The sequence below is a fragment of the Somniosus microcephalus genome, chromosome 6 (assembly GCF_052327205.1).
Source record: "Somniosus microcephalus isolate GS21.2 chromosome 6, FLI_Smic_1.0, whole genome shotgun sequence".
NCBI lineage: Eukaryota > Metazoa > Chordata > Chondrichthyes > Squaliformes > Somniosidae > Somniosus > Somniosus microcephalus.
In genome coordinates this window covers 21680003-21797842 of record NC_140992.1, presented here as the reverse complement: position 1 = coordinate 21797842, position 117840 = coordinate 21680003, and the positions used below count along the sequence as shown (strand labels likewise).

Below are 117840 nucleotides of genomic sequence, written 5' to 3'. Positions count from 1 at the left end.
TGACTTCCCCAGCCACCTGTAGCCACACATCCTTGGTCTGACTGGGAGTTCTCTTCCTCCCCGAAGAAGGGAACAGGACCTCCCTGTGAGCCCTAGCACCATCCAGCAATGCCTGGGGTGAAGCCTCATCAAATTTTGGGGCAGCTCTTGCCCTCCCGCTGGCCATTGTTCCTGCAGGCTCCCGTGCCATCTTAATGGTAAAGCTTGGAAGCCTGCAGAAGATGCAAGGCTTGCTGTGGACCTTAAAAGCAGCAGCAATGATGACGTCATATTCTGCGACTTTCTGACTGGAAATACTCAATTGCCAAGGGTTCCCACACGTTGGAAATCAATTGGCCAATTGAATTAAAATTGCATCAATCTCACAGACCCATTTAGATTCGTGTGGGAAACACTAAATTCGGGGAACCCGACAATTCCCCACACCTGAGTTAAAATTGACCCCGTTGACTCTATTTCTCGCTCCACGGATGTTGCCTGGCCTGCTGAGTTTTTCCAGCATTTTCTGTTGTTATTTCAGATTTCCAGCATCCGCAGTATTTTGCTATCAGAGAAGTAATGTAGTCTAGTCACTTTAACAGCACTGATAGTTGAAGCTTCAGTACCACGAGCCGCCGGCGGATTGACTATGAAAGCAATCAGGTGCAGCCAATCAGTTTTTGGAACAGGCTGGTGAACAGGATAAAGTGCTACCATTTGCGTTATTTGCCGGCGCTCTGCACATTATCTCACGCTATTCAAGTTTATAGGGTGCTCAGAGGAGCTGTGTCTCTTCCCCATGGCAGCCATATTGTCTGGATGGATCCTCACTCGCAATCGGCTCTCAGCTATGGATCCCAGTACCCGTCCATGTACTGATGACGATCACACTTTGGGCAGATGGTGGGCGAACTAGGTGGGGGGAGGAGGGTGGTTCGTTGATGGCTCCAGCACCAATGAATATAGAGGAACACCTGATCTCGATCGACACGGTGGGCCTGGCAGTGTAATCGTTACCTTGTAAATTCATTGGCAGCGAAGGTGTTCCCTCCCAGATCTCCGTGCTCCTCCAATTCTGGCCAATCCCTGATTTTAATTGCGCCAGCATTCGCGGCCGTGCCTTCAGCTGTCTAGGCCCTAAGCTCTGGAATTCCCTCCCTAAACTTCTATGCCTCTCCTCCTTTAAGATGCTCCTTAAAACCTACCACTCTGACCAAGATTTTGGTCACCTGGGCCTATGTCTCCTTATGTGGCTCGCTGTATGTACCTTTAAGGGAATAACTGGTCTCAGACTGCAGTACCGGCAGTGACCACCCCTGTATAAAAGGCGCTAGCAGCCTTCTGTAGTTTCAGTTCCCGATTGTCTCCATTCAGTAAAGACTTGTTATGATCAACTCCTGCTGTCCGTGTCTCAATTATACACGGACATAATATTGGCGACGAGCAGATACGAACTTACCTACAGTCTGCACCACCTCATGGGATCCATTCCTGAAGCGAAGTGAGCAGAGGTCGAGGCCAGAAGGAAGAAAGAAGCAGTAGAAACGGGCGTCGACCGTGGGCCCCTGAGTCAGCGGAGTTGAAGATTTGCAGGCGAGGCTGTCGAGAGCGGGGCTTGGTTCCTGTCGACGGTGCTTCAGCTAATCGGGCTGGTGGCAGGTAGTACACTGATCCTTCCTGGGCTGCGGCGGTCTAGAACTCGAGCGGGTGGCTTGCAACGGGGCCGAGCAGCGTTGTCGGGAAGAGGAGAGAGAGAGAGGGTGGAGCACACAGGGCGCGGCCGGTGCTACGAAGCCGGGCAGCGTACAGACCCGAGAAGAGGGAGGCAAGAGTCCCACAGGGTTGTTCCACGACGGGAAAATAATAAAATAAAATAAAAATATTAAACGCGCAGAAAGCCGCGAGGAGCTGCAGGTTGCCATGGAAACCGCGGAAAGCAGCGCTAGCAACAGCGGGGAAGAAGGCAAAGCGCGGGAGGCGCCATCTTAATCCAGCGGGGAAGAAGGCAAAGCACGGGAGACGCCATTTTGTTAAATCAGGGAAGAAGGCAAAGCGCGGGAGGCGCCATTTTAGATTTCCAAGATGCCGAAGACTGGCTATATCACTGCCTTTGATAATGCAATAGAAGACTGGACCACGTATGTGGAAAGAGTCGAGGTATATTGCGAGGCAAACGAAATAGCCGATGAGAAAAAGGCATCGGTACTGCTAAACTTAATGGGCGCAAGAACGTACGGCCTATTGCGGGACCTGATTACTCCAGCCAAACCGAAGGCGAAGAGTTTTAACGAAATTGTTGCTACCCTACAGGAACACCTAAACCCTGCACCGCTGCTGATAGCAGAAAGATTTAAATTCCACAGGAGAACTCAGCATAAAGATGAGAGCAATGCTGATTACCTTACGGAACTACGCAAGCTATCAAAGCATAGAAACATAGAAACATAGAGATAGGAACAGGAGTAGGCCATTCGGCCCTTCGAGCCTGCTCCGCCATTCAATGAGATCATGGCTGATCTTCGTCTGAGATCATAGCTGATCTTACCAGTTCAGTACCCCGTCCCCGCCTTTTCTCCGTAACCCTTAATCCCCTTAGCCTTCAGAAATATATCCAATTCTCTCTTGAAAATATTTATTGAATTAGCCTTCACAGCCCTCTGTGGCAGGGAATTCCACAGGCTCACCACTCTTTGAGTGAAGAAATTCTTCCTCATCTCTGTTTTAAATGATTTGCCCGCTATTTTTAGACTGTGGCCCCTGGTTCTGTGCTCCCCGGCCATTGGAAACATTCTCTCTGAATTCAGCCTGTCCAGGCCTGCCATAATTTTATATGTTTCGATGAGATCCCCTCTCAATCTTCTAAACTCCAGTGAGTACAAGCCCAAACTATTTAATCTCTCTTCGTAGGTCATTCCCGCCATTCCAGGTATCAGCCTGGTGAATCGCCGTTGCACTCTTTCCATGGCAAGAACATCCTTCCGCAGATGGGGCGACCAAAACTGTACACAATACTCCAGATGCGGTCTCACCAGCACCTTGTACAGCTGTAGTAAGGTATCCCTATTCCTATACTCGAACCCCCTTGATATGAAGGCCAACATACCATTTGCCTTCTTAATCGCCTGTTGCACCTGCATGCTCTCCTTCAGTGACTGGTGCACAAGAACACCCAGGTCCCTCTGCACTTCCCCATCTCCCAATCTATTGCCATTTAGATAATAATCTACCCTCCTGTTTTTACCCCCAAAGTGGATAACCTCGCATTTATCCACATTATAGTGCATCTGCCACGTATCCGCCCATTCCCCCAACCTGTCCAAATCGCACTGTAGCCTCCTGACATCCTCATCAGAGCCCACCCCTCCTCCTAGTTTAGTGTCGTCAGCGAATTTGGAAATATTGCATCCAATTCCCTGATCCAGATCATTTATATATATTGTGAACAGCTGGGGTCCCAGGACAGATCCTTGCGGCACCCCGCTGGTCACTGCCTGCCACTCCGAAAACGAGCCGTTTATTCCAACTCTCTGTTTTCTATCCGCCAGCCAGTTCTCTATCCACGTTAATACTTTGCCCCCAATTCCATGAGCCTTAATTTTGCATGATAATCTTTTGTGTGGAACCTTATCGAAGGCTTTCCGGAAGTCAAGGTACACCACATCCACTGGCTCTCCCCCATCTATTTTACCAGTTACTTCCTCAAAAAATTCCAGCAGATTAGTCAAACACGATTTACCCTTTGTAAATCCATGTTGACTCTGTCCGATCCTTTCCCCATTTGTCAAGTGCTCCGCTATTTTATCCTTAATAATGGACTCTAGCATTTTGCCCACAACCGATGTAAGGCTTACTGGTCTATAATTCCCTGCTTTCTCTCTACCCCCTTTTTTAAATATTGGGGTAACATTAGCTACCCTCCAATCCACGGGTACTGTTCCCGAGTCAATGGAGTTCCGGAAGATGATCCTTAGAGCATCTGCTATCTCCAGGGCCACCTCCTTAAGTACCCTAGGATGTAGTTTATCAGGCCCCGGGGATTTGTCGGCCTTCAGTCCCCTCAACTTACCCAACACCATATCCCTAGAGATACTAATTTCTGTCAGCTCCTCCCTCTCATTAGTCCCTATGTTTGCCGATATTCCTGGGAGGTTATTTGTGTCCTCCTTTGTGAATACAGAACCAAAGTATGAGTTTAATTGGTCTGCCATTTCCTTATTCTCCATTATATATTCTCCCGAATCGGACTGCAAGGGACCGACTTGGGATTTTACCAGTCTTTTCCTCCTGATATACCGATAAAAGCTTTTGCAGTCTGTCTTTATGTTTGCTGCAAGTTTACTTTCGTATTCTATTTTCCCCTTCCTGATTAATCCCTTTGTCCTCTTTTGCTGTATCCTGTACTGCCCCCAATCTTCCGAACTGCCAGTTCAGAGCAGGACTGGCAGATACCCTACGGGACAAATTTGTCTGTGGACTCCTGAGTGAAGGAACCCTGAAGAAGTTACTCTCAGAGAAAGAGCTGACGCTAGATAAGTCTTTCAGCATGGCAGTATCATACGAAACAGCAGCCAGGGGAGCTGCGGAAATACAACAAAAGTCACAGGAATACGGCACCCACGAAATGACACGGGGATTTGCAAAATGTTATCGCTGCGGCAGAACAACCCATGACCAGAAGGACTGCTGGTCCAAGGACAAAATATGCAGGCAATGCGGAAAGATGGGACACATTGCACGAGTTTGCAGGTCTGGGTAGAAGACCAACGACAACAAAAAGGCTACTAAGGAACCGTACAGGAAAGTACAAAAGATGACGGACAGTAGTTCCGAAGACCAGATGAGCGATAGTGAATCCGGGAATAAGAGACTAAGCTGTCTCAAACTTCACAATGTAATCACAAAAGAGGATCACCGAACCATTTGGGTCATCCTCACGATAGCAGGGTCCCAAGTTAAAATGGAATTGGATACAGGATCAGCGCTAACCGTCATGAATCGACGAGACTACGAGCGGCTATTCTCACACATTACCTTGAGAGAGACATCCATCGTCTTGACGACGTATACGGGGCAAAAAGTATACCCCAGAGGAAAAATAAGGGTGCCTGTCGAATACAACGGCAAGAAAATATGGAAATTGTATCTCTACATACTGCAAGATGGTGGACCACCGTTATTGGGACGTGAATGGATCAGAAAGATAAGCTTAGACTGGCACTCCATTCAGGCAATGACGGTGGCTGGTAAAAAAGATGACGACGTCACACGATTGTCAACAATCTTAGCTAACGCCAAAGAGGTATTTCAACAAGAACTGGGCACTCTTAAAGGCGTAACCGCCTCGATAAAAATAGAAGAGAATGCAATTCCCAAGTTTTTCAAAGCAAGACCGGTACCATATGCAATTCGCCCAGCCGTCGAGGCAGAGCTGGAGAATCTGGAGAACGCAGGCGTGTTGTCTAAGGTAGACTGGAGCGAGTGGGCAACACCCATCGTTCCTGTCATGAAGAAAACGTTAAACAATAAGTCTGAGGAGCCAAGGAAGGTTCGCATCTGTGGGGACTTCAAGGTGACGGTGAACCCAGTCCTTCACACAGTACAATATCCTCTTCCAAGGATAGAAGACATCTTCGCCTCACTATCTGGAGGGAAGCGTTTTACAAAAATTGACCTAGCACAAGCGTATTTGCAGATGGAGGTTGAAGAATCCTCTAGGAAGTATCTCACGATAAACACTCACAAAGGTCTTTACCAGTATCATCGATTGGTATTCGGAGTAGCATCAGCTCCGGCGATATGGCAAAGAGCGATGGAACAAGTCCTGCAAGGGATTCCGGGGACTCAGTGTTACTTGGATGACATCCTAGTGACAGGTGAAGATGACAGTGAACACCTTAACAACCTAGAACAGGTGCTCACTAGACTACGTGAACATGGGCTACGAGCCAACCGCCCCAAGTGCGAGTTTTTTAAGAAACAGATATCGTATTGTGGCCACGTGATTGATGAAGAGGGGTTACATAAGTCCCCTGACAAAATTGAAGCGGTTGTTAAGGCCCCAGCGCCTGAAAATGTGTCACAACTGAGGTCATTCCTCGGATTGTTGAATTACTACCATAACTTTTTACCGAATTTGTCCACAATTCTGCACCCACTGAACGCCCTACTACGAACGGGAGTAGCATGGAAATGGAGCAATGACTGTAAGCGGGCCTTTCAGAAGAGTAAGGACTTAATCACTTCAAGAGAAGTATTGGCTCACTACAACCCATCACTACCGATAAGACTGGCGTGTGATGCGTCTCCCTACGGCATTGGGGCGGTACTGTCACATAAATTCCTTGATGGTTTAGAGAGGCCGATAGCTTTTGCGTCACGCTCGTTAACTTCAGCCGAGCGTAACTACGCCCAGATTGACAGAGAGGCCCTCAGCCTAGTGTGGGGGGTGAAGAAGTTCAATCACTACCTGCACGGTCAAAAATTTACTCTACTAACTGATCATCAACCTCTTGTCTCCATTTTCAACCCTCAGAAGGGCGTACCGATAATGACAGCACAACGGCTACAGAGGTGGTCCCTTTTCCTAGGGGCACACCAATATGACATCGAGTACAAAGGAACTAAACAGCATGGGAATGCTGATGGATTGTCGCGCCTACCGTTGCCGACAGTGGAAGAAGAACTTGCAGTGGATCCAATGGAGATATTCCACTCAACCATAGTCGAATGTCTCCCTGTGACGAATGCAAACATAGAAAAGGAAACACGAAATGACCCGACACTATCCCGGGTCTATGATTTGACGGTGAAGGGATGGCCAGCACATGGCGAACCACTGCTGCCAGCATTCTCGCTGAGAAGAGAACAGCTGTCAGTGTGCAGAGGAACCTTGATGTGTGGATCCAGAGTAGTAATTCCACCCAAATTGAAGGATAGATTACTCAATGAGCTTCATGAGGGTCATCTGGGAGGGGTAAAAATGAAGAACTTAGCCAGAGCGTTTGTGTGGTGGCCGGGAATCGATAGAGAAATCGAAGAGATGACCAAGAGCTGTACAGGATGCCAGAAGGTCCAAAACGCCCCACCACAAGCCCCTCTACATCCATGGGAGTGGCCCTCGTCTCCATGGCAAAGGGTGCACATTGATTTTGCTGGTCCCTTCATGGACTCGATGTTTTTAATTGCGGTGGATGCACATTCAAAGTGGCCAGAGGTAATAAAAATGTCCTCAACCACCACAGAAAAAACTATCACAGTCTTACGAACCATTTACAGGACGATATAAATGGGTTGGTCAGATGGGCGGAAAAGTGGCAAATGGAATTTAACCCTGAAAAGTGCGAGGTGATGCATTTTGGACGGACAAATAAGGCAAGGGAATACACAACGAGTGGTAGGACCCTAGGAAGTACAGAGGGTCAGAGGGACCTTGGTGTACATGTACATAGATCCCTGAAGGCAGCGGAACAGGTAGATAAGGTGGTTAAAAAGGCATATGGGATACTTGCCTTCATTAGCCGAGGCATAGAATATAAGAGCAGGGAGGTTATGATGGAACTGTACAAAACGCTGGTGAGGCCACAGCTGGAGTACTGTGTGCAGTTCTGGTCGCCTCACTATAGGAAGGATGTGATTGCTTTGGAGAGGGTGCAGAGAAGATTCACCAGGATGTTACCTGGGATGGAGCGCCTCAGCTATGAAGAGAGGCTGGACAGGCTGGGGTTGTTTTCCTTGGAGCAAAGAAGGCTGAGGGGGGACCTGATTGAGGTGTACAAAATGATGAGGGGCATAGATAGGGTAGATAAAGAGGAACTTTTCCCCTTAGTAGGGGGGTCAATAACAAGGGGGCATAGATTCAGGGCAAGGGGCAGGAGATTTAGAGGGGATTTGAGGAGGAACTTCTTCACCCAGAGGGTGGTTGGAATGTGGAACTCAATGCCTGAAAGGGTGGTAGAGGCAGGAACTCTCACAACATTCAAGAAGCATTTGGATGAGCACTTGAAATGCCATTGCATACAAGGCTATGGACCAAATGCTGGAAAATGGGATTAGACTGGACAGGGATGGATGGGCGGCGCAGACACGATGGGCCGAAGGGCCTCTTTCTGTGCTGTAAAACTCTATGACTCTATGACTCTATATTCGCCAGGAATGGGCTGCCTGAACAGATTTGCTCTGACAATGGACCACAGTTTGTGCCTGAAGAGTTCCGGAGGCTCTTAAAGAACAATGGTGTTAAGCATTACACATCTGCCCCATATCATCCAGCCACTAATGGATTGGCCGAGAGGTTTGTTCAAACATTCAAGAAGGCTATCAAGGCAATGTGTAATGAAGATATACCCCTACAACACAAGGTGGACAACTTCTTGTTTGCCTACCGGAATGCGACACATGCGGTTACCAACCAAACTCCTGCCATGATGTTCTTCAATCGAAGACTACGATGCCGCTTGGATTTGGTTAAGCAGAACATCAGAAGAGATGTGGAGAACAGGTAGTTTCAGAATATGAATGAAAGACCGACCAGGAGTTTTAAGATAGGTCAACCAGTTTTGGCCCGGGACTACCGCACAGAGAAATGGCAACCAGGAACGATTTGTACACGGCAAGGACCTCTCATGTATACCATGGACGTTGGAGAGAGCATTGTAAGGCGCCATGCTGACCAGATTCTAGAGTCACTGGAAAACGTCAACTCCACACCACGATCTGATACACCTGGCAATGAAAACAACGTACCAATTGCATCTACCGCAGAATCGGTGATATTGGAAGCAGATGAACCAAACAACGACATTGATCCCGACTCAACCTTGCCAGAAGAACCTGATACCCCAAAGAGGCGTTATCCAGACAGAATCAGGAAGCCTCCTCAAAGACTGAACTTATAATTGCTTAACCTCAACCAATGTATTTAGCAACCGTAATTGTGATTGTAATTAGTTATCATTTAGTTGTTAAATGAATGTTATGTACTGTTTATCTAAAAGGGGAGGAATTGTTGTGTATGTACCTTTAAGGGAATAACTGGTTTCAGACTGCAGTACCGGCAGTGACCACCCCTGTATAAAAGGCGCTAGCAGCCTTCTGTAGTTAGTTCCCAATTGTCTCCATTCAGTAAAGACTTGTTATAATCAACTCCTGCTGTCCGTGTCTCAATTATACACGGTCATAATAGCTGTCAAAGCACCTTGGGATATTTTACTATGTTAAAGGAGCTATATAAATGCGAGTTGTTGTTCATAGGATTACATAGGAAAAATGGCACAGAAACAGGCCATTCGGCCCAACCAGTCCATGCCGGAATTTATGCTCCACTCGAGCCTCCTCCCATCTTTCCTCATCTAAATCTATTAGCATAGCCCTCTATTCCCTTCTCCCTCATATGCTTGTCTAGCCTCCCCTTAAATGCCTCTATACTATTCGCTTCAACCACTCCCTGTGGTAGCGAGTTCCACATTCTCACCACTCTCTGGGTGAAGAAGTTTCTTCTGAATTCCCTATTGGATTTCTTGGTGACTATCTTATATTGATGGCCTCTAGTTATGCTCTTCCCCACAAGTGGAAACATTCTCTGTCTATCCACTCTATCAAAACCTTTCATAATTTTAGGTCACCTCTCAGCCTTCTTTTTTCAAGAGAAGAGACCCAGCCTGTTCATCCTTTCCTGATATGTATACCCTCGCATTTCTGGTATCATCCTTGTAAATCTTCTCTGCACCCTCTCCAGTGCCTCTATATCCTTTTTATAATACGGCGACCAGAACTGCTCACAGTACTCCAATTTCTTTCACAACTTGGTGGTGTTCCAGGAACTCAATCTGTGAATTGTTCATTTACCACTGCTCAAATACCCTCTTCCCCAACACCTGGCAACACCTCACATTTAGTGGCCCAGGATAGGCGCTGGCAGCTGATCACAGCTACCCTGAGATATCGATCAGCAGCCAGTGTTCAAACAAACAATACAGTCTGGTTCTCCCCCCCCCTCCCCCCCCCACCCCCCGCAGAATTGAACCACGCAGAGCTTTGTGTGCAGTGACATATAATCAGCAGATCATCAAGAGTTTCTGTAGACCTTTGAAGGTTTTATAAGAAAAAGAAAGAACTTGCATTTATATAGCGCCTTTCATGGCTTCTGGACGCCCCAAAGCGCATTACAACCAATTAAGTACTTTTAAAGCATAGTCACTGATGTAATGTAGGGAAATGCAGCAGGCCATTTGGGAACAGCAAGGCCCCAAAAAACAACATTGGTCCTACCTCCCATGCAGCAAGACCAGGACAACATTCAGGCTTGGACTGAGAAGTGGCAAGAAACATTCGTGCCACGCAAGTACAGGAAACTCTCGATTTACCGGCACCTAAGTAACCGGAAATCTCTGTTAACCGGCAAAATTCAGGAGTAGGTTCAGGTAAGTTTTACTTCATATTAGTGGCCATTCCTGGATTTGTGGCTGTGTAACCGAGGTTCCTGCACCTGTTGCTATGCAACAGGGATGCTTGGCCTGTGGCCGGGGTTCCTGCACCTGTTGCCATGCAACAGGGACGCGTGGATCTGTGGCCGTGTATGGGGCTCTCGTACCTTTTACTATACCTCTCTGTAATCCGGACTTTTTGATAAACCGGCACTACGCCGGTCCCATCGGTGCTGGATAAAAAAGAGTTTCCTGTACCAGGAAATATCCATCTCCAATAAGAGAAAGTCTAACCACCTCCCTTTGACATTCAATGGCATTACCATCACCGAATCCCCCACCATCAACATCCTGCGGGTTACCTTTGGCCAGAAATTTAACTGGACCAGCCTCATAAATACTGTGGCAACAAGAGCAGATCAGAGGCTAGGTATTCTGCGGCGAGTGTGATGGAACACTCTCCACTTGCCTGGATGAGCGCAGCTCCAACAACACTCAAGAAGCTCAACACCATCCAGGACAAAGCAGCCCGCTTGATTGGCACCCCATTCACCACCTTAAACATTCACTCCAAGTCACATACCATCCTGACTTGGAAATATATCACCATTCCTTTATCATCGCTGGGTCAAAATCCTGGAACTCCCTCCCTAATAGCACTGTGGGAGTACCTTCACCACATGGACTGCAGCGGTTCAAGAACATAAGAACATAAGAAATAGGAGCAGGAGTAGGCCATTCGGCCCTTCGAGCCTGCTCCGCCATTCAATGAGATCATGACTGATCTTCTGCCTCAACTCCATTCACCGGCCCTATCGCCATATCCCTTGATGCCTTTACTAGTCAGAAATCTATCGGCTTCTGTTTTGAATATACCCAATGACTGAGCCGCCACAGCCCTCTGGGGTAGAGAATTCCAAAGATTCACCACCCTCTGTGTGAAGAAATTTCTTCCCATTTCAGTCCTGAATGGCCTACTCTTTATCCTGAGGCTGTGGCCCCTGGTTCTAGACTCCCCAGCCAAGAGTAACATTCTCCCAGCATCCACCCTATCAAGCCCTGTAATAATTTTGTATGCTTCAATGAGATCCCCTCTCATTCTTCTGAATTCAAGAGAATACAGGCCTAGTTTACTCAAACTCTTCTCGTACGACAGTCCCGCCATCCCAGGAATCAATCTCGTGAACCTTCGTTGCACTCCCTCTATGGCAAGTATATCCTTCCTTAGGTAAGGAGACCAAAATTGTACACAGTACTCCAGGTGTGGTCTCACCAAGGCCCTATATAATTGGAGTAAGACTTCTTTACTCCTGTACTCAAATCCTCTTACAGGAAACTTCGCGATATCTGGCACCGACGGGACCGAGCTGCTGCCGATCTATCAAAATTTCCGGATAGACCAGCGCTAATGTTGAAGGATATGGAGTTTTTCATCTCCGTATCTGACAACAAACACTGTTGCTTAGCAACAGCTTGTAAACATTCAGCCCGTACCTTGGAAGCGTCTCTGAAGCTGTTGCTAAGCTACAGAGATGCTTTCCAGAGCCTGACTCTTAAAAAATTGCTGGGAGAAGAAAAAAAACCTAACCAAAACGGCTGCTGATTTTTGCCGTTAGATCGAGGTTTCCGGACATACAATCTCTGGATAAACCAAAGTTTCCTGTATAATGAAGGCCAGCATACCATTTGCCTTCCTAATGGCTTGCTGCACCTGCACATTCAGTTTCAGTGACTCATATACAAGGACACCCAGGTCCCTTTGAGCATCTGCATTCCCCAATCTTTCACCATTGAGGAAATACTCTGCCTTTCTGTTTTTTCTACCAAAGTGGATAGCTTCACATTTATCCACATTATATTCCATCTGCCATGTTCTCGCCCACTCACTGAGCCTGTCGAGATCCCCTTGAAGCCTCTTCACATCCTCTTCACAACTGACACTGCCACCTAGCTTTGTATCATCAGCAAATTTGGAAATGTTAAATTTAGTCCCCTCATCCAAATCATTGATATAGATTGTGAATAGCTGGGGCCCAAGCACCGATCCTTGTGGTACCCGACTAGTCACATCCTGAAAAAGACCTATTTTTCCCTACTCTTTGTTTTCTGTCTGTTAACCAATTCTCAATCCATGCTAGTATATTACCCCCAATTCCATGTGCCCTAATTTTGTTCACCAACCTCTTGTGTGGGACCTTATCGAAGGCCCTCTGAAAATCCAAATACACCACATCTACCGGTTCCCCTTTGTCTACTCCACTAGTTACATCCTCAAATAACTCCAATAGGTTTGTAAAACAGGATTTCCCTTTCATAAATCCATGTTGACTCTGCCCAATCTTACTATTAGTTTCTAAGTGCCCAGTTATTGCATCCTTTATAATAGATTCCAGCATTTTCCCAACTACTGATGTGAGGCTAACAGGTCTGTAATTCCCTGTTTTCTCTCTCCCTCCTTTCTTAAATAGTGGGGTTACATATCTATCCTCCAATCTGCAGGAACCATTCCAGAATCTATAGAATTTTGGAAGATGACAACCAATGCGTCCATTATCCCAATGGCCACCTCATTCAAAACCCTACGATGTAGGTCATCCGGTCCTTGGGATTTATTGACTTTTAGTCCCATTAATTTTGCTAGTACTGTTTTTTTACTAATAATAATTTCTTTAAGTTCCTCATTCTCGCCACACCCTTGGTTTTCTCGTGTTTCTGGGAGGGGCTCATCACCACCTTCTCAGGGGCAATTAGGGATGGGCAATAAATGCTGGCCTTGCCGATGAAGGAACGCTGATATATTTCCAAGTCAGGATGGTATGTGACTTGGAGTGAATGTTTAAGGTGGTGGATGGGGTGCCAATCAAGCAGGCTGCTTTGTCCTGGATGGTGTCGAGCTTCTTGAGTGTTGTTGGAGCTGCACTCATCCAGGCAAGCGGAGAGTATTCCATCACACTCCTGACCTGTGCCTTGTAGATGGTGGAAAGGCTTTGGGGAGTCAGGAGGTGAGACACTTGCCGCAGAATACCCAGCTTCTGACCTGCTCTTGTGGCCACAGTATTTATGTGGCTGGTCCCATTAAGTTTCTGGTCAACCCCCAGGATGTTGATGGTGGAGGATTCAACGACAGTAATGTCATTGTCAATTTCTTTTGGTCTTATAATACTCCTGTGCAGCGCCTTGGGACATTTTACTATGTTAAAGGCACTATATAAATACAAGTTGTTGTTGTTGCCAGCGATACCCACATCCCATGAATGAATAAAAGTTTTTTTTTAAATGACGAGATCATCTATATTTGATGGTGTTGTTTGAGGCCTGATAATTGACCAGGACACCAATGAGAACTCCACTGCCCTTTCTCCAATCGTGCCCTGGGATTAGAGAGCATTGGAATAGTTGAATCTGGAGGTAACAAAAGCATGGATACGGGTTTCAGCAGCAGATGGGCTGAGGCGGCAGCGGAGATGCAAGTAGGCAGCCTTGGTGATGGAGAGGATATTGGGTCGGAAGCTCAGCTCAGGGTTAAAGAGGATGGCGAGGTTGCAAACAGTCTGGCTCAGCCTCAGATAGTGGTCAGGGAAGGGGATAGAATGGGGAACAGAGTATGTGACGGGGTCTGAAGTCAATGGCTTCAGTCTTCACAGAAATCACAGAAACCCCACAGTGCAGATAGAGGCCACTTCGGCCCATCGAGCCTGCACCGACACATATCCCACCCGATCCCCGTAACCCCTACACCAACACATATCCCACCCTATCCCCGTAACCCCACGTATTTAATCCCCCTAACACTAAGAGTCAATTTATCATAGCCAATCAACCTAACCCGCACATCTTTGGGCTGTGGGAGGAAACCGGAGCACCCGGAGAAAACCCACGCAAACACGGGGAGAATGTGCAAACTCCACACAGACAGTCACCCGAAGCCGGATTCGAACCCGGGTCCCTGGCGCTGTGAGGCAACAGTGCTAACCACTATGCCACCGTGCTTCCCGGTATTTAATTGGAGGAAATATCTGCGCGTCCAATATTGGGTGTCGGACAAGCAGCGTGACAAATCAGAGGCAGTGGAGGGGTCAAGAGAGGTGGTGTTGAGGTAATATCAGCGTACATGTGGAATCTGACATTGTGTTTACGGGTGATGTTGCTGAGAGGCAGTATGTAGATGAGAAATAGGAGGGGGGGGGGCGAGGGTAGATCCTTGGGGGACTCCAGAGGTAATGGTCCGGGAGCGTGAAGAGAAGCCATTGCTGGAGATTCTCTGGTTACCACTGGATCGATAGGAATGGAACCAGGCGAGGGGAGTCCCACTGAGCTAGACAATGGAGGAGAGGTGTTGGAGGAGGATGGTGTGGTCAACCGTGCCAAATGCTGTAGGCAGGTCGAGAAGGATGAGGAGGTATACTGCACCACTGTCACAGTCCCATAGGATGTCTTGAAAATGAGAAAAGCACATTTTATTTCATGCCCCATGATTTTTCTCCTGGGTTGCTTGCAGCAGTGTCCAGGAGATTAATCTTCAATTCCTGGAGATTCTAGGACAACCCTGGAGGGTTTGACAACCACAGATGTAGCCAAGTATCGCCAGGTGTTTCCTGGATCATACGATGAGTTCACTAACGTTACAGGGAATGCATGGTATGAGAATACAGAGCGGGATATTGCACTGGATAATCAATGTATCTGAATAACCTGCAATAAGGATAGTACCTCACATTGATACATGGGGAGAGAAAGACAGAGAAGGGAGGAAAGAAAGAAAGATACATTTATATAGCACTTTATCATCTCTCACTGAAAAAAGAATTGTTCTGAAGTGTGGTCACTGTAGACAAAAATAAATAGAAACTAAAATGGCTAAGTCTTGAGCATGTTATCAAACAATAAGATTTATTATACAATACAATAGCAAAATACTGCGGATGCTGGAAATCTGAAAGAACAACAGAAAGTGCTGGAAACACTCAGCAGGTCAGACAACATCGAGGAGAGAGAAACAGAGTCAACGCTTCAGGTCGAAACCCTTCGTCAGAATGACCCGAAGCGTTGACTCTGTTTCTCTCTCCTCGATGCTGGCTGACCTGCTGAGGGTTCCCAGCACTTTCTGTTGTTATTTAAGATTTATTATACGTTTACCACCATTACAGTTTCATGGGCCAAATAAACAGTGCAACAGATATAATGCTTGTGGGGCAATTTTAACCCCCTCCCCCACCCACCCGGTGGGCGTAGTGCCAGCGGGGGTTAAGATGGCGTGGGGTGGGTTCATGTCGCGTTCCTGACGCATTCTCACCCCCCTCTTCCCCCGCCATTTTAACTTGTCTGAACTCAGGCACGGGGAAGGACGCCCGCCCCACAGGATGTGGGGGCCTAATTTCAATGGCAAAGTCACGTCCCAGTGACATCCTCGGGATGCGCTCGCCATTTTACCCGCGGGTCCGACTAAGGCCCACAGTCTCCAACCCTCCCGGCCCCACAATGATACCTTGGGCCTCCCCTTCCCCAGGCTTTCCCTCCCACCCCCCATCGCCCCCAATCGTGGATTTGCTAACTCCCCATCACCCAAATTCTTACTTGCCATGGGTTTCCATGGGTCCCTAGTGGTGGCCTGCCCTCCCCCCACCAACCCCCTCTGCATCCCCCCAACTCCCCCCCACCCCCCCCGAATTCTGACTCCTGCTCACTGACGATGACATTCCCACCGGCTTCGGGTGAGAGTCAGTGTCGAGGCACGTAAATCAGGCTGGGCAGTTAAAATCCCGGGGTGGCTGGACGGTTCGCCACCGTCTTCAGCCCCCGATTTCCACCCTTAGTAAAAATCGGGACTTTAGTGTCCATCAGAGGGAAGCATTGTGCGGTTTATGCCTGTCATCTGAACCCTCGAATACATTACAAGCACAGTGCTTGCAGTCAAAGGTAGTCAAGGCATAGCAGAGTAAGATTTGTTTAAAACCTATCACTGTGGACCTAGAACCTGGCAGCGTTGAACAACAAGAGATGACTGGTTGGAGAGAATTAGCCAGCCCCCAAAAAGCTGTTGAGGCCGGGGGTCAAATGAAAATTTCAAAACTGGGATTGATCAGATTTCTGGGTATTAAGGGTTATGGAACTAAGGCAGGTAGATGGAGTTAAGATCCAGATCGGCCATGATCTCATTGAATGGCGGAACTCCTGTTCCTATGGTCCTAGGTGGGATATCATAACTGTGTTGACATAATCACACAGTATGTGGTAGGGTATCAGATACTCACAGTATCCAGTTTCCCAGTGAGCAGCTCTATCCCCGAGCAACAAGACCATGGAGCACACTGGCCATCAGCATTCACCATGGCAACCACTGGCAGCAACTAACAAAGTCGGCCCAAAATGGAATAAAACACACCCCCAGGTGATGAAACATAGAAAAATACCAGGAGGTGTTTATAGGCTGTGATCTCAACTTACAGGTTCTGCCAAATGTTATCAACCACAGCTTTTCACTCATCAACTGAACTATGAGACAGATGAGGACCTGATGGACATTCCTCGGTATCCATTATTATATTTGTTTTTCAGTTTGCTACCAATGTGCACCATTACCTCATATATAGATAGATAGATCTTATATACACAGCACCGTGGCAAGAATAAAAAAACAATCAAAGCATTACACGGGCACTGTATGCCCTCCGACTTCCTGCCGCCGCTCTGCCGTAATCTCGGCGGAGACCCTGTTTAGACGCAAGGCTACGGTGGACCGGCGGGAGGAAAGTCCGAGGAAATTTGGAGCCATGATTTCAGGCAAGCAAGTGACAGCAGCGAAGACCTCCAGCACGCAGAAGCTCACATTCTCTTCCATTTTGGCACAGAGCCGCGGTGTCTTAAACTGTTTCATCATTCTGTAAAGAGAGAGCAGACCAACGTTTGCAAAAGGTGATTAGAACATTGCCCTCGCAACTCGACTAACCTGATCAGTGCTCTACAGTGCAGTGCCCCTTGTAAGCAGATGGCAGGATAATCCGTTGCTAAATCGTGTAACAAACCTTAGACTAAGTTTTCCACCGAATGCAGATATAAAAGGATAAATTTAGCAAGGCAAGGCCCTCAGCACAGATCCTTGCTAGATGGGAGAGTAGGTCACATCACCAGTCCTGTAGTGTTATATCCTTATGGCCAATCCTCATACTCTTCCCCAACCGAGTTCTGCCACACTCCAACTTCCACAAGTGCTCCCTGACCTCAGCCTCCAAAACTCTCCCCAGCCCTGTGTGCTGCCAGACCCCAGGCCTACCCATCATCCCACTACTGCAGTCAGACCCCAAATCTGAGGACTGGCAGATCCCAACCCTTATTGCAGGTGCTATCAGATCTTAGCCTCCTAATAATGTCAGACCCCAGCTGCCATTCCCCCCACCTGAGGGCTCCCAAATCACAGAACGTCCCCTTTCCCTGAGAGGTCTCATTCCCTAGTCCCCATTCCCCCAAGTGCATCTAGATCTCAGGATACAGGCGACCCCAGAATCTCTTTCCCCCGCCCCAAACCATGCACCCAGACCCTAGACTCCTCCCCACTCTTATACTTCCTCCCAGTGTCACCATCTCTCTCAGCTTCCTCCCAACTTCACCATGGAGGGAGTGCAGCGAAGATTCACCAGACTGATACCTGGGATTGCAGGAATGACGTATGAGGAGAGATTGGGTCGATTGGGCTTGTGCTCGCTGGAGTTTAGAGGAATGAGAGGGGATCTCATTGAAACTTATAAAATTCTAACAGGACTGGACAGACTGGATGCAGGAAGGATGTTCCCGATGGCCGGGGAGTCCAGAACCAGGGTTCACAGTCTAAGGATAAGGGGTAAGCCATTTAGGACAGAGATGAGGAGGAATTTCTTCACCCAGAGAGTGGTGAACCTGTGGAATTCTCTGCCAAAGAAGGCAGTAGAGGCCAATTCATTAAATATATTCAAGAAGGAGTTGGATATATTTCTTAAGGCTAAAGGGATCAAGGGATATGGGGAGAAAGCAGGAACAGGGTACTGAATTTGAATGATTAGCCATGATCTCATTGAATGGCGGAGCAGGCTCGAGGGGCCGAATGGCCTACTCCTGCTCCTATCTTCTATGTTTCTACCCCTATCTCCTCTCAGTACCAGCCCCCACATCGCCACCCCTAGTTCATCTCTTGCCGGCAGGTGTTGCAACCCCTCCCAGAAAGCCTCTCCCACCCGATCTCAGTACCCACCTCTGACCTGGTACACGTTGACTTCAATCTCGTTGCATCCCCTGGGCTTTTTAAAAAAAGTAAGAGTTAGAAACAGAGTACATCGGTAAAGGAACCTACGTGAGACCCACCCTGAGAGACTGGGAAATAGACAGAAGAGCGAGGAGAGTAGGAAGGCAAGACGTGGAGGAAGAGTGAGAGGAAAAGAGTCGGAGACAAACAGAAAGTTAGATGTAGGTGCGCAGAAAGAATTAGAAAGTGGAAAAGAAGCAGAAATAATTAAGGGGAGAAAGGACAAGTCTTTTTTGTCCATGAACAATACCACAGGAAATCAGGTGGAACTAAAAGAAATGCATGGGGCTCCCAGTCTTCAACTGCTTCAATCAGGAAGTGTTGCCATGTGAGTTCTATCTCTATATAGTGTCATCTGTACTTTGCTTGTTGACCTGCAGTGGGGCACAGTCGCAACTACAGTTTGGTGAGGGGAAAGGGAGTGAGGGGGAAGTGAGTGGGGAGAAGGAGGTGAGGGGGAAAGGGGTGTGGAGAAGGGGGTGAGGGGGAAGGAGTGAGGGGGAAGGGGGTGAGGGGGAAGGAGTGAGGGGGAAGGGAGTGGGGAGAAGGGGTGAGGGGGAAGGAGTGAGAGGGAATGGGTGAGGGGGAAGGAGTGAGGGGGAAGGGGGTGAGGGGGAAGGAGTGAGGGGGAATAGGGTGAGGGGGAAGGAGTGAGGGGGAAGGGGGTGAGGGGGAAGGGAGTGAGGGGGAAGGGGGTGAGGGGGAAGGGAGTGAGGGGGAAGTGAGTGGGGAGAAGGGGGTGAGGGGGAAAGGGGTGTGGAGAAGAGGGTGAGGGGGAAGGGGGTGAGGGGAAGGGGGTGGGGGGGAAGGGTTGAGGGGGAAGGGAGTGGGGAGAAGGGGTGAGGGGGAAGGAGTGAGGGGGAATGGGGTGAGGGGGAAGGAGTGAGGGGGAAGGGGGTGAGGGGGAAGGAGTGAGGGGGAATAGGGTGAGGGGGAAGGAGTGAGGGGGAAGGGGGTGAGGGGGAAGGGAGTGAGGGGGAAGGGAGTGGGGAGAAGGGGTGAGGGGGAAGGAGTGAGGGGGAAGGGAGTGAGGGGGAAGGGGGTGAGGGGGAAGGGGGTGAGGGGGAAGGGTTGAGGGGGAAGGGAGTGAGGGGGAAGGGGGTGAGGGGGAAGGAGTGAGGGGGAAGGGGGTGAGGGGGAAGGAGTGAGGGGGAAGGGGGTGAGGGGGAAGGAGTGAGGGTGAAGGGAGTGGGGAGAAGGGGTGAGGGGGAAGGGGGTGAGGGGGAAGGAGTGAGGGGAAGGGGGTGAGGGGGAAGGGTTGAGGGGGAAGGGAGTTAGGAGAAGGAGTTGAGGGGGGTGCGCGGTGAGGGGGAAAGGGGGTGAGGGGGAAGGGGGTGAGGGGGAAGGGTTGAGGGGGAAGGGAGTTAGGAGAAGGAGTTGAGGGGGCGCGCGGTGAGGGGGAAAGGAGTGAGGGGGAAGTGATTTCGGAGAAGGAGTTGAAGGGGAGAGGGGTGAGGGGGGAGGGGGTGAGGGGAAGATATCGTGCAGAAGTTACAACACGTTCGGATGGGACAAGCTCGTCCAACTGGACTTTACCTATCCTTCTTTTCCATATGTTTTCATGCTTTTCTAGGAAGCATTTGTTGATCAATCAATCCAATAACTTCCTCTCAGTAATGGTTTCTTCCCCCCTCCCTTTATTGCTTTCTTTTCTCAGCCCTGCTAAGGGGTTTGCTTAGCTTCCAGCTTTGATGAGTATTAACCTCTTTCCCCTTTACAGTTGCTGACACAGCTGCTGTGAACTAGGGGCCATAAATAGAAGGTAGTCACGAATAAATCCAATAGGGAATTCAGGAGAAACTTCTTTAGATTGTGGAACTTGCTACCACAGAGAGTAGTTGAGGCGATTAGCATCGATGCATTTAAGGGGAAGCTGGATAAACACATGAGGGAGAAGGGAATCGAAGGCTATGTTGATCGGGTGAGATGGAGTAGGGTAGGAGGAGGCTTGTCTGGAGTTTAAAAATCGGCGTGGACCTATTGGGCCAAATGGCCTGTTTCTGTGCTGTAAATACTTTATAAGACTATATTTCCAGCACGTTGCGGATTTCCACTGTTTGTCTTTTACTTCATTTCTGAGCTCATAAAGATGAGGAATGCTAGTGCTAGGAGTCGGTGTCAGTAGCAAGCACTCTTAGGCCAGATGTAGAAAGCAGTAGAAGTCAAATTAGACCTCCCTCTACCTAGGGTTGCCAACCATCCATCATTGCCCTGGAGTCTCCAGGAATTGAAGACTGATCTGCTGGACATGGCTGTGAGCAACACCCAGGAGAAAAATCATAGGGGGCATTAAAAAAAATTAGCATTTCTTCCAGTATGATTTGGACAGGTTGGGTGATTGGGCAGAAACATGGCAAATGCACTATAATGTGTATAAATGTGAGGTTATCCACTTTGGTGGCAAAAACAGGAAGGCAGACTATTATTTGAATGGCAATAGATTGGGAGAAGGGGAAGTGCAAAGAGACCTGGGTGTTCTTGTGCGCCAGTCACTGAAGGTAAGCATGCAGGTGCAGCAGGCGGTTAAGAAGGCAAATGGTATGTTGGCCTTCGTAGCAAGAGGGTTCGAGTACAGGAACAAAGATGTCTTGCTGCAGTTGTACAGGGCCTTGGTGAGACCGCACCTTGAGTATTGTGTGCTGTTTTGGTCGCCTTATCTGAGGAAGGATGTTCTTGCCATGGAGGGAGTGCAGCGAAGATTCACCAGGCTGATACCTGGGATGGCAGGAATGACGTATGAGGAGAGATTGGGTCGATTGGGCTTATACTCACTGGAGTTTCGAAGATTGAGAGGGGATCTCATTGAAACCTATAAAATTCTGTCAGGCCTGGACAGACTAGATGCAGGAAGGATGTTTCCGATGGCCGGGGAGTCCAGAACCAGGGGTCATAATCTAAGGATAAGGGGTAAGCCATTTAGGACTGAAATGAGGAGGAATTTCTTCACCCAGAGAGTGGTGAACCTGTGGAATTCTCTGCCACAGAAGGCAGTGGAGGCCAGTTCATTAAATATATTCAAGAAGAAGTTAGATATATTTCTTAAGGCTAAAGGGATCAAGGGATATGGGGAGAAAGCAGGGACAGGGTACTGAATTTGGATGATCAGCCATGATCTCATTGAATGGCAGAGCAGGCTCAAGGGGCCGAATGGCCTACTCCTGCTCCTATCTTCTATGTTTCTATGTAACACCTTCGTTTATTAGTAGTGAAAATATTGGAGATGTGGGAAAAATGGCTGTTTGACCGGGCGGGACGGTTGGGGGCAGGAGGTCATGTGATGAATCCTCCAGGAATATGTCCAACCAGAGTTGGCAACTGTACTCTACTGGCCTGACAAGGTGTCTCAACCCCATTATATACATACAGGTGATGCCAAGTGTGTATCTCGGATGGGGTAGGGGGTGGGGGGGGAAGACACTGGGCTCCCCTGATTGCCTTGCATTCTTTGCTCTCAACTGTGATAGGTGGGGAGATGCCAAGCAGAAGCATTGCAGTTCCTCATTGGTCAGGTTGGGGGGTGGGGCGGGTGGGTAGTGAATCTTAACAGGGCTTGTCACCACAATACTGCTTTCGTACACGTTCTGCCAACCACGTGGCGTAGAAGGGGTTTAGCACTGGGAAAATGCATGAACAGGGCAGGAAAGGACATGAAAGGGTAGAGTTTCTGCGTTGGGCCCAGTCGACGATCCAGGTGCAAATTGCGGCCGTTTTGAGAAGTGTTTTTTTTTTCCGCTCTCGCCTTTCCGCTCGAACTCATTTGCATATCGCCCAATGCAAAATCTGCCATGAACCAGCGCAATCGGCCAGCGTTTAAGAGTCTCATTTAAAACAAAAAAATTTTGCTTTAAAAAATATCCCTTGATATATTTAAGAGTGGTAACTTAGTGCAGTTTGATTAACACAGCTGAAAATGGGTTTATCACAAAAAATAAGCATTTTAAATCACAGTGTCAATCGACCACCTGTGAGTAACCCGATTTTAAATTGCTGAAAACGACTTAAAAAAACTATACAGAGCCATTTTCTAGTTATATTGGGGTTCAGTAGTCAGTTTCTTAGTAAATTTAAAGAAAAAATACATTCAAAAGTTGTTAGAACGTGCCCGTTAGTGTCCTTGCACCCAGCTTAATATTTGGAGCCTCCGCGAAGGCCTGTAAATGAGCGGAAACTCCCAATGGTGATTAATTCACCCTGGGGTGAGGACGGTTTTGTGAGCGGGGACCTGCTTCTAGCGCGATGTTTTTTTAAAACTAGCGCAAAAGATTGTGGAAACTCGATTTGCGCTAGACGCAATTTGCACGGGTTATGCCGATTTCGGGCGAATTGCGCCGAAAAAACCAGCGCAAGCGAACGGAAACTCTGTGTCCCCCCTCACCCCCGCCAAGAGATCAAAAAAAATAACCAAAATGTGCCATTACCTCTTGGTAGCAGCAACAGTTTCCACAGATTCCTCCAACTAGCCCATTTATTAACTGAATGAAACACAAGATTATTTCAATCCCACTGAATGCCAGGAGAATGGAAAATAGAGTGACATTCCACGTCACAATGTGTTTGGGTTCACTGCACTGACTCCAGGTGGTGTAGTTAGTGAGGTATCTGTAAATGGAAACACATCAAAGGGTCAATTACAAAAGCAGTGTCACATACTGGAAACATCTCACCGAGTCAACACTAGGCTCACTATTTGAATGCCTCTCTGGCAAACCGTACTACAATACCAGCTGTTGCATCTGTATAGAAATGACATAGAATTTCACAGCACAGAAACAGGCCATTCGGCCCAACTGGTCTGTGCCGGCGTTTATGCCCAAAGCGAGCCTCCTCCCACCTTACTCCACCTCATCCTATCAGCATATCCTTCTATTCCTTTCTCCCTCATGTGCTTATCTAGCTTCCCCTTAAATGCCTCTATGTTATTCGCCTCAACCACTCCATGTCTAAATTTTGCGGGTGACACCAAATTGGGGGGGATAGTCAGTACTGAGGAGGACTGCAACAAATTACAGGAGGACATTAATAAGCTTGCAGAATGGGCATATAATTGGCAAATGAAGTTCAACACAGATAAATGTGAGGTATTACATTTTAGTAGGAAGAATAGGGAGGTCACTTATTACTTGGTGCGAGTCTAGGTAGGGTAGAGGAACAAGGGGATCTAGAAATACAAAGACACAAATCACTAAAGGTTGTGACACAGGGTAGCAAGACCATAAAAAAAGTAAACCAAGCACTAGGGTTTATTTCTAGAGGTATAGAATTGAAAAGTAGGGAAGTTATGCTAAACCTGTATCGAAACTTGGTTAGACCACACTTAGAGTACTGCGTACAGTTCTGGTCACCATATTATAAAAAGGATATAGAGGCACTGGAGAGGGTGCAGAGAAGATTTACAAGGATGATACCAGAACTGCGAGGGTATACACATCAGGAAAGGATGAACAGGCTGGGTCTCTTTTCTCTTGAAAAAAGGCTGAGGGGTGACCTAAAATTATGAAAGGTTATGATAGAGTGAATAGACAGAGAATGTTTCCACTTGTGGGGAAGAGCATAACTAGAGGCCATCAATATAAGATAGTCACCAAGAAATCCAATAGGGAATTCAGAAGAAACTTCTTTACCCAGAGAGTGGTGAGAATGTGGAACTCGCTACCACAGGGAGTGGTTGAAGCGAAAAGTAAAGATTCATTTAAGGGGAGGCTAGACAAGCATATGGGGGAGAAGGGAATCGAGGGTTACACTGATAGGGTTAGATGAGGAAAGACGGGAGGAGGCTCAAGTGGAGCATAAACACTGGCATGGACTGGTTGGGCCGAATGGCCTGTTTCTGTGCCTTGTATCCTATGTAATCCTATGTAATGTAGTAGCGAGTGCTACATTAATCTAATACAATGTCCAAAGGGGCTTTACACAAGTAGGTGGGATAGATGGTGGCAGAATTAGTAGGAGAGCTAACTGAAGGAAGAGTTGAAAATATAGGCTTTGAGAAGACTTCTAAAGGTGGGGAGTAAAGCAGCTGGGTGAAGAGGTTTCGAGAGGGAGCTGCAGTACGCACTGGACAAATGGAGGATGCACAATCAAGTCCTTGTTAGCAATCAAACTGCAAGTGGAACTGGCTCAATGACATTAGAGCAACAAACTTGAACTGCAACGGTCTGTAAAATGCTGGTTATTCCCGGAATTAACTGGCAGTCTTTGTGCAAGAATGTTTATCTAAAATGAGGTATTTTTCTCCCTCCACTCCCTCGTTACAAATGTATTTTGTGTATTCATGCCGTGTTTGTACAGATAAGAGCAGAGGGATGACCTTAGTTCACCGGCATCGACTGCACCGATCAAACCTTTCATACTCAACTGCAGATAGGGGGCTCAGAGCGACGAGCCAGAATTCTTTCTCATCTGACTCCCGTGCCAACCAAGTTGTTGAATCTCCGTGGAAGTGCGCTGATCAAACTAATGCCAGTGAGGTAATTCTTCAGACTGACTTTACTGAAAGAGTCAGCAGCAAGCCACAAACTAGCCCACGATGACCAGACTGCACTCACTCAATGCACCAAACTGCAGGCTGTTAAAACTCTGCTGCTGCTAAAGTCACATCGCCTTGGCTCGGAATTTGCGGCCCTGATGACGGCGAAGTGGCAGCGTTGGCCCTCATTCTGCCTTTGAAACTGACCGCAACTTCAGGATTTAGCACACGGGCAGCCTAATGCAGAAATCCTGAAGTTGCGGTCAGTCATTCACTGCTCCTCCACAGGCTGCGCTGTGCACCCTCCCCGCCACCGCCCCGCCGCCCCCCCCCCACCTCCGCCGCCCCCAACTGAACCAGCAATCAGTGAAATCTCTCAAATCACTGAACCTGACAAAAGCTCTTCCGCTGTAATTGCACTGTTAAATTCCCCGCTAAAAGTTAGACCCAAAGGGCTTAGATGTAACTGGGGTTTTAACAGCGTATTGACTGCTAAACAAAGGTTATGGTCCTGAAAAAAGAATTTTGATTTTGCGCAGTCAAATTTATCCATTTTAATAAAAATTTAATTTTTAAGAAACTAAAAAGAATTTTTTTTTTTTAAGTCTGTTCCTCTTTATTTCAGGTTTGCCTTTTCCCCATGTGAGAGCCCCAGTTTTTGTTTTGCTCTTTCTAACATTTTTTAAAAAGTTAGAATTTTAGGAGCTTACCCAATTCCTGGTTCACACTCTGTGAGAATTCTGCATTTTGATTGGCTGCTTAGGCGGCTTGCTGACGTCACAGCAGCTCGCGCTATGGGATTCCCACTAAACTACGTTGATTTGAATTACGCGTCGGAAAACCCAAACTTCTCGACACAGATCTTTTGTGTGAAGTTTACTTCGGGGCCAGCGGCAAATGCCTTTGTTTCACCGCCGACCGCAAATTCCAGGCCCTTATCTCCCTCAGGCTTCTCTTCATCCCACAACCTACAGGCCTTTGACACTTAGTGTTACTGACCCACTACCACAAGGTTTATCTTATCTTTCCCTTTGTTTGCAGTTGTGGTGGTGACTTGTACTATGGACCTTGACTTTTCACCTAGTTTCCTCACTTAAAGAAAAGTCTCAGCTGTTAAAAATACACCCACAGTCATAAATCTGTGTCAAATACCTAGAATAAGTGGAGATGACATGGAAAATTCTGGTCAATCTCCTCTGCACCCTCGCCAAGGCCTTGAGATCCTTCCTAAAGTGTGGTGCACAGAATTGGACACAGTACTCTAGCTGAGGTCTAACTCGTAATTTATAAAGGTTCAGCATAACTTCCTTGCTTTTGTACTCTAGGGGGTCTATTTTCATTAAGCTGTCGGGAAGGAGGCGGGACTACAACTTTCGGGTTTTAGTCCCGCCTACATCGACGTCCAGCCAATCTATGCAATTTTCCCTTGATTGACTTTGTTGAGCCTGCCCAGCAGGCTCAGCAGGCCAATTAAGGGCCACCCGGCAACAGGTGATGTCACAGACTGAAATTTCATCTGTCAAGAGGTCTTGACAGATGAAATATCAGTGTTTCACAGCTGTTTGAAGCTGTCAAACACTGAGGCCTAGAAATTCAGTTTGGGCCCGCCAGCTCGCTTGCGCCCAGAAGTTACCGCTGCGCGTGAGCCACTTGCGCCCGCCGGAAATTCAGTTTCAGCGCCCCACGTCGAAGCCGGCCGCTATTCAAGGGTTTCGGCGCCCCCGCTTGGGGCGCTGAAACTGAATATCGGCGCGCTAGGTGCCGCAGCGCCACCCACTGCGGAGCGGCAGGCTGCGGTACTGCAGGCCTTCCTCCCTCTCTTAAGGGGGAGGTGCCTGCAACAGCGAGATCGCCGCTCGCTAGTGCCGGCAAATGAGCCCGGCACCACGGAGAAGTGTCGGGCTCCCGGAAAACAGCCGGCAATGCCGCGGGGGGGGGGGGTGGAGGAGGCCGGGGAAGGAGGTGCGGGCAGGCGGCCGCCGAAAAAGCGGCCGGCCGCACATCCGCCTTAACTCGCCCCACTAACGCTACAGTATGGCCCCGTTTTCTGATCGCTGTTTGCGGCCGCTGCGGAAGAGGCGGCCGCAACTCAATATGGCGGTCGGGCCGGTAGCGGGGCGGTAGCGGGGCACTGCGCACACCGATGACGTCATCGGTGGCGGCGCAGCGCTACTGGCTAACGCCGCCATTACCGCAGCGCTGAATATCGGCGAAAGCTCAGCAAGTGGCGCAAAATCCCTCTTTGGGCGAAAACTGGGCGCAAAGCCTACTGAATTTCTAGCCCTGACAGTCTGACTTCTAACCTGAGTCCTTCTACACAGACTCAGTTAGAACTCTCACTGGCACTAAAAGCTGAAGGCTGTCACTTTTGACAGATCGCAGCCATTTTGCTTTCAGTGCCGGCAGAGTGATGGACTCCCGAAACCCACAGGAAGAAAGGCTGTTAAGGTAAGTACAGGTAATTTAAACTTCTTTACACACTTTAGACACACCAAACACACTTACCTTTGCACTCATGCACCCATCACTCACCTGAACACCGACATCTCGACCCCTCCAAGTCCTTCAACCCGACAGCCCGCCTCCTCTAACCTGGCGTGGTTTGGAGCCGTCAGGAATCCCACACGACACCCCTCAAAATAGGGATTAGGCTAAAAACTGCCTGTTAACTACCTGTTCACAGGCAGTTAATTGGCACTAATCCCTTCCCGCCTCGGGTCGGCGGTTCCCAGTGCGGGGCGGGTACCCGCCTCCTCTGAAACTTACGTGGAGGCGGGTTTTGGGTGGGATGGTGTCGGGATCCCCGAATTTGTGATTTTTGCCCCCCCGCCTGCCTAAAAGCCCACCTCACGGCACACTGAAAATCTAGACCTAGGCCTCTATAGAGCCCACTAACTAAGATTGCCAACCCTCCAGGCTTGCCCTGGCGTCTCCCGCAATCACGCAATCGAGTCACGAAGAGGCTGTTCATTTTGCAGTTGGTGTGGGAAGATGCTGTGTCATGAGGATGGAGATATTGGGTGACCGATGGAAGGGGCATGGGGGCAGGGCAGTGGGACATCATGTAATGAAACCTTTAGGAATACATCCAAACAAAGTTGGCAACACTTGCTTCTTATTTAAAAAAAAAAGTCTTATCAACTTGTCCTGTCACCTTTATCAAGATTTGTGTACGTGAACCGCACCCCGCCCCGCACCCCGCACCCCGCCCCGCACCCCCCGGCCTCTCCATTCCTGCATCCCCTTTAAAATTGTACCATTTAGTTTATATTGCCTCTCCTCATCCTTCCTTCCAAAATACATCAGGTCACACTTCTGCCATTTGAATAGTGGAAATATTAAACTTGATTTTTTTTTGACCTTCCGTTGGTATTGGTGAAGGGATAGTGCCATCCCAGGTCTGTGAGGCAGTACGGGCCTTGCGATAAGCCCACAGCAGAAACAATGAAACAGTATCCGGCGCCAGTCATCCCGATCAGAGCCACGAGAACCGAGGCCAGCATCTGATTGAAAGAGAAAAGGCAGCAATTCAGCGATCCTGTCAATTAAACCGATCTGACTTTGACAACGGAGGGGGGAAGAAATCGGGAGAATTCTTACTGCACAACGCTTTCCACAGCTCATGTTCCCACAGCAACCACAGCAATCATCGACCTCAAGGCTAATGAACACCACTATAGGCAAAATCATCTGAAAGTTAATAAAAAGAAAATAAATCATTAAATGTTTGTGCTTTGATTGAAATATACTCCGATCATTTCAGTCACGCACCCTCTGTTAGACCAGCGTGCAGTTCCGTTCCCTCACACCTGCCATCCTATGGTCTCTCTGAATGAGTTTGCCATTTCCTGCTGTATCATGGAGTTTATTGGCCCAGAAATTCATTCCAGGCGGTGGCGCAAAACGGGCGTTATCGGCTCAGCCGCCCGTTAGACACAGTGCCGGATATTCAGCTCCACTGCAGACATGGAACTGATTATCAGGCGCTGCGTATAATGGGAGGCCGAGCCGATACTGTCCCTTTTGCGCCACCGCCCGAGATGAATTTCATGGCCATTGTCCTGTAGACCATGGGTAACCACCTCAGGTTAAAGGCTTTCCTGGCAGTTTCAGCACAAAACCTCCTGCCTCCTGAACTCCAACCTAACAACCCGGCACTCCCCAAACCCAACCCGACACGACACTCCCCAACCCAACCCGACCCGACACTCCCCCAACCCAACCCAACCCGACAATCCCCCAACCCAACCCAACCCGACAATCCCCCAACCCAACCCGACCTGACACTCCCCCAACCCAACCCAACCCGACAATCCCCCAACCCAACCTGACCCGACACTCCCTCAACCCAACCCGACCCAACACTCCCCCAACCCAACCCAACCCGACAATCCCCCAACCCAACCCGACCCAACACTCCCCCAACCCAACCCAACCCAACCCGACAATCCCCCAACCCAACCCAACCCGACAATCCCCCAACCCAACCTGACCCAACACTCCCTCAACCCAACCCGACACTCCCCCAACCCAACCCAACCCGACACTCCCCCAACCCAACCCGACCAACACTCCCCCAACCCAACCCGACACTCCCCCAACCCAACCCGACACTCCCCCAACCCGACCCGACACTCCCCCAACCCGACCCGACACGGCACTCCCCCAACCCGACCCGACTCTCCCCCAACCCGACCCGACACTCCCCCAACCCGACCCGGCACTCCCCCAACCTGACCCAACACTCCCCCAACCCAACCCGACCCGGCACTCCCCCAACCCGACCCGACTCTCCCCCAACCCGACCCGACACTCCCCCAACCCGACCCGACACTCCCCCAATCCGACCCGACATTCCCCCAATCCGACCCGACACTCCCCCAACCCAACCCGACACTCCCCCAACCCGACCCGACAATCCCCCAACCCGACCTGACACTCCCCCGACCCGACCCGACACTCCCCCGACCCGACCCGACACTCCCCCGACCCGACCCGACACTCCCCCAACCCAACCCGACCCGACACTCCCCCAACCCGACCCGACACTCCCCCAACCCGACCCGACACTCCCCCAACCCGACCCGACACTCCCCCAACCCGACCCGACACTCCCCCAACCCGACCCGACACTCCCCCAATCCGACCCGACACTCCCCCAACCTGACCCGACACTCCCCAAACCCGACCCGACACTCCCCCAACCCGACCCGACACTCCCCCAACCCGACCCGACACTCCCCCAACCCGACCCGACACTCCCCCAACCCAACCCGACACTCCCCCAACCCAACCCGACACTCCCCCAACCCGGAGCACCCTCACTGACGATTTTACTCTTTTAGAATAAGGCCCTTGACAGGATTAGGTTTTTCACTGAGAGAAATAACTTAGAAAAGAAAAAAGAGACTTGCATTTATATAGCGCAATTAACGACCTCAGAATGTCCCAAAGCGCTTTACAGCCAATGAAGTAGTTTTCGAGTGTAGTCACTGTTTAATGTAGGAAACATGGCAGCCAATTTGTGCACAGCAAGCTCCCATAAACAGCAATGTGATAACGATCAGATAATCTGTTTGTGATGTTGGTTGATGGATAAATATTGGCCAGAACTCCCCTGCTCTTCTTCGAAATAGTGCCACAGGGTCTTTTACGCCCCCCTGAGAGAGCAGACGTCTCATCCGAAAGACGGTACCTCCGACAGTGCAGCACTTGCTCAGTACTGCACTGGAGTGTTAGCCTAGATTTTAGTGATCAAATCTCTGGAGTGGGACATTCTCGGCATGAAAATGTGTAGCAACGACCTTCAGAAAACAAACACGGGAGGATTCTTTACGCACCCCTTATCAAGTTAAAAAGTATAGCAAACACACATCGAAACTCTCGGCATGCAAACACCTTTTTGTAAATTGGCGATACAATATATTTAAAAATCTGTGACGTGAAAACAATATCACGTCGGAGGGAGTGAGTGGGGCAGCGAGCGGCCAGTATCATCTAGGCTTACATACGAGGGATGTCCACCTGAGCAGAATAGCCAGGGGCCAGCAGTCGCCCTGGAAACTGTAATCCCATAAGGAGTTAGCACCTTCAGGAGAGGAGGGGGAAAATTGTCTTGTGGTGGTGGTGGGGCGCGGGGTGGGGGGGGGTGAAGAAGGGGGAAGAAAAAGTGGGAAGAAAAAGTTAGTAAGCGGCTTAATAACGAACCATTCTCAGAGACTGCTTGTAATTTTGGGCGCCGTCATTGTACAGGATTCGAACAACAGACTGAAACATATACAAGTGGGGAATGTGCTGCCAAACGGGGAGCAATCTTAACGGGGCATCTGTGTTAACATTCTAATCCTGTACCGGGCCGCTCTTCACAGCAGGGCCGCCAGGTGGCAGCTGGATCTTTTATTTTCTTCACCGGTGCCTTTCCATTTAAAAAAAATGTATCAAACAATATCTTCAAATTAAAAATCCACAAGGAAGATTTTTTCTGTTCCTGCACCTGAGTGTAATGAACCAGCTGGACGCAGCAAATAGGGCGAAATTGGATTGCTTCGAGCCCCGCGTCCCGAACGGTACCTGCTTGATTTTCCTGTATTCGCTGTGCCCGGGCAATCCAGCGATGCCAGACGCAAGAACGGGAAAATCATCGAATCATACAGCACAGAAGGAGGCCATTCAGCCCATCGTGCCTGTGCCGGCTCTTTGAAAGAGCGATCCAATTAGTCCCACTCCGCTTCTCTTTCCCCATAGCCCTGCAATTTTTTTTCCTTTTCAAGTATATATTCAATTCCCTTTTGAAAGTTACTATTGAATCTGCTTCCACTACCCTTTCAGGCAGGACATTCCATATCAATGACAACTCGCTGTGTAAAAGAAATTCTCCTCATCCCCCTCTGGTTCCTTTGCCAACTACCTTAAATCTGTATCCTCTGGTTAAACGGTAAAAATAGAAAACACTGACTAATGCACAGCAGGTCTGGTTAGCATCTGAACAAGAAAGATAGACTAAGGTATTAGCTGAGGTCCTTCCGAATCAATCCATTGAAGGGCCCTTCCTATCTGAAACATTAACCTTGCATTCTCTACTGATTTTGCAATGCTCACTTTTAAAAACCTCTTCAACTTGCCATCGTCTATAAGACTAATGGTCATTTGCTTCAATCAATCACAAAATATACCCACCAATATTCCAGCTCCAACGATTCCTTCAAAAAACCACACCAATGTGGTGAGTTGGTTCTTCTCTGCGTACTTAGTTTCCCCATTTGGGAAATAGAGCAAAATGTCAGCCACGATGCACAGAACAGCGAAAGGTATCAGAGTAATGCCAATGCACCGTGCACACTTTCCATAACACATGCTGTTCCACTCTTAGCAATGTCTGCTTTCAAAACACTGACCCCGCTGTTTTACTCAAGAGCAGTCAGTTGAAGCGGACAGAACCCTTCCTGAGATGAGGAACTGTGTTTGAGTTGGCTTGCTGGCAGTTAAGTACATACAGGTGCCTGGCTACGCAGGCGTGTCACCACTAGAATAAACCTTTCAGTTATGTCATTGAAAACAGCGACCCTAATGATCTATAAGATATCGCAGTCCGTGTTAATAATCTGCAAAGCTGAAGAAGGGTTTGGGCACTCGATATACTAAGCAAAAAAAAAAGAGACCAATCTTTCTACAATTACAGCCAGAAACAAACCTCCCCAACAAATTTCCAACCCCCCATATTATGGCATTTCCCGATTACATCCGGATACACGCTTGTGAAGCCATTCCACAGTTTGAATTCACAGGTCCCTCCTTGGGTGCAACCCGAAAGTTAGACCAAAAGACGCGCCCAATGTTTGTGTCCATTTTACCGGTCAAGTTATGCCCAAGTATCAACCCAATCTCAGTAGAATACGCCCGAACTTAAAATGGGCGTAAATCAGTGTAAACGGTCAGAACCGAAGAAAAGAGCCAAAGCCACACTATGGGGGTGATTTTGCCAATGGGGACGTGATGGAGGTGGGACTGCTGCTTGTCGGGTTTCAGTCCCACCTCCATCGACGTCCGGCCAACCCACGCTATTTTCCCTTGGTTGCCAGCGGGCTTAGCAGGCCAATTACGGGAAAGCTGGTTACAGAGAACGTCAGTGTATGACGTTTCATCTGTCAAGAGCTTTTGACAGATGAACTGTCATCGTTTGACAGCTCTGTGAAGCTGTCAACCACTGACAATCTGTCTTCTAAGTTGAGACCTGAGACACAGGCTCAGTTAGAGATCTGTCCTGAGCAGAAAGCAGAAGGCTGATGCATTTGAGAATGCAGTAACCATTCTGCTTTCTCTACCGGTAAGATGAGGGACTCCCGAGACCTGAAGGGATGAAGCCTGGAGGACGAAGCAAAGGTAAGTAAAACTTATTAAAACACTCAACACTCACCTCTGCACACATGCACCCATCACTCACCTGCACACCGGACATCTCTGAAAAGTGTGAGGTGATGCATTTTGGGAGGACAAACAAGGCAAGTGAATACACAATGAATGGTAGGACCCTAGGAAGGACAGAGGATCAGAGGGACCTTCGTGTGCATGTACATAGATCCCTGAAGCAGGTAGATAAGGTGGTTAAAAAGGCATATGGGATACTTGCCTTCATTAGCCGAGGCACAGAATATAAGAGCAGGGAGTTTATGATGGAGCTGTACAAAATGCTAGTTAGGCCACAGCTGGAATACTGTGCGCAGTTCTGGTCGCCACACTATAGGAGGGATGTGATTGCATTGGATAGGGTGCAGAGAAGATTCACCAGGATGTTACCTGGGCTGGAACACTTCAGCTATGAAGAGAGACTGGACAGGCTGGGGTTGTTTTCCTTAGAGCAGAGAAGGCTGAGGGGGGACCTGATTGAGGTGTACAAAATTATGAGGGGCATAGATAGGGTAGATAGAAAGGAACTTTTCCCCTTAGTGGAGGGGTCAATAACCAGGGGGCATAGTTTCAAGGTAAGGGGCAGGAGGTTTAGAGGGGATTTGAGGAAAAACTTTTTCACTCAGAGGGTGGTTGGAATCTGGAACTCACTGCCTGAAAGGGTGGTAGAGGCAGGAACCCTCACAACATTCAAGAAGCATTTAGGTGAGCACTTGAAACGCCATAGCATACAAGGCTACGGACCAAGTGCTGGAAAATGGGATTAGAATAGACAGGGCTTGATGGCCGGTGCGGACACGATGGGCCGAAGGGCCTCTTTCTGTGCTGTATAACTCTATGGGCTAGAAATTAACTTTGGGCCCGCCAGCTGGCTTGCGCCCAAAAGTTACCGCTGCGCGCGGAGCCACGTGCGCCCGCCGGAAATTCAGTTTCAGCACCCCAAGTCGAAGCTGGCCGCAATTCAAGGGTGTGGCCGCCCCCGCTTGGGGCGCTGAAACTGAATTTCGGCGCGCTAGGTGCTGCAGCGCCACCCGCTGCGGAGCGGCAGGCTGCGGTACTGCAGGCCTTCCTCCTTCTCTTAAGGGGGAGGTGCCTGCAACTCCGAGATCACCGCTCGCTAGTGCCGGCAAATGAGCCCGGCACCACGGAGAAGTGCCGGGCTCCCGGAAAGCAGCCGGCAATGCCGCGGGGCGGGGGGGGGCGGCCGCACCTCCGCCTTAACTCGCCCCAATAAGGCTGCAGGACGGCCCCGGTTGCTGAACGTTGTTTGCGGCTGCTGCGGAAGAGGCGGCCACAACTAAATATGGGGGTCGGGCCGGTAGCGGGGCGGAACCGGGGCGCTGCGCTCACCGATGACGTCATCGGTGTCGGCGCAGCGCTACCGGCTACCGCCGCCATTAACGTAGCGCTGAATATCAGCGCAAGCTCCTCTAGTGGCGCAGAAGCCCTCTTTGGGCGGAAACTGGGCGCCAAGCCCACTGAATTTCTGGCCCTATGACTCTATGACTATGACTTGGGCCTATTGTAATGCCGTGGGTAACTCACTTACGGCCAAAATTCTTCTGAGCCACATAATCTGTTTCCACCTAGATTATGGGTGTCTCTGGGATCAAATGTGATGGGAACTCCAGGTCAGAATGTTTCCAGGGAGAACGCCTCGACCATCCGCACTCCAATTAGTCCCTTTTCTCAAATTACTTGCCGGACATTTCACCGGACAAAGCCAGTGTCACAGTATGGGATAGATTAATCTCTCATTATGTTATGTGCATTGTACTTCTTTTGATTCTCATGTCGAAGGTATTGGTGCAATAGCAAGATCTGGCGACTCTGAAATATCTACGAATTTCTATTATTTAGCAGAGCAGTTTCTCCCATTATGGCAGATAATGGCAACTCCCTTGTGCATTGATGCATTAGGTTTATTTTTAAACAATTATTCAGTATAACTATGTAATCTGAACAGTTTTACACAATTAACTACAGTAAATGTCAAATACCTGAAGGAGAAAAAGTTGCAGTGATATGGGGAAAGAGCAAGGGATTGGGACTAACTGGATTGCTCTCGATGGGCCGAATGGCCTCCTTCTGTGCTGTACTATTCTCTGATTCTATGAAATGTATAGCCAGTTAATGATGGGACAGGAATCTAAACATTCATAAGACATGCAACCTGTATTAACGATCCATTAAAAAAGGATTGACATTTTTCTTTCTGTAGCTGATACCAATATTTATGCGAGTGATCAAACAGTTTGACCTCAGAGCTCTTCTCATCTGTTAGTTCTGCCATTAAGTCATCATCCAAGTAGGTGAAGCAGAAATTGAAGCCCCAGAACTGAACCACCTCACGTCATTGAATGCCATGGATTGGGATGCGGTGCGGTGACCTGGAGGTGACACAACCTCCTCAAAGCATCAGGACCATCTTTCCTCCATTACTGAAGAACCCTGCTTCAAGACCATTGCCCTGAGATCAGACCAGACACTCAACATCACTTATATCTGACACAGTAAGGAATAATAATGTTTTTAATTCATTCTTGGGATACAGGCATCGCCAGCAAGGCCAGCATTTATTGCCCTCGAGAAGGTGGTGGTGACCGTCTGAAGCATATGCTGCTCCCAAGTTGTTTGACTCTGATTCTCAGAATCAGGACAAACACATGGGGGAAAAATTCAGTTGCTTGCGCCTCCCGTTAGCGCCTTAAGAGGGCGCCAATTGGGGCGCAAATCAACTAGCGCCCAGGCGCGGCGATGTTTGCACCGCGCGCGAAATTAACTAGACATTTTGTGGCGGCGCTAAACACTACCGCCACGATCTCCTGCGCCGGCAGATTGTGACGTCAGTCGAGTGCGCAACGCCCCGTTAGCGACCCGGACCAGATATTGAGTAGCGCCCCCTGCCTTACCGCCTGCCGCTCGCAACGACAGGTTGAGGGGAGCGTTATGCTGTCAGAAAGGGACTGGGGGAGCACTATTTAAAGGCGACCGCTTCCTGCCTTTTTTTGTCGGTGACATTTTTGCACCACGCATTCTGAGAGAGAGAGAGAGACTTCTGGAGAGATTCAACGCTGTGTGAAGGAGTTTTGAGTACTGAGCAGCACTTTGCAGGTTCATTTTGATTTGCCCTTCCTTGCTTCACCAGCACTCTGAGGTAACGCCTCGCTGCTCGGTGTTTGCGCCTTAAGACAGGTGTGAAGTGCCTGATTTAGCGCTCCAATCACCTCCAGGGGCGATAAAAGACAAGTTTGCTGTCAGAGGTGAAAATTAGCGCCAGGCGCTGAACTTTGCGCACGGCCGACAATGGCGCCCCAAACGGGGCGATACCGAATTTTTCCCCCCTGCACTCTTAATGTAGCACCTGGACGATGATGTTTCTAAGCACCAACTGATCTGGTCTATATGATGGAAGAATTTGAATTCCATTCACAAACCATATAAATCCGATGGCACTTGCTGTCCTAGAACCTAGATCCTCGGTGCAGTCTGTTGCTGCATCAATGATTGTACTGCAGGACCACCTCAAAGAGACTTCAATGTGAAGAAATGTTAAAAGCAACACGACAAAGCTTGAAATGAAAAATACATGGAATTGAAGAAGCAAAGAAAAGCAAAATGTGAACATGCCGGGTGAGATAACACTTGCCTCCCAGGAACAAAAGCTAGCCGTGAAGGACTGGTGAAGTTGTAACCAAGAAAGAGAGATAGAGAGAGATAGAGAGAGAAAAGACATGTACACACGTTCACATACACACACACACACACGTGACACAGACAGACCACAGAAGAGGGCTCACGTTTAGTTCAATCTGCAACCATCTCTTGAGTCAGAAAGGTTGGAAGCCATTTTGCTAAATCCATAGACTTAAACAGACGCATGCAATTGCTATCTGTGCGTAGCTAACACTGCGAAACTGTAATTCTAAACAAAGTTACATCAGTGCTCTGCTGTTGTGACACTGATTGTTGATGATCGCACTAATACCGCAACAGAATAGTAACCGGATAAGAATTCTTTGAAGTGGTGGCAGAAATGATGGATGGGGGAACGGCAGTGGATGTTGTGTATGTGGACTTTCAAAAAGCCTTTGACAAGGGACCACTGAAGAAGATTACAGGGTATGGAATTAGGTAGAGGGTAACAAACTGCACTAAAAACTGATTAGTCGGCAGGAAAGAGAAAGTAGGATTTAAGGGCAGTTTCTCAGAGTGGTCAGAAGTGCCTCGCAGTGTCCCATACGGCTCTGCTCTGGACTGCTTCTGTTCACTGGATACAACAATGATTTGGATGTAGGGCTAGAGGGAGTGGTGTCCAAATCTGCAGAGGATACTAAAATAGGGGACATAGTAAATAGCGCTGAGGCCCAAAAGAAGGTGCAAGGGGATATAGATAAAATGGTGAAATGGGCTAAAAACCTGGCAGATGGAATTCAATGTCAATAAATATAAGGTGGTATATTTTGTTAAAAAAAATATGAAAGTTGGAATTATAATTTGAACCAAAGACAGCAGTTCAGAGAAGGTTCACTCGGTTGATTCCGAAGATGAGGGGATGGACATATGAGGAGAGGTTGAGTAGGTTGGGACTCTACTCATTGGAATTCAGAAGAATGAGAGGCGATCTTATCGAAACATATAAGATTGCGAAGGGGCTTGATTGGGTGGATGCGGGGAGGATGTTTCCACTGATGGGTGAGACTAGAACTAGGGGGCATAATCTTAGAATAAGGGGCTGCCCTTTCAAAACTGAGATGAGGAGAAACTTCTTCACTCAGATGGTAGTAAATCTATGGAATTTGCTACCTCAGAGAGCTGTGGAAGCTGCGACATTAAATAAATTTAAAAAGGAGATAGACAGCTTCCTAGCTGATAAGGGAATTAGGGGTTACGGGGAAAGGGCAGGGAAGTGGACGTGAGTCTAGGCTCGGATCAGCCATGATCCTATTGAATGGCGGAGCAGGCCCGAGGGGCCGTTTGGCCTACTCCTGCTCCTACTTCTTATGTTCTTATTAACTGATGTGGGGTTCAAGTTCACAAGAATATTAAAAGCAGTACAAGTAGATAAGGTGATTAAAAAAAACTAATGCAATACTGAATTTTATGGCAAGAGGTATAGAATATAAAAGTTTAGATGCAATGGCGAATCTATCAAAAAAAACCTTAGTAAGACCACAATTGAAGTACCGTGTGCAGTTTTTGGGCTCCACATTGCAACAACAACTTGCATTTATATAGTGCCTTTAACGTAATTAAATATCCATCTCAAGGCACTTCACAGGAGCGTTATCAGACAAAATTTGAAACCGAGACACATAAGGAGATCTTAGGACAGGACGAGGTAGGTTTTAATGAGCGTCTTAAAGGAGGAGAGAGTGGTAGAGAGGCGGAGAGGAGAGTGGTAGAGAGGCGGAGAGGAGAGTGGTAGAGAGGCGGAGAGGAGAGTGGTAGAGAGGCGGAGAGGTTTAAGGAGGGAATTCCAGACCTTAGAGCCTAGACAACAGAAGGCACGGCTGCCAATGGTGGAGCGAAGGAAGTAGGGGAGGAGCAAAAGGCCAGAACTGGAGGCAATAGAGAGAGTACAGCATGGATTCACTAGGATGCTGCCTGGCAAGAGGAAATACACATATGAAAAGTGACATGAGAAAAATTGGAGTTTTTTCATTAGAACAGGGGACATTAAAGGGGGTTTTGATAAAGGTCTTTAAAATTAAGATGGGATGGGACAGAATAGATTGAAACTGGCTGTTCCAGTGATTTAGAGTTCTGGACCATGGGGACATAGATATAAAGGCAGATTGCAGGAGAAACTTTTGGGGGAAAATTGGGTTGCTTTGCGCCTCCCATTAGCGCCCCTGGGGGGTGCTACCGGAACGCAAAAGCCCTAGCGCCCGTACGCAGTGCCACTAACACCTCCCGCGAAGTTCAGTGGCGGCCGTAGCTGGTAGCGCCCCGCGGTGCTGCGCCGCCGGCGATGACGTCATCGCCGTGTGCAGCGCCCTGCTCGGGCCTCAGCCGCAAACTTCAGTTGCGCCCCCTGACCTATCGGCGGACGATATATCCGACAGGGTCAGGGTGGCGTTTATGCAGCCGCGGCGGTGGTATTTAAAGGGCAGGTATCGGGCGGCCATTTTTTTTGGCCGCCTGCCAGCACCTGCCCCCTTCCCCTTTTTTTATTCGGGGTGCCGGTCGCGATCGCTCAGCCCGACATTCCTCTTGAGTGCCGGACTGCTTTCCCGGCTCCCCGGTGGTCCAGCAGGGCCCCGGTGCGCGCAGCGCTAGGACCCTCCCCTTTAATCAGGGGACGGAGGCCTGTAATACTGTGGCATTACGTGCTGACGCATGTGGCGCTGTTGCATGTAGCACTGCGATATTCACTTGTAGCGTGCCAGGAAGGAGGGGGGTGCTTCCAGTAGCGTCCCGCCTCCTGCTTGGGGCGCTACCATTGAATTTACAGCGCTGGGGTGCTCACATTTTCAGGACACTAAAAGTAGTGCCCCGGCGAAGTTAGCGCCCCAAAGGGAGCGCCACCGAATTTTTCCCCCCTTTGTTTTTAACGCAGTGTTGCGATGTTTTTGAATGCACTAGCAGAGCTAGTGATTGAAGCAGAACTAATGTCAGCATTTATAAATAGGTTGAAAGAAATGGGAATAAAGGGATATGGGAACAGGGCGGGCACATGCAATTAGGAATGTTGCTCAAGTGAAAAATAAACATTAACATGGACTGTGGAATGAACAGCCTGTTGCCTTATTGGAATTTCTACATAATTCTATGTTAACCATGTTATTTTTATGTTCATAGAGCTAAGAAACTAAAGAACTGTAAGGATAGAGACATAAATCTATTTGTTCCTGTCCATTACGTGATCTCTGATAAGCCAAGAGTTAAATAATTAAATGCACTGTAGTCAGATAGTAGGCAGAATATTTTTTTCCTCTTGATTTGCTTTATCAGCGTTGGTTTAATGTAGGACAACTCAAGTCACACATTAGTCACTCCTGCGCATTTAGGGCAACTCCTCACTGACAACACTCTCCTTGTGAGCAATGTGACAGCCTACATTACAGTGACAATTAGATCAGAGCGGCCACTTCAAGCCGTTCGTAATGAGCAACTCCAAGCTGACTCAGGTGCTTATAATGAGACTCGTGGGTTCTGTCACATGACGTAATCCAATTAACTCATTTCCGGAACCATTCGTACCGCACTCTGAAGCTTATTTATAGTTATTGAAAGATTGCAGTGTGTAGAATATTTACCAGGCCACTGATAACTCGTGCGTTGCTAGGGCCCTTGGCTAAAACGTTAACGTGCCGTGATACAGTGAAAGCTGAAGGCTGTCAATTAGATCACTCGCACTGCTTTTATAGTTTTGGTAGTGGTCGGATATTGGCTGTGATTGCCTTCCTGGGTGAATTCAGTCAATGAACAGCTGTCAAACGGCCTCTACCCATACTTACTTCATTGGGGGGGGGGGAATAAATAACTCAAGAATTGTACCTTATATTCCACAGTGAACTGTGGTGCTAAAGAATGATTGCTTTGTGACTGCGTTTCATTTTTAACTGATTAAACATCTGAAAACAATCACAAGCCAGTAAACTAAATCAGTGATGTAAATGTTACCGGGTGCAAAATGACCATTCCGGTTAAAGGAATACAAAATGGTTGCTTTGGTAGTAATAATTTTCTTTGTGTCAAAGTGCTTTAATGTAAAGAATAAACTTCCAAATAGAGCGGTGGAGGCAAAGACCATGGTTGCTGATGCTTCGGGGGGGGGAGGGGATGTGAGCATCACTCTGGGTAGATGGATTAAGATGGGCTGAATGGCCTTCCTCATCTGTAATTATCTTGTGAGCATCCTAAGCAAGTCGTATTGACCCTTGATGGAGCGTTCCACCAACCCTGCAGATATGAAACATACATTGCATTGGTTGTGTGTGTGACTGTATTTGTGTATGTATGTATGGGTGTGTGTATCTGTGTGTTGTGTCTGTGTGTATATCTGTGTGTGTGTGTGCACGTGTGTGTGTTGTTTATGTATTGTGTGTGCGCATGTGTGTGTGGGTGTGGTGTGTGTGGGTGTATGTATGTACCTGTGGTGTGTTTGTGTATTGTGTGTGTGTGGATGTATGTGTTGTTTATGTACCTTTAAGAGAAGAACTGATTCTATACTGCAGTACCGGCAGTGACCACCCCTGTATATAAAGCCATAGCAGGCTTCTGTATGTCAGTCTTAAGTTACCCTCTGTTCAGTAAATACCTGTTATTATTGTTCGCCTGCAGTCCGTGTATTATTTATACTCGGACACTACATTGGCGACGAACAGGTTCGAACTCACCTGCAGTACTGCATCACCTTACGGGGATCTTTCCCTGAGAAGAAGCTTTGGAGGTCGAAGTCAGAACAACGGGCGTCGACCGCGGGCAACCGCTCAAGGATCCATCGGAGTTTGGAGAGTTGCAGGAGAGGCTGTGGAGAGCTGGGCTTGGCTCACCAGTCAAGGTGTTCCAGCAAATCGTGCTGGTAGCAGGTAGTGCGCTGACCCTTCCGGACTGCGGCGGGCTCGAGCTCGATCGAGCGGCTCTGCAAAGGGGCCGTGCAGCGTCGTCGGGAGGAAAAGAGAGAGAGAGAGGGTGGAGCGCACAGGGCGCAGTCGGTGCTCAAGAACCGGGCAGCGTAGCGAAAATAAAACAAGGGGAAGGAAAAGTGAGACGCACCGAAGCCGCGGGTCGCCGCCATTATCCTGCAGAACGCTAGGAGCAGCGTGGCAGCAAGGGGAAGAAGGAAAAGTGCGGGAGGCGCCATTTTATTCCATTGGGGAAGAAGGAAAAGCGCGGGAGGCACCATTTTAATCCATTGGTGAAGAAGAAACAGTGCGGGAGGTGCCATTTTAAATCACCCAAGATGCCGAAAAGTGGCAGTATCACTGCTTTCGGCAACGAGGTAGAAGACTGGACCACGTATGTGGAAAGAATTGAAGTGTACTGCAAGGCAAATGAGGTGGCCGATGGAAAGAAGGCGTCGGTATTATTAAATTTGATGGGCGCGAGAACGTACGGCCTATTGCGGAATTTAATTACCCCAGCTAAACCAATGGAGAAAAGTTTTGAAGAAATTGTTAATATCTTACAGGAACACCTAAACCCTACACCGCTGCTGACAGCAGAAAGATTCAAGTTCCATAAAAGAAACCAGCACAAAGATGAGAGCAATGCTGACTATCTTACGGAACTATGCAAGTTATCGAAGCACTGCCAGTTCGGAGCAGGACTGGCAGACACCTTACGGGATAAGTTTGTCTGCGGGCTCCAGAGTGAAGAAACCCAGAAACGACTACTTTCGGAAAAGGACCTGACGCTAGAACAGGCTTTCAGCGTGGCAGTATCCTACAAAGCAGCAGCACGGGGAGCTGCGGAAATACAACAGAAACCACAAGAATACAGCGCTAACGAAATGGCGTGTGGAGCAGAAAAGTGCTATCGCTGCAGCAGAACAACCCATGATCAGAAGGACTGCTGGGTTAAGGACAAAGTATGCAGGCAATGTGGGAAAATGGGACACATAACAAGAGTCTGCAGGTCGGGAAAGAAAACCAACACTACAAGAACTACTAAGGAAAAGTACAAGAAAGTAAAGAAATTGACAGACAGTAGTTCGGAAGATCAGGAGAGTGATAAGGACTCCGGGAGCAGGAGACTAAGTTGTCTAAAGTTACACAACGTGATCGCAAAGGATGATCACCGAACCATTTGGGTCACCCTCATGATAGCAGGGTCCCCAGTAAAGATGGAATTGGACACAGGATCAGCCCTAACTGTCATGAATCGATGAGACTATGAGCGGCTATTCCCACACATACCCTTGAAGGACACGTCCATTGTATTGAAGACATACACGGGGCAAAAAGTCTACCCCAGAGGAAAAGTAAGAGTGCCAGTTGAATACAACGGCAAGGAAACACAGAAACTGTATCTATATATACCCAGATGGAGGACCACCATTATTGGGACGTGAATGGATCCGAAAAATACAATTGGATTGGCATTCCATTCAGGCGCTAACTGTGACTGATAAAAAGGATGATGACGTCACACCTGGACGACTGTCAAAGATTCTAACTGACGCGAAAGAGGTGTTCCAACAAGGACTTGGGACTCTAAAAGGAGGAGCGGCAATGATAAAAATCGAAGATAACGCAAACCCAAAATTTTTTAAGGCCAGACCGGTTCCTTACGCGATCTGCCCAGCCATTGAAGCAGAGCTGGAGAGTCTGGAGCGTTCGGGTGCGCTGTCCAAGGTGGACTGGAGCAGGTGGGCCACACCCATCGTTCCTGTAATGAAGAAATCATTGAGCAGCATGCCTGGGGAGCAGCATGCCTGGGGAGCCAAAGAAGGTTCGCTTCTGTGGGGACTTCAAGGTAACTGTGAACCCAGTCCTGCACACAGTACAATATCCACTTCCACGGATAGAAGATATTTTCGCCTCACTATCTGGAGGGAAACGCTTTACAAAGATTGATCTGGCCCAAGCGTATCTACAAATGGAGGTGGAAGAAGCATCTAGGAAATACCTCACGATAAACACTCACAAAGGCCTTTACCAGTACAATCGACTGGTATTTGGGGTAGCATCAGCCCTGGCTATTTGGCAGAGGGCGATGGAACAAGTCCTGCAAGACATCCTGGTTACGGGCGAAAATGACAGTGAACACCTTGCCAACCTGGAGCAGGTGCTCACGAGATTACAGGAATATGGGCCACGAGCCAACCGCCCCAAATGCGAGTTCTTCAGGAGACAAATCTCGTACTGTGGCCACATGATTGATGAGGAAGGGTTGCATAAGTCGCCGGACAAGATTGAGGCTGTAGTTAAGGCTCCAGCACCGGAAAATGTGTTGCAACTGAGGTCGTTCCTCGGGTTGGTGAACTACTACCATAAGTTCTTGCCAAATTTATCTACAATTCTGCACCCACTGAATGCCCTACTGCAAACTGGAGTAACATGGAAATGGAGTGATGAGTGTAAGCGTGCCTTTCAGAAATGTAAATGCCTAATCACTTCAAAAGAAGTATTGGCCCACTACAATCCAACACTACCGATTCGGTTAGCATGTGATGCGTCTCCCTATGGCATCGGAGCGGTGCTGTCACACAAATTCCTTGACGGTCCAGAGAGGCCAATAGCCTTTGCGTCGCGCTTGTTAAACTCAGCCGAGCGTAACTACGCCCAGATTGACAGGGAGGCCCTCAGCCTGGTGTGGGGGGTGAAGAAGTTCAATCACTATCTGCACGGGCAGAAATTCACCCTACTGACTGATCATCAGCCCCTGGTCTCCATTTTTAACCCAAAGAAGGGTGTTCCGGTGATGACGGCGCAACGACTACAAAGATGGTCACTTTTTCCAGGGGCACATCAGTACGACATAGAGTACAAGGGTACGAAACAGCATGGAAACGCTGATGGGCTGTCGCGCCTACCGTTGCCTACGGCAGAGGAAGCACCTGCAGTGGACCCTGTTGAGATATTCCATGCGACCATAGTCGAATGTCTACCTGTTACAAACTCAAGTATAGAGAAGGAAACCCGAAATGACCCGACACTCTCTTGGGTCTTTGATTTGACGGTGAAGGAATGGCCAGCACATGGCGACTCACTGTTGCCAGCATTCTCGCCAAGGAGAGAACAGCTGTCAGTGTGCCGGGGGACCTTGATGTGTGGATCCCGAGTGGTAATTCCACCCAAGTTGAGAGATAGAGTGCTCAATGAGCTTCATGAGGGTCATCTGAGAGGGGTAAAAATGAAGAGCCTAGCCAGGGCGTTTGTGTGGTGGCCGGGAATCGATAAAGAAATCGAGGATATGACCAAGAGATGCACAGGATGCCAGAAGGTCCAAAACGCTCCACCACAGACCCCGCTACATCCATGGGAGTGGCCCTCATCTCCATGGCAACGGGTACACATTGATTTTACTGGTCCGTTTATGGACTCAATGTTCCTAATCGCTGTGGACGCCCATTCGAAATGGCCAGAGGTCATCAAAATGTCCTCCACCACCACGGAAAAAACTATTGCAGTCCTACGGACCATCTTCGCCAGGAATGGCTTGCCAGAACAGATTTGCTCCGACAATGGGCCACAGTTTGTGTCCGAGGATTTCCGGAGGTTTCTGAGGAATGGGGTGAAACATTACACATCTGCCCCATATCATCCAGCCACAAATGGATTGGCTGAGAGGTTTGTTCAGACCTTTAAAAAGGCAATAAAGGCAATGAATAATGACGACATACCACTACAACACAAGGTGGATAATTTCTTGTTTGCTTACCGGAATGCGACACATGCAGTCACCAACCAAGCTCCAGCCATAATGTTCTTCAACTGAAGGCTAAGATGTCGCCTGGATTTGCTCAAACCAAACATAAGACGAGATGTTGAGGATAAGCAATTCCAGCACATAAATGAGAAGCCAACCAGGAGCTTCAAGATAGGGCAACCAGTCTTGGCCCGCGACTACCGAACAGAAAAATGGCAGCCAGGAACGATATGCACACAGCAGGGACCACTAATGTACGCAGTGGATGTTGGAGAGAGCATCGTGAGACGCCATGCTGACCAGATTCTAGAGTCACAGGAACAAGCCAAACCCATACCACGAGCAGGTGCACCTGGTAATCAACCCAAAGTACAGATTGCGTCTACCTCAGAAGCAGCGGTAGTGGAAGCTGACAAACCAACCAATGACAATGAACCAGAATCAACTCTGCCGCAAGAACAGGATACTCGAGAAAGGCGCTATCCAGTCAGGATCAGGAAGCCTCCTCAAAGACTGAACTTATAAATGATTATTTCAGTTGATGTATATAGTACAGAGAAAATTGTAATTGTAATTAGTTATTTAGTTGTTAAATGAATGTTCTGTACTGTTTATCTAAAAGGGGAGGAATTGTTGTGTATGTACCTTTAAGAGAAGAACTGATTCTATACTGCAGTACCGGCAGTGACCACCCCTGTATATAAAGCCATAGCAGGCTTCTGTATGTCAGTCTTAAGTTACCCTCTGTTCAGTAAATACCTGTTATTATTGTTCTCCTGCAGTCCGTGTTTTATTTATACTCGGACACTACAGTATGTACGTATGGTGTGTGAGGATGTATGTATGTGTGCGTGGTGTGTGTGTGTGTTGGGGTGTGCATTTGTGTGTGTGTGTGGTGTATGTGTTGTGTGTGGGTGTGTGGATATATATGTGTATGCACATACATGTGGTGTGTGTGTTGTGTGTATTCTTATCTATGAAATTAGCCATTTCAGCCAAAAACTAATAAGATTACAAACGGCTTTCTTGCACTCAAAAGTACTGTTTGGTTTCCAGTGAAAAGAAGTTTAAGATCGAGATTTGTGTATATCTCAGTACAAAGAAGGTTCACTCGATTAATCCCGGGGATGAGGGGATGGACATATGAGGAGAGGTTGAGTAGATTGGGACTCTACTCATTGGAGTTCAGAAGAATGAGAGGCGATCTTATTGAAACATATAAGATTATGAAGGGGTTGGATCGGGTGGATGCAGGGAGGATGTTCCAGATGATGGGTGAAACTAGAACTAGGGGGCATAGTCTTAGAATAAGGGGCTGCTCTTTCAAAACTGAGATGAGGAGGAACTACTTCACTCAGAGGGTGGTAGGTCCATGGAATATGCTGCCCCAAAAAGCTGTCGAAGCTACATCATTACATAAATTTAAAACAGAAATAGACAGTTTCCTAGTAGAAAAGGGAATTAAGGGTTACGGGGAGCGGGCAGGAATTTGGACATGAGTCTAGGTTCGGATAGGTCATGGCCCTGTGGGTAGCGGAGCGGGCCCAGGGGCCGTGTAACCTGATCCTGCTCCTGTTTTCGTGTGTCTAATGCTGTTAGATTCAGGAGATAGTCCTGTCATAGTGGATTGGCGGTTAGGATCAGATCAGCCATGATCTTATTGAATGGCGGAGCAGGCTCGAGGGGCCAATTGGCCTACTCCTGCTCCTATTTCTTATGTTCTTATGTTCTTATATTTTAGCTTCACTGAACAATTATTTAATCTTACAGCTTTTGTGGATTAGTTACTATCAGAGGATGCGATTTGTGATATAAAAAAATCCAAGCTCATTGTGTGAAATGCTTCTTGGCTTCATGGAGACGACATTCTAATGATTTTGGAAAAAGTCACGAGTGCTTCATAGGTAAACACTTACCGCAGATTGTAATCACCTGAGCAGTTACCTTCTTACTAATCTTGTGCAGCACTGTACCCATTACAGGTTCTGCCCAAAGGCTTTGGGGATAGAGGTGTGGGACTTTCCTCTGGGCCCTGTCATATCTTTATTTTTCATTCATGGTGACGCGCAGCTGAAAACACAGCTGTGTGCAACACAGTGTGAACTGTAACAATTGAGATGCAACACTCAAAACCCTCAAGGTTTAAATCCCCTTCAGCATCCTAAAGCAACTGGCTGCAAATCTGATTTGCTCAGTCTTCACTGATGCTTTAGCAGGCAAATCCACCGTTTGACGTGGCACTGGGCCAGACATGGGAAGATCCCATGCCCCCATCCTCGAATTAACCAATCTCAACCGGGACCGCGTAAAAATCTCAGCCGACCTCAGCTGCAGCAATCGGCCTCAGTATCTCTCAGCTGTGATAAGGTAGAATAGTCAGCCCGGGTTCCAGCTTCAGATCGCTCTTCTGCCACAAGGAATCTCAGCGGCGATGCCCCCTGTTGGCAGTTCCCAGCTGGAGGGGCAGCCCACTGACCATGGATCCATCACCCTGGTGAGAGTCAGCGCCGTCAGGAAGAGGACGAAAATCGGAAAATAACAATATTTGATCTGACTGTTGTAGAACGAACTTAAAAGGGACCAGAAAATATTTTGTGCAATGCAATCTTGGGATTGAAAAAGTACCGAATTTTAAACCATGAATTCAAACCATTTTCATTTAATAGAGAATGATTTGTAAAGCAACTTAGAATTTTGGGGGGAATAAATCGATCTCCCTTTTACATACATGTTTATTTACCACCAATCTTATAAAGGCTCCAAGACAGCTGCTAACACTGACAAACACGATGTCTGACACTATCAGTGCTGCGTTACATTGTAATATTCATAAAGGCCACAACTATGAAAGGAAATGTTCATTAAATTACTCATTAAGTGAATTCAAGAGCGAATGGCTCTTTGCCAAAAGCCAAAATCTATTCTTCCAACGAGGGAAAGGGCTCGAATTTTACTGAAAAATTAAAAGTGTGCATAAGGAAATATGATAATATTGCATTGGATTAGCTTCAGTCGAGGTGATGTAGGCAAGCCAGCAAAATAAACATTGGCCTGGATTTTGTGGTCAGTGGCAAAGGAACGACGCTCGCTGTTCATCACGCTGACAGCTGCCCACAGACTTTTTGCGGGTTTTTGTGCGGCTGTAATCGGGCATCTGGTCCAGCGCAGCGCCCTCTACAGGAGATCTGTAGTGTGTGTGAACAGGACAAGCAACAGCGTGGCTCTTCAACCAATCAGATTGAAGAATCCTCACCGAGTCACGCAGAGTCTAAACCAGGAAGTATAAAACTAGATTTAATTCATTGTAAAATCATGTACAGAAAGCGAAATAGAGAGGGAAAGAAAGATGGGATTTAAGTGAGAGAGATAAAAGAGACAAAGAAAAAGTAAAAAAAAACCTTTTAATTTTTTTTTGCAAATCTCCAACAATTAAATTCTGAAGGGATTTCAGTGCTAGAGAGGTTGTTTAACAGTAATTATGGCTGATCACACCGTTAGAAATTCACTTACACCTAACTTTTTCTGGTGTGTTTCATGGGTAACTAGTGGGTAAGTACAGCAACTTCACACCCTTGATTTCAATGCCGAGTCTATCAGTGAGGTTCAGCCTGTGGAGGAGCAGAGTAACTCGGACAGGATCTTCTGGATTTCCGCGTTTAACTGCGCACGTGCGGACTCTGGAAGTTGCTGTCCGATTTACTCCATAATAAGTGAGGGCTGATAGCCTCAACACAAAAATCCGGGCCATTATCTACCAGGAAAAGAGGAAGAAGCTCGGGCTCACACACTACCATTGCCTTTCGATTCTCATCAGTGCAAGTGACTGGGAAGGCGTTGAAGTCAAGACTCAGTCAACAGTCTCCTACTCCAGCTCGTTCTTTCCCAGGACCTCAGAACTCAGGGATCTGCCGAAAGGTCATCGACCTGAAACGTTAACTCTGTTTCTCTCTCTACAAATGCTGCCTGACCTGTTGAGTATTCCCAGCATTTTCTGTTTTTATTTCAGATTTTTGCTTTTGCCTCAGAACTCCTTACCTCTCTCCCTTCACCAATCTATGGGCTTTTCAAACCAAAGCTGCCGTCGCCTAAACACTGAATATACCTTAGCTCAGACCGGGTGGAAGGAGAGCCAGGAAGAAGCAGGCCCTGGGACGTCGGTACCACGGCGGTTGAAGATTGTCGGGCAGGAGTGCGGGAAAGGCAGAGCGAGGCGAGAGCGGACCCTATTGTGATGGCGCCGATGAAGATGGCTGCCGTCCTTGCGGGCTCCGTGCGTACCAGGCAGCTAAGTGTCCTTTGCTGCTTGGTGCGCTCGGCTCGTTAAGAAAAAAGCATTTCACTGACTGGATTTCACTTGTTGTATTTGGTTATGTGACAAATAAAAATTGAAATTGAAATTGAGCTTCTCTCCTGGTCTTCTCAAGCAGGTCCTCCGTATAGGTCTCGCACTTTCAACCTCAGCTTCTGAGTGTAAAATGAGCTGTGTGGAATGCTCTCTGCTGACTTTATGGCTGGGGTCGCTGTACTGGCCGCGCTAGACGTGCTCCTATCTAGCTATCCAGCAAGTTAAACACTCATTCATAATAATTCTTCGTGAAGCGGTTTGCTGTTTGAAGCTTTTACTTGAACGAATTTGTGAAACTGTAAACAAAGACAAAGTATGTTTTGTACATAAACTGAGTACTACACATTCGATATTACATAAGATATAAACATATTTACAACAGTAGAATAGACTAATTGTATAACTAACTAACATTTGGACTAACTTTTGTAACTATTAAATATTAACCTTTTACAAACATAGTATTATCAAAATATTACTCTGACAACATTGCTATTATGCCAAGAACTAAAGATACTCACAGATATTGTGTTTGGCCTAACATATGAAGTCAGATTACACTGGATTGAAAATCCCTCATGGAATTCTCCATTACTTAAGTCAGGTTCTTCCTGGTAAAACTGCTTCCTGGGGTCAACAGGAAGAAAGGTAAGAAGGTCAAATGACCTCTCACAGGAAGAAAGGAACAAAGGTCAAATGACCTCACACAGGAAGAAAGGAACAGATGACCTTTCCAGCTTACAAACTGTTAACACAATAACCGCCACCAGAGGGTGCTATTGCACGTAAAAACATCCAGGATGTCACAATGTCCATCGGTCCAGAACAGTCGCTCATCACAAGAATCCTTTGCCTTCTGTTTTGGAAATCAAAAACCCCTTCTAGACTGTAAGATTTAAAGAGTAATGAAAAACATGCTGGTTAAAAAGATTAAAAGTCTATGATCTTGAGCACTTAACTGCTCAAACAACCTGTTGTTGCTTTCTTGTTATGTAGCCACATGTGCACAAAATGGCTGCTGTGTTTCTCTGATTTACAACAGTTTTTACACTTTAAAGCAATTAATTCTATGTGACGCACTTTGAGACATTTCTATGAGACATGATGAGGTACTATATCAATGCCACTCTCTCTTTTTTCCTAAAGCTTAATTTCATATTACGCATAACTCTGAAGATACTGAGGAGTATATTAAACAAGGACATTCAATGAGATAAACCTGAAACTGGTTAGGTAAACGATACAATGCAAATCCTATCTTCATCCTTAATCATAATCGCAGAGTAACCTAGTATCCAATAGCACAACCATCAGCGCGTGGATCAGATCCAGCCCATAATACTTCTTGGTTATCCTCAGCAATAAGGGCATGATGCGACGCCCACCATGTTCCCTTGGTGATAATCTGGCCACGTCCAAACAGAGACCTGTCATGTCCACTAACTGGCCAGTGGACATTGTGACCTCTTGCTATCAGGTCCTCTGTAGCAGGCTGGGAGATCCCCTCTTCCAACGAGAGCCTCCAGGTTCCATCTGCATAGAAAGAGACATTAGCTGCCCTCTTGTTCTGTAGGACATGACTTGTGTGCAACAGCACATTTGCTTAAATCATTAAAAACAATATTCACTTCATATATTATAAAATAACAGTGCCAAAATCACTGTAAAAAGGGACACTGGCAGTATTCTGAAGAGGCTCGTGAAAAATGGCAAAAATTTAACCGTGACAAGCCGACAAGACTGATGGGGCAGATCCCTGGACTGGACATGTTGAAGGGTATCTGATGGGCGTTACATGATTGCATACACTCCACTGCCTGAGATGGCAAAGCTCCAGAGAGGAGTCTGTAAGTGAAGATGACTGAGGTAACTCTGCAGGAAGCACAATCAGTGTTAACTGCTTCCCCATACTCTGTGATTTCATTTAAAAAGTGACAAAGATTTTTAAAAATTGTCTATGATTTAAGGTTTTGGGCAAGAGATACGGGGGGATGTGAGGAAAAACTTTTTTACGCAGCGAGTGATGGGGACCTGGAACTTGCTGCCGACGGAAGTGGCGGAAGACACTTAATGTTTTCAAGGGGAGACTGGATAGGCACCCGAGGGAAATAATCTTGCAGGGCTACGGGGATAGAGCGGGGGAATGGGACTGACTGGATTGCTCCACAGAGAGCCAGCACGGACTCGATGGGCCGAATGGCCTCCTTCTGTGCCATTATGACTCTATGATATGTCATGGTTTTTGGCTTCTTTCTATCACAGTATGTAGGGGGTTAAAAGGTCACAGAACACAGCCCACCTTATTCTGACACGTGGAAACACAGAAAGCAGCAAAAGAACCAGGGAGGAGATGAGGAGAATTTTTTTTTTTTTTTAAACACAGCGATCTGGAATGCACTGCCTGAAAGGGCGGTAGACATACATTCAATACTAACTATCAAAAGGGAACTGAATATGACAGAAATGATGAAAAATATGTATGTCATTTGATTATTACTTTATTACGCTCACCATAGATACAGAGACTTAAGCACAAAGTCCAGGCTGACACTACAGTCCAGTACTGAGGGAGTGCTGCACTGTTGGAGGAGCCCTCTGTCGATTGAGACGTTAAACCGAGACCCCGTCTGCTCTCTCAGGTGGACGTAAATGATCCCATGACACTATTTCGAAGAAGAGCAGGGGAGTTCTCCCCGGTGTTCTGGCCCCAATATTTATCCCTCAACCAACATCACTAAAACAGATTATCTGGTCATTATCACATTTGCTGTTTGTGGGAGCTTGCTGTGAGCAAATTGGCTGCTGTGTTTCTTACATTACAACAGTGACTACACTTGAAAGAAGTACTTCACTGGCTGTAAAGCATTTTGGGACGTCCTGAGGAAAGATGCTATATAAATGCTAGTTCTTGCTTCCTTTTTCTTTAAATGGGTGGGCATATTGAACCTCAACTCATCTTTCCTGGCAGCCAATCAGAGACAGGTAAAAATGGGCAAGGAGGCAGTGAACCTTCGCCGCCCACCCAACTTACACCAAAAAAAAGGTGGCGGAGGGCGGGTTGAAGATCCCACCCTTTGTCTGCCTCATGTATCTGAGGGAGGGGCCAAAGCATTCAGTTCAAATACAAGCACATTGAGGGCTTTGTTTGTACACGTGCTTGATTGGCAGCTCTGTTTGCATTTCAGAGACACACATTCAAGTTTCCTTTGTCCCGGTCAAATTTTTGAAAGGTATTTCTCAACCTGTCTTGTTCCAACCGAGCCTGTCTGATGCCATTGGTAATCAATGCGACTCTGTGGACAATCAGCAACAAATCACCGTATATATTCAGGAACATTGCAGGTTAGCACAGCAGACACAAGTGTTATTATCATCTTGCAAGAAGGGATATATCTACCGTGTGTCGTTGCTGCCATTCATTTATGTATTTACTGTTTAATATATTTGTACAGTGGTTCACAGTCTAAGCCTCGGTCTCGTGGAGTGCTTTTTCTACACATGCTGTAACCAAGAAGTCGAGATACAGTAACCAGGATTTTCTGTTCAATCCCTGGATTTGCTGCAAATGATTCAGATATTAGGCGGGTGAAGGCGTATACTCCAGCCCGTAGGGAGGGAGAACTTATCTACGTGCCTGGACTAAGATCCTGGACCGAGTAAAAGCCCTAAAATGTAACAATGGCCTCACCTCTCCATGACGCTCTTTATATACTCATTTCCTGCAATGTGAATTTTTTTTAAATTCGTTTATGGGATGTGGGCATCGCTGGCAAGGCCAGCATTTATTGCCCATCCCTAGTTGCCCTTGAGAAGGTGGTGGTGAGCTCCCTTCTAGAACCGCTGCAGTCCGTGTGGTGAAGGTACTCCCACAGTGCTGTTAGGGAGGGAGTTCCAGGATTTTGACCCAGTGACGATGAAGGAACAGCCGATATACTTCTAAGTCAGGATGGTGTGTGACTTGGAGGGGAAATGGAGGTGGTGGTGTTGCCATGTGCCTGCTGCCCTTGTCCTTCTAGGTGGTGGAGGTCGTGGGTTTGGGAGGTGCTGCCGAAGAAACCTTGGTGACTTGCTGTAGATGGTACACACTCAGTTATCACAAGTCTGACTTAATTTGAGGCTGGTCACAACCTTCAGTCAACAGGCAAAATAAATCGGATAAATCTGGACTGTTATCCTTGAGGTTTAATCAGCTCTTTTGCCAGTTTCAACACAGAGCTATTGTACTCAGACCCTAGATCCACTTTACACTTATCAGTGAATACTGTGACTGAAAATAGTACGTTGATCTATTGAAGCAAAGTATTTTCTATAAGGCTGTATCCAGCACTTCATAATTAGAAAGCAGGCGACCTTGAGTGCACGAGAGGTAAGGCCTTCAAGGGTCAGCCTTGGCTCAGCACTCTCACCTCCGAGTCAGGAGGTTGTTGGTTCAAGTCTCACTCCAGAGACTTGAGCACATGTACTAGGAACATGTACTGAGGGAGTGCTGCACTGTTGGAGGTGCCGTCTTTCAGACGAGACGTTAAACTGAGGCCCTGTCTGGCCTCTCAGGTGGGGAAAGAAAAAGAAAGACTTGCATTTCTTTCACGACCACCGAACGTCCCAAAGCACTGGTTGTTTTTCCCTCATCTCCCTCCAAATAAGGCACATCCGAAAAGAGAAGGTGGGGTTGGCACAATGCTGAGCATTGCCTCCATCACTAAGTGTAAAAGACTAAACTACATTCTGAAACCAGTCTTGTAGCAGCAAACCCATTTTTATTCAAAAAGCCAAAAATGAAGATCTGTCTTGGCAACACCAGCCTGTCCCTTAAGGCAGGTAAAGGTGGTGAAATTGGTCCACTGAAGTTAATGGAATAGGAAATCAGGTGGAGTGTAAAACGGGTCGTTGAGTCACCGTCTCAGTTGAGATTATGGCACACGCAGTAACTAAAATATTTTACAATTCTGTGCTATTGCTCAAATGTATTTTGACCTTAAAATGCCGCCCCCCGCGTAAACTCTAATCTCCTCTACCTGTGTGCACTTCAGATAGTACTGTGCTATGCGTCAGAGGATAGCTATATATTAAATGTTCCAACACAGCGCCTAGAAAGTGAATTAATGCTTTGAGTTCACTTACCTGTATCCGTTATCGATTAAAATATACATTACGCAATGATTCTTTTTTCCCTCCCGGATTAAAATTATCCATACCGATTGGCCACGAGTTACCTAAACCCAGGGCCCTTCGCAAGCTCCCAGCGATGACACACTTATGAGATGCAAGCCCACATCCGACCACTCTATGGCACCAGGTGAAAAGTGATTCTGCTACAGAATTGGTTTGTGATAGCACCTTATTCTCGCACGCTGACAGACCCTGACTGGTTTGCCTACGTTGTCATGACATTCAAATGCAGTCTGTGATCTAAATAGCAGAGAGTCTCATTGATTTAATTAGCAGGGGTTCCCTGTGGCCTACAATCATAAAATGTTGCAGCACAGAAACAGGCCATTTGGCCCATCAAGTCTGTGCCAGCATTTTTCTCCACAGTCTAATCTCACTCTCCGGCTGGGTGATGGCCAACAGACGCCCCCTCCCCTCCCACAACCCCCCACCACCCAACCTCCAACCCCCTAGGAACATCAGGCAAGCAGTGCAAACCGGGCAGGAGGACCTGACAGTCCATTCTCTAGCCGCTCCTGCTCTGTTTCAAGCACAAACTGGACGGGATCAGGAGACCAAAACTCACCCCCATAGCTTTGGGGCCTTGGATGAATTACGGAATAGCCTCTTTTTATTGGGCTCTTAAATTCCCCATGCACACTCAATTTTCAATGCTCAGTCAACAGTCCTTTACACGGCAAAATGAAGAGATACCTGACTTCCTGTGTTCCACACAAAAGCGAGGGGCATCTACTGCTTCTTGTGGATTCATCCCAAACTCCAGCATGTTAAGCAATACCTTGCAGACATAGAAAGGAGCTTGGTTAAAATGGGTCAGACCAATCCTCATACAAAAGCGAAATACTGCGAATGCTGGAAATCTGAAGTAGAAGCAGAAAATGCTGGAAATACTCAGGTCAGGCAGCATTTTTATTTTATTTTATTGCTAGATTTTTTGTTGGGTAAGGGTATTGAGGGTTACGGAACCAGAATGGAGAGACAGATCAGCCATGGATCTAACTGAATGGCAGAGCAGGCGCAATGGCCTGAATGGCCTCCTCCTGTTCCTATGTTCCTAAGTGTCAGCTCATCGGAGGCCGGCTCCCCCAGCCCTATAGTCCGCACTGAACACTCCAGTTCTTGTCTTCAATTCAGCCCCCCCTCCCTTTGTCCCAGTGATAGAGCCTTCAATCGCATTGTCCCAGCTTTCTGGCACTCTCTCGCTTGTACCTCTGCACCTCTCACCCTCACCTTTCCACCTTTTAGAAATCTTTTGAAAGCCCATCTCTCCAGCACACTTTCTGCCTCGGCTCCGGCTCTCCTCCGAGTTTGGCTTCCATTCCCAACCCCCATCTGTGAAGCGCCTGCGGATGTTTTCTACATTGACGGCACTGTGCAAGCTGCTGTTGTTTCTGTCGATGTTGTTGTTGAAGTGTTTGTGGAGTATGGTGTCCAAATCTGGGCACCACACTTTAGGAAGAATGCCAAGGCTGTAGAGAGGGAGCAGAGGAGATTTACTGGAATGGTACCAGGGGTGCGGGACACTTCAGTTGTGTGGAGAGACTGGAGAAGCTGAGGTTGTTCTCCTTACAGCAGAGAAGGTTAAGAGGAGATTTAATAGAGGTGTTCCAAAAACATGCCGAGTTTTGATAGAGTAAATAAGGAGGAACTGTTTCTAGTGGCAGAAGCGTTGGTAACCAGACTTAAGATCGTTGGCAAATGGGGCGAGATGAGGAGAACTTTTTTACGCAGCGAGTTGTTGTGAGCTGGAATACACTGCCTGAAATGGCAGGGGAAGCAGATTCAATAGTAACTTTCAAAAGGTAATTGGATAAATACTTCAAGGGGAAACGTTTGCAGGGCTCTGGGGAAAGAGCAGGGGAATGGATGGCTCTTTCAACAGCCGGCACAGGCACGATGGGACGAATGGCCTCATTCTGCGCGGTATCATTCTATGATTCTATTTCCATATCTGCTTTAACTAGCAGAAGACTGTACATTCTGAAGTTGATGACATGAATCGAAATTCCTGAACTAAATAAGATTTTACCAGATTAAATAGCCTTAAACAGTTGTGCTGCGTTCTATATTGCCGTTTATATGTCATTTTGAACTGCCATTGAACCTGGCTGATGAGGGAATTTGATGCTGTGCCAGGAGGAATTAGTGAACCCGCGTACTTTGCACCACTCCAACAGGGTTCAAATCCACAACAATCCCACTGGCACCTCCTTCCGTGAGTTACGGCAATTGCAGCTCTAAAAGTAGACTGAAGCTGAAAACCTCTGATTTAATCAACAGAGGGAGCCGAGAACCAGTTGTTCTGGAATGATTGTACAGTATTTCCATAGTCTGTGCTCCCAACCCAGGTTAGTGACTGACCTAACGTCAGTGGAAGTTCTCTCCCTGCACAGAGAGTGGGAACTGCACCGGGTCATCTGTCACTGCACGCTCAGCCGCAGCCTTCACAACCTCAGCCACTGTTGTTTAAGCTGTGGTCTCACCAAAGCAGTAAACAATTTTGAATCATCTCTTTCAATTTCCACGTTACACACTCTTTGCTACGTTGCCCAACTTTGCTTTGATTTCTGTACTATCTGGGACACCAAACTTGGGGGTGTGGCAGTGAGGATGATACCAATCGACTGCAACAGGACATAGAAAGGCTAGCAGAATGGGCAGACAAGTGGCAGATGGAATTTAATATAGGGAAGTGTGAGGTGATGCATTTTGGCAGAAGGAACAGGGAGAGGCAATATACACTTAATGGCACAGTTTTAAAGAGTGTGCAGTGACAGAGGGACCTGGGAATTAATGTGCATAGGTCCCCGAAGGTGGCAGGACATATTGAGAGAGTGGTTAGCAAAGCATATGGGATCTTGGGCTTCATAAATAGAGGTATTGAGTACAAAAGTAGAGAAGTTATGCTGAACCTTTATAAAGCGCTGGTTAGGCCACAACTGGAGTATTGCGTCCAGTTCTGGTCACCACACTTTAGGAAGGATGTGAAGGCCCTTGAGAGGGTGCAGAGGAGGTTTACCAGAATGGTTCCAGGGATGGGGGATCTTAGCTACAAGGACAGGTTGGAGAAGCTGGATTTGTTTTCATTAGAGCAAAGGAGGTTGAGGGGTGATTTGATGGAGGTGTACAAGATTATAACGGGTTTGGATAGGCTAGACTGGGAAGGGCTGTTCCCACTAGTTGATGATACAAGGACTAGGGGACACAGATTTAAGGTTTTGGGTAAGAGATACAGGGGGGATGTGAGGGAAAACGTTTTTACACAGCGAGTGGTGATGACCTGGAACTCGCTGCCGATGGAAGTGGTGGAAGCGGAGACACTCAATGTTTTCAAGGGGAGACTGGATAGGCACTTGAGGGAAATAAACTTGCAGGGCTACGGGGATAGAGCGGGGCAATGGGACTGACTGGATTGCTCTACAGAGAGCCGGCACGGACGTGATAGGCCGAATGGCCTCTTTCTGTGCCATTATGACTCTATCACTCTATGACTATGACGCTTGATCTCTCCATCAATATGCCCAGATCTCTCTCCTGCTTTCAAAGCTCCAATATATCCCCATTGACTATATATTCCATGTTACCTTTGTTGTGTATGTACCTTTAAGAGAAGAACTGATTCTATACTGCAGTACCGGCAGTGACCACCCCTGTATATAAAGCCATAGCAGGCTTCTGTACGTCAGTCTTGAATTACTCTCTGTTCAGTAAATACCTGTTTTATTGTTCTCCTGCAGTCTGAGTATTATTGATCCTCGGACACTACACTGGCGATGGGCAGGTTTGAATTCACCTGCAGTACTGCATCGCCTCGCGGGGATCTTTTCCCTGAAGAGAAGCTTCTTGGAGGTCGAAGTCAGAACGGCGGGCGTCGACCGCGGGCAACCGCCCAGGGATCCATCGGAGAGTTGCAGGGGAGGCTGTGGAGAGCTGGGCCTGGCTCCCCAGTCGAGGTGTTCCAGCAAGTTGTGCTGGTAGCAGATAGTGCGCTGACCCTTCCGGACTGCGGCGGGCTCGGGCTCGATCGAGCAGCTCTGCAAAGGGGTCGTGCAGCGTCGTCGGGAGGAAAAGAGAGAGAGAGAGGGTGGAGCGCACAGGGCGCGGTCGGTGCTCAAGAACAGGGCAGCGTGGAGAGGATAGAATGCGGGGAAGGAAAAGTGACACGCACCGAAGCCGCGGGTCGCCGCCATTACCCTGTAGAACGCTAGGAGCAGCGTGGCAGCAAGGGGAAGAAGGAAAAGCGCGGGAGGCGCCATTTTAAGTCACCCAAGATGCCGAAGAGTGGCAGTATCACTGCTTTCGACAACGAGGTAGAAGACTGGACCACGTATGTGGAAAGAATTGAAGTGTACTGCAATGCCAATGAGGTGGCCAATGGAAAGAAGGCGTCGGTATTATTAAATTTGGTGGGCGCGAGAACGTACGACCTATTGCGGAATTTAATTACCCCAGCTAAACCAATGGAGAAAAGTTTTGAAGAGATTGTTAATATCTTACAGGAACACCTAAACCCTACACCGCTGCTGATAGCAGAAAGATTCAAGTTCCATAAAAGAAACCAGCACAAAGATGAGAGCAATGCTGACTATCTTATGGAACTACGCAAGTTATCGAAGCACTGCCAGTTCGGAGCAGGACTGGCAGACACCTTACGGGATAAGTTTGTCTGCGGGCTCCAGAGTGAAGGAACCCAGAAACGACTACTTTCGGAAAAGGACCTGACGCTAGAACAGGCTTTCAGCGTGGCAGTATCCTACGAAGCAGCAGCACGGGGAGCTGCGGAAATACAACAGAAACCACAATACAGCGCTAACGAAATGGCGTATGGAGCAGAAATGTGCTATCGCTGCGGCAGAACAACCCATGATCAGAAGGACTGCTGGGTTAAGGACAAAGTATGCAGGCAATGCGGGAAAATGGGACATATAGCAAGAGTCTGCAGGTCGGGAAAGAAAACCAACACTACAAGAACTACTAAGGAAAAGTACAAGAAAGTAAAAAAATTGACAGACAGTAGTTCGGAAGATCAGGAGAGTAATAATGACTCCGGGAGCAGGAGACTAAGTTGTCTAAAGTTACACAACGTGATCGCAAAGGAGGATCACCGAACCATTTGGGTCACCCTCATGATAGCAGGGTCCCAAGTAAAGATGGAATTGGATACAGGATCAGCCCTAACTGTCATGCATCGACGAGACTATGAGCGGCTATTCTCACACATACCCTTGAAGGACACGTCCATTGTATTGAAGACATACATGGGGCAAAAAGTCTACCCCAGAGGAAAAATAAGGGTGCCAGTTGAATACAACGGCAAGGAAACACAGAAACTGTTTCTATATATACTACCGGATGGCGGACCACCACTATTGGGACATGAATGGATCCGAAAAATACAATTGGATTGGCATTCCATTCAGGCGCTAACTGTGACTGATAAAAAGGATGATGCCGTCACACCTGGACGACTGTCAAAAATTCTAACTGACGCGAAAGAGGTGTTCCAACAAGGACTTGGGACTCTAAAAGGAGTAACGACAATGATAAAAATCGAAGATAACGCAAACCCAAAATTTTTTAAGGCCAGACCGGTACCTTACGCGATCCGCCCAGCCGTTGAAGCAGAGCTGGAGAGTTCGGGTGTGCTGTCCAAGGTGGACTGGAGCGAGTGGGCCACACCCATCGTTCCTGTAATGAAGAAATCATTGAGCAGCACGCCTGGGGAGCCAAAGAAGGTTCGCATCTGTGGGGACTTCAAGGTAACTGTGAACCCAGTCCTGCACACAGTACAATATCCACTTCCACGGATAGAAGATATTTTCGCCTCACTATCTGGAGGGAAACGCTTTACAAAGATTGATCTGGCCCAAGCGTATCTACAAATGGAGGTGGAAGAAGCATCTAGGAAACACTCACGATAAACACTCACAAACATAGAAACATAGAAACATAGAAGATAGGAGCAGGAGTAGGCCATTCGGCCCTTCGAGCCTGCTCCGCCATTCAACGAGATCATGGCTGATCATCCAAACCCGAACACCGACAGCCATCCCACCCAAGCCCTATCCCCGTAACCCCGCTTATTTAATCCCCCCTAACATTAAGGGTCAATTTTTTATCATGGCCAATCAACCTAACAAAGGCCTTTACCAGTACAATCAACTGGTATTCGGGGTAGCATCAGCCCTGGCTATTTGGCAGAGGGCGATGGAACAAGTCCTGCAAGGGATCCCGGGGACCCAGTGTTATTTGGACGACATCCTGGTTACGGGCGAAAATGACAGTGAACACCTTGCCAACCTGGAGCAGGTGCTCACGAGATTACAGGAATATGGGCTACGAGCCAACCGCCCCAAATGTGAGTTCTTCAGGAGACAAATCACGTATTGTGGCCACATGATTGATGAGGAAGGGTTGCATAAGTCGCCGGACAAGATTGAGGCTGTAGTCAAGGCTCCAGCACCGGAAAATGTGTCGCAACTGAGGTCGTTCCTCGGGTTGGTGAACTACTACCATAAGTTCTTGCCGAATCTATCTACAATTCTGCACCCACTGAACGCCCTACTGCAAACTGGAGTAACATGGAAATGGAGTGATGAGTGTAAGCGTGCCTTTCAGAAATGTAAATGCCTAATCACTTCAAAAGAAGTATTGGCCCACTACAATCCAACACTACCGATTCGGTTAGCATGTGATGCGTCTCCCTACGGCATCGGAGCGGTGCTGTCACACAAATTCCTTGACGGTTCAGAGAGGCCAATAGCCTTTGCGTCGCGCTTGTTAACCTCAGCCAAGCGTAACTACGCCCAGATTGACAGGGAGGCCCTCAGCCTGGTGTGGGGGGTGAAGAAGTTCAATCACTATCTGCACGGGCAGAAATTCACCCTACTGACTGATCATCAGCCCCTGGTCTCCATTTTTAACCCAAAGAAGGGCGTTCCGGTGATGACGGCGCAACGGCTGCAAAGATGGTCACTTTTTCTAGGGGCACATCAGTACGACATAGAGTACAAGGGTACGAAACAGCATGGAAACGCTGATGGGCTGTCGCGCCTACCGTTGCCTATGGTAGAGGAAGCACCTGCAGTGGACCCTGTTGAGATATTCCATGCGACCATAGTCAAATGTCTACCTGTTACAAACTCAAGTATAGAGAAGGAAACCCGAAATGACCCGACACTCTCTCGGGTCTATGATTTGACGGTGAAGGGATGGCCAGCACATGGCGACTCACTGTTGCCAGCATTCTCGCCAAGGAGAGAACAGCTGTCAGTGTGCCGGGGGACCTTGATGTGTGGATCCCGAGTGGTAATTCCACCCAAGTTGAGAGATAGAGTGCTCAATGAGCTTCATGAGGGTCATCTGGGAGGGATAAAAATGAAGAGCCTAGCCAGGGCGTTTGTGTGGTGGCCGGGAATCGATAAAAAAAATCGAGGATATGACCAAGAGATGCACAGGATGCCAGAAGGTCCAAAACGCTCCACCACAGGCCCCGCTACATCCATGGGAGTGGCCCTCATCTCCATGGCAACGGGTACACATTGATTTTGCTGGTCCATTTATGGACTCAATGTTCCTAATCGCTGTGGACGCCCATTCAAAATGACCAGAGGTCATCAAAATGTCCTCCACCACCACGGAGAAAACTATTGCAGTCCTACGGACCATCTTCGCCAGGAATGGCTTGCCAGAACAGATTTGCTCCGACAATGGGCCACAGTTTGTGTCCGAGGATTTCCGGAGGTTTCTGAGGAATAATGGGGTGAAACATTACACATCTGCCCCATATCATCCAGCCACAAATGGATTGGCTGAGAGGTTTGTTCAGACCTTTAAAAAGGCAATAAAGGCAATGCATAATGACGACATATCACTACAACACAAGGTGGATAATTTCTTGTTTGCTTACCGGAATGCGACACATGCAGTCACCAGCCAAACTCCAGCCATAATGTTCTTCAACCGAAGGCTAAGATGTCGCCTGGACTTGCTCAAACCAAACATAAGACGAGATGTTGAGGATAAGCAATTCCAGCACATAAATGAGAAGCCAACCAGGAGCTTCAAGATAGGGCAACCAGTCTTGGCCCGAGACTACCGAACAGAAAAATGGCAGCCAGGAACGATATGCACACAGCAGGGACCACTAATGTACACAGTGGTCGTTGGAGAGAGCATCGTGAGATGCCATGCTGACCAGATTCTAGAGTCACAGGAACAAGCCAAACCCATACCACGAGCAGGTGCACCTGGTAATCAACCCGAAGTGCAGATTTTGTCTACCTCAGAGCAGTGGTATTGGAAGCTGACGAACCAACCAATGACAATGAGCCAGAATCAACTCCGCCGCAAGAACAGGATATTCGAGAAAGGCGTTATCCAGTCAGGATCAGGAAGCCTCCTCAAAGATTGAACTTATAAATGATTATTTCAGTTGATGTATATAGTACAGAGAAAATTGTAATTGTAATTAGTTATTATTTAGTTGTTAAATGAATGTTATGTACTGTTTATCTAAAAGGGGAAGAATTGTTGTGTATGTACCTTTAAGAGAAGAATTGGTTCTATACTGCAGTACCGGCAGTGACCACCCCTGTATATAAAGCCATAGCAGGCTTCTGTACGTCAGTCTTGAATTACTCTCTGTTCAGTAAATACCTGTTTTATTGTTCTCCTGCAGTCTGAGTATTATTGATCCTCGGACACTACAACCTTTTCCTTTTTCAAATCTAGTCACTTTGAAGCTATTTACATTGGCCCGTGTTCTACCCACAAATCCAGCATAATTTGCCACTGCTCCTATCGAGGTGTGATCTACAGATTTAATCACATATGAACTGATTTCAGTCTTTAAGACATTTATGAAAATGATAAACCATAATAGTTACAATACCGATCTCTGTTGCACTCCATTAATAACCAAATCAACAACAACAACAACTTGCATTTATATAGCGCCTTTAACATAGCCAAACATCCCAAGGTGCTTCACAGGAGCGTAATCAGATGAAACCTGACACCGAGCCAAAGAAGGAGATATTAGGACAGGTGACCAAACACTTGGTCAAAGAGGTGTGTTTTAAGCAGTGTCTTAAAGGAGGAGAGAGTGGTGGTGAGGCAAAGAGGTTTTGGGAGGGCATTCCAGAGCTTAGGGCCTGGAGGGCTGAAGGCACGGCCACCAATGGTGAGGCGAAGGATGTGGGAGATGCACAAGAGGCCAGAGTTGGAGGAACACAGAGAGTATCCCATCCAGATTTACTACTTCCAATTTACTACTACTCAGTGCGTGCTTTGCAGTAGCCATTCTTTCATTCAACTCTGCATTTCTACCTATCCACAGGCCTGAATCTTATACAATAATCTTTTATGTGGGATAGCATCAAACTCCTTTTTGAAATCCAGATATATAACACGCACTCCAGAAATTGAACCCAACACCCGCTCCAGGCACAAAACCTAACACCCACTCCAGATACAGAACCCAACACCCACTCCAGATACAGAACCCAACACCCACTCCAGATACAGAACCCAACACCCACTCCAGATACAGAACCCAACACCCACTCCAGATACAGAACCCAACACCCACTCCAGAAACAGAACCCAACACCCACTCCAGATACAGAACCCAACACCCACTCCAGATACAGAACCCAACACCCAATCCAGATACAGAACCCAACACCCACTCCAGATAAAGAACCCAACACCCACTCCAGAAACAGAACCCAACACCCACTCCAGATACAGAACCCAACACCCACTCCAGATACAGAACCCAACACCCAATCCAGATACAGAACCCAACACCCAATCCAGATACAGAACCCAACACCCACTCCAGATACAGAACCCAACACCCACTCCAGATACAGAACCCAACACCCACTCCAGATACAGAACCCAACACCCAATCCAGATACAGAACCCAACACCCACTCCAGATACAGAACCCAACACCCACTCCAGATACAGAACCCAACACCCAATCCAGATAAAGAACCCAACACCCACTCCAGAAACAGAACCCAACACCCACTCCAGATACAGAACCCAACACCCACTCCAGATACAGAACCCAACACCCACTCCAGATACAGAACCCAACACCCACTCCAGATACAGAACCCAACACCCACTCCAGATACAGAACCCAACACCCACTCCAGATACAGAACCCAACACCCACTCCAGATACAGAACCCAACACCCACTCCAGATAAAGAACCCAACACCCACTCCAGATACAGAACCCAACACCCACTCCAGATACAGAACCCAACACCCAATCCAGATACAGAACCCAACACCCACTCCAGATACAGAACCCAACACCCACTCCAGATACAGAACCCAACACCCACTCCAGATAGAGAACCCAACACCCAATCCAGATACAGAACCCAACACCCACTCCAGATACAGAACCCAACACCCACTCCAGATACAGAACCCAACACCCACTCCAGATACAGAACCCAACACCCACTCCAGATACAGAACCCAACACCCACTCCAGATACAGAACCCAACACCCAATCCAGATACAGAACCCAACACCCACTCCAGATACAGAACCCAACACCCACTCCAGATACAGAACCCAACACCCACTCCAGATAGAGAACCCAACACCCAATCCAGATACAGAACCCAACACCCAATCCAGATACAGAACCCAACACCCACTCCAGATACAGAACCCAACACCCACTCCAGATACAGAACCCAACACCCACTCCAGATACAGAACCCAACACCCACTCCAGAAACAGAAAAACTGTTTTGTCTGTTGGGGCAAATCAGAACAATCTTAATCTTAAAATTAAAGCTAGGCCATTTAGGAATGAAATCAGGAAGTGCATTCCTGAGGAGTAGTGGAAATCTGGAACTCACTCCCCCAAAAGTCTGTGGATGCTGGGTCAATTGAAATTGAAGATTGAGATCGATAGAGTTCTGTTGGGTAAAAATATCAAGGGATATGAAAAAATGCGGGTAAATGACATTGAGGTACAGATCAGCCATGATCTAATTGAATGGTGGAACAGAATTGAGGGGCTGAATGGCCTGCTCCTGTTCTTTCTATAAAGGTATCCATATCAGGATATTATATCAAACTGGCTTGGTTCAGTCCAGTTTGAAGCTATAGTCAATCTGGTGAGGGTACTGTCATGGGGCGTGAATGACTTAGTCGAGTCTAAAAGTCAGGATTCTGTATTTTGAAACATTGTGATTGAACAATATCATCCCTCCTCACCCTCTCTGCAACTTTGACACAGTCAACCACACCATCCACCTCCAACACCAAGGGATATGGAGCAAAGGCAGGTGAACGGATTTGAGGTACAGATCAGCCATGATCTAGCTGAATGGCGAGAAAGGTTTGAGGGGCTGAATGGCCTACTCCTGTTCCTATGTTCCTAATCCAGATACAGAACATCACCTATCCACATAGTCAGAAACGTCATCAAGAAGATCTAGTAAATTTGTCAAACATGACCTCAAACTTCTAAATGCATCCCAATTATTAAGGTAATTAAAATCCCCCATCATCACTACTCTGCACCTCAAATTCATCCGTTTTATTCCTTCCCAGAGCATTTGACTTGGCTCCTCTTCATTATCTATGAGTATTCCTATCACTAACCGACCCCTTTAGTTCTGTCCAAAGAGGCTCAAGCGCACTTCCACTCAATGTTACAATTGTACTTTTGACACAAGCTTAGGAAATGATTGGTCCACTAAATTCTCATTCTCAGTGTGGTGCCCAGAATTGTCCACAATACTCCAACTGAGACCTAACCAGTGATTTATAAAGTTCTAGCATGAAGGATACAGAGGAGGTTTACCAGGATGTTACCAGGGATGAGGGACATGAGTTATGAGGAGAGGTTGGAAAAGTTAGGACTGTTCTCCTTGGAACAGAGAAGGTTAAGAGGTGATCTAATAGAGGTATTCAAAATGATATAGCCCCTTCCCCATGCTAATTGTTAATCTGCAATTAAAGGGAATTGTGCAAATGTCCAACAAACTTACTGGTTTCTCATATTGTATTAATTACTCTCATTTCAACCTAGAATTAAAAGAAACACCGAGAGCAAGAAGAGTTTGTGTGGTCACCTGAACTGCACATAGCTTATGGGCATTAGCAATCGGAGACTAAGCAGCATGGGTACAGCACACCATGGACCTGTTGGCGGAGCTGGAGGAGACCATGGTTAGAGAGCTTCAGCGTTAGGAGAAGGACTTTGAGATCCCAGTATGGCCCAAGGCACAGAAAATGCTACACATGTCAGCAGCCAGGAACCTCATCATAGACCAGTGTACGAGAAGGCTGTGCCCCAGCAAAGATGCCATCTCTGACTTGTGTCAGCTGCTGCAACCGTACCTGCCCTCAAGGTGCAACATGCAAACAGGTACTGCTAGACAAAGCAAGTCACATAGAAGAGCTACATGCACCTATCACAGCTGGATGCGAAGTAATACCTGTTAGACAAATAACAGACTGGCCTTTACCTGCACGTGGCCTTGAGGTTGCATGAACCCACCCATCACTCCAAAGCTGCACAGAAGTTGTCCAGTGGCAGCAGATGTGGCAAGGGCGGGAATGATCGTGTGGTAGGGCCGCTTTCCCGGTGCCAGGCAATTTGGGTGCTCAGGGCTGAGTGAGAAATTGGAGCCTCTGTTCTAAAACAAGAAGTCAAAATAGTTAGAATAATATTCACCTTTTAAAAGAAAGAAAGAAGAAAATATATACAGCGCTTTTCACAACCTCAAGGCATCCCAAAGCGCTTTACAGCCAATGAAGTACTTTTTTTGAAGCATAGTCACTGTTGTAATGTAGCAGCCAATTTGCACACAGCAAGTTCCCACAAACAGCGATGAGATAAATGATTAGATCATCTGTTTTAGTGATGTTGGTTGAGGGATAAATATCAGCCAGGACACTGGGGGAGAACGCCCTGCTCTTCCTCGCAATAGTGCCGCAGGATCTTTTACATCCACCTGAGAGAGCAGGTGGGGCATCGGTTTAATGTCTCATCCGAAAGACGGCACTCTCCGCCAGTGCAGCACTGGAACGTCAGCCTGGATTATGGGCTCAAGTCTCAACTGGAGTGGGACTTGAACCCACAACCTTCTGGCTCAGAGGCAAAGAGTGCTACCCACTGAACCACAGCTGAACCTTATTACAGCCAAACACCTCAAGAGTGAATTACTTGGAACTGCGGAGAGTGCTCCTGCAGCCAAATGTAGCGATCGTTCAGGAGGGAAATAAATAGCCAGTGAAAGGCTGCTCTCAGTAGGAGCAAATATATGTTCCAACCTTACAGAGAAAGTGAGAAAAATGAATCAAGGCTACATAGTAGATATTGGAGGTGTTTTCTGCATGGTTAACTGAGTCACATGGATATATTTTGCATAGTGGAGAAAATGTGTAATATTTCAATATTACCACTGATATACCTATCAATTCATCCAATGAAAAGCGACGAGTTAAGATAGTAACTATAGGTTTTTATTGGCTAAATGACAGAGCCCACCCTCGTGGGTGATCGGGTCCAACAAGGAGGAATACCAGCCAGTCGACCACCTTTATACCTGGGCAAGCAGGCGGAGCCATGGGCGGAGTCAGCTGTGGTCAGCCCAGGTATAACAGCGTGACAAGAGGTGACCTTGTGTAGTGATACAACAGTGTAAACAGTGATAACCATAGTGTAACGATAAAAGTGGTTTACCACAACCACCCCAGGTTCTAAACCATGAAATATTTCAGTGTATAATAATGTTCAGTGTTCAAACAAAGAAGGTCTGATTGGCCTTTTGTCTCACTCACAATAAAAGTTATAGTGAAGCTCCTCTTTCAGATTCCCCCGTTTTCTGATAGCGTGATAATGATGGCATCTATATAAGACTGGAGAAATTTTGCATTTGTTTGTGTGGTATCGCAAGACACAGAGAACTAAGAATTCCTCTGGTCTCTGTTCTGTGGCGACATTGTCAGGGTGTTTTTGTGAGGATTTCCTGGCTTCAGTATTTTGTTGGGGAGAAGGTTCAACCCAGTGGCACAGCATGGTGGAATCCCAATGTCCTGCTGTGCCATTGAGTGGCAGAGTGTAACTGAAGCAATATGGCACTGGTCTCGGCATGGCACTGGTCTCGGCATGGCACTGGTCTCGACAAGGCACTGGTCTCGACAAGGCACTGGTCTCGACAGGGCACTGGTCTCGGTCGGGCACTGGTCTCGGCATGGCACTGGCCTCGGCATGGCACTGGTCTCGGCATGGCACTGGTCTCGACAAGGCACTGGTCTCGACAAGGCACTGGTCTCGGCAGGGCACTGGTCTCGGCAGGGCACTGGTCTCGGTTGTCGGGCACTGCTCTCGGTCGGGCACTGCTCTCGGTCGGGCACTGCTCTCGGCCGGGCACTGCTCTCGGCCGGGCACTGCTCTCGGTCGTCGGGCACTGCTCTCGGCCGTCGGGCACTGCTCTCGGCTGGTCACTGCTCTTGGTCGTTGGGCACTGGTCTCGGCCGTCGGGCACTGCTCTCGGCCGTCGGGCACTGGACCTCGGTTGTCGGGCACTGCTCTCGGTCATCGGGCACTGCTCTCGGTCATTGGGCACTGGTCTCGGTTGTCGGGCACTGGTCTTCACCGGGCACTGGACTTCAATCTCAATCAAGTAACCAGTGCCAACCAGATTACTTAGGAATTACAACATGGAAACAAGCCATTTGGCCCAAGCAATCCATGCTGGTGTTTATTCTCCACATGGGCAGAAGTCCTAATCCCACGTGCCCACTCTGTTCCCATACACCTTTATTCCCCTTGCCTTTAACCACCTATCTAACCGATTCTTAAATGTTGGCATGGTCTCTGCTTCAATTCCTAACTCCAGTAGTGCATCCCACAGCCTCACAACCTCTGTGTAAAGAAACATTTCTCCTGCTCTCTGTCCTAAATCTCTCTTATATTGGATCGTATATCTAGGTCCCCCTCATTCTAGACCCCCTCAATGACTGGAAACAGGCTGTTTCTGCTATTCTGTCCCATCCCTTCATAATTTTATACACCTCTGTGAAATCACCCCTTAACCTCCTCTGTTCTACGGAAAGGAGCACTAACTTTTCAAGTCTTTCTTCATATCACACCAGCCAGCATCTGCACTGTACCCTCTCTATTGTGTCAAAATCTTTCCTATAGTACGGAGCCCAAAACTGCACACGATACGCCAACTGTGGTCTTATTTTACTATTACATCTCAACTTTTATAATCTATGCCTCTTAGCTAAGATATGGGTCTACTGAACGTGTGTTCTGAGCATGCTGTTGTATAATAGCGAGACCTGGACCACCTACAGCAGGCATGAGAGAAGGCCCAACTCTTTCTTTTGAAGGAAAGTTGGATGAATATTTGACACAGAGAGGGATATAGGTCTACGGGGTCAAAGCAGAGCAGTGGGATTAGTTTTGGATTGTTCTACCAATGAGCTATTGCAGACACGATGGGCCGAATGGCCTCTTTCTATGTTTTAACGGAGGAGGGAAAAATAGATAATGAGTGACATGAATCAGTCATTCATGAAAGAAAGACTTATGAAATAATACTGAGCGGCCTGCGGGTGGCGCTGTCCAGGGAGAGTATAAATAATCGGGCACGGGTCCAGCTTGCGCAAGACATTCTTAACAGGAACTAGTGAAGGACACGACTAGACCTCCATGTTGTAAGACAGTTGATTAAAGCTTTGTTTAACGCTTAGACCAAGTGCCTAGTAGTTTTCTTACGTCAATGAGGCCCATGGCTTTACGGTCCTGGGAATGAATAAGCTAGAGTAGGAGACCGTGCCATGCATTTTGATTACAACACAGTGAACGTAAGGAGGAGCAAGGGCATGTCGGATAGTGTATTTGGCTCAAGAGACACAAAGAAGGGGAAGGGAAGAAAAATACTTAGATAAGGGTCTCACTCTCAAAAAAGAGATTTTGGGCTGGATTTTCCTGAATCTGCCCCTAGGAGGCATCCACCTGCGGCCACCCCAACCCTCCCATGAACCTGGCCCAGTTTCTTAGGTGGGCAGACATCAGCTATACAGGGCAGGCTTCCACTGGGATCCCCACCAGCTAGAGGATGCCTGCCACTGTCAGCCAAGAAACACTGCAGCATAAGAACATGAGAAATAGGAGCAGGAGTAGGCCATTCGGCCCCTCGAGCCTGCTCCACCATTCAATATCATGGCTGATCTTCTACCTCATCTCCACTTCCTGCACTATCCCCATATCCCTTGATTCCCTTAATATTCAAAAATCTATCGATCTCTGTCTTGAATATACTCAATGACTGAGCCTCCACAGCCCTCTGGGGTAGAGAATTCCAAAGATTCACCACCCTCTGAGTGCAGAAATTTCTCCTCATCTCAGTCCTAAATGGCCGACCCCTTATTCTGAGACTGTGACCCCTGGTTCTAGGCTCCCCAGCCAGGGGAAACATCCTCCCTGCATCTACCCTGTCAAGCCCTGTAAGAATTTTGTATGTTTCAATGAGATCACCTCTCATTCTTCTAAACTCGAGAGAATATATCTAGTCTACTCAATCTCTCCTCATAGGACAATCCCCCCATCCCAGGAATCAGTCTGGTGAACCTTCATTGCACTCCCTCTATGGCAAGTATATCCTTCCTTAGGTAAGATGACCAAAACTGTACACAGTACTCCAGGTGTGGTCTCACCAGGGCCCTATAGCAGCACCCAAAGAGAAGGGGACCACTTAAATGGGACGGAAGAGGCCCGAAGATCGGAGAGAGATTTTTTGTCTAAGGCCTCGGAGCCTAAAAAGGTGATTGTTTGAGGCTTGAAGTGTGGCCCGCTAACTGGCCGCCTGCCTCCAAGAGGGGGCATCAGCGGGCTCTCCATCGCTGACCCAGGGACTCCAGCCACCATTCCCCTCTCCTGGCAGTCACTGGAGTCAGCAGAGGAAGGCAGGGAAATGGGTCGGCTCGCTGGGCCCAGCCTCCCCACCTCTATTTACACATGGTTGGGTGGGGGGTGGGGGGTGCAGTGAGGGAGGAAAATAGTGGTCAGGCAGAAATGCAGGTCATTCTGTTAGTTATCCCCCCCCCCCCACCCCCAATTAATTTTCCATCACGATCCCACCTGATTTAGAGCAGGATAGTGGGAGGAAAATCGCGGACCTGGTCTTGGGAGAACCTGTGGTATAGATGGGATACGCGACAGGGGACTATGTCAAACTGATGTTTCTGCTTGCCGTGGGGGTGGGGGAGGGGGAGACCAAAACTAGGGGCCATAAATATAAGATAGTCACTAATAAATCCAATAAGGAAGTCAGGAGAAAATTCTTTACTCAGAGAGCGGTGAGAATGTGGAACTCGCTACCACAGGGAGTGGGTGAGGTGATTAGCAGAGAAGAATGAGAGGTGATCTCATTGAAACATACAAAATTCTTACAGGGCTTGACAGGGTAGATGCAGGGCGGATGTTTCCCCCGCCTGGGGAGTCTAGAACCAGGGGTCACAGTCTCAGAATAAGGGGTCAGCCATTTAGGACTGAGATGAGGAGAAATTTCTTCACTCAGAGGGTGATGAATCTTTGGAATTCTCTACCCCAGAGGGCTGTGGAGGCTCAGTCGCTGAGTATATTCAAGACAGAGATCGATAGATTTTTGGATATTAAAGGAATTTAAGCGGTAACTAGATAAACGCATGAGGGAGAAAGGAATAGGAGGATATGCTGATAGGGTGGGAGGAGGCTTGTGTGGAGCATAAACACCGGCACAGACCAGTTGGGCCGAATGGCCTGTTTCTGTGTAATACTTGGTCTCACGCTCATGCATCATCAGTCACACCCATTGACATGGTTTGTGAGTTCTCAGGCCCACTGTCACTGCATGGGTTATATTTTTTCCACGGGCCACCGTTCCCTGTCGCGCATGGATGTGCTATCAGTATATAGTGTACGCAGCACTTCTCAGTAGCAGAGAACTGCCCGTTGCTGCGATGAAAAGGTGTGTGCGTGTGTCTGTGCGTGAGGTTTGTTTTTTCATTGCTCACTTGTAAGGCAAACCCGCAGCCTTCTGGTACAAGTCCCGTGCCAAAGCCAAAGCAGTTGCTATTGATGAAAGAGCAGGCACTTCCCTCCGCGTCCACCGCTGTAAAGTAAACGGTGTCACCACCAGCCTCGCACGGGTTGCCATGGATACATTGATTGTCTGTCCTAAGAATCCACAGGGGGCAAAGGAGTCACATGTTAGGAATGCTGAAGTGAGAAATACATTATATTTTTATTAAAATCAGTTAAAGTTTATGACCAGTAAGCTGAAATCGAGAACACATCCAGTCGTTTGGAAAAAAAAACAATGAATTAAGTTTACCCTAACAGCAGGTTCGTAGAAGTAAACAGCAACCTGATCGGACACTCAAACAGACCCAAAGGATAAAGTCCATCACCATTTTCAACTGGTTACTATTGGGTCATTACAGCATTTCCACTACATATCTCTTCTGCTTGGCTTCACCTTTGATGCAGCTCCAAATGTCAAGACTTCCAACTAATTTAAGTACATATACTTGTATCTAAGGTAAACAATGGGCCCTGGCATTGACCAGTACCTCATAAAAATATTGGACCGCTGATAGGTTAGTTTGTGAATAATCTCACTGTGCTAAATGAGTTTTATGATTTAATTTGGGCCTAAAATAAAATTCATATTTGTACTTTGAATGTGGCAAAGCTGGGTGAGGTGCAAGAGCAAAGGGATTTGGCGGTTCAGGTTTACACAGGAACATAGTCCAATCAGCCCCTCGAGCCTGTTCCACCATTCAATGGCTGATCAACTTAATTTGCCCATCTTTGCTCCATATCCCTTGACACCTTTACCTAACAAAAATCTATCGATCTCAGTCTTGAAAATTTCAATTGACCCCCAGCACCCACAGCCTTTTGGGGAGAGAGATTCAGATTTCCACTACCATGTGTGTGAAAAAGTGCTTCCCTGATTTAATTCCAAAATCGCCTAGCTCTAATTTTAAGATTGTGCCCCCTCGTTCTGGATTCCCCCACCAGAAGAAATAGTTTTTCTGTATCTACCGTATAATCCCTTTATCATTTTAAAGACTTTGATTAGATCTCGCCTCAGCCTTCTAAACTCAAGACAAGTTTATGCAACCAGTCTGCATAATTTAACCCTTTATGGATTATTGTTTGCACCTGTAAATTAGCTTTTAGTGATTTGTGTACATGGACACCCACATCCCTTTGCTTCTCCACAGTTCCTAGTTTCCTAGAAAATATTCTGATTTATTTTTCTTGGATTCAAAGTGGATCACCACATTTCCCTCCATTGAACTTTATCTATCTTAGTAATGTCCACTCACTTAGTGTATCTATGTCCCTTTCCTGCTCCTACCTGCACAACTTACTGTGCCTCTTAACTTTGTGTCATCTGCAAACTTGGGATATACAACTCTCTATTCCTTTTTCCATGTCACTGATATACAAGGGAACACCACTTGTCACATCCCGCCAATCAGAATACATTCCCATTATCCTTACTTTCCGTCTCCTATGACTCAATCAATTACCAACCCATGTCACAAGGTCATTAGCAAAACTGAAAGTACATGCACTATAATTTTTGCTAATAATCTCTTTTGTAGAACCTTATCAATTGCTTTATAGAAGTCCATATAGACAACATCCATAGCCACTCCCCTATCCACCATGTTAGTGACCTCCTCGAAAAATTGAACTACATTAGTCAGACACAATCCACCCTTCACAAATCCACGCTGACTCACTTTGATGATACTTGTCCAATTACTCAGTTACTCTGTTCCTGATGTTAGATTCCAGTAACGTCCACATACATAATGTTAAACTGATGGGTCTGTAGTTTCTTGGTTTCTCCCTCCCTCCCATCTTAAATAATGGAGTGACACTCACAATTTTCCAATCCAAAGGCACAATTCCCAATTTCCTAAAGATCTTACAGCCTGGAATACTGAGCTCCCAGTCACGCCCAGCTCGTAGCCAGGTCTCAGTAACGGCTACAATATCATATCATTTAAGCTGAGACATTAAAGACTGCCTCTCAAGTGGGCAAGGCTCTAAAAATAGCTAACAGAATACTGGGTTTTATCACAAGAGGTATAGAATATAAAAAATTGAGATGTGATGGTGAATCTATATAAAACCTTAAGACCGCAGTTGGAGCACTGCGTGCAGTTTTGGGCAGCATGCTGTAGGAAGGATGTTCGGGCAACAGAGAAAATACAAAGGAAGACTTGAAAAATTGGGTCTGTTTTTATTAGAACAAAAGACATGAAGGGGTGATTAATTAGAGGTATTTAAAATGATGAAGGGATGGAACAGAGTAGATAGAAACTGACTGTTGATAAGTGACTGAGGATCTAGAACAAGAGGACATAGATAAAAGAGTAAGATGGTTAAATGCTACACGAGACATAACGTACTGCTGGTCTTGGGAGGGGAGGAGGGGAGGAGGGGAGGCTTGTCACCGGTGGAGTGCACCTTGGGTGGGGGTTGTTGATGGTGGATAGAGTTTCTGAATTTTCATGTGATGACCTTTGGGGTTCAGGGAGCATTTATGCAGAATCTTCCCTCAGAAGATTAAATAAGTGAGGTACATTCCAAGATAAGGTAGACTATATTGTTTATATTGTGGAGATTGGGAGCTTGAAAGCTCCACACTTCATGTCCTTACCCCACTTATTTAATCTCCTGATGGAAAGTTCTGGAAAATTGCTCACGGATTCCCAGTGGCAAAACTGCAGAATAGCTATCCATCTCCATACCTCCACTCGTATAACTGGGACATCAGCAACACCTTCATAAGCTAGTTCTTTCCTTCAATGACAATCAGCAATCTGTTTACGGGACAAACAAATATTCCCTTATAATCTACAGAAGAGCAAAATGGCATTAATGCTAATCCTAGTATTTACTAACCATTTGATTTCTATTGTGGAGGGTGATTCCCTCTTTGAGGCAATGGCGCCCAATTCCACCAAGACATGGAAACCCTTGAATGTCAGGCCTCACCTCTGCATGTTGATGAGCTGCGAGCGCTGTTTACAGTAGTGTTTAGAGAGCAGTTCTTCCACGGGCACTTTGACCTTGGCTGGATCAGCACAGAACCAGAAACTGTCGGCGAAGCTGAGCTTCATTGCCTCAGCCAGCAGGTGAATGTAATCGGCACTGTTGTGGCCCATTTCTGGAAACGGAGTAGAACAAAGGAGTGAATTCGCAGCTGCTTTTCTGGTACCAGGCTCTTTTTCAGCGAGCTTTGCCTCTGGTATCGCAGGCCGAGTCCCCAGGCAGAATTTTCTTCTCGCGTTCAGCCAAGTTTACGCAGGTGGGAACAGACAAAAGGGATGGGAGCCCATTGACAGAGCAGGGGCTCCTACCAGTGCGTCCCCGCCCAGTTCAATCTTACGGATACCTGGGAGTGTCCGCCCAAATATGAGATGGGTGAATTCAGATAAGGCAGTAATGGCAGAGTGACATTGTTACAAATTCAGGTCTGCTGTAGATAAAGAAAGAACTTGCATTTATATAGCGCCTTTCACGACCTCAGGACACCCCAAAGGGCTTTTATGAAGTGTAGTCACTGTTGTAATGTAGGAAACGCAGCAGCCAATTTGTGCACAGCAAGCTCCCACAAACAGCGATGAGATAAGTGATTAGATCATCTGCTTTATTGATGTTGGTCGAAGGATAAATATTGGCCAGGATGTTGGGGAGAAATCCCCTGCTGTTCCTCGTAATAGTGCCGTGGGATATTTTACGTCCACCTGAGGGGGCAGACGGGCCCTCGGTTTAATGTCTGACCCAAAGGACGGCACCACCGACAATGCAGCACTCCCTCAGCCCTGCACTGAAGTGTCAGTCTGGATTTTTGTGCTCAAGTCTCATGGGGTGGGACTTGAGCCCACAATCTTTTGACTCAGAGGCGAGAGTACTACTGACTGAGCCACAGATGATGGGGTCTTGGGTTCAGTGGCTTCAGTCACTCCCATTGACTCACACTGACCTATATCTAAGTGCATGTTATCACAACTCGGGTGTATCCATTATAACCCCCTGGTGACCTGAATCGGACATTTTGTGGGATATTTTGTGCATGTATTTCTTTAATCTCTTCAAAGGCGGATCGAGAAAACACTTGGTGAGGTGAGGCCTAATACAAATCGATAAGCTTCTCCATTTCACAGTAAGGTGAACATATGGAGCAACGGTTACAATCAGAACTCATTTATTCCCCTCAGCACAAAAATCCAGGCCGACACTTCAGTGTAGTGCTGAGGGAGTGCTGCATTGTCGGTGGTGCCGTCCTTCAGATGAGACGTTAAACCGAGGGCCCGTCTTCCCCCTCAGCTTCACTTCACTTCTAATACATAAAGAAAAAAATGAACCTGCCACAATATTCCACACTGGTGAACAGGAATTGCATCGCTCCACCATTGGCGGCCGTGCCTTCAGCTGCCTGGGCCCTAAGCTCTGAAATTCCCTCCCTAAACCTCTCCACCTCTCTCTCCGCCTTTAAGATGCTCTTTAAAATCTACCTCTTTGACCAAGCATTTGGTCACCTGTGCTAATATCTCTTTATGTGGCTCGTTGTCAAATTTTGTTTGATAATCACTCCTGTGAAGCGCCGTGGGACTGTTTTTACTACGTTAGAAGTGCTGTGGAAATATAAGCTGTTGTTACACATATTGTCAGAATTATCTGTACAACTTTCGACTCTAGGTAACGGAACCCGTACAGTTTGGCCTTAAGTCCAGGGCAGAACGTCCTCATGTCCTCACCCTGCAATCTCCCATCTTTTCTTCTGTCAGCCTGACTCAGTTTTAGTCAAACCTGACTAACCCGGCCCCACCCCCCCCCCCGCCCCCACCCAAGAGCAGAATCCACCAGCCTATCTTGCCAAGACCCCTGCTGAGCTCTAATGAATAGAATTATCACAGCAGTATTGAGTGTGCATGAGCGCTCGAATATTAAACTACCGTTCATTCTCTGCAGCGCGCTGGTTCTGGCACCCCCGTATGAATCTTACTCTATATCTGCCAGCCCTACTGTCCTGTGAATTTAATCTCTCGAGAACTAACTCTAGCTCAGTAAGTTGCATTTTTAACACTTATTCGTCAATCTCTGTGGCATTGCACATGGCAGGGGATCAGGATCAAGGGCACTTTTCATGTCAAGGAAGTGGTGGGTGGGGGGGTGAGGAGGGGGAAGGGGCAGGTGGAGCAGGAGTGGGCGAGAGATAGAAACATAGAGATAGGAACAGGAGTAGGCCATTCGGCCCTTCGAGCCTGCTCCGCCATTCAATGAGATCATGGCTGATCTTCGTCTGAGATCTTAGCTGATCTTACCAGTTCAGTACCCCGTCCCCGCCTTTTCTCCGTAACCCTTAATCCCCTTAGCCTTCAGAAATATATCCAATTCTCTCTTGAAAATATTTATTGAATTAGCCTTCACAGCCCTCTGTGGCAGGGAATTCCACAGGCTCACCACTCTTTGAGTGAAGAAATTCTTCCTCATCTCTGTTTTAAATGATTTGCCCGCTATTTTTAGACTGTGGCCCCTGGTTCTGTGCTCCCCTGCCATTGGAAACATTCTCTCTGAATTCAGCCTGTCCAGGCCTGCCATAATTTTATATGTTTCGATGAGATCCCCTCTCAATCTTCTAAACTCCAGTGAGTACAAGCCCAAACTATTCAATCTCTCCTCGTAGGTCATTCCCGCCATTCCAGGTATCAGCCTGGTGAATCGCCGCTGCACTCTTTCCATGGCAAGAACATCCTTCCGCAGATGGGGCGACCAAAACTGTACACAATACTCCAGATGCGGTCTCACCAGCACCTTGTACAGCTGTAGTAAGGTATCCCTATTCCTATACTCGAACCCCCTTGATATGAAGGCCAACATACCATTTGCCTTCTTAATCGCCTGTTGCACCTGCATGCTCTCCTTCAGTGACTGGTGCACAAGAACACCCAGGTCCCTCTGCACTTCCCCATCTCCCAATCTATTGCCATTTAGATAATAATCTACCCTCCTGTTTTTACCCCCAAAGTGGATAACCTCGCATTTATCCACATTATAGTGCATCTGCCACGTATCCGCCCATTCCCCCAACCTGTCCAAATCGCACTGTAGCCTCCTGACATCCTCATCAGAGCCCACCCCTCCTCCTAGTTTAGTGTCGTCAGCGAATTTGGAAATATTGCATCCAATTCCCTGATCCAGATCATTTATATATATTGTGAACAGCTGGGGTCCCAGGACAGATCCTTGCGGCACCCCGCTGGTCACTGCCTGCCACTCCGAAAACGAGCCGTTTATTCCAACTCTCTGTTTTCTATCCGCCAGCCAGTTCTCTATCCACGTTAATACTTTGCCCCCAATCCCATGAGCCTTAATTTTGCATGATAATCTTTTGTGTGGAACCTTATCGAAGGCTTTCTGGAAGTCAAGGTACACCACATCCACTGGCTCTCCCCCATCTATTTTACCAGTTACTTCCTCAAAAAATTCCAGCAGATTAGTCAAACACGATTTACCCTTTGTAAATCCATGTTGACTCTGTCCGATCCTTTCCCCATTTGTCAAGTGCTCCGCTATTTTATCCTTAATAATGGACTCTAGCATTTTGCCCACAACCGATGTAAGGCTTACTGGTCTATAATTCCCTGCTTTCTCTCTACCCCCCTTTTTAAATATTGGGGTAACATTAGCTACCCTCCAATCCACGGGTACTGTTCCCGAGTCAATGGAGTTCCGGAAGATGATCCTTAGAGCATCTGCTATCTCCAGGGCCACCTCCTTAAGTACCCTAGGATGTAGTTTATCAGGCCCCGGGGATTTGTCGGCCTTCAGTCCCCTCAACTTACCCAACACCATATCCCTAGAGATACTAATTTCTGTCAGCTCCTCCCTCTCATTAGTCCCTATGTTTGCCGATATTCCTGGGAGGTTATTTGTGTCCTCCTTTGTGAATACAGAACCAAAGTATGAGTTTAATTGGTCTGCCATTTCCTTATTCTCCATTATATATTCTCCCGAATCGGACTGCAAGGGACCGACTTGGGATTTTACCAGTCTTTTCCTCCTGATATACCGATAAAAGCTTTTGCAGTCTGTCTTTATGTTTGCTGCAAGTTTACTTTCGTATTCTATTTTCCCCTTCCTGATTAATCCCTTTGTCCTCTTTTGCTGTATCCTGTACTGCCCCCAATCTTCCGGTCTGGTGCTTTTTTTTGCCAGTTGATATGCCCTTTTTTTTGATTTTATGCTGTCCCTAATTTCCCTCGTTATCCACGGTTGAGCCACCTTTTTAGGTTTATTTTTATGCCAAACCGGTATAAACATGTTCTGGAATTCTTCCATTCTATCTTTGAATGCTTGCCATTGTCTATCCACTGTCAATCCCCCCAGAAACACCACCCAATCAATCTTACCCAATTCCCGTCTCATACCCTCGTAATTCCCTTTATTTAAGTTCTGGACCTTAGTCTCTGATTCAATTTCCTCACTCTCCATCTCGACTGAGAGCTCGATCATATTATGATCGCTCTGACCCAAGGGGCCTCGTACAAGAAGATTGTTGATAAGTCCCTTCTCATTGCACAATACCCAGTCTAAAATGGCCTGATCTCGAGTCGGCTCCTCGACATATTGGTCCAGATAACCGTCCCGAAAACATTCCAGGAATTCCTCCTCCTCAGAATTTTTACTAATTTGGGTAGTCCAATCAATATGTAAATTAAAGTCACCCATGATGACAGCTGTGCTCTTATCGCACGCTTCTCTAATTTCCCTTTTTATGCCTTCCCTCACCTCCATATTACTATTTGGAGGCCTATATATCACACCCACTAACGTTTTCCTCCCCTTGCTATTTCTCATTTCTACCCATACAGATTCCGTTTCATCCGAGTTAATATCCTTCCTTTCCATTGCATTAATCCCCTCCTTTACCAGCAATGCTACCCCACCTCCCCTACCTTTTTGCCGATCCTTCCTAAATATTGTATATCCCTGGATGTTAAGTTCCCAGCCTTGCCCACCCTGCAGCCACGTTTCTGTAATCCCAATCAAATCATACTTGTTTACCTCTATTTCCACAACTAATTCATCCACCTTGTTCCTAATGCTTCTAGCATTAAGATACAAAGCCTTCAGGCTTGCTTTTTTCACACTCTCATTATGAATTAGTTTGGCCCTTTGTGTTTCTCTCCTTTGCTTATTGCTTCTCACCTTTCTACCATCTATTTCTGACTTCATATGACTTCATATGACTTGGCGTCAACAAGTGCCTCAGCAACGGCGGGGGGGAGGGGTGGTTGCATGGGCGTGCCAATGTTCTTGCAACTGGGCTGCTGGCGCGGGAGGTGTGTGGGGAGGGTTAGTTTGCACATACAGCTTTTACAGCCAACAGAGAGAAGAGATTTTCATCCCATCAGAGCAGGCTGGCTTCAAAACCAACCCATTGTGTAAATGCAGCAGACATAAAGGCAGGTGGTGAATGATAATGTTAAACAATAAACACCAACAAGAAAGCCGTAAAAACTATGGTAGCGTATGCTTTTTGTAAAAAAGCATGTCTGCTGCCCATTGTGGTGTGGAATCATACAGACCAGGTCCAAGCCCTTGGCTGGGCTGCAGTAGCTGATATCAGTTGGGATGCTTTAATCACCTTCAGCCTCCAAAAGCTGCCACCTGTTGCACCTGTGTGAATTTGGAATTGGCCTCAGTGCCCCTGGGTTAGCAAAGAGGTTCCTACTCCTGATCACTGGCCAGTGCCCACTGCTGGAAAGTGCAAACGAGCTTGGGGACGGGATATGGTTCGGTTGTGATGCACCCTACGGTTAAATATTCTGTTGACTCTCATTGTATGGGATCATTGCCAGATATTTATTTTTTTCCCTTCATATTCAGACAATGTTCCTTGGGCACCCGCCACCCTCGGCAACGCGAAGAATGACCATTTGGGCAACGTGGCAATGGGTGGTTGGTGCCCGAGAACCAGTGCCTGAGCGGGAAGGGAAGGAACTGGAGATTATCACGTTCTAGCCTGTACAATGCTCTTGGGGTCGGACAATGGTGAAAGTGCTGTAGCTTCATTCTCAGGTTCTAACTCCATCCAAAATCCAAACCCTTCCTGCATTACAGCCTCCTAGAGATGACTTATTATCCATTTCATATTGCTGAATAATATTTCACGGTGAACATTTTAAAATTGATTCTGTGATAGGGTGCACCCAAAGAGGTCTGGCTCTCGCATGGAGAGCAGGTCGCGGACTCGCAGGCCCCTAGCCTCGGTCACTCCAAGAGTTTTTCAGTCTCCTACCTTTGATGTTAAAGTTCTCGAGCATGTTGAAGGCCATCAGAGCAGTGATTCCCTGTCCATTTGGAGGAAGCTCCCAGATCCTCACACCCTAAAGTCAGAGGGGCATTGCAGTAGACAATAACAAACCTTTGCAACTGGTTATCTTTTTAATCATTCAAGTAAATCCCTTGACTCTGTCAAGTAAAGTTTCTTTTAAACTGCAGTGCTAACTGGTCCAGTAGCAGAACCAATCACTGTGTCAATGGGTCTCTTATTGATGAGCACATACAGGAAACTTTCGATTTACCGGCACCTAAATAACCGGAAATGTCGGTTAACCGGCAAAATTCAGGAGTAGGTTCAGGTAACTTTTATTACTTTTTTTACTCCATTTGTTGCTTTGCAAGGGTGTGGCTGCAGCTGTTGCTAAGCTACAGAGACGCTTACAACTTGTGCCCATTGTTCTGAGGCTGTTGCTAAGCAACAGGGTTTGTTGCTTTATACGGAGCTCTCAGCTCCGTATCTTTTACTATAGTGTTCGGTTATCTGGAATTTTTGATGAACCGGCACCACGTCAGTCCTGTCCGTGCCGGATAAAAAAAAGTTTCCTGTACATCTATATAAAAAATGTTATGTCTGCGTGTACTTCCTGTTAACTTTTTCCACTATAAATTTCTATGTCCACATTTATAATGTCAGACCGTAATTACATCCTCCTACCAGTGGAGGTACTGCAGCACCACCATGTCAGGAGTTGCTCTAATTGAGGTGTTTAAGATGATCAAAGTAGTTAATAGGGTACAGGTGTTGGACTGGGGTGGACAAATGTAAGAAGTCACACAACACCAGGTTATAGTCCAACAGTTTTATTTGAAATCACAAGCTTTCGGAGCGCTGCTCCTTCGTCAGGTGAAGTGGAGAAATGCATAAAGACACAGCTTATATAGTCAGAGAATAATGTAAACTTGATGTCTGTGTCGATATGCGCGATCTTCTTGGAGCGCTCCGAAAGCTTGTGATTTCAAATAAAGCTGTTGGACTATAACCTGGTGTTGTGTGACTTCTTACATTTGTCCGCCCCAGTCCAACACTGGCATCTCCACACCTTGGCTACTATCGACACCACAAACTGCCGGCTCAAAGTGGAGAGGATCTCCAAGAAGATTGCGCATATCGACACAGACATCAAGTTTACATTATTCTCTGACTATATAAGCTGTGTCTTTATGCATTTCTCCACTTCACCTGACGAAGGAGCAGCGCTCCGAAAGCTTGTGATTTCAAATAAAGCTGTTGGACTATAACCTGGTGTTGTGTGATTTCTTACGTTAATAGGGTAGACAGAGAGAAACTCTTTGCTCTGGTGGGGGAGGCCTGAACAAGGGGGCATAACCTTAAAATTAGAGCTAGGCCGTTCAGGGGTGATGTCAGGAAGCAGTTCTTCGCACAAAGGGTGGTAGAAATCTGGAACTCTCTCCCCCAAAAAGCTGTTGAGGCTGGGGGGGTCAACTGAAAATTTCAAAACTGAGATTGATAGATTTTTGTTAGGCAAGAGTATTAAGGGTTACAGAACCAAGGCGGGTAGATGGTTAGGATACAGATCAGCCATGATCTCATTGAATGGTGCAACCGGCTCAAGGGGCTGGATGGCCTCCTCCTGTTCCTATGTTCCTTCCTATGTTCCTAGGAGGGGGTAATTACAGAATTACAAGTTCACATAAGCAATTTTCATTATCAGTGGAGACATAGGAATTTAGAATGGAAATATAAAAATAGGGACAGAGCTTATGGGGTCGATTTTCATTAAGCTGTCGAGAAGGAGGCAGGACTACAACTTTCGGGTTTCAGTCCCGCCTACATCGATGTCTGGCCAATCCACGCGATTTTCCCTTGATTGACCTTGTTGAGCCTGCCCAGCGGGCTCAGCAGGCCAATTAAGGGCCACCCAGCAACAGGTGACATCACAGGCTGAAATTTCATCTGTCAAGAGGTCTTGACAAATGAAATATCAGTGTTTCACAGCTGTTTGAAGCTGTCAAACACTGACAGTCTGACTTCTAACCTGAGTCCTTCTACACAGACTCAGTTAGAACTCTCATCGGCACTAAAAGCTGAAGGCTGTCACTTTTGACAGATCGCTGCCATTCAGCTTTCAGTGCCAGCTGAGTGATGGACTCCCGACGCCTACAGGAAGAAAGGCTGTTAAGGTAAGTACAGGTAATTTAAACTTCTTTACACACTTTAGACACACCAAACACACTTTCCTTTGCACTCATGCACCCATCACTCACCTGAACACCGACATCGCGACCCCTCCAAGTCCTTCAACCCGACGGCCCGACTCCTCTAACCTGGTGTGGTTTGGAGCCGTCGGGAATCCCACACGAGACCTCTCAAAATAGGGATTAGGCTAAAAACTGCCTGTTAACTACCTGTTAACAGGCAGTTAATTGGCACGAATCCCTTCCCGCCTCGAGTCGGCGGGTCCCAGTGTGGGGCGGGTAGCCGCCTCCTCTGAAACTTACGTGGAGGTGGGTTTTGGGCGGGATAGTGTTGGGACCCCTGAATTCGGGATTTTTGCCCCCCGCCTGCCTAAAAGCCCGCCTCACGGCACACTAAAAATCTAGGCCTATGACTTTAAAATGGCGAATGAATAACCTAGTCCAATTATCTCGTACTACGCCTGAAGACTACACTTGGTCGTGACTCCAACATCACTCCAGATCAACTAGTCTTGTGTTCATTGTTAATCATTGGATTTACACTTCTCATCAATTGTTCATAATACTGTACTGATAAGCAGTGTAAGTAAAATTACTCATACAATCCTATTGAGTGACAAGTTTACAATTTGTTCTACAGTATAAAATACTAGCTGGGGAGCCCCGCGTTGTGAGGGCAATTTTGGGGCACTTGGTCTCCCTGCCCATGTGTGTCCCCCCTCTCCCTGTCATGTCCTCTCCCTGTCCTATCCCTCCCGCCCCTCCCCTCCCCTCCTCTCCCTCCCCTCCCCTCCTCTCCCTCCCTCCCCTCCCCTCCCTCCCTTCCTCTCCCTCCCTCCCCTCCTCTCCCTCCCTCCCCTCCCCTCCCTCCCTCCCTCCCCTCCCCTCCTCTCCCTCCCTCCCCTGTCTCCCTCCCCTCACCCACCCCCACCCCTCCCCTCCCCCACTCCCCTCTGTCCCTCTCTCCGGCCCCTCCCCCTGCCTAGCACCTGAGGTCCGGAGCTGAGGTCCCCCGCGTATCGTGCGGCTGATGGACGGCCGCTGTGGGCGGGCGGGTGGCGCATGCGCGGTCAGTGCGGGCGGCGCATGCGCGGTCAGTGCAGGCGGCGCATGCGCGGTCAGTGCGGGCGGCGCATGCGCGGTCAGTGCGGGCGGCGAATGCGCGGTCAGTGCGGGCGGCGCATGCGTGCTCAGTGCGGGCGGCGCGAGCCCACTGCGATTTCCCGAGGCTCGCCCCCCCCGCGATTTCCCGAGGCTCTCCACCACCCCCCCCCGCGATTTCCCGAGGCTCTCCCCCCCCCCCGCAATTTCCCGAGGCTCTCCCCCGCCCCCGCGATTTCCCGAGGCTCTCCCCCCCCGCGATTTCCCGAGGCTCTCCCCCCGCGCGATTTCCCGAGGCTCTCCCCCCCCCCCGCAATTTCCCGAGGCTCTCCCCCCCCCGCGATTTCCCGAGGCTCTCCCCCCCCCATTAAGTTGTTATTTAATTCCCTAACACATCATTAAAATATTTACCTTAGTTCCCTAACACACAGAAAGTGTGGGGGAAAAAATTGTGAAAAATCAAGATGGCGGCCACTCACCTCGGTTCAGAAGGATAAGGCCCGCCCACACAGGTCGACCGGTCAGGTCACCGAAGCGTAGGATTGGTCAATCGTCGAGTCACTCGACACTCAACTGTAGGATGGCACGCGCCCGTCCGATTGGTCGACCTCGACGTCACGCGGTCGCTAAGGAGATGTTAATGAGCGGAACGCTGAACGTTTTTCGGATATCGCGGGCGGGATTTTTGTCCGGCCGAAACGTAAATACGCCTATGACCGGTCTGGAATCGCAAGCTTTCTTTTGAGGCGACGCGCGCGTCGGTACGCTCTCTAACTTTCAAACGTATAGAGAACAGGCGGACAGACAGACATCCGGACAGACAGAAGAGCCACTTTATATATATAGACTAGCTGGGGTGAGCCCGGCGTTGCCGAGGCTTTTTCGAGGGCATGTTGTTGTTGGAAGAGAGAGAGCGACTGGGGGGGTGGGGGGGGGAACAGAGAGAGACTGGGGGGGGGAAACAGAGAGAGACGGGGGGGAACAGAGAGAGACTGGGGGGGGAAACAGAGAGAGACTGGGGGGAGGGGGGAAGAGAGAGAGACGGGGGGGATCAGAGAGAGACTGGGGGGGGGAACAGAGAAGCTCACCCCCCCGCGATTTCCCGAGGCTCTCCCCCCCGCGATTTCCCGAGGCTCTCCCCCCCCCGCGATTTCCCGAGGCTCTCCTCCCCCCCGCGATTTCCCAAGGCTCTCCCCCCCGCGATTTCCCGAGGCTCCCCCCCCGCGATTTCCCGAGGCTCTCCCCCCCGCGATTTCCCGAGGCTCTCCCCCCCCGCGATTTCCCGAGGCTCTCCCCCCCCGCGATTTCCCAAGGCTCGCACCCCCCGCGGCTGTGTGCTGGCGTCACGGGGGCCGTGCGCATGCGTGCCGGCGTCAAGGTGGCTGCGCAACTGGCGGCCTCTTCATTTTTTAAAAACTGATGCGTGCTGGCATCACGGGGTGGCGGGCCGTGCGCATGCGTGGTTGCCGTTTAAAAAAAAGCCAGAGCGGGCTCTCGCGGGCGGGCGGCGCATGCGCGGTCAGTGCCAGCGGCGCGAGGCGGCCCGCGGGGAGTAGGCAGGGAAACCCCGCGGGCTGGCAGCCGTTAGAGCGGGGAGTAGGCAGGGAAACCCCGCGGGCTGGCGGCCGTTAGAGCGGCTCACTTCGGGCCCCGACACCGTCAAACCTGAGAGGGGGAAGTAGAGAGAGACAGAGAGGGAAGAGGAGAAGGAGAGAGAGGGAAGAGGAGAAGGAGAGAGAGGGAAGAGGAGAAGGAGAGAGAGAGAGGGAAGAGAGAGAGAGGGAGAAATTTTTGGAGCTTCAGGCCTGCCTGCAGCGGGCCTGGAGACCAGCACCAAGTCCCCCCTGCGCGAGGGTGAGGAGGAGGGGGGGGTTGCTAAACACAATATAAAACTGAAATAAATTGTTAATTAACACCCTAACACATAATTCAAATATTTACCTTAGTTCCCTAACACACAGAAAGTGTGGGGAAAAAATCGTGAAAAATCAAGATGGCGGCCACTCATCTCGGTTCAGAAGGATAAGGCCCGCCTACACACGCACCGATTGGTCGACCGGTCAGGTCACCGAAGCGTAGGATTGGTCAATCGTCGAGTCACTCGACACTCAACTGTAGGACGGCACGCGCCAGGAACCCGCCGTACGATTGGTCGACCTCGATGTCACACGGTCGCTAATGAGATGCTAATGTGCGGAACGCTGAACGTTTTTCGGATACCGCGGGCGTGGTTTTTGTCCGGCCGAAACGTAAATACGCCTATGACCGGTCCGGAATCGCAAGCTTTCTTTTGAGGCGACGCGCGCGTCGGTAAGCTCTGTAACTTTCAAACGTATAGAACACGGACGGACAGACAGACATCGGGACAGACAGACAGAAGAGCCGCTTTATATATATAGATAGATACACAATCACCAAAACAAATAGTGCACCATAGCAGTTTGTAGCACTTGTTCTTAGCAAGAGGTGGCCTGGATAAAAGGTTAAAACATTGTAGCAGATATTTTCCATTGTGTGTTAGTTTTAACAAATTCACGATCACATTTACCAAGCAGCATGCTTACAAACCTGGTAAAAGTAAAATGTTTAGGCACATTATCAGGGAATATAGAGGGAACATCTTTCCAACTGAAACAAAAGCAAAATACTGCGGATGCTGGAAATGTGAAATAAAAACAGAAAATGCTGGAAACACTCAGCAGATCAGGCAGCATCTGTGGAGAGAGAAACAGAGTTAACGTTTCAGGTCGATGACCTTTTGTCAGAACTGGTGAGTGTTTCCAGCATTTTCAGTTTTTATTTTAACTTTCCATCTGACCTGTGCTATATCTGACCAGCCAACCTTCACCATATGAACTCTCCACAGTTATCCCTCATCTTGATTATCACTAAAAGGAAATACAGGAAACTCTTTTTTATCCGGCACCGATGGGACCGGCGTGCTGCCGGTTGATCAAAAAGTCCGGATTACAGAGAGGTATACTTACTAAGGTACGAGAGCCCCGTACACGGCCACAGATCCAGGCGTCCCTGTTGCATGGCAACAGGTGCAGGAACCCCGGTTACACGGCCACAGATCCAGGAACCCCGGTTACACGGCCACAGATCCAGGTGTCCCTGTTGCATGGCAACAGGTGCAGGAACCCCGGTTACACGGCCACAGATCCAGGAACCCCGGTTACACGGCCACAGATCCAGGCGTCCCTGCTGCATGGCAACAGGTGCAGGAACCCCGGTTACACGGCCACAGATCCAGGAATCCCGGTTACACGGCCACAGATCCAGGTGTCCCTGTTGCATGGCAACAGGTGCAGGAACCCCGGTTACACGGCCACAGATCCAGGAACCCTGGTTACACGGCCACAGATCCAGGTGTCCCTGTTGCATGGCAACAGGTGCAGGAACCCCGGTTACACGGCCACAGATCCAGGAACCCCGGTTACACTGCCACTAATATGAAGTAAAACTTACCTGAACCTACTCCTGAATTTTGCCGGTTAAGAGAGATTTCCGGTTATTTAGGTGCCGGTAAAAAGAGAGTTTCCTGTATAAGGAAACATAAATTAAGGCACTTACTTTATAGTCTGTGAAGCTTGGTGTAACTTGTGTGCTGGTGTGCTCCTTCAGGTCATCTAGATTCATAACTCCGCCATTCTTCTGGATGACGTCTACGACGGCTCTTGCTATTCTTCCCTCGTAGAACCCTTTCTTGCCAAAGTGAGCCAATTCCTTCACGAGAAACACAGTACAATTGCATCTTAGAAACTGTCCGCAGCATAAAAGCGCTGAATAAAAAAATGGGAGAGAGTCCTGATTCCGCGGGAAGGACATCAGTGTTGTTCACTCTTTGCCCGAGGGTCACAATCCTAAACAATGCCTGGCTCGAAGGCCACTCCCAGAAACACCGCAGCAACGATACACTGGTCAGCAATGGGGCAGGACTACCGACTCCCCACACGGTGAGTTTCTGATTTCAATCATGCCACGGTGGCCAGTTGCCAAGTGGAGGCAGGAACTTCCCAAAAGGAAGAGGGGAAAATAAAAACTACGGGACTGACAGTGCTACTTTTAAATGGCCCTTTCAGTTGTCATATGGAAGGTGAGATAATCCTGCCACCTAATACCCAGTCCTTGTCATCTTCTGTTACATAGAAACATAGAAGATAGGAGCGGGAGTAGGCCATTCGGCCCCTCAAGCCTGCTCCGCCATTCAATGCGATCATGGCTGATCATCCAAATTCAGTACCCGGTCCCTGCTTTCTCCCCATACCCCTTGATCCCTTTAGCCTTAAGAAATATATCCAACACCTTCTTGAATATATTTAATGAATTGGCCTCTACTGCCTTCTGTGGTAGAGAATTCCACAGGTTCACCACTCTCTGGGTGAAGAAATTCCTCCTCATTTCTGTCCTAAATGGCCTACCCCTTATCCTTAGACTGTAACCCCTGGTTCTGGACTCCCCGACCTTCAGGAACATCCTTCCTGCATCTAGTCTGTCCAGTCCTGTCAGAATTTTATAAGTTTCAATGAGATCCCCTCTCATTCTTCTAAACTCCAGCGAGTACAAGCCCAATCGTCCCAATCTCTCCTCATACATCATTCCTGCCATCCCAGGTATCAGCCTGGTGAATCTTCGCTGAACTCCTTCCATGGCAAGAACATCCTTCCTCAGATAAGGCGACCAAAACTGCACACAATACTCAAGGTGTGGTCTCACCAAGGCCCTGTACAACTGCAGCAAGACATCCTTGTTCCTGTACTCGAATCCTCTCGCTACAAAGGCCAACATACCATTTGCCTTCTTAACCGCCTGCTGCACCTGTATGCTTACCTTCAGCGACTGGTGCACAAGGACACCCAGGTCTCGTTGCAGTTCCCCTTCTCCCAATATATTGCCATTCAAATAATAATCTGCCTTCCTGTTTTTGCCACCAAAGTGGATAACCTCACATTTATCCACGTTATATTGCATCTGCCATGTTTTTGCCCAACTACCCAACCTGTTGGGACAGCAAGAGAAAAAAAAAAGGGAATCTCTAAACTTGACTATTCCGACGCTCTCCTGGCCGGCCTCCCATCTTCCACCCTCCGTGAACTTGAGTTTATCCAAAACTCGACTGCTCGTGTCCTAACTCGCACCAAGTCCCATTCACCCTTCACCCCTGTGCTCGCTGACCTATATTGACTCCCGGTCCGGCAACACCTCGATTTCAAAATTCTCATCCTTGTTTTCAAATCCCTCCATGGCCTCGCCCCTCCCTATCTCTGTAACCTTCTCCAGCCCCACAACACCCCCCCCGACATCTTTGTGCACCTCCAATTCTGGCCTCTTGCGCATCCTCGATTTTAATCGCTCCATCATTGGTGGCCGTGCCTTCTGTTGCCGAGGCCCGAAGCTCTGGAATTCCCTCCCTAAACCTCTCCGCCTCTCTACCTCACTTTCCTCCTTGAAGATGCTCCTTAAAACCTACCTCTTTGGCTTGGTATCAAATTTTATTTGTTAACGCTCCTGTGAAGCACCTTGGGACATTTTACTATGTTAAAGGTGCTATATAAATGCAAGTTGTTGTTGTTATTGAAAACATTAAATCCCAGCTCACTCAACATCCCACAGAGCAGCAAGTTGTTATAAAAGTCAAAAGTTACATGTAGAGAAAGCCTGTCAAGGGCTACAGTTGAAGGGACCATGGATTATGTGGTACGGTGGCATAGTGGTAATGTGGTATTGTTATAGACTAGTAATTCAGAAGATGTGAATTCAAATCCCACCACAGCAATTATGGAACTTAAATTCAGTTAAATAAATCTGAAATTAATAAGCTAGTAATGGTGAATAAATGCTCACATCCCATGAATTAATAAAATAAAAACATTCCTGGCCTACAAAGTACCAGTGATGTAGAGCAGCACAAGGCTTGATACCACAACGGCAAGACAGAGATGAAAATAGTCTATGAATCTAAAATTTAGCAGTTTCTCATTCTTGCTCGTAATCTTTCATGTGAATTTACTGCTGATCAAAATACAGATTGTCGGTGCTGGGGAACAATTTTTTTTTTTATTCGTTCATTTATTGCCCGTCCCTAGTTGCCCTTGAGAAGGTGGTGGTGAGCCGCCTTCATGAACCGCTGCAGTCCGTGTGGTAAAGGTACTCCCACAGTGCTGTTAGGGAGGGAGTTCCAGGATTTTGACCCAGCGACGATGAAGGATGGGCAATATATTTCCAAGTCAGGATGATGTGTGACTTGGAGGGGAACTTGGAGGTGGTGGTGTTCCCATGCGCCTGCTGCCCTTGTCCTTCTAAGTGGAAGAGGTAGTGGGCTGTTTTGTCTTGGATGGTGTCGAGCTTCTTGAGTGTTGTTGGAGCTGCACTCATCCAGACAAGTGGAGAGTATTCCATCAGACTCCTAACTTGTGCCTTGCAGATAGTTGAACAGCTTTGGGGAGTCAGGAGGTGAGACACTCGCCACAGAATACCCAGCCTCTGACCTGCTCTTGTTGCCACAGTATTTATGTGGCTGGGCCAGTTAAGTTTCTAGTCAATGGTGACCCCAAGACATTGATGGTGGGGAATTCAGCAATGGTAATGCCGTTGAATGTCAAGGGACAGTGGTTAGACGCTCGCTTGTTGGAGCTAGTCATTGCCTGGCATTTCTGTGGCGCAAATGTTACCTGCCACTTATCAGCCCAAGCCTGAACGTCATCCAGGTCTTGTTGCATGCGGGCATGGACTGCTTCATTATCTGAGGAGTTGCGAATGGCGCTGAACACTGTGCAGTCATTAGCGAACATCCCCATTTCTGACCTTATGTTAGAGGGAAGGTCATTGATGAAGGTCAGCTGAAGATGGTTGGGCCTAGGACACTGCCCTGAGGAACTCCTGCAGCAATGTCTTGGGACTGAGATGACTGACTTCCAACAACCACAACAACCATCTTCCTTTGTGCTAGGTATGACTCCAGCCATATTAATTTCAGGTTTCCGGGGTCAGCATCAAGTATACCCAAAACAGGTTAAGTGCTGAGTACAACTCCCTCTGCTTTGTCCCAATAATGTGCCTCAGCCTAACTTCAGAAGAGCATCCCCACTGAATCCAGTTGACACCTTTCTATACTCACGCTGGTTTACCTCTGAAATAACAACAGAAAATGCTGGAAACACTCAGCAGGTCAGGCAGCATCGTGGAGAGAGAAACAGAGTCAACACTTCAGGTCGATGATCCTTCGTCAGAACTGAAAAAAGTTAGAGAAGTAACAAGATTTTTAAGCAAATGTAGGGGCAGGGAAAGGGAGGAAGGGAGGAAAGAACAAAAGGGAAGGTCTGTGATAGGATGGAAGGCAGGAGAGATTCAAAAGACAAAAGGGGTGATGGTTCAAGGCAAAAGGAGATGGGAATGGGGCAAATTAAAAAACAAAAGATGACTCTAGATGAGGTGTAAACGTTAACTCTGTTTCCAACAACCGTCACCCAAAACTTTCTGGTTCCATTTTCAACTGCTATCAGAACAGTGCCAACCAAATAAAAAGTATTCACTCCAGGATTCCTGACAGAGGCATAAAAATTGAGATAAAAACCAGAAGAACATTCTGGCTGGTAAATACACTTTCGGTTTTTAAACTTAGGGCCTAGAAATTCGCGGACTTACCGCTCTCCGTTAAGGCCCAAAAAAATGGCGGCCACCTCACTTCCGCCTGCCTCTGGCGCAGGACTCGACGGCCGCCATTTTAGTGAGGGCCATTAGCAGCACTGGCCCTAGAAATGCAAATCAGCAGAGCACGACGTCAGTTGGCGTGCAACGCCGACTTGACGCCACGCCCTGCAAACTTCGACCTTAGCCCCGAGTTCAGCAATGGGTCCTAAGCTTGCTCTGATAAGCGAGCATGCAGCCGACCTACGGATACACTATCAGCACTGCTTAAAAGGACACACAAATCTTTCAGGTAAGTTTGGATTTAAGCTTTTGGACTGGATTTTTAATATTTCATTGAAGTAGTGGTTTGGTGCAATAGATGTTAAAAGTTTTTGAAGTGTGCAGGTCGTGCTGCTGGATGCTTGCAAGGCCTCGTATGGTAAAGGAAGGCCTCTGAGAAGACAGAAAATGCTGGAAATACTCAGCAGGTCAGGCAGCATCCGTGGAGATAGAAACAGAGTTCACGTCTCAGGTGGAAATGCTGCCTGGCCTGCTGAGATTTACAGCATTTTATGCTTTTATTTCAGATTTCCAGCGTCCACTCACAGAGGGAAGAGGAAGACACAGAAGAGGAAGACGCAGAAGAGGAGGAAGCGGAAGGAAGGATGCACCCCAGACAGCCCTTTTCCGGCCGGGATATCTGGGATGGAATCACCCAACTGCAGTACCAGTGACCACAACCCCAATTCCCCTTTCAACATTTGTCCCACACCTTACCTTCCCTCTGTTACTGACCATTACAGTGTCCTCTTGGCCACAATGCTGAAATAAAAGCTACCATAAAGCAAACTTTCCAATCCAAATTTACACATGAATCAATCCAATATGACATCAAGAAATCAACTCATCACCCTTGTGCATTCCCTTAGTGACTGCCTTGTGTGTGCCTTTGCCTATCCTACTGATGTCACGCAGTGCTACCCCAATGGCTGCAGCATGGCTGGTGGAAGGCTGCTGGCTTTCAGTGGGAGACACTGCAGATGGTCTTGCAGGCCAACTTTGAGGAGCTGGTGGCTGGGAGTGTCAAATCGAGTGATGGTGTTTCTTCTTCTTCTTCTTCACTCTCCTCTCTCTCTTCTTGGTCACCCACTGGCTGGCCAGGCTGTATTTCCTGGGTGTGTGAAATGAGGGCGGCACAAGAGTGGTGTTGTGGTGAGGGGAGTGCGGGAAAGCAAGAAGGAGGATAACGTATGAGGATACCAGCATCTTGCATCCTTTCAACCCCGCCACTGTCCCAGGGCTCAGCCAAGCTGTTGCCAAGAATGGCCAGCACCGTCTCCTCCAAGGGGGTGAGGTGAAGCTAAGAATGGGAGGTGTGCCTAGTGTTTTGTAGAGACTGTTGGTAGGTGATTATGCGGTGGGGTGGCCGTGCAATGAGCAGTGTGCAAGGCTAGTGGTGCAGTTGGTAGGAGACGGCTTTTGAAGATGCATTCACTGACCTTGACCACTGGTCTGAGGTCATGAAGCTTCTTTGAGTACTAGAGACAGGTTGTAGGGGCGACACTGCTGGCAGTGTCGGCCTGGGTGATCTGGTCCCAAATCATTCTTTCTCAGAAGGCAGTTGAGCTTATGGGCTAAAAATTGCCTATTTTTATATTATTTTTATATTTTTTCATTTTAGAAGGCAGTTCCCCTTTAAGGGCTCGAGACTGCTTTCTAAAATGACAGGCTAGTTTTAAGATAACGCTGCTCTTGCTCCATGGACTCTGTGGCCACGTTATATTGGGCCTCCTGCTGAGAGTTGTAAATTAGCAGGAAGCAACAAAATACCGGTGCTGCTTGCGCTATGAATTTGGGCAGCCATTAAGTGTGGCCCACGGTAGCATCAGCAGGGTTTTGGCATACTGGAATTTCTAAGCCTAGGTTTCTTGTTCATTTTTGTGCTCACAACCTGACATGAATCAGTCATTCATGAAAGAAAGACTTATGAAATGATACTGAGCAGCCTACGGGTGGCGCTGTCCAGGAAGAGTATAAATACTCAGGCACGGGCCCAGCTTGCGCAGGATATTCTTAACAGGAGCTAGTGAAAGACACAACTCGACCTCGATGTTGTAAAACAGTTGATTAAAGATTTGTTTAACGCTTAGACCAAGTGCCTAGTAGTTTTCTTACGCCACAACCTTTCTTATAGAATGGTTACAGAATCATAGAATGGTTACAGCATGGAAGAAAGCCATTCGCCCCGTTGAGCCCGTGCCGGCTCTCTGCAAGAGCACTTCAGCGAGTCCCACTCTCCCGCCTTTTTCCCGTAGCCCTGCAAATTTTTTTCCTTCAGGTCCTTATCCAATTCCCTTTTGAAAGCCATGATTGAATCTGCCTCCGCCACCCTTTCAGGCAGTGCATTCCAGATCCTAACCACTCGCTGCGTAAAAAAGTTTTTCCTCATGTCGCCTTTGGTTCTTTTGCCAATCATCTTAAATCTGTGTCCTCTGGTTCTCGTCCCTTCCGCCAATGGGAACAGTTTCTCTCTATCTACTCTGTCTAGACCCCTCATGATTTTGAACACCCCTATCAAATCTCCTCTCACTCTTCTCTGCTCTAAGGAGAATAACCCCAGCTTCTCCAGTCTATCCACATAACTGAAGTCCCTCATCCCTGGAATCATTCTCGTAAATCTTTTCTGCACCCTCTTTAAGGCCTTCACATCCTTCCTAAAGTGCGATGCCCAAAATTGGACACAATACTCCAGTTGAGGCCGAGCCAGTGTTTTATAAAGGTTCATCATAATTTCCATGCTTTTGTACTCTGTGTCTCTATTTATGAAGCCCACGATCCCGTAAGCTTTTTTAACCGCTTTCTCAACCTGCCCTGCCACCTTCAACGATTTGTGCACATATACCCCCAGGTCTCTCTGTTCATGCACCCCCTTTAGGATTGTACCATTTAGTTTATATTACCTCTCCTCATTCTTTCTACCAAAATGTATCACTTCGCATTTTTCTGCGTTAAATTTCATCTGCCACTTGTCCGCCCATTTCACCAGCCTGTCTATGTCCTCTTGAAGTCTGTCACTATCCTCCTAGCTGTTCACTATACTTCCAAGTTTTGTGTCATCTGCAAATTTTGAAATTATGCCCTGTACACCCACATCCAAGTCATTAATATATATCAAGAAAAGCAGTGGTCCCAGAACCGACCTCTGGGGAACACCACTGTATACGTTCCTCCAGTCCGAAAAACAACCGTTCACCACTACTCTCTGTTTCCTGTCACTTAGCCAATTCCGTATCCATACTGCCACTGTCCCTTTTATTCCATAGGCTTCAACTTTGCTGGCAAGCCTATTATGTGGCACCTCGTCGAATGCCTTTTGGAAATCCATGTACACCATGTCAACCGCATTGCCCTCATTAACCCTCTCTGTTACCTCATCAAAAAACTCGATCAAGTTGGTTAAACACGATTTGCTTTTAACAAATCCATGCTGGCTTTCCTTAATTAATCCACACTTGTCCAATTGACTGTTAATTTTGTCTCTGATTATCGTTTCTAAAAGATTTCCCACTACTGAGGTTAAACTGACTGGCCTGTAGTTGCTGGGTTTAACTTTACACCCTTTTTTGAACAATGGTTTAACATTTGCAATTCTCCAGTCCTCTAGCACCACTCCCGTTTCTAAGGAGGATTGGAAGATTATGGCCAGTACCTCCGCAGTTTCTTCCTTCACTTCCCTCAGCATCCTAGGAGGCGTCCCATCGATCTTGGTGACTTATCTACTTTAAGTACAGCTAACCTTTCTAACCTCCAGCTAACTTCCTCTTTATCGATTTATATCCTTCTAACCTCCACTACCTCCACCTTTACTATGTCTATGGCAGCATCCTCTTCCTTGGTGAAGACAGATGCAATGTACTCGTTTAGTACCTCAGCCATACCCTCTGCCTCCATGCATAGGTCTCCTTTTTGGTCCCTAATCAGTTGGACCACAACCTCTGGCTGTTCACCCTCCCCCCTCAGAATGTTCTGCATCAAGTATAAACATCGAGCAGCCCAATATTTGTGTTTCCCCTGGAGTGATACAACTGCTTCTCCTCCGAGACACTTATATGTAGTCCAAGATTGTTCCAGTGTCCAGCAATAGTTGACAGATCCTGAAAAAAAGAGACCCTCCCTTTTGCTCTCCCCTTCTCCTCTCCCCTTCACTCCCTTTCCATTTTCCCCATCTCGCTCTTTCACTCTCCCCATCACTCCCTTTTTACCGTCCTTGTCTGTCTCATGCTGAACTTCTCTTTTTTGCTCTTTTTAACCTTGGTGATGTTCTGTCCTGTGCGACTTGACAGTCCTCCCAATAATTAAAAAGGAAAGGTATACACAGACCAGATGTACAGCAATACTAGTTCTACTCTGCCCCGACCTTAACCCTTGCAAACAGCTGTCTTACTGCAACTGTGAGAATTTGTCCATCCCCACACCAACCAGCTGTATGTAAGCTGTATTTCTTAAGTAACGGTGTCAATTTGGTTCCAATTACATAGGATAGGATATACGGCACAGAAACAGGCCATCGGCCCAACCAGTCCATGCCGGCGTTTATGTACCACACGAGCCCCCAGTTCTATTAAATTGTGGGCAGCTCAGTTCTATGGGCTCACACTCACTAGGAACTGAGTGGGACTTCCCTTGAGCTGCTTTATTTATAGCTCTTACAGTCAGCAGATAGGAGGTGGGGAGGGGGAGGAGGAGGGGGAGGTGGGAGGTGGGGGGGCATCATCCCTTCAGTCTGGGGCTGGACTGCAGACCCAGCCCCAGAGGTGAAAGGGCAGTATGCAATCCCACTGCAACACCCAGTTCATGAACCTTGTTTTCAAATACATTTCTAATTGGCTGTTACAATTATGAAGCAAGAACAATGAGGTATAGCCCGACACGGCGAACATTAACACACCTTCGTGACAAGTTACAGACTGGTACCGCCAATGCATAAAGGTTAATCATTGTCAAGTGACGCAGCAGACAACAGAGTGGACATAGTTTCAGTGTTTGTAAATGATTGATAAAATTCAATGTCATCATAAAAAGCACATCATAAATGAGCTTCCCGCTGCCAAAAGTCCCCTTTTAGTATCTGTAATTATTGACCATTGAAACCCTTTGAGTGTTGCATATTTATATCAAAGAAACTCACATTCCAAGTCCATACCTTGTCAAAATGACACTAAAAAGCCGAGGGCTTTAGTGCTTTACCCATTGTGTTACAGCAAGGAACAATCTTTCCACAGATTACATTTCAGAAATGAACTCCCACACAAGAGTTGGGCTGATTGCCAGTTGGAGGACCAGAAAATGGAGCAGAACCTGGTTCCAGCGGGATTGCACCCAATTTGCCCACAACCAACATCACTAAAACAGATGATCGGGTCATTATCACATTGCTGTTTGTGGGAGCTTGCTGTGCGCAGATTGGCTGCTGCGTTTCCCACATTACAACAGTGACTACACTTCAGAAAGTACTTCATTGGCTGTAAAGCGCTTTGAGATGATCTGAGGTGGTGAAAGGCGCTATATAAATGCAAGTTCTTTCTTCACTAAAATTCAGTCCACACAGTATAAAAACGTGAAACAAAATACTCAAAGGCATTTCACAAGGAGATTAGCGAACAGGAAGCAGGACTTGAGAGAGGCTCGGCTGAAAGCACAGTCAAGGTGGCAAGTTCTGAGAAGGTTTTTTGATGGAGGGGAGAAAGGTAGCGAGGCAAAGGGGCTTAGGGAGAGAGTTCTAGAGTGCAGGCATGTAGCGGCTGAATGGTCCAACACCAATGGTGAGACAGAAAAGGAGGGGGAGCGGGAGAGAGAGAGGTACAGTTGGCCAGAATCAGAAGAACAGATGGTACAGGCTGGGGTGCAATGCTGGACGAGACTGCAGAGGTAGTAGGGAGAAAAGCCATGAAAGGATTTGAAGGGAAAAGGCAAGAATTTCAGAATCAATAACTTGGCCAACAGGAAGACAATGTAGGTTAGTGAGGGCAGCAGTGACACGTGAGCAGAACTTGTGTGGGATAATCTAGGGGTCACAGCGTTCTGGACGAGTTGGAGTTTGCGTAGGGTGGTGCGGGAGAGGCATTGGAGAAATTGAGCCATGAGGTGATGCAGCGGTAAAGGTAACAATGAATCAATCCTTTGAACTAGTGTACAATAGGCTTAGCTAATTTTTTCTTAATTTGGTCGACACAAGAACATAAGAAATAGGAGAAGGAATAGGCCACTTGGCCCCTCGAGCCTGCTCCGCCATTCAGTAAGATCATGGCTGATCTTGGGCTCAAAGCCACTTCCCCACCCGCTCCCCATAACCCTTCACTCACTTATCTTGCAAAAATGTGTCTATCTCCGCCTTAAATGTATTTAATGACCCAGCCTCCACAGCTCTCTGGGGCAGAGAATTCCACAGATTTATGACCCTCAGAGAAGAAATTCCTCCTCATCTCAGTTCTAAAAGGGCGACCCTTTATTCTGAAACTATGCCCCTGAGTTCTAGATTTCCCCACGAGGGGAAACATCCTCTCTGCATCTACCTTGTCGAGCCCCCTCAGTATCTTATATGTTTCAATAAGATCACCTCTCATTCTTCTAAATTCCAATGAGTATAGGCCCAGCCTGCTCAACCTTTCTTCATAGGTTCATAAGTCAACTCCCTCATCTCTGGAATTAACCTAGTGAATCATCTCTGAACTGCCTCCAATGCAAATATATCCTTCCTTAAATAAGGAGACCAAAACTGTACGCAGTACTCAAGGTGTGGTCTCACCAGTACCCTGTACAGTTGTAGCAGGACTTTCCTGCTTTTATATTTCAGCACCTTTGAAATAAAGGCCAACATTCCATTTACCTTTTTGATTACTTGCCGTACCTGCATGCTAACTTTTTGTGTTTCATGCACAAGGACCCCCAGGTCCCTCTGAACTGTAGCATTTTGTAATCTCTCTCCATTTAAATAATAATTTGCTTTTTTTTTTCCTGCTAAAGTGTATAACCTCGCACTTTCCCACATCATACTCCATCTGCCAAATGTTTGCCCACTCACTTAGCCTGTCTATATCCCTTTGCAGGTTCTTTGAATCCTCTGCACAACTTGCTTTCCCACCCATCTTTGTATCATCCGCAAACTTGGCTACATTACACTCGGTCCCTTCATCCAAGTCATTAATGTAGATTGTAAATAGTCGAGGCCCCAGCACCGATCCCTGTGGCACCCCACTAGTTACCGTTTGCCAACTGGAAAATGACCCATTTATCCCGACTCTCTGCTTTCTGTTAGTTAGCCAATTCTCTATCCATGCTAATATAATTCTCCCAATTCCGTGAGCTCTTATCTTGTGCAGTAACCTTTTATGTGGCACCTTATCGAATGCCTTCTGGAAATCCAAATACACCACATCCACTGGTTCACCTTTGTCTACCCTGCTCGTTACCTCCTCAAAGAACTCCAGCAAGACAGAAATAGTCACCAGCACTAAATTATACTGCATTTCAACAACAGCAATGTTGATGTAAGAGACAACACCCTTTTATGTTGCCAGTGTAAATGCTCTTTGATAAGAGCAGTTTTACTGTCCTTTCAAAAATTGATAGGGTCAATTCTGCAGGTAATCATCAGTGACAGATACATACCCATGGAGTCCTTTCATGACCTTTGATTATTTTCAGTTCATTATTTGCAGTTCTCGTTATTTTTAACACGCCTTGTTGCCAGGGGTCCTCCATGGAGTCCTGTACACACGAATCACACACAGAGTCCTGTACACACCCATCTCATCAGAACTCACTTATTCCCCTCAACTTCACTTCACTTCTAATCTATATATATAAATCGGTACTTCTGTCATTCTGTCTATCTGTCTGTCATCGCGTGTGCGTTGTGGTTATGCACTCGAAAGTTACAGGGCGTACCTACGCGTGCGTTACCTCCAAAGAAAGCTTACGCTTCCGAGACGGTTTTAAGCGTATTTACGTTTCGGCCGGGCTAAAATTGCGCCCGCGGTATCCCAAAAACCTTCAACATTCCGCTCATTAGCATCTCATTATCCGCTCATTAGCGACAGAGTGACCTCGAGCTCGACCAATCGTACGCCGGGTTGCTGCCGTGTGCCGCCGGGCCAATCGGTGCGCGTGTGGCCGGGCTTTATCGTTCTGAACCGAGGTGAGTCGCCGCCATCTTGATTCCAAACTTTTCCTTTCTTTTTCCCGCTTTCTGCGTCTTAAAAAAAAAAACGTTGCTTTTAAAACACATATTGTTTTTTAAAAAAATGATTTAGAAAGTAATTAACTTATCTAATCTCATTAATTTTCCTACCTTTCCCCGTTTTTCCAGGTAGGCCTAGAAGCCTCGGCGTCTCCTCCGCACCCACGCCCGAGCTAGGCACCTCCCGGCCCCACTCGAAGGCTGGAGGGCCGAGCCTCAGCCCAGCGGCGCTAGGGTGCACGCGCAGCAGGAGCTGAGACGTCTCTCTCTGCCGGGGCTTGCTGAGCGTCCAGCGTTACCCTGGCAACCGGGCCCGCCGGACGTATCGCACAGCCGCAATCGGCGGTCTTCTCATCGGGGGGAGGGGGGGGCAGCCGTGACCCTCGGGGGGGGGCCGCGACCCTCGGGGGGGGGGGGGGCGCGACCCTCGGGGGGGGGGGCCGCGCGCGCAGCAGGAGCAGCTGAGACGCGGCGTCTCTCTCTCTGGCTTGGTCAGCGTCACGGTTGCCCTGGCAACCGGGCCCGCCGGCCGAGAGAGACGCCGCGTCTCAGCTCCTGCTGCGCGCGCAATCGGCGGTCTTCACCTCGGGGGGGGGGGGGGCGCGACCCTTGGGGGGGGCGACCCTCGGGGGGCGCGACCCTCGGGGGGGGCGCGACCCTCGGGGGGGGCGCCCCCCGCCCTCCCTCCCCCCCGCCCTCCATCCCCCCCTCCCCTCCCCCCGCCCTTCCCCCCGCCCTCCCTCCCTTCCTCCCCCCCGCCCTCCCTCCCCCGCCCTCCCTTCCCCGCCCTCCCCCCCGCCCTCCCTTCCCCTCCCTCCCCTCCCCCCGCCCTCCCTTCCCCTCCCCTGCCCTCCCTTCCCCCCCTCCCTCCCTTCCCCTCCCCTGCCCTCCCTTCCCCCCCTCCCTCCCTTCCTTCCCCCCTCCCTTCCCCGCCCTCCCCCTCCCCCCTCCCTCCCTTCCCCGCCCCTCCCCCTCCCTCCCCTCCCCCCCGCCCTCCCTTCCCCTCCCCTCCCTCCCCCCTCCCCTCCCCTCCCTCTCTTCCCCCCAGTCGCTCTCTCTCTTCCCCCCAGTCGCTCTCTCTCTTCCCCCCAGTCGCTCTCTCTCTTCCCCCCAGTCGCTCTCTCTCTCTCTTCCAACAACAACATGCCCTCGAAAAAGCCTCGGCACCGCCGGGCACTTCAGCTAGTATATAAAGAAAATAATGAACCTGCCAGAGAATAATGATCTCCGCCTTTGAAGAGATTTAAGAAATACATGTGCAAAAGACAAAATATCCAACAAAGTATCCGATTCAGGTCACGAGAGGGTATAATTGTTATACCCCTGAGTTGTGATATCATATGCGTAGACATAGGGCAGTGTGAGTGAATGGGAGTGACTGAAACCACTGAACACATCGACCTTGGCTCAGTTGGTAGCACTCTCGCCTCTGAGTCAGAAGGTTGTGGGTTCAAGTCCCACTCCAGTCATTTAAGCACAAAATCTATCTGACACTTTAAAGTAGTACTGAAGGAGCGCTGCACTGTCGGAGGTTCTGTCCTTTGGAGGAGGCGCTAAACAGTCTGCCCTCTAAGATAAAGGATCCCATGGCACTTTTTGAAGACAAGCAGGGGAGTTCTCCCCGGTGTCTTGGGGCCAATATTTATCCCTCAACCAACATCACTAAAACAGATTATCTGATCATTATCACATTGCTGTTTGTGGGAGCTTGCTGTGCGCAAATTGGCTGCTGCGTTTCCCACATTACAACAGTGCCTACACTCCAAAAGTGCTTAACTGGCTGTAAAGCGCTTTGGAACATCCTGAGGTTGTGCGTGTCTAATTCTTCCTGTAATAAGTTACTTTGGGATTGCTCATCCAGAACACAAGTTTAAGAGAAACCCAGGAAAGAAGTGAATCACTCACCTTAAAGGTCTGAGCTAAAAGAGGGTTCTTGAATATCTGCCCACATTTGGGACTTCTACCCTGTATCAGGAGATCTTTTCCGTGTTGGTTTCCTGGGCTCTGCAGGGCGCTCGCCCCTTTCTCCCAGTGAAATGCGGTGATTTCAGCGACAGGGCAGCCTCTTTCTGCCAGCTCGATAGCAGGCTGCAGAATTTCACCCAAAGAGAGCTAGTGGGCAGAAACATATTAGAAAATTCAATGCAACATTCAACTTTACAATTATCAAACTCCATCGAGTCTCACCAGAGAGGTGCATAAACAAATTCACCAGGGACTACACAAAGGATTCCCTCTCCGGTCCAACCACCAGAAAGAAACTGAGCAACAGACAAAGGCCATTTCTTCTGCCTTTCCTCGACCATTAACCATATTGCATATTCCATGGAGGAACTGCTATTCCACTGCTCCAAGAATAATTGATTTGATCATTCCTATTATGAAAACAGTAACAATGGGAAATAGAAGCTGTGACACTGGGGATCATTTTAACCTAACTCAGCAAGCAGGAATCCCACGGGATCGGGTGGAACGCGGGTCTTACACCCCGCCCAATATTGCTCCCCATTGACTTTAATCGGCCGGGGTGTAAAACCAGTGTTGCGCCCGATCCCGTCAGTTTCCCGACGGGCGGGTTAGGTTAAAATTGGCCCCAACATCTTTGAAAAGCTTTGCTGTGTATGTTACGAGAAAGTCATGTAGATACCTATGGAATGTGTAATGGGTTTATATCAAATCCTGTAAATTCCACTCCCATAGGATTGGGCAGGGTGGAAATTACTGCGAGCTATATCATCTTACAAATGCTTATTGTGCTCGTGTCAAATCCTTCTTCCAACTTTTTTAATGGAGTGTGAACCCATTTATTTTACACGGGTTAACACGCCATTAAATAGCCAGGTGATGTTATCGTACAAATGCTTTTATAGAAGAACATTGCTGACACAACCGTTTCTTTCTTCACATAACAAACGTTAAATCCTAACAGATTCCCTGCTACAACAACAAAGATAACTTGCATTTATATTGGCCCAGAAATTCGGGTCGGAGGCTTCCCGCGGGAGCAAGCCTCCCACCTGCACTTATCTAGCGCGCCAGCCGTTGAGCTGTGGGCCCGCGTGGGATTCCGATCCTGGGCCTGCTCCAACTGCCGCCGCGCAGTGCTTGCGTATCCCAGGGGCGCAGTTAGTTCGAAGCGTCCCCTGGGATCACGTGGGCCATGGACAGCCAATGGTAGCAGGGAATCTCTATTCATAGGTTTGACAGGAAGACCTGTCAAATCTATGAATACAATTCAGCCCCAAAACATAACTAAAACTTCAAATAATTTTTTTTTTAAATCACAATTTTAAAATAACTATAAATTACATAAAATAACTATTTTGAACAATAATTTAAATTTTTGAAAAAATTAATTACAGTTTCTAACAGGGCTAAAAATAAACTTATCTTTCTTTAAAGTATTTAAAAATAATAAACCTGTGGAAAAAAAGTTTTTATTTTACTTAATTCACCACTTACCTTGTTAAAAGCAGGCCTTGCGACTGCTTTTTACAAGCGTAGCTGCTGGAGACTTACCCTCCCGGAAAAACCTGCAAAAAAACCGGAAGTTCCAGGCGTACGCGCTGCCTCTCTGGTGCACGCGTTCGACCTGTGAACCCCTTACTTCAAGGGAACGGAAGTTCCGGTTTCCCGCGCATGCGCAGTGCATGCACGAAACCGACACTTTCATTGGACCTACGCGTGAGTACCCAGTGCATACTCACCCGTGGGGACCCGAAGTTCTGGCTCATTAATATTATCATAGTGCCTTTAATGTAGTAAAATGTCCCAAGGTGCTTCACGGGAGCGTTATCAAACAAAATTTGATACCGAGACACACAAGGAGATATTAGGGCAGATGACCAAAAGCTTGGCCAAAGAGGTAGGTTTAAAGGAGCGTCTTAAAGGAGGAAAGAGAGGTAGAGAGGCGGAGAGGCAAGGGAGGGAATTCCAGAGCTTAGGGCCCAGGCAATAGAAGGCACGGCCACCAATAGCGGAGCGATTAAAATCGGGGTTGCGCAAGAGGCCAGAATTGGAGGAGCGCAGGTATCTCGGAGGGTTGTAGGGGCTGGAGGAGGTTACAGAGATAGGAAGGGATGAGGCCATGGAGGGATTTGAAAACAAGGATGAGAATTTTAAAATCGAGGTGTTGCCAAACAGGGGGCCAATGTAGGTCAGTGAGCACAGCCATGTCTGCATTGCTGTCTTCATTTTGTGTGTCTCCACGAGATGATCAATTATCTGATTTGGGTTTAAAGTAGCTCGGAGCACAAGAGATGATCTTTTCCCCCTCTTTGCTAATTTTTAGTGAAAAAAGGAGATGCTGTGGCGGTACCACTGGTTGTCCCTTACATTGAGATACATAATTCCCTTTAACTTACCTTACTGTATGTGTCTGCTACTATCCTCAGGCTTCTCTCCTGTACTCTGACGTCATGACATCATGATGTCAGAGCTCGGAACCTTCCAACAGTAGAGCTTGGAACCTGCTGGCAGTTGAGCTGGGAAACGTCTAGTTAGTCCTCGTGGCGTCCCCGCTGGGGAAAGACCTACACCATGGTGTTCCTACAGTCAGCCATCTTACCTGCTACCTTACCTGTTGTATTTAACCTGTTCCTGTAAATAAACAACTTATTTATAGTTCGTCGAAGTCGAACTCGATTATTTAGTGGCGATGCACACAAATCGCTACATTGATGACCCAACGACGTGAGTACGGGAGCTCATCAATTCCAACACTACAATTGGTGAACCCGTATCCGTGAACGATTTTCACGGTAGCAACGCGCGCCTGAACCTCGTCTTCCCACAAGACGACCGACGCACAACCGACGAACAACCACGGAACAGCAACCGCCTAACACCAATTCCTCCAAAGGCGACCCCGTCTTTGCGAACGTATTCGCAAGGTAAGCGCAGTCTGGAGCAGATCCCGTTTGACACGGACAAAACTCAACCGGACCCCATTTTTTTGTGAGCAATTTTCACAAAAGAAGCACGCCATGGAAGCACCAGCCGTTTTGCTGTCGTTACCGCAATCCAGAGAGCCACAGTCTCCCTCGTGCTTTATAAAGGTAGAAGCCCCGTTCAACGAGAACATCGATGCGGCGCCGACCACGCACTTGCTTACGGTCCCTGTACTTGTCTTTCCTACCGCCACACGGATCGTCCGCCTCTACGTCCAAAGCAACAGCAAGTATACATCTCTCCAAGCACGGGGTACAGCATGTTCGGGCCCACAAAATCGGAGCGCACCCTGCGGGGATACCACGAGGGCTCACCCGCACGAAACACGAGGACCCATCCCTCGCAAACCACGAGGACCTATCCCTCGTGAAAAACGATGACTCCTTCTCCGCCAACGACGCACCAGCCCTTCAGCCTGCTGGTTCTGTTACCTACTATACGATTCGGCGTGAACAAAAAGCGAGCCACCCTCCGGGCTGTGTTCTCCTAAAGCTACAACAGTTACAAGTGTTGCCACCCTCCAGGCAGAGTTGACCCCTCCTGAAAGCAATAACAACCCGGACCGTTGCCGCCCTTTCTCCAGTTTTCCCTTTAACAAACGCAAACCTCTACTGACGCTGCACACATCGAGGACGGGTCCAACGGGCATCCTGCGGCCGCGATCAGCCACATGAAAGTTGCTGGCCTCACCGATCACTGATCAACGCAGCAACTCTTCACCCTCCGTTGTGTTATCGTCATAGCACTATGGCACGCACCGTTCCATGCGTTCCAGCCTCCCGAAGGTTTCGCTCACCTGTCGGCGAGTTCACCGACCTCGCCTGTCAAGTCCTTCTGGATCGCTCGTTTAGCGTTCCTGCAGAGTTCGTTGGAACAAGGACTTGTTTCAACATCAATGGAGACATCGCCCGTGTCCGCCCAACCTGCCCGTCACTCTGACAAGGCCTGCTGTTTCACACGTCTCCACGGTCCTTCGCCTGACGGATACGTTTTATTCGCCACGACGCGCGTAAGGATCCGCTCACGTGCAGCATCTTCAGACCTCGCCTACCAAGTCGAGACAGCACGACCGCCGAGACCACTAGCTCGTCAGACCATCTCATCCTTGGACTTTCGTTAAAGCGAATTCTGGGGGGGCCTATGTGGCGGTACCACTGGTTGTCCCTTACATTGAGATACATAATTCCCTTTAACTTACCTTACTGTATGTGTCTGTTACTATACTCAGGCTTCTCTCCTGTACTCTGACGTCATGACGTCAGAGCTCGGAACCTTCCAACAGTAGAGCTCGGAACCTGCTGGCAGTTGAGCTCGGAACCTGCTGGCAGTTGAGCTGGGAAACTTCTAGTTAGTCCTCGTGGCATCCCCGCTGGGGAAAGACCTACACCATGGTGCTCCTACAGTCAGCCATCTTACCTGCTACTTTACCTGTTGTATTTAACCTGTTCCTGTAAATAAACAACTTATTTATAGTTCGTCGAAGTCGAACTCGATTATTTAGTGGCGATGCACACGAATCGCTACAACGCAATATAAAGAGGGACGACGACTGAAGCCATACTTTACCTTCTTACTTCCAAACAGAGAGACGGTATCACACCAGCCAGCGGCAGCTCCAGGCACAGTGACAAGGTTGGCATGGAACAACGGTAAAGGGTTCGTCTCAACAAAGCCTTCCATTTTTAACAGGTCAAGGGTCAATGCTTGTGGTGTCCTGCCACTGCAGACGAGAAAGAGGTTGTACATTAGCGATCCATTCAGGATACCAAATTTTATATAACATTTTTTAATTTTAAATGTCAATTGTTGCACTGTCCTCTACTACATTTTCAAAGTCTTTGTATAAGTGGCTCGTTGGATTCCAAGGGCTGCACCCAAGTATCTCACAAAGACAAACTACTTGGACATTCGTGTTCCAAATTACCTTTGCACCTTAAAAAAGTACCTTGCAATTTTTTTAAGTCATGTACAGCTTGGAGAAGGCACTTACTGTTACAGCTATCACATTGGGGGGGGGTGGGTCACACATGGTTTAAAAACACATGCAATTGACCCCTCAGGCTAATACCTGGAGCAAGCCAATGCATATAGTAGTTTAGTGGGAGGGGAGTAACGTGGGTAACTTATGAATTTGAACTACTGTTTCTTACCTTCCATTTAGTCCATATACTTTCTTAGTTGTAGCATCGTAAAACAGGCAATTGCAGTCTCCACCAAGGCCAGTGCTGAATGGTTCAGTCAGATTCAAGACTGCTGCCATGGCAACGGCCGCATCGGCAGCATTCCCACCTTTTTTCAGTATATCTGCAAACATCAATGTTTCCCGTGAAATCTTACACAGAGGCTAGTTTACATGTGAAAAATCGCACTGATTTTCTGCACTCTGTAAATTTTGTGTTGCTTTTGCATCCGAGTATTGTGCTTTTTGTTATGAATTTATATTTTCTTCAATAACTTTTGTTATTACGGAATGAAATTCAGCAATTTTCTGCATGCAGCATGACCTGGGCGACATCTAGGCTTGGGTTGATAAGTGGCAATTAACACGTGTGCCACACAAGTGCCAGGCAATGACCATCTCCAATAAGAGAGAACCTAACAATCTCCCCATGACATTCAATGGCATTACCATTGCCCAATCCCCCGCCAGTAACATCTTGGGGGTCACCATTGACCTGAAACATAGAAACATAGAAGATAGGAGCAGGAGTAGGCCATTCGGCCCCTCGAGCCTGCTCCGCCATTCAATGCGATCATGGCTGATCATCCAAATTCAGTACCCTGTCCCTGCTTTCTCCCCATATCCCTTGATCCCTTTAGCCTTAAGAAATATATCCAACTCCTTCTTGAATATATTTAATGAATTGGCCTCTACTGCCTTCTGTGGTAGAGAATTCCACAGGTTCACCACTCTCTGGGTGAAGAAATTCCTCCTCATTTCTGTCCTAAATGGCCTACCCCTTATCCTTAGACTGTGACCTCTGGTTCTGGACTCCCCGACCATTGGGAACATCCTTCCTGCATCTAGTCTGTCCAGTCCTGTCAGAATTTTATAAGTTTCAATGAGATCCCCTCTCATTCTTCTAAACTCCAGCGAGTACAAGCCCAAGCGACCCAATCTCTCCTCATACGTCATTCCTACCATCCCAGGTATCAGCCTGGTGAATCTTCGCTGAACTCCTTCCATGGCAAGAACATCCTTCCTCAGATAAGGCGACCAAAACTGCACACAATACTCAAGATGTGGTCTCACCAAGGCCCTGTATAACTGCAGCAAGACATCCTTGTTCCTGTACTCAAACCCTCTCGCTACGAAGGCCAACATGCCATTTGCCTTCTTAACCACCTGCTGCACCTGCATGCTTACCTTCAGTGACTGGTGCACAAGGACACCCAGGTCTTGTTGCACTTCCCCTTCTCCCAATCTATTGCCATTCAGATAATAATCTGCCTTCCTGTTTTTGCCACCAAAGTGGATAACCTCACATTTATCCACGTTATATTGCATCTGCCATGCTTTTGCCCAATCACCCAATCTGTCCAAATCATCTTGGAGTTTCTCGGCATCCTCCTCACAGCACACACACCCACCCAGCTTTGTGTTGTCTGCAAATTTGGAGATATTACATCTAGTTCCCTTGTCTAGATCATTAATATATATTGTGAATAGCTGGGGTCCAAGGACCGATCCCTGCGGTACCCCACTAGTCACTGCCTGCCACTCGGAAAAAGACCCGTTTATTCCAACTCTTTGCTTTCGATCTGCCAACCAGTTCTCTATCCAAATCAATACCTTGCCCCCAATCCCATGTGCCTTAACTTTACACGCTAATCTCTTATGTGGGACCTTATCGAAAGCCTTCTGAAAGTCCAAATACACCACATCCACTGGTTCTCCCTTATCTATTTTACCAGTTACATCCTCAAAAAATTCCAGTAGATTAGTCAAGCACGATTTACCTTTTGTAAATCCATGTTGACTTTGTCCGACCCTGTCACTGTTTTCCAAGTGCTCTGCTATTACATCTTTTATAATGGACTCTAGCATTTTCCCCACTACCGATGTCAGGCTTACCGGTCTGTAATTCCCCGTTTTCTCTCTGCACCTTTTTTGAATAGTGGGGTAACATTTGCTACTCAACTGGTCCAGCCACATAAATGCCATGGCTACAAGAGCAGGTCAGAGGCTAGGTATTCTGTGGCGAGTGGCTCACCTCCTGACTCCCTAATGCCTTTCCACCATTTACAAGGCACAAGTCAGGAGTGTGATGGAATACTCTCCACTTGCCTGGATGAATGCAGCTCCAACAACACTCAAGAAGCTCGACACCATCCAGGACAAAACAGTCTGCTCGACTTAAACATCCATTCCCTCCACCACCGGCATACTGTGGCTGCAGTGTGTGCCATCTACAGGATACACTGCAGCAAGGTTTCTTCGGCAGCATCTCCCAAACCCACGACCTCCAACACCTAGAAGAACAAGGACGGCAGGTGTATGGGAACACCGTCACCTCAAAGTTCCCCTCCAAGTCACACACGATCCCAACTGGGACATACATCGCCGATCCTTCATCGTCACTGGGTCAAAATCCTGGAACTCTCTACATAACAGCACCGTGGGAGTACCTTCACCACACGGCCTGCAGCGGTTCAAGAAGGCCGCTCACCACCATCTTCTCAAAAGCAACTAGAGATGGGCAATAAAAGCCGGCCTTGCCAGCGATGTCCACATCCCGAGAATGAGCAATAAAAAGAATTCTCCCACATCCCAAGCCCTAGGGGTCTGTACTGAGTTAGTTGATCACTCCCCGGTAGCAACTGGAGTGCTACAATTGGTTTCAGGAGCCCCTGAGATAGGAGGGTCAGGGTGGGAACTATCCAGCAACCCCTGCTGGAAGGGTATAGGTGTTGGGTGAGAATGGGATTGGGCTCAGCTGCAATGTCCTCTCTGGTCATAAATGAACCGTACCAACTTGAGTAAGATACTGGAGGGTGCTACAGGTGAGGTAAGATACAGTTGATGCCGTCAGAACAACAGATGAGGAGTGAAAATTAACAAAGGTAAAATGCTTACAATTCTTCTGCAAAAAGAGTATTTAACAATTTTGGCGGAGTGACAGATAACTTAACTTGCCCAATTCACAAAGAAACTCATTTCGGGGACAGTTGAACCCATTTCATCGGGACATCTTGGTGGAAACTAACTCTTCTTGATTAACCCACCAAACAGGAGTCACAGTTGACCGTTCAATCTCCCCCCGTCTACCAGCATTTCAAATCAGTCAGCAATTCAATCAACCGTGAGACCACAGAACGACTGGACTCCTTCGGCTGACTGAAATGGCATAGGCTGGGATTGGCAATCGGAACAATCGGCCGGGGCTCACGGCTGGCCTCTGTCTGTGTGTCTCCCCAGCCCAGCAGTTCTCCCAGTCTCCCGCCATTTCCTTTGGTAGAGAAAATAGAAAAAAAATAAAGAACTTGCATTTCTTTAGCACCTTTCATAATCTCAGGACGTCCCAAAGTGCTTTACAGCCAATCAACTACTTTTGAAGCATAGTCACTGTTGTAAAGTAGAAAACATGGCAGCCAATTGCGCACAGCAAATGCCCACGAACAGCAATAACACAATGACCAAATAACGTGTTTTTAATGATATTGGCTGAGGGCTAAATATTGGCCGGGACACCGGGGCGAACTCCCAAGCTCTTCTTCAAAATAGTGCCCCGTCCACCTGAGGGGGCTTCGGCTTAATGTCTCGTCCGAAAGATGACATATCTGACCACACAACCTTCTGACCCAGAGGCAAGAGTGCTACCCACTGAGCCACGGCTCACTCAGTGAGGCTCAACTGTTTTACTGACACACAAACAGATGCAACTCTCACAGCTGACTGAAATGGCAGCCAACTGAACAGCAGTCATCCTGCCTAACCGGATTGATGATGTTTCAATCCTGCTGTGGTCCACTGAAGATCACTGGTTCCTGGCAGGTCATGCTCATAAAGCAGGCATCCCCACTTGAGTAGTTTCATCACAGTTACTACACTTCAAAGTAAACCATTGGCTGTGAAACACTTGGCACATCCTGAGGAATGAAAAGTGCTATATAAATGCAAGTTCCTTCGACTGTATAAACACCCAACTGTACGATAAAAATTCACACCAATGGAGTAACTTTCACTGTTTATAACTGCTGGGGTAAAGGATTGTCTTCCCCACACGGGCGATAATCTGGTACAGTGGAATACCCGTCCATTGTAGAACCCATCTGATTTTCTATCCACTGTAATCGAGCTATTCTGATCTGGAATGCACTGCCTGAAAGGGCGGTGGAAGCAGATTCAATAGTAACTTTCAAAAGGGAACTGGATAAATACTGGAAGGGCAGAAAATTACAAGACTATGGGGAAAGGGCAGGGGGGAGTGGGACTAATTGGATAGCTCGTTCAAAGAGCCGGCATGGGCACGATGGTCCAAAGAAAGTTTGAATAAATATATTATTCACTTACTCCCAATAATGTGTGCCTGCACCTGTAGAGGAGTATATTTGGGCCAGAACTTCGGGTCCCCACGGGTGAGGACGCGCTGGGTACTCACACGTAGGCCCAACGAAAGTGCCGGTTTCGTGCATGCACTGCGTATGCGTGGGAAACCGGAACTTCCATTCCCTTAAAGGAAGGGGTTCAGGGGTTCACAGGTCGAATGCGTGCACCGGAGAGGCAGCGCGTATACCTGGAACTTCCATTTTTTTTACAGGTTTCTCCGAGAGGGTAAGTCTTCAGGAGTTACACTTTTAAAAAGCAGTCGCAAGTCCTGCTTTTAACAAGGTAAGTGGTGAATTAAGTTAAATTAAAACAATTTTCCACAGGTTTATTATTTTTAAATACTTTAAAGAAAGGTCAGTTTATTTTTAGCCCCGTTAGAAAATGTAATTAATTTTTTCAAAAATGTAAATTATTGTTTAAAAGTTATTTTATGTAATTTATAGTTATTTTAAAAATGTGATTTTTTTAAAAATGTAACTGAAGTTTTAGTGATGTTTTGGGGCTGAATTGTATTCATAGATTTGACAGCTCTTCCTGTCAAATCTATGAATACAGATTCCCTGCTACCATTGGCTCTCCATGGCCCACGTGATCCCAGGGGACGCTTCGAACTAACTGCGCCTCTGGGATACGCAAGCACTGCGCGCCAGCAGTTGGAGCAGGCCCAGGATCGGAATCCCACGCGGGCCCACAGCTCAACGGCCGGCGCGCTAGGTAAGTGCAGGTCAGAGGCTTGCACACCCGCGGGAAGCCTCCGACCCGAATTTCTGGGCCATTACTCTTTATTACTGTGACGATAGCAAAATGCTGCAGATGCTGGAAATCCGAAATAACAACAGAAAATGCTGGAAAAACTCAGCAGGCCAGGCAACATCCGTGGAGAGAAATTAGAGTCGACGTTTCGGTTCAAAACCCTTTTTCAAAACTGGAAAGGAAATGAAACAGATGGAAAGGCTGGGCTGGGAGGGAACAAAAGAAGTGAAGAGACATTAAGAGGTATTCAAAACGAGACGAGATGGTGATAGGACTAGTAAAGAGACAAAGGACGGCTCAGATTAGGTGTGAAATGTACTGGCAGAATGAGAGACAGCAGCCATGTAAAAAAAAAAGAGGAAAGGGGGGAAGGGAGGGAAAACCCAAAACAAAGGGGTGGGGAAAAAAATATATAAGTAAAAATGTAATGGGGGCCGAGGTTATGATCTGAAATTGTTGAACTCGATATTGAGTCCGGAAGGCTGCAAAGTACCTAATCGGAAGATGAGGTGCTGTTCCTCGAGTTTACGTTGAGCTTCCGTAGAACAATGCAAGAGGCCAAGGACGGTGAGGTCCAAGTGGGAATGGAGCGGTGAATTAAAATGACAGGCGACCGGAAGCTCGGGGTCACCCTTACAGACTGAACGGAGGTGTTCCGCAAAGCGGTCACCCAATCTGCGTTTGGTCTCCCCAATGTAGAGGAGACCGCATCGTGAGCAGCGAATACAGTATACTAGATTGCAAGAAGTACAAGTAAATCGCTGTTTCACCTGGAAGGGGTGTTTGGGGCCCTGGACAGTGGGAAGGGGGAAGGTATAGGGGCAGGTGTTACATCTCCTGCGCTTGCACGGGAAGGTGCCAGGCGAAGGGGAAGGGGTGCTGTGGGTGATAGAGGAGTGGACTAGGGTGTCTCAGAGGGAGCGGTCCCTACGGAATGCTGAAAGGGGAGGGGAGGGGAAGATGCATTTGGTGGTGGGATCACTTTGGAGGTAGCGGAAATGGCGGAGGATGATCCGTTGAATGTGGAGGCTGGTGGGGTGAAAGGTGAGGACAAGGGGAACCCTATCGTGGTTCCGGGAGGGAGGGGCAGGGGTGAGGGCAGAATTGCGGGAGATAGAACGGACACGGTCGAGGGCCGTGTCAACCACGGTAGAGGGGAATCTTCGGTTGAGGAAAAAGGAAGACATGTCGGAAGCACTGGTGTGGAAGGTGACATTGTTGGAGCAGATGCGGCGGAGACGGAGAAACTGGGAGAATGGAATAGAGTCCTTACAGGAGGTGGGGTGGGAGGAAGTGTAGTCTTTATTACTGACAATGTTACACTTGTGTTTATCAATACAGAACAAGGAATATATTTCTCACTCACTGCTCATCATGGTACCCAATAGTACCTTCCGCCTTTACCCCTGGTGTAATGGCCAACCTTATACAAAACAGACAGCAAAACTGAAGCCCACTGTGTTAACCTGTTCTTTCGTAATTGTTTTCCCGCCCATCTGATTGGGCAAAGTGACCCAGGGGAGCGAGTGGGAGCAGTACCAGGAGGAGGTAGATCAGGCACTGCTGGCTGGGGTCAGCAGCTACTGTTGGCAGGACACTGCGGGTCTCGAGTCCGCCATGGCCCTTTTGGGTAGAAGTCATAGAAACATAGAAGATAGGAGCAGGAGTAGGCCATTCGGCCCCTCGAGTCTGCTCCGCCATTCAATGCCATCATGGCTGATCATCCAAGTTCAGTACCCGGTCCCTGCTTTCTCCCCATACCCCTTGATCCCTTTAGCATTAAGAAATATATCCAACTCCTTCTTGAATATATTTAACGAATTGGCCTCAACTGCCTTCTGTGGTAGAGAATTCCACAGGTTCACCACTCTCTGGGTGAAGAAATTCCTCCTCATTTCTGTCCTAAAAGGCTTACCCCTTATCCTTAGACTGTGACCCCTGGTTCTGGACTCCCCGACCATTGGGAACATCCCTCTGGTTCTTAACCAATCAGTCTAGATTTACGGATAGTCACCCAGTGATTTCGATCATCCAGAGTTGAGACCAGCCCAGTTTCCAACTCTCACATTAAAACAAAGGTGCATGACTCATGTGTTACTCTTAAAGCTCATCATGCTGCTCTGTGTACTCCGATACACTCCACTAAAGAACGCTAGTCCAGGAGAAAAAGTTAACAGAAATTATTGAAAGAAAATCTACATCTAGGGGTGAATTTGCTGGGAGATTCTCCCACTCCGCTGCTGTAACACCAGCGGACATGCTGCGGAAATCCTGTTATGTGCGCGTCAATGCGGTTTCCGCCAAACTTCCGCCCAAGTTGCCCCAGCGCAGCGGGAGAAACATCCGAGGAAATTCACCCCCTCCCCCCCTGCGGTTGCCAATTGATTTGACTGAGTGTCAAAATGGCCATGACTCATACAAGGTTTCAGCGGAGTGAGTGCTGGTTACTTGTCAGATCAATAAATGTAAACCAGTCCTTACCAAGTCCTGCGCTTGTAGCTAATGGTTGGCTGGTTGCCGTGCAACCCCCCGTGCACACAACCGGCGATCGGCGAGAAGCAAACGGAAGCATTTTTGTCCGTGGCGTCCTGCAGCGTTGGGCAGTCTGTCAATAAAATAAGTGCCGCTGGTTACTTTGCGAACTGAGGAGGAAGCCAGTGAGTTTAATATCACGGCAAAGTTTAAATCCCGTCTTGCAAATCTTCACTAATACTGCACAGGCAGATTTATTGGGAACTTCCACATTCCCTGCTCATAAAAGAAAGACTTGCATTTACATGGCGCCTTTTACGACCTCAGGATGTCCCAAAGCGCTTTACAGCCAATTTTGAAGAGTAGTCACTGTCCTAATGTAGGGGAAACGGGGCAGCCAATTTGTGCACAGAAAGAGCCCACAAACAGCAATGTGATAATGATCAGATCATCTGTTTTTAATTATGTTGACTGAGGGATAAATATAGGCCAGGGCACCAGGGAGAACTCCCCTGCTCTTCTTCAAAGTCGTGCCATGGGATCTTTTACATCCTCCTGAGAGAGCAGACGGGCCTCGGTTTAACGTCTCATCTGAGGCTATGTATAGTCTCTTGATTGATTGATTTTCCATTACTACTCCCTCAGCATTGCACTGGAGCATTAGCCTAGATTTTTGTGCTCAAGTCCCTGGAGTGGGACTTGAACCTACAACCTTCTGACTTGGAGGCGAGGGAGCTCCCCACTGAGCCACAGCCCATGATTTACTGACCATTAAAAGTAACGGTTGGAAAATTTTGAGCGAGGTGTCCAAATTTCCTAACATGCGCTTCCGATGTACACCAGGAGCACCAAAGTTAAAAATCGGTCATATTTAAGCAGAACATTCGGTAACACTAAGTACTGTTGTCGCGATATTTGGTAAAGAACGACAGGACTTTGTTCTAAAATCTCACCTCATAAACAGATGAATAACAAAAGGTAAAAAAAAACTGCTCTCCCGTGTTAAATCTGTGACTCTTGATGTATGGTGTCCTTCAATAAATAGACAGAGACTGCAGAGAAACAATCAACAGGTGTTTACTGGATGAGGGTTACTCTAAAACTAACAGTACAGATCCCTACTCAGGGTTTATATACAGGTGTGGTCACTGCCGGTACTACAGTATACAGGAGCTGTAA

The 117840-nt window shown here is 47.8% G+C and overlaps 2 protein-coding genes across 3 annotated transcripts; both read right to left on the bottom strand.

Annotated features, from left to right (window-relative positions):
• Window positions 1-16062: 16062 nt before the first annotated feature.
• Window positions 16063-32612, bottom strand: LOC147115530 (transmembrane 4 L6 family member 1-like). 2 transcript variants are annotated; one of them, XM_085989832.1, is made up of 6 exons: window positions 32315-32612; window positions 28739-28828; window positions 28499-28641; window positions 23091-23271; window positions 18622-18667; window positions 16063-17278 (listed from the first exon to the last, which is right to left on the bottom strand). In XM_085989832.1, exons 1-6 carry the CDS (start codon window positions 32489-32491, stop codon window positions 17274-17276), a joined length of 642 nt encoding a protein of 213 aa, XP_085845958.1. In that variant the 5' UTR covers window positions 32492-32612; the 3' UTR covers window positions 16063-17273. The 2 variants fall into 2 exon arrangements, with proteins under 2 accessions (XP_085845958.1, XP_085845959.1); XM_085989833.1 differs by lacking the exon at window positions 18622-18667 and having other exon boundaries at window positions 32315-32611.
• Window positions 32613-48574: 15962 nt separating this feature from the next.
• On the bottom strand, window positions 48575-116788 carry LOC147115529 (uncharacterized). Its single transcript, XM_085989835.1, has 11 exons — window positions 116671-116788; window positions 109037-109190; window positions 108453-108606; window positions 103842-104048; window positions 89642-89794; window positions 82764-82851; window positions 76451-76622; window positions 73441-73603; window positions 67896-68066; window positions 56070-56154; window positions 48575-51740 (listed from the first exon to the last, which is right to left on the bottom strand). Exons 1-11 carry the CDS (start codon window positions 116759-116761, stop codon window positions 51496-51498), a joined length of 1683 nt encoding a protein of 560 aa, XP_085845961.1. The 5' UTR covers window positions 116762-116788; the 3' UTR covers window positions 48575-51495.
• Window positions 116789-117840: the final 1052 nt, after the last annotated feature.

Bases quoted from the DNA above. Each gene is read 5' to 3' on its own strand.
- LOC147115529 (XM_085989835.1), bottom strand. From the start codon at position 116,761: ATGCTTCCGTTTGCTTCTCGCCGATCGCCGGTTGTGTGCACGGGGGGT. The intron at 109,191-116,670 runs GTAAGGACTGGT...TGATGTTTGCAG, and splicing joins AGCTACAAGCGCAGGACTTG to ATATACTGAAAAAAGGTGGG. The intron at 56,155-67,895 runs GTAAAGGCCAGT...TATGTCTGCAAG, and splicing joins AACCTCAAGGCCACGTGCAG to GTATTGCTTAACATGCTGGA.
- LOC147115530 (XM_085989832.1), bottom strand. From the start codon at position 32,491: ATGTGTTATGGAAAGTGTGCACGGTGCATTGGCATTACTCTGATACCT. The intron at 28,829-32,314 runs GTGGGTATATTT...ATTAACTTTCAG, and splicing joins TCGTTGGAGCTGGAATATTG to ATGATTTTGCCTATAGTGGT. The intron at 28,642-28,738 runs GTAAGAATTCTC...TCTTTCAATCAG, and splicing joins GCTGTGGAAAGCGTTGTGCA to ATGCTGGCCTCGGTTCTCGT.